Source organism: Leucopleurus acutus (assembly GCF_964270905.1).
Source record: "Leucopleurus acutus genome assembly, chromosome: 6".
Classification (NCBI taxonomy): domain Eukaryota; kingdom Metazoa; phylum Chordata; class Mammalia; order Artiodactyla; family Delphinidae; genus Leucopleurus; species Leucopleurus acutus.
Window position 1 is genome coordinate 13,796,362 of NC_139149.1, and position 144,179 is coordinate 13,940,540.

Genomic DNA, 144,179 nt, shown 5'->3' on the forward strand with positions numbered 1-144,179 from the left:
CCTGACTTCAGGAGCAAACTATAATAGAATCAAACTCATTTATTTGGAGAGAGAAGATAGCAGGATGATTGCACTTCTGGAAGAAAATTGTTCATTGAGAACAAGTCTAAGTCATGGATGATACATTCTTTCAAAATAACATAATACTTTAATGACGGACTACCAGCACCCGAAGAGTAGTGAATTCAAGGGGGCCTTTCAGCCAGCATGCATCTAATCGGAGCTCTGAGAGAGGTTAGTTGGCTCTAGAATTATTCCATGAAGCTTAAAACTGCTAGAAGGGCAAATTGGTTTCATTGTGGTATAGGCTAATTTAAGAAAACCTATTTTGCTTAAAAAATCAAACTTGAAAGTCTGGTTAACATAACCAGAAGATGCGTTGCTTTGTTTAAAGACAAAGCACTTGGAGTAGAGGAAGATAAGGGCAGAAGGTCTGTTGAGCTAGGCCTTATAAGCTATGCTGAGGAGTTGGAAATTTTATCTAGTAGGTAGTTGGGAGCCGGTGAAAAGATTTAAACAGATACATTACATGATTAGATTTGTATTTTAGAACGTAAGCTTTGGCAGCAATGTCCAGATGGCAGAAAGACTAGAGGACAGTTGTCGTAGACCAGAGGAAGATTGGAAGGACTCCCCTAGGACTTGACAGAAGGGGGGAATGTAGAAGAGGAGACCTTGTTGACATAGTGCTAACATTTGGTCATGCATTAGATGGCAGGCATTGTGTTAGGTACATACATGTGTTATTTAATTTTTACCACAACTGTCTAGTCTTGATAGTATCTTATCTACCTATGGCTGAGGAAATTGGGGCCCAGGGAGGTATGGTAACTTACCCAAGGCAATGCAGTAATTTGCACTGGGAGTGGATCGAGGTCTTTCTTAAATTCCCGACCTTGCCCATTTCATCCTGTGGCCTCCCAGGAGAGGTATGAGGTAGGATCTTTGGGACTAGGTGAATGGCTGGTGTGGAAGGTGTAGGAGGAGGAGTGGAGACTTCAATGATTCTTCCTGGAGCGAGTGACTGGATTGATGGTGACACCATCAACCCAAATAGGGAATTTAGTAAGTAGAAGAACAGGTTAAAGCATACTCCATTTGATTATTTTGCAAACATTCAATTTACACACACTTTGTTTCTTTTTTAAGAAAAATTAAGCATGCCTTTACCTGTATGTTTTCTTTTTAACAAATAATGCAAAAATATGTACATATGTCTAATCCTTTGTTTTGGCGTGTATTTATTTTCCTTATTAGAAAGTTACATATAGGCTTTTTTCACTTGTAAACACAGATGTAAAAATCAGAAACTAAAATACGACTAAAAAGGGCTTTTAACCAAGAGTGAAAGATTGGTTCAAAACATAGAAAACTTATCAATGTACATAATTCTCAAAATATATAAAGAAGGGCTTCCCTGGTGGTGCAGTGGTTGAGAGTCCGCCTGCCGATGCAGGGGACACGGGTTCGTGCCCCGGTCCGGGAAGATCCCACATGCCGCGGAGCAGCTGGGCCCGTGAGCCATGGCTGCTGAGCCTGCGCGTCCGGAGTCTGTGCTCCACAACAGGAGAGGCCACAACAGTGAGAGGCCTGCGTACCGCAAAAAAAAAAAAAAAAAAAAAAAAAAAAAAAATATATATATATATATATATATATATATATATATATATAAAAAGAAGGAAGAAATTGTGCTACCTCAGTGTTGCCCCCAAAAAGCGTCTGATGATGGGCAACCCCATGCATGAATAGAAATAGAATAGAACAGAATCCCCTTAACCTGATGAAGGTTACCCACAGAAAACCTACTAATGGAGAAGTGCTTAAGCAAACCTATTAGATGAATAGGACAGGGAGGACACTATTACCAGTACTAGTCATAATTGTTCTGCCTTTTATTGTAGCCAGTGCAATAAGAAAAGAAAAGTAGTGAGACCCACAGACATTGGAAAGGAGACTACACATTCATTTGCAGACAATGTGATTGCAAGAGAATCAACTGACAAGTTATAAGAACTAATAAGAGACTTTATGAGTGCCTGATCATGAACTTAAATTGTGCATAAAAGCTATAAAATGTTAACTAGAGTATATAAAAGATGTAAAAAGAGAGATACTACATGTTTATAGATGGAAGCTTTGATGTAGTAAAGATGTCGATTTATACCTAATCTGTACTTCAGTGCAACCTCAATCAAAATCCCAGGATTTATATTGGGATTTGACAAACTGATTTTAAGGTTCATTTGGAAAAGCAAATGTATAAGAATAGCCAAGATCAATTTGGAAAAACAAAAAGGAGGGGGGATTGCCAGCAGATGTCAAAATATATTTTAAAGCTGTAGTAATTAAAACATCTTGGTTGTGATACAGAAGTAGACCAAAAAAATCAATGAATAGAAACTGACTGCTGTATATGGAAACTTAGTATATAATAAAGGTAGTATTTGTAACCAGTGAAGAAAGGTGGATATTTATCCCTTGCCTAGGCATTAAAAAAATGATTAAGGACCCTACCTCCTACCATTCACTAAAATTTCAGATGGATTAAATAAGCATGAAAAAACAAGATGATGAATTTATTAGGAAAAAATGGATTATTTTTATGACCTTGGGGGTAGAGACGGCCTTCTTAAAACACAAAATGTGCAAGTGCCGTAATTTTCTGAGTTTGATGTATCTATATGAGAAACTAGATTCCCCCTCCCCCCAGAAAAATTATAAACGGGTTGAAAGGCCAGCAAAGACTGGGAAGAACTACTTGCACTTACAAGGTAGACAGAGGATTAGTTTCCAGAATATATGAAGAACTCTTACAAGTCAATGAGAAAAGGACGAACCTGCAACAGAAAAATGGACACATTTTGTAAAGAAGACATTTGTAAAAAAAAAAAAAAAAAAAAAGGGAAACATATATGGCCTATAAAAATGTGAAAAGATGCACATCCTGTTATTCAAGGAAATTAAAACAACAACAGAGTATCATTTCCATTCATCAAGATGGCAAAAAGTAAAGGGTTTGATAACAAGTATTGGCAGTGATGTGTGCCTATGCTGCCAGTGGGAGTATAAAGTCATGTGCAGTCAGTTGGTCAAGCAATTTGATGTGCTATCTATTGAAATAACAAATGTACATCTTCTATTGACCCCGCAGTTCCACTTCTTAAAATTTGTTCCAAAGAAACCCTCTCGTGCCTGCAGGAGGAGGTATTTATAAGGGAATTCACTGCAGTGTTATTTATAGTAGAAAAACACTATAAACAACCTAAATGCTGTAAGTATCTAAATGACGTTTGGTATATCTATACTCTGGGTTACTACTTAATCTAAAACAATGGGGGACATTCATATTACTTACTGACATGGGACAATCTTTGAGACATCTTGATGGATAAAATTGCAGAGAGATTCATAAACTGATGTCGTTTGTTTAAAAAAGGCACAAAATGATAATATATATGTAATGAGTATATATAATACGTGTGTGTGTATGAATATACACATTGTATACACATATATACATATACACAAAAGAATATACACCAAATTGATAACGTCGATTACCTCTGGGGAGGGGCCTAGAATTGGGAGGTGAAGGTGGTAAAAGCCTGTATCTGTATATTTAAGGAGAATGTATTTGTGTTAAGAATTAGTAAAAACCAATGCATGTGTAGAAATTAAAAGAAAAAGGAAAAAAATCAATCAGGCAATTGCCATTCATATTTCGGCATATTCCATCTAGGTTATTTTTTCTATGTACTTTTTTAATGTTTCTGATCTTTTGAGTGTGTTTTAAGTTATACAAGTAATATATGCTTGTTAAAAACAACTCAGGTAAAAGTAAAAATCCCCTTCAAAGGTCACTTTTTTGCATAACTTGGTGTTTATACTTCAGGAGCTTTTTTTTCTGCACACATATCATTATTTAAATGTGCATTTTAAAGCATTATCGTTTGATTATTTTATAATATCATTCTCCTATATATAGAAGTCTCATTTTCTTTTTGAATCATCATTGTATACCAGATACTGCATGTGTTTTATCCATTATTCAAGTTCTCGAGTTGGGTAGAGCTGTGAGTAGCCCCATCTGTGAAGTGGAGATGATGACGCCCACCTCACAGAGTCTTGGGGATCAAGTGAGACACTGCCTACATGGGACTTAGTAGGCAGAGCCTGGCATGAGGTAAGTGCTCATCAGATGTCTTATGATACTTATTACGAGCAGTGCAGCAGCATCAACTTCAATTTGGAGCCCAAAACCCTGATGCTCTCAGATGTTAAGCCACTTTCCCAAGGCCTAAAATCTGGAAAGTCAAAGAACGTTCTGCCACTCACTGAAAACAAGGGGTGTCGGGCGCTTGGAGAAGCATGGTATGAAGGTTGTCAACCACGGGCCGAGAGACTGTGTCCAGTTTTTGTTGATTGCCACCCCTTCTCCAAGCATTTTTGCCATTCTCAGTTGAACTTACTTTCTCTTCTTGTGCCAAAGGAACATACAGGCCCTAGCCCCACTTAATAATCACCTAGTTTTATGGGAATCTGAGGAGCTTTTTGCCACAGCAAAGGTGTTTCATTCCCTTCCCTTTCTGCCTGTTCCAGATGCATGCGGGAGAGGTGGTGATGCTCCTGCCTACGCGGGACACTCAGAGAGATGGCCTGGCCTGGGCCCCTTGGGAAAACTGCCGCTCACTGCTGAGGAGGGCGGGCGAGGGGAGAGTGAGGCTTTCCCACTTCCTGCATGTGGCGGCAGGGACTGGAGGAGCCTGAGGTTGCTGAGCTACATCTCTAGAGCACAGAGAAGTCCAAGTATGACGGTGTCCAAGGATCCAGACTCTGGTCCTCTTTTCTTCCCTGTGTGGGCATGCATGTGTGTTGGGGGAGGGGCTCTGATTATTGGTTACAGGTTGCTTCCCTTCATTTTACTCTTAAAAGGCTCTCATGGTTAATCAGATTAGCAAAGGTAACTGAAGTACGTGGCATAGTTTCTTACTTGGATTGAGGTGAACATTTTGAACTCCACTGTCGTGATGGGGGGGTCTTGGGTATCTGTGGCCCTGGAAAGTACCCATCTCTCATGTTGAACCCCCAGCATGAAGCTCATGGTCACTATCGACCTTTTCCCTCTGTACCTTCAGCATTTATGGGAAGTGAGGACATGGTAGAGGAGAGCACGGCTTTTGTCATTTCCCTCCATCAAAGGAGATGTATTTATTCAATGAATCGGACCTGAGACCAGTCCCCCATCCCCAAGTGTGCATTTTGGGTTATAATACTAACACTGATTTTGGATAATGGCCTTTGGAGACTCATTTTTTGGTTGTTAGTGAGAGGATCATATAATGTATAATGATTTAAAAGAAACATACGGGGCTTCCCTGGTGGTCCAGTGGTTGAGACTCTGTGCTTCCACTGCCGGGGGCACAGGTTCGATCCCTGGTTGGCATAGTTCCTTTTAAAGGAACTTCTCTAGGCGGGAAACACAAGAGAAGAAAAAGACCTACAAAAGCAAACCCAAAACAGGGACTTCCCTGTGGAGGTCCAGTGGTTAAGACTTCACCTTCCAATGCAGGGGGTGGGTTCAATCCCTGGTTGGGGAGCTAATATCCCCCATGCCTTGTGGCCAAAAAACATAAAATGGAAGCAATACTGTAAGAAGTTCAATAAAGACTTTAAAAATGGTCTACATTAAAAAATCTTAAAAAAAAACAAACCCAAAACAATTAAGAGAGTGGCAGTAGGAACATACATATCGATAGTTACCTTAAATGTAAATGGATTAAATGCTCCAACCAACAGACACAGACTGGCTGAATGGATACAAAAACAAGACCCACACATATGCTGTCTACAAGAGACCCACTCCAGACCTAGGGACTCATACAGACTGAAAGTGAGGGGATGGAAAAAGATATTCCATGCAAATGGAAATCAAAAGAAAGCTGGAGTAGCAATACTCATATCAGAAAAAAAAAAAATTAGACTTTAAAGACTGTTCCAAGAGACAAGCACACTACACGATGATCAATGGATCAATCCAAGAAGAAAACATAACAATTGTAAATATATATGCACCCAACATAGGTGCATCTCAATATACAAGGTAAATATTAACAGCCATAAAAGGGGAAATTGACAGTAACACAATAATAGTGGGGGACTTTAACACCCCACTTACACCAATGGATAGATCATCCAGACAGAAAATTAATAAGGGAACACAAGCCTTAAATAACACATTAGACCAGATAGACTTAATTGATACTTAATGGACATTCCATCCGAAAGCAGCAGAATACACTTTCTTCTCCAGTGCACGTGGAGCATTCTCCAAGATAGATCACAACTTGGGTCACAAATCAAGCCTAGGTAAATTTAAGAAAATTGAAATCATATCAAGCATCTTTTCCAACCACAATGCTATGAGATTAGAAATGAATTACAGGAAAAAAACTGTAAAAAACACAAACACATGGAGGCTAAACAATATGTTACTAAATAATCAATGGATCACTGAAAAAATCAAAGAGGAAATTAAGAAATACCTAGAGAAAAGTGACAATGAAAACACAACAATCCAAAACCTATGGGACACAGCAAAAGCAGTTCTAAGCGGGAAGTTTATAGCAATACAATCCTATCTCAAGAAACAAGAAAAATCTCAAACAACCTATCTTTACACCTAAAGCAACTAGAGAGAGAAGAACAAACAAAACCCAAAGTTAGTAGAAGGAAAGAAATTGTAAAAATCAGAGCAGAAATAAATGAAATAGAGATGAAGAAAATAGCAAAGATCAATGAAACTAAAAGCTGGTTCTTTGAGAAGATAAACAAAATTGATAAACCATTAGCCAGACTCATCAAGAAAAAAAGGGAGAGGATTCAAATCAATAAAATTAGAAATGAAAAAGGAGAAGTTGCAATGGACACCACAGAAATGCAAAGAATCATAAGAGATTACTACAAGCAACTTTACACCAATAAAATGGACAACCTAGAAGAAATGGACAAATTCTTTGAAAGATGCAACCTTCCAGGACTGAGCCAGGAAGAAATAGAAAATATGAGCAGCTCAGTCACAGGTACTGAAGTTGAAACTGTGCTTAAAAATCTTCCAACAGGAACCTCCCTGGTGGTGCAGGGAGGTTAAGAATCTGCCTGCCAATTCAGGGGACATGGGGTTGATCCCTGGTCCAGGAAGGTCCCACATGACACCGAGCAACTAAGCCCATGTGCCACAACTACTGAGTCCGTGTGCCACACTACTGTAGGCCATGCGCCCTAGAGCCCATGCGCCACAACTACTGAGCCCATGTGCTGCAACTACTGAAGCCCACATGCATAGAGCCCGTGGCAAGAGAAGCCACTGCAAAGAGAAAGCCCGTGCACAGCAATGAAGAGCAGCCCCTACTCGCCGCAACTAGAGCAATCCCGCGTGCAGCAACGAAGACCCAACGCAGCCAAAAAAATTTTTTTAAATCAATAAAAAAATAAAAATCTTCCAACAAACAGAAGTCTAGGGCCAGATCGTTTCACAGGTGAATTCTATCAAACATTTAGAGAAGAGTTAATACCTACCCTTCTGAAACTCTTCCAAAGAATTACAGAGGAAGGAAGACTCCCAAACTCATTCTACAAGGCCACCATCGCCCTGATACCAAAACCAGACAAAGATATCACGAAAAAAGAAAATTACAGGGCAATATCACTGATGAACATAGACGTGAAAATCCTCAACAAAATACTAGCAAACCAAATCCAACAGCACATTAAAAGGATCATACACCATGATCAAGTGGGATTTATCCCAGGGATATAAGGATTCTTCAATATCTGCAAATCAATCAATGTGATACACCACATTAACAAACTGAAGAATAAAAACTGTATGATCATCTCAATAGATGCAGAAAAAGCTTTTGACAAAGTTCACCACCCATTTATGATAAAAACTATGTCCAGAAAGTGGGCATAGAGGGAACCTACCTCAACATAATAAAGGCCATATAGGACAAACCTACAGCAAACATCAAAATAAGCAAATGGGACCTAATTAAACTTAAAAGCTTTTGCACAGCAAAGGAAAACATAAGAAAATGAAAAGACAGCCCTCAGAATGGGAGAAGATTTATGCAAATGAAGCAACCAACAAGTGATTAATCTCCAAAATATACAAACAGCTCATGCAGCTCAATATCAAAAAAACAACAAAAAAACCAACCCAATCAAAAAATGGGCAGAAGACCTAAATAGACATTTCTCCAAAGAAGACATACAGATGGCCAACAAACACATGAAAGGATGCTTAATATCACTAATTATTAGAGAAATGCAAATCAAAACTACAATGAGGTATCACCTCACACTGGTCAGAATGGCCATCATCAAAAAAATCTACAAACAATAAATGCTGGAGAGGGTGCAGAGAAAAGGGAACCCTCTTGCACTGTTGGTGGGAATGTACATTGATAACAGCCACTATGGAGAACAGTATGGAGGTTCCTTAAAAAATGAAAAATAGAGCTACCATATGACCCAGAAATCCCACCCCTAGGCATATATGCAGAGAAAACCATAATTCAAAAAGATGCTTGCACCCCAATGTTCATTGCAGCACTATTTACAATAGCCAGGACATGGAAGCAACCTAAATGTCCATCGACAGAGGAATGGATAAAGAAGATGTGGTACATATATACAATGGAATATTACTCAGCCAGAAAAAGGAATAAAATAGTGCCCTTTGCAGACACGTGGATGGACCTAGAGATTGTCATACAGAGTGAAGTAAGAAAGAGAAAAACAAGTATTGTATAATATCGCTTATATGTGGAATCTAGAAAAATGGTACAGATGAACTTATTTGCAAAGCAGAAATAGAGTCACAGAGGTAGAGAACAAATTTATCGTTACTAAGGGGAGAAGATGGGGTGGGAAGAATTGGGAGATTGGGATTGACATACATACACTACTATGTATAGCACAGATAACTAATGAGAACCTACTGTATAGCACAGGAAACTCTACTCAGTGCTCTGTGGTGACCTAAATGGGAAGGAAATCTAAAAAAAGAGTGAATATATGTATATGTATAACATTCACTTAGCTGTACAGCAGAAACGAACACAACATTGTAAAGCAACTATACTCCAATAAAAATTAAGAAATAAAAGGAATATGCAGGGTGTGTGTCATGCTGCTCTGCAATGTGGGTTTTTAGAGAGCAGTGACCCGACTCTATTCTGTGCTTCTGGTTCTTCACGTGAGTATTCAGTAAGTAATGTCATTCATAGGCAGCGAGATTTAAGATGGAGAAAATCCATTTCAGGTCCCAGGTGATGTCATACGACTCCTGACATACGTGAAGGCAAACCGTTTGGAAAATGCTGGGAATGTTGCCTTAGAGGTTCAAGGCTTTGGTTTTAGCCTCCTTCCTATTAAGTCCAGTACACAGGAACAATGCCACCCCCAATAATCATATTCTTGTGGTCCATGAGTGAGTAGAGGACGCTTGAGGCTCTGATTCTTTAACAGGACTAAGGCAAGTGATAAGGATAAGATTGTGGGTGCCTCTTCCCCCCATTTCTCACTTCTTGGGAAATGAGAGCCAGAAAGATCAAGGACTGTCATGTTCAATCCTTTTGTTGTTAAATCCTATGTAGTGAAATACAAGAATCCCATTTAATTTCCTGATCATTGCCCCTTCCTCCTCCACATAACCCCCAGTTTTGTGCCTTATGCCATGAGACTGTACATCGCCTGCCTCCCCACCCCCTTGTTGTAGGGCCAGTGCCAGTCCCCCTTGTTCCTTGCAAACTCAGATCAGCTCCTGGCTCATGCCAATACTACTCCTGGCGTCATTTGTTATAGGCAAGCCTTCCAGTACCAGGGGCCTTGCAGTCACTGGCCAGCTCAGCGGTCTCAGCCACCTGCTCCTACAGTCAAACTTTAGCCATAGTTATCATCAGTAACCACATCCTCGTCCACGCCTTTGTCTCGGCATCATGCCTCTCATTCATCAACCACTGCCTACTGCCGTTCCCTTTCTCTCCCTCTGGTGCCCTCTTCCACAGCCCTTCAACCTCACAAGACTCCACCATCGTTGACTCCACTGTCTTCTCACTGTCCCTCCCCTAACCTAATTGAGATTTTCTGGTCCTCCATTATCATGCCTTTGTAGGACCCTCACCACCCCCAAGCCCCCAGGTTTAATTCCACGCTCTGCCTTCTCCACACCTGCCCTGAATAGCTGCATGGCTGCCTGAGAACATGTTGACTGACAAAGCTTTAGTTCATGACTACTGAGCTCAAGTGAGTTCCTAACGCTGCCCTGCGGTTCTTAACACTTCCCTGGTTCCATCGCTGTCCTTGGCTCTCAGTTCTAACACCTCCTCTCTTTCTAACTCTGAGCTGTTATCCTTGCTTCGTATTTCACTGAGAAAACAGTGGCCATCAGAAGATAGCTTGCTTCTGTTCCACCACAGTGACGGTGGTGAATGAGCAGTGCTCCTTTCTGAGACTGTCCTCTACTCGTGCATCCATCCCGCCTCTCGAGCTCCACCGTAGCAGTCAGCCTCTCCCTCTCCTGTGTCATCTCACCTCCCCTCTCCACTGGATCATTCCCAGCAGCATGTAAACGTGCTGTAACGTCTCCCATCTTGACCATCCCACAGCAGTGGTCCCATTTTCCCTTCACAGCAAAGTTCCTTAACAGGGTTATACTACCCTCTTTTTTTTCCCGCTTTCTCTCTTCCCATTTTCCCTTGAACTCTCTCCAGTTGGGCTTCCATCCCCATTATTCTACTGAAATGGGTCTGGTCAGGATCACCAATGGTTTCCCTGTTGCCAAAGGAATATGATTCTCTGTCTTCAAATTACTTAACCTATCAGAAGCATTTGACACAGAGATTGACTTGGCACTCCTACTTGCAAACATGGTCTTCATTTAGCTTCCTCATGAGCCCCTGGCAACTCATCCTGATTTCCTTTGCTGGTCCTTCCTCATCTTCTCAACCCTTCTACTCCCTCAATGACCTCATGCATCTCACAACTTTAAATGACTACTAGATGATGTGGACTCCTGACTGTATACAACAGCCCAGATCTCGCCCATGAATCCTGCGTGTGTACATCTAACTGGCTACTCCATTAAGATGGTTAATAGGCATCAAGTAATAGATATCTCAGACTTTAACATGTCAGAAACCAAGCCTCTGAGCTTTCTCCCCAAACCTGGTCCCTCCTCAGTCTTCCCCAGCAAAGGAAAGAACTCTAGTTGTCCATGTGTTCGGGCCAAAAACTTTGGAGTCATCTCTCTTTCTCCTCTTATACTCCACATCCAGTCCATCAGCCAGCCCTGTTTATTCCACCTTTAAGGTATATCCAGTGTCCAGTAGTAGCCTTTTTGTTTTTTTTGCGGTATGCGGGCCTCTCACTGCTGTGGCCTCTCCCGTTGCGGAGCGCAGGCTCAGTGGCCATGGCTCACGGGCCCAGCCGCTCCGTGGCATGTGGGATCTTCCCGGACCGGGGCACGAACCTGTGTCCCCTGTATTGGCAGGCGGACTCTCAACCACTGCGCCACCAGGGAAGCCCAGTAGTAGCCTTTTTCACTACTACCACCTGGTCCGAGGCACCAGCATCCCTCACCTGGATTATTGCAGTAGCCATCTAACTGGGTTCCCTGTTCCCACTCCTACCCCACTACAATTCTCCACCCAGCAGTCACAGTGATGCTTCTAGAACATAAGTCAAATCCTGTCATGCTTCAGCTTAAAAACCTCACTCAGAGAAAAAGCCAGTTTCCTGCTGAGGCATACAAGGCCCTAAGTGATCAGCCCCTGCCACCTCTGTGGCTTTATCTAACATCTCCCCTCATTCTGCAATAGCCACCTTGGTCTTGGTTCTCTTCCTGATACATGCCAAACATACACCTCAGGGCCTTTGCACTTGCTCTTCCCACTGCTTGCAATGCCTTTTCTCCCAGTTATTTTTATGGGCTGCCCCCTCATTTTTGTCAGATATCTGCTCAAATGCCATTAAAGAAGCCTTCTCTGCTCACCCTGTATAAAATAGCAAATGCCTGCCCCCTGCAGCACTCCCTGTCTCTCTAACTCTACTCTTAAAAAATCCTTTTCTAGTCAGTCTCCTAACAGGCTATCGGCAGTATGTAGAATTGTGCTGACACCTAATAGGCCAGCACAAATATTTCTTGAATGAAAGAATGACTTTAGGATTATATTTGAATCTTAAAGCAAAACTTTATAGATTCTTGAAGCTTATCCCTTAGCAAAGTAGACCGGATAAATTCTAGACGCTCTTTTACTTGAAGGACAGTCATGTAGATTTGTCTACTAATATGGACTGGGCCCTGCGGTAATCGGCCAGCCGTCCTGAATGCACATGTGCTTCTAATGCAGTTGAGGAAATGAGATTAAAACTCTTGTTACAGTTGGTGTTTATTCGTCTGAAGCTGGTTGCTGCCACACCTGCCTAGGCATGCAGCTGACAGCTCTCTTCGCCGTGCAGTCCCTGTGTGTGCCTGGAGGCCATTGTGTACCTCGTGTGACGGCTTTTTTACCAGCTGGAAAAAAACGCGGTGGTGGGTATTCGCAATAGGCAAGATAAGTGTCCTAGACTGTCATCTGTTTCTGTTTGAACTGTCCCTGGAAAGCCGAGTAGAAAACTGCACAGCGAATTCTACAACTGTACAAATTACAGCAGGGCTTTTTCCCCACTCGCCTTAAAACAAAGTTAGTTGTTTTAAAAGTGATTTAGAAGTGAACTTGTGGTGACATTTAAAATTATACAAATTGAAAAAGGCAAATGGTGCACTTTTGCCTGCATTGGAATTATTTATCTTTCAATGTTTGCTTTAGGAAAGCATGAGGAGGAGGAAAGAGCATTGGCTCTGAAGTCAGACAGCCCTGGGTTGGAAGGACACACACACACTGTCACTGGCATGGAGGTGTAACCTTGGGCAAGCGGTTCAGCCTCTCCGGGTCTCAGTCTCTTGTCCTGTTAAATGGGGGTAATAACACAGGATTGCTCTGAGCTTCGGTAAGATGGCCTAGCTCTGTGCCTGGCACACACATACTCTATTTTGGGAAGAACTATTGTGTTGCTATTTTCACAAAGGAGACTATTCGTCCCAATTAGGGACAATCTAGACAGATGAGATTATCCCGCATCAAACGTTGGGCAGTAGAGCCGAGCCTGTACAAGCCAGCTATTTCCTGCTGCTTGCCAATTCTCTGTGCTTGACCTGTTGCTTCCAACAACACAGCCCAGCAATGTTCTTGGACCCAGGGAAGAATTCATTTTTCTTTTTTCCAAGAAATCTTCCCATCCCATTTCCTTTCCTGAGAAGCGTTGTCCCTGGATGCAGCTCACCCTTCGCACATCACCTGTCAAGAGTTTCGTGTGCATGTCCCCTTTCTTCTGGTTGGCGTTGTTCCCAATTAGGACTGAGTTAATTAACAACAGCAGAACAATTTAAATTCCCTTTTGAAGAGAATAAGGCCAGCCCTTTCTCTGTTCTCTGGGTATAACTTGCTTAAAATGGGGAGGAGATCAGGAGTGGTAGAATGAATGGGTTCCACAGAGGTGGATATGGATGGTTTTCAAACAAATATCCTGTTTGGGGAAAGCAATCTTGCAAAAGCCGGTTTCACCATTTGAATTTTCTAGATACCTGCCTGGGCTTCGTTATTGGTGCTGATTAATGCCTGGCCATTAATATCAAGATCTTATAGAGCAGCTCTCCCTCTAATATAACACCTTTCCTGCTGTTTTAGCCAATATCCACTACACAGACCAGAAGTCCAGGCAGCGGGTCAGGAGGAGGAGACTCTGCTACGGACACCAGCAGGTGTCAGCAGAGGCTGCTGGGCCTCAGAGCCGCCAGGGCAGAGGGGGCCCAGGCGTCCGTCAATGACTATGCTTAGTGGGGAGGTTTGTATACCTGTTGAGTCGGCCCTGCAGTCCGTCAGCTGAAAGTCAAAGCCTTCGACCAGTAAATGGTATGTTGTACTCATGTACAAAGTGACTGTGTGGTTTCTACTGCCTAAAATTTTGATTTGTTTCTGAAATCAGTGCCTAATTATTTCAAAGCCAATGCCTTACTTTTAGTCAGCTATACCTTTATAATCTTGTTTATTTCTACAACGAATACCAATAATGTGTCAACGTTTCAGAAAATGCTCCTACTTATTTGTTGAGGAGGATTATTTTTTAAAGCTAAGGACTGAAAGGTGGCAAGCAAGTTTCAATAGAGGCTTTGTTGAAAGCTTCCAAGTACAGCAAGTCCCCCACATGCGAACGAGTTCCATTCTGAGAGCACGTTCGTAAGGCCAATTTGTTCTTAAGTCCAACGAAGTTCGCCTAGGTACCCAACTAACACAATCGGCTGTATGGTACTGTACTGTAATAGGTTTATAATTTTTCACACAAATAATACATAAAAAACAAACACCAAAAATAAAAATATTTTTAATCTTACAGTACAGTACCTTGAAAAGTACAGTCGTACAGTAGGACAGCTGTCATCCAGGGGCTGGCATCGAGTGAACAGGCCAGAAGAGTTACTGACTGGAGGAGGGAGAGGAGGTGGGAGATGGTAGAGCTGAAGGATCCTCAGCAGTGGGAGATGGAGGGCAAGCTGCAATGTCACTCACGCCTGACGCGGATGGCACAAGTTCTGGTTCCTTGCTGGATTCAATTCTATCTACCCTCTTGAAAAAACGATCCAGTGATGTCTGGGTAGTAGCTCTTTTTTTCTCATCATAGATGACAGGGTAGCACTGGATTGCATTCTGAACGTCTGCTGCAACCTTCGTGTACTGTTTACGTTCAGGTCCTGTGCCTCAAAAACTAACAGGGCCTCCTCAAATAAAGAAAATCCCCTTGCCACTTCCTGCATCGTGAGTCTCTTCGGTTCTTCAGTTACTTCTTCCTCTTGTCTCTCTTCGTCCTTCCTCTGGGCCTCCAATTCCTGGCGCCTCTTAGCAGCACCAGCTACATCACTGCTGCTTTTACGCCTGCTTCAGGACATCCTGGGCTTGAAATAAAGATACTGTACTACTGTACTCTATACAGTACTGTACAGTAAAGTACACAAAAGCACAACCACTTGTAGAGAATGTACGCACGTGACAACGTACGCCAGACATGGTGTCTAACTTACGTGATTTGACGAGCGAACGCACTTTCGCATCTTTGAAAGTTTGCAGCTTGAAGGTTCGTATGTAGGGGACTTACTGTAGACTGCATTATATACAACTTCCTTTGTTTGGCTGAGGTGAGGTATTGAACCAGTTCCTTCCCAAACCAGTGAGGTTTGTGCACACATTCCACTTGGTGGAAGGCCTTGGAAGCTCTCTTTTTGCGAGCCTTAAAGCAGTGCCCACAGCTCTGGGAGCAAAGACTCCCACCTCAAGGACACAGGAATTATTTGCACGAGGGAGGTAGTGTCTCTCTTCCCTTCTGAAGGCTGGATGTTCTCACACATGATTAGGCAATGCCATTAACCCTGAATAGTTTACAAAAAACCCTGTGGTTTTTTTCTGAATTATTTAAAAAACTTTAAAACATCACTTTAAGTTAGTGAGCAGAATTAAAATCCAATCTGCCGTGGTGCAGAATTGCCTCCGTGGGTTCTCTTCATGGTTTAGCTTCAGTCTGGCTATTAGAAGAAAACTTTTTGGTCAGACGGAGGGCTGAGGTGGTGCGAGGAGTGGGGCCTGAGAGTAGGTCTGAGGTAGCAGGGTCTCTTTACAGCTCTGGGGACTCTGTTGATGTCTAATTTCAGCCTCAGTGCTGTCAACGCCACTCAGCTCTTTAATGCATGCACCACAGCTGGTAGATGCTTCCAGACTAAGATGCTGATGAAAGACTTGGTCAAGTGTAAGATGAAACACAGTCTGGAAAGGAGGAGAAGATTTGATGTAGGAGCTAGTCCAACACTTCCCCAGCTCTCCCTTTTCCAAATTCTTACAGCCCTGGGCTGAATGGGACTCCACTGACCCAGTGAGCATTCTATGGTCTTAGGTCTCCTATATTTGATGGAAATATGTTGGGACCTGTTGTGCAAAGGCATTGTGACTAGCCTTCCTCAGAGTCTCCAGCTCAAGAGGACAGAGTAGTATAGAGACAGGGATTTGTGTGTGGTCCTCTGTATTCTTCTCTCCACTCATTCCAAGGTAGTCCGACTCTTTGGTGTCCTAGCCCAGGGGTGCTTGAAGGGATGAAAGCAGAAGCAACTTGAAGATAAATTCTTTAAGTCTTTCCTGAAAGCCTTAGCTGGTCAGGCAGATTTTGGAAGGGAGGGTGGGTGAGACTGGGGAGCTGGAGTGATTCCCCAAGGCAGGCGAGGATGGAGGCCTGTGGGTTCTACCATAAACAGGTGTCTGCATTCTCGCGGGGGTCTGGCCTCAGAGGCAAAGAGCTAGCCCTAAGCAGAGGCAGCACTCCAACTCCACCCAAGACCCCGGGCCTCCACTCTTCATGTGAGCAGCCAGGTTTCTCAGCATTTCAGAACCACAGGGATTGAGACAACAGGCATTTCTGGGAAAGCCACTGTGAACTGAAGACTAAGAGTCTCTGGAATGCTTGGCCCCAGGACCTTTGCATACCCTCAGGCAGGAAGCTCATAAGGAAGCTCAATAATGACTGAGGTTGAATTTCAAGCCAGATAGGGCCTTGGAATCGGACTTCAGAAAATCAAAAAAATATGAAATTTCTTTTACACATGTTTGCAATTGCAGATTCATACACACTATACCAAGTTGGCCCAACCTAATATTTAAGGAAGGGCAATGTAGCCTCTTGGTTACCAACCAAAATGATAATTTAATAAAAATAGAGAACAGAATTAAATTCTACTCCCAAATTATCAAAAGAAACACCTCTCTTTTTTGGAGAATTAAAAAATATATTTATTTTGTTTTTACCAAGTTAAAAAATTGTCCAGTGGTACTGAAAGCCTTACACTAGCTTCCCGACCTAACTCCTCTCCCTAGTCTCAAAACCCAAGAGCAACTATTTTAAACTCTTGTATTAGTTCCTTCTGCTGTCTGTCTCCACAGTTCATCTTCTATGCTCCTATTCCTTTCCTTGATTTGTCCATGTGTGGAAGAATCTATTGACTCACCTATTATAGGTAGGTGAGGATTTAACTCTTTTATGTTACTTTCACATTTCTGCCCCCTGTTTTCACACTGTATTTGAACAGTTTTTAGTTAGATCAACATTCGGTGTTTACACTGTTATGATTGTATACCATGATTGTGCCTTTTCTTGGGAGTTTGTAAATGCTTTCCACCTTCACGTGTGTAGTTGTCTATATACACATACATACGTTTCCCCATCAGATTGGTCTAAGCCTTTTGTAGTTTTTCCCAACTATTGAAGTACATCAGATAACCTCTTCTCCCTGGCCTGCTGCTTTCTGAGACCTCTGTCCTGCTCCAACCAGGATGGGCTGCTCCTTGGGTCTGCTGTAAAAATATTACAGGGGGCTTCCCACTGTCATCATCTGGGACTCCCCTCCCTAGCTTTCCTGTCCTCTTTGTTCCCTGAATACTTTACTGTTTTCTTGTCTCACTTGTTGCGCTGTAGCACAGCTTCTAGTAGTTTCCTAAAAATGAGCACACAGAAGGTCCATGTTCTGAAATGTTTGAAAATGTCTTTGTTTTTCTCTCAGACACTGTTTGTGGGTATTGAAATCTAGGCTGAAACACTGATGCTCAGAAATTTGAAGGCATCGTCCCATTGCTTTTAGCTTATAGGAAGCTGTTGAGAGGACCCGTGCCATTCTAAGTCTTACTTTTTGTTGGTAAACCATTTTTTTCTCTCTAAAAGCTTTTAGAACATTCTCTTTATCCCAGGTGTGATAAAATCTCGCAACCTGGTGCTTGCGTTTTAAGGCTTTGGATTGGGCATTTGGTGGACCATTTTAATCTAGAAACTTGTGTCTTTCAGTTTGGGGAAGTTTTCTTGTATAGGTTGATGATTTCTTTTTTTCTCTGTTTTCTCTGCTTCCTGGATTTCTCCTCTAAAGCCTTTATCTTTTGTCTTCTGATTTGCCTTTCTGGGAAATTTACGAAGTTTTATCTTCCTACTTTTCTATTGATTTTTAAAGATTTCTGCTCTCATGTTTTTGATTTTCAATTTTTAGTTTTCTATTTCCTTTCTATGGTGTCCTTTTCTTATTTTATGGGTGCAATATCTTCTCTTTTCTCTCTAAAGATGTTAGGTGTAGTTTTATTGAAATGTTTTATTCTGTTCCTTACATTGTTTCTGTTTCCTCTGGGTTCCTTTTCCCAGTTTGCTTTAGTTTCTTTCTTGTGTGCTAGAGGTATTCCTCAAATGTCTGTCCATTTATATTAAGCTTGAGGTGCTAAACAGCTTCTTAAAAGCACTCTGTGGGTGGATGGGACCTGCTGAATGGTGCTGCAGGACCCAGAGTCCAGAGAATAAATTTCCAGTCTCCTGCCTGGGGACAACCCGAGGTTCCCAGGGTCCAGAAAGGTAGTAAGCCAGCTTCTTATCACTTTCTGTGAGCACTTTACTCAGAGCTTCTTCATTCTGGCAATTCCTACTCCTCTATTCACTGTCCATCTTCAAAAATTGGATGAACTTTCTTAATCTCTTTGTCTTCATAGGCTTATACCTATGCTATTCCTTTATCCTCATTTTATTGGAGTTTCCAGAGGAGATGATATAATGAATATGGTCGGTCTATCATGTTTAACTGGAAATCTGCTTGCATGCTCTTTCCCTGTTTCATTTTTAAAAATTGAAGTATAATTTACATATAGTAAAATGCAAAGACCTTAAGTGTACAGTTCCATGAGGTGTGACAAATGTGCAATCTATATCCCTACCTGTATCTTTACAGAACGTGCCCATCCCCCAGCAAGTTCCTTCATGCCCCTTTTCAGTTCCCTCCCTGCCTTTCCACCATCAAAAGCCACTGTTCTGATGTCTGTCACTATAGATAAGTTTGGGATCCTCATTTTTGAATGTTTGAGGGAAGTGTTTATATTGTAAAAATCATTCTCCCAACTTATCTAACTGAAGAACAACTCTATTATTATTATTATTATTATTATTTGCGGTACGCGGGCCTCTCACTGTTGTGGTCTCTCCCGTTGCGGAGCACAGGCTCCGGACGCGCAGGCTCAGCGGCCATGGCTCATGGGCCCAGCCGCTCCGCAGCATGTGGGATCTTCCCAGACCGGGGCACGAACCCGTGTCCCCTGCATCGGCAGGTGGACTCTCAACCACTGCGCCACCAGGGAAGCCCAGAACAACTCTATTATTACAAGAAATCGAAATATAAGTGAGAGCAATTCTGTTTTATTTTTAAAAAAAGCACAGAATTTTGTCCAAATCTAACATCCTTCTTCAGGAGTGAAGAGAGATTTATTGTTATCTAGAAAGGCTTTTGAGGAAATCAGTTTCCTCCATAACCAACAGAACTTCATATCACATGTTTAGTTAAAAACACAAGTAGTCAAAAATGATCCTTAATATCTTTGACCAAACATCATGCCCTCTTTCCAGATCTTCAAGGTCACACTCCCCTTTGTTCTTCTAAACAAAACCCAAGATCCCCCTTGTTTCCAAATGGATATCTGACCTCTTATCAAAACATATATGATTAGCCATCCTTTCAAATACCTTCTGAAGTGTGTGCACTTGTGGCACAAGGCCCTCAGGGCACGGGTGGCAGGGAGGGTGGATCTTGGGTGGTGTATAGAGGGGACCTGTGATAAGGACTGCGTTGTTCTCATTGCCTAGCTTCTGCCTGGCGGTTGTTCCCTTCATGTAGACCTTCCATGAATGACAAAAGCCATATTTTAAAATGCTAAGTCTGAGTGTCTTTCCCACCACAAGAGTCAGCAACCTCTGTAGGACAAGCCAGGCCATCAGAAGAGAGACCCAGCAGCATTTAGTGAGTGCGACTAGATTTACGCACTTAGTTACCCTGCTAGTAAGTGAGGTAGCTGGGGTTTAGAGCCTGCTTACAAGCAGCTGTCACACTGTCTTTGTAAGGAAGCCAGGAGGGACTCTAAGGGTAAAAGAGAGGTTCCTTAGACTCACCAGCTGTACTAGAAAAAATTTCCTAATTGTAGCTGGAGCGAATGATATCCTTCTTTGCCTTTCACTGCTTTCTGATATCTCCTCAAGACGAGTCAGCTCAGAATTCCTGGAATTAACATTTCACGAGACCGCCCTCCCCTTCTCTTTCCACTTCCAGTGCCCTGCTTTGGGCCCTCGTCATTTTTTTTTTTTTTTGTGGTACGTGGGCCTCTCAATGTTGTGGCCTCTCCCGCTGCGGAGCACAGGCTCCGGACGCACAGGCTCTGCGGCCATGGCTCACGGGCCCAGCCGCTCCGTGGCATGTGGGATCTTCCCGGACCGGGGCACGAACCCGTGTCCCCTGCATCGGCAGGCGGACTCTCAACCGATGCACCACCAGGGAAGCCCCCTCGTCATTTTTATCTTGACCACAGAGACACTCTCCTGTCTGGTGTCCCTACCTGCAGACTCTTGTCCATCGAGTCCATCTGTCACGTATGCTACCAGGTTAATCTCTTAAAAATGTTATGTCTGACTATGTCCAAGTCCACACTCTAGTGTGGCGCTGGGGACTTCTTGATTTAATCTCGTGGCACATCTCTAGAGCCCTCAAGCCACAGCTACTGAGCCCGAATGCCACAACTACTGAAACTCGTGTGCCTAGAGCCCGTGCTCCACAACAAGAGAAGCCACTGCAATGAGAAGCCCGTGCACCGCACAAAGAGTAGCCCCTGCTCGCCGCAACTAGAGGAAGCCAGCACGCAGCAATGAAGACCCAACACAGCCAAAAATAAATAAATAAATAAGTAAATTTATTAAAAAAAATAAAAATAAAAAAAAGGGAGACAGGACAGAGCCTGTGGGGAAAAAGCCCCATTAAAGCCAATTACTAAGACTTTCCTCCAACGTCCCCAAAGATGTCTGCACATAGCCACAAAGAATCCATTCCGAGTTGCATGACCCTGATGAAGGTCTTCCTTCATCATATGATTTGTTGCAATAAGAATAAGGAAGGAACTTTGAAGCAGTTAAGGTCACTTTGTACTGAGACTGTGGCACTCTATCATGTTAAATAAAACGTCAGTTGATAGTTATTGTGTCATTCTTTTCAAATGATTTTATGCACAGTAGATGGTTTTATTATATATGTATATATAGATGAATCGGATTTGACTATTGATTTTTAAGAATTTAGTAAAAATATGCAAACAAATGTGTATATCTTATTTAAAGAAGCCCAAGAAGGAGACTACAAGAGTACAGATGTTCAGTGAAGGCTGTGGTGGGTATTTTGGATATGAATAACCTTACTCGATCTTCTCCACAATCCTGGAACAATGATATTAAATCCCTTCCTTACAGAATAAAATACCAAAGCTCATTAATTTGCTGGAGGTCTCTACAGCCACTAACACATACCACCTATAGATAGTTAAATCTAAATTCATTCATGTGAAATTCTGGGTTAAATTCTTTAGAAAATTGTCAGCCATAAGATTCTGTTGGCAAATACAGTATATTTATTTTTATTTTTTATCCATGTATATGTTTTCTAAATTTAATTTAAAAAAATTTTATATAACGTTTACAGGTCACTTTCCATTTACAGTTATTACAAAACATTGGCTATCTGCCTTGTGTTGTACAATACATCCTTTCCATGTATATGTTTTTAAGTTTTAAACATGAAAAATATTTTAGCCATCAGGCTTCAAAAAAAATGCATAGTATAGAAAATGCATGTGGGCTGATGTACGTCAGTATTTCCATATGGTAAAAGCCTGAGAAAACCTGGAGCAGTATTTTTGGGGTGGAGGTAATTTGACAGTATATACCTAAATCCATGTTACACAAACCCAATGACCCATTGAGGCCTCTTTGGCGATTCTAAGTGACACAGTGGCACAATAGTTAAGATCAGAGGCTCTGGGGTCCATATGACTCTGGGAAGTCTACTTTGAGCCCCATTTTCCTCATCTGTAAAATTAGGCTAATGATGCCTACTGCATGGGGTGTCATCAAGATTACATATCAGATGTCTGTCCAGTGCTTAGCACGGTGCCTCTTAGTGGTGTGGTTCGGCAAGCAGTAGGTAGCTCTTGTCATTGGCTGGAGATGCACTCTCCTTCACATCCGTTAGCGAGGTGCACTCTTCTGGCTATGCAGATTGAGAAGGTATGCAGAAACTGAGGTTGCTGCTGGGTAATTATGGAAGGCTTCTAGGAACTCCAGGAGGGAGCAAAGATGTCACTTGGAGGAGAAGTGAGCATGATGTCTGAAACCATTTTCATGGGTGAGCAGAAAGGCCAGTTTCTACCAAGAAGCCAACACTGGATGTCTTAGTTGTGCTCCCAAATGTCTGTGGTCCTTTCACTGTGTAAATAGGGCTTGTATTCTGGACTTCCTGGGAAGTCTCAGTTTCCAAGATTCAGTCCTATTGTCAAAGCCCAATTTCTGAATTTTTGGTTTTGATAATATGGAACCTAGAAGTGGAAACATCCTCCAATGTCAGTCTTTCAACACTATAAATTAGATTTGGGACATGGCAAAGAGAAACGGGAGCAGGTGGGAGGGGTACAGGAAGGACAGAGGGAGGAGAAAGGCAGGGCCAGGGCAAACCCTGGGCTGGACACCCAGGAATGTTGGGAGAGGGGGTTGCTGCACTGGGGTCGGGTGAGCACGTTACATAAACCAAAGACTGGGAGGGCAGGGTGATGCCAGCAGAGGCTGCTGAGTGCTGACACCTGTACCCTCCACTTGCCCCTGCTGTCCCTTGGTGCCTCCAGGGGCATCCAGCCTGAAGCCTCGAGGGAGGAGGTCATCTCTCTGGAGCCCTGGCCTCCTGCCAAGGGCCCTGTGGAGAGATTTCCCAGGTTGGGAGGTGGGCCTATTAGGGCCTCACTCGACTGTGAATGCCCCGTTAATCATTAGAGACACTCACCTAAGGTGGCCAGCTTTCTACCACCTCCTGTGCTCATTCACAAAGAGAGAACCTCCGAAGTGGACACTCTTTCCGAGGGACTTGGAAGAATTCTCCCAAGGGCAGGAATGCCATCTCCTACCTCAGCCTTGATGTTTTAAAAGAATGAAATGAGAGCATTTTGTGATTCTGGGCTTCACGCTTTTGCCCTCTTCCCCATTTCATCACACTGCTCAGTGCTCTGAAATTTGGATTATTGTTTAATCTTCCTTTCCTACTTTTGCTGTTTTGGTATTGAACTGATTATGCAGAACTGCGTGTGGATGTCTCTTAGCACCTTGCCTCCAGGGATGGGGCTCTGCTTTCTAAACATCACCTTTAATCCTTTTATGGAGGAAGCCTGTACAAGGTGCTCACCCCATCCATCAGGGCCCATTGAGACTGACACTTTACAGGCCTTTGTAACCTGGCCCACACAGAACGGGAGAGTCAGAGGTGCCAAGATCCCAAATCTATTGCTGCCCCTCTAGCCATCCATCTCAGGTGACACTGGTGCTTAAAAGAATAAATACATGGAAATTAAGCCCGCTGTGCCTGCAAACGAGAAGATAAAGCAAGTTGGCTGTAGGCTGTCACCTGGCATCACCTACTGAGAGGTGCTGAGTCACCTCAAGACTAAGGATGGAGAGGAGGCTTGAGTGACAGTCCCACTGGTGGCACCTTGTACAGCGAAGCTTCAGTTCAAAGTGAAAACAGATTCTCTGCATTGGGGCCAACCTACCAGTGTAAAATGTTTTACTCCCAATACGGGGATGTTTGTGATAAATAGATCGACAAGGAATACCCGCTTTCATTTTTCATTTATATGTTCTCCTCAGGGCACCTCTCACTTACCATCTTAATGGCCTTTCCAGAACTTTCCAGAGCATATACAGCCTATTCCTGGTGCATATGGGGATGATTTCTGGTCATGGCACAGTGAGAAAGTTACTCTTGTTTCACTTCCCCTCCTGGTTGTCTGGTGGAGTGGAGAGGAGGCCTCACTCTGGTGTTGGGATGTCCTTAAGATTTCCCTCGCCTCATTCCCTCTTGTCTGTTTTATATTTTTAAAGATACTAAGGCCACCCCACTAAGCATTTTAGCAGGTAGATATCTAGCTAGGCTTTAGTAAACCTATTTTGTTTTTAAGGTTTTATTTGTTTTAAGATTTTATGGTGGGTAATACTGGTTTTCCATTTACCTTAGAGGCATTTATTTAGCAAACACTCATATAGCACTTACTCTGTGGAAGGCCTTTTTCAAACACTTGACAAAGAGACAATCTTATGATTCTCACAACTTGATTATAAACCTCTGTGATAAGAACTATAATCACCCTCATCTTATAGATGGGGAAACCGAGGACCAAGAGGGTTAAATCAGGTTAGGCAGTGGGGGAAGCAGTGTTGAAACCAGGGCAGCTTGGCTCAGACTTTGTGTCCTTAACCTCTGTGCACTGCTGTCTCTCCAAAATGAACATTTTAAAAATTGATGTATTCAACGAAAAAAATGAGTTGATTTGAAGAAAACATGGATATGAAGAAAATGAGGTTCACACACTGTTTGGAAATGGCAGAAATTGTGAAGGTGGACTAAAATGAACACAGCTGGTAGCTCCCCTGGCCTCTGCAGGATGAGGAAATGACGGGCTGACCAAGCACTGGACCTCAGACACAGACACTGCACACTGACCCAAAGGATCCCGGGAGCTGCAGGTAAAACTTCTTGCAGGTTGATTCTGTACTAGAGATGTCCTGCTGCAGCAGAGGATGCATTTGTAATAGTATGGATGTACATCCACAGATACATGCACGTACACATGCACACGTACAGGTATAGGCACACTGCTGCTTTCACTGCTGTTATGTACCAGGAATGGAGCCACACAGCTTTATCAGCACCATTCTTTCTTTTCTTTTCTAATTGAAGTATAGCTGATTTACAATGTTGTGTTACAAAGACAAACAAAACAAAACAAACAAAAAATACAGTGTTGTGTTAGTTTCTGGTATACAGCAAAGTGATTCAGTTATATACATATATATATAGATAGATAGATAGATAGATAGATATACACATATATATGTATATATATATTCTTTTCCAGATCCTTTTCCATTACAGCTTATTACAAGACATTGAATATAGTTCCCTGTGCTATACAGTAGGTCCTTGTTGTTTATTTTATATACAGTAGTGTGTATATGTTAATCCCATACTCCCAATTTATCCCTCCCCACCCCTTTCCCCTTTGGTAACCATAAGTTTGTTTTCTATGTCTGTGAGTCTGTTTCTGTTTTATAAATAAGTTCATTTGTATCATTTTTTTAGATTCCACAAATAAGTGATATCATATATTTGTCTTTGTCTGATTTACTTCACTCAGTATGATAATCTCTAGGTCCATCCATGTTACTGCAAAAGGCATTATTTCATTCCTTTTTACAGCTGAGTAATATTCCATTGTATATGTATATCACATATTCTTTATCCATTCCTCTGTTGATGGACACTTAGGTTGCTTCCATCTCCTGGCTATTGTAAATAGTGCTGCTATGAACATTGGGGTGCAGGTATCTTTTCGAATTACAGTTTTCATCTTTTCCAGATATATTGGCAGCTTAATTTTAAAATGACCTCCTTCAAGTGATGCTAAGAAGGTATCTCCCAGTTATCCTGAAATTGATCGTTCTGAGATTGTCCTGGCTCTTAGTTCTGTAGCACACTCAGCACCATTTCCAGTGACGTGATAAGTCCTAGGAAGTTGTGAGCTGCAAGAGGAGAACAGCAGTATCTGTTTTGTTCCCTGCGCTGTCCTAGAACTTAGCACGGTGCCTGGCATAGAGTAGGTGCACAGGAACCGTTTGTTGAGTAACTGAATGAATGAACAAATGGTGGATGAAAGGGAGAAATACATTTTTAATTTTTTATTCTTTGTGTACAGATCTGATAAACACTTCATACAAACATATTTGTAAATTAAGAAACAGTAATGGGAAGTACACTGTTAACCCACTACATAGCTTAAGATAAAAGCTTGTGGATACCTTCCCATCCTCCTTGCTTCCCTCTAAATAAAACCCACCCTGAATTTTGTGTTTCTCATTCCCTTGCTTTTTTTTTTTTTGCGGTACGCGGGCCTCTCACTGTTGTGGCCTCTCCCGTTGCGGAGCACAGGCTCCGGACGCACAGGCTCAGCGGCCATGGCTCACGGGCCCAGCTGCTCCACGGCATGTGGGATCTTCCCGGACCGGGGCATGATCCCGTGTCCCCTGCATCGGCAGGCAGACTCTCAACCACTGCACCACCAGGGAAGCCCTCCCTTGCTTTTTAAAACAGTAGTTTAAAAACATCACATATGTATGTATTCCATCCTAAATCTTATGTTTACCACCCTTACTTCCTTAAAATAGTTTTTTAAAATCACATATGTATGTATCCCTAAACAGTGTATTGTTTAGTTTTTGCTTGGTTTCTGAAGTTTATAAAAATGATATCATACAGCTTATTGTTTTTTGCTACTTGCTTTTTCACTCTACATTATGTTTCAAAGTTTCACTGGAGCAATAGGTGGTTTATTTTCATTGCTGAAAAATAGGACATCATTTGAACAGTACAATTTATTCATGCAGTCCCCTGTCAATGGAATTTAGGTTGGTTCTAGTTTGGGGCAATTATGAACAATACAGCTGTGAACATTCTGGGTCTTTTTTTGTGTGGTAGGCGGGCCTCTCACTGCTGTGGCCTCTCCCATTGTGGAGCACAGGCTCCAGATGCGCAGGGTCAGGGGCCATGGCTCACGGGCCCAGCCGCTCCGCGGCATGTGGGATCCTCCCGGACTGGGGCACGAACCCGTGTCCCCTGCATCGGCAGGCGGACTCTCAACCACTGAGCCACCAGGGAAGCCCCAGCTATGAACATTCTTAAAAAAATTTTTTAACTGTTAAAATAACATTATACACACATACATGTACATATAGCATAAAAAATGAAAAGTTCATGAATTAAAAAGTGAGCCCCTCTGAATACCACATGGCAAGGAGACTTGATTCTGATCGCAAAGCCGGCAATGCTCACAGTGCCCTCCCTCCTCCAGCCTGACTTGCGTGCTAATCAGCTCTTCACTTTTCTTTGTTGTACTGTCGCCATTCCTAAACACTACAATTTAGCTTTGCTTGTTCTTTTTTTCTTTCTTCAGATGTCTTCTTTAGATCTCTGTTTTTTTTTTTTTTTTGCGGTATGCGGGCCTCTCACTGTTGTGGCCTCTCCCGTTGCGGAGCACAGGGTCCGGACGCACAGGCTCAGCGGCCATGGCTCACGGGCCCAGCTGCTCTGCGGCATGTGGGATCTTCCCGGACCGGGGCACGAACCCGTGTCCCCTGCATCGGCAGGCGGACTCTCAACCACTGCGCCACCAGGGAAGCCCTAGATCTCTTTTAATCTGTAGGCCCCTTTTCCATCTCTTCTTCCTCTTGCCATGTTGAAATATTAGGCTATTGTTTTCATCTGTGCATTTCATCTGGCATGCTTTTATTATCTGCTGGGATGTTATTCTGCTCCGTAGTTTTTCTTTAAATAACTGCATGGGATTTGACTTCAATCCTTTTCTGTTACTTATGCATACATAATATTAGATTTCCCTAACTTATAGAAAGGAGGTATAATTTAAGTTGTTCTACTTTTACAGCTTTAGAATATCCTCTTCCGTGGTTTTAAGTCTTAAAGAACTGTGGCACCTCACTTCCTGAGATCTCCTGACTACTTTTAACAGGATCCTCTTTTTTTCCCCCCTTTTCTCTATTTTCCTGACCTGCTCTTTGTATTCTACTCCTGGCAGTCCCTCCTCAGTTGGCATTTGTCCTAGATGGGAGCCTGAGCTTGTCCGCTCTGAGTGTTTCTCAGGTCCTGTCTTCACTGGCCCCTTCGGACTCCGCCCTTGTACCACTGCTCTGGGGGTAAGCAGACCCCTCCCTGCATCTAGTGCCCTTCTACAGTTGACCTGCTGGATTACTTATTTGAGGTTCTTAGGTCTGTCACATGCTCTGTTGCTTCCTCTGACACAGCTCCTGGGATGTGCAGGTCTTTTAGGTGTGTCTCCACCCAGTCAGGTTTTAGGGTTTGTGGGTTCTGTGTCATTTAGTTTGTAGTAGTGATTGCCCTTGGGTTTTCAGTTTGGCCAATCCTGACTGCTCTGTGTATCCTTATGGAGAATTTGAAGAGATTAAACAGTTAACTACCAAGGTTACTGCCTTCCCAGAATCTCCATGAATATTTTTATAGAGTTTATTGTTGTATACCTATAAGAATTTTTCTGAGTATACTTATGAGAGAAATGACAGGTTCTTAGGGCAAATATCTGATATTACAAGGTAATTGCAAATTGTTTTCTAGCGATGTTGTATCAATTTATGCTGTCATTGTCGGAATACAAAAGTCCCTGTTGATCCACATGCTTGCCAATACTTGGTATTGTCGGACTTCTTGACTTTTCATATTTGCTAGATGGAAATGGTTCATCTTCGTTTGCATTTCCCTGAATCACAATGAGGTCAGACATCTTTTCATATGTTTATTTGTCCTGCATTCATTCTTTTCAATGAATTGCCTTTCATGTCGTTTGTCCAGTTTTCTTTTGGGTAGTCATTTTTTAAAATTAATTTTAGTTCTTAGAGAATATACTTTTCTCTGTTTTTACTTCACATATTTATGGTGCCTTTTGATAAGAGTTCTTGATATTTTACTCAGGTAAAATTCATATAACATAAAATTCACCATTTTAACATGTGCAATGCAGTGACTTTAAAAATTTTACTCTAGTTGAATATATCACTATTTTCTATTATGCTTAGTGCCTTTTTTGTCTTGTTAAAGAATCTTTCTCTGCCCCTTTGTCATAAAGATGTTCTGTGCTTTCTCCTTTGAAACTTGAGTCTTTATCTGGAATTGTTTTTAGTAAGTAGTGTGAGGTGGGATTCGATTCTTCCCTATATGTGTAACCAATTATCCCAGCACAATTTATTGATAATTACCTTCTTTTTTCCAGTAACCTGTGATGCTACTTCTGTCATACCATATTTCACTGACTCTAAGAAGCTATCCATGTAAGATGTAACATTATTTTGGTGCAGCTAAAAAAGAAAAATTGCTGTCAATTAAAAGATGACATAATGCTTTCTTATTACTTAACATGGTCTATTTTATACTTTTTTGAAAAGCATTTTTATCATCTATCACTCTTTTAAATCCACATAAGTAAAATATATGTGAATTAAATTGGTTAAAGTAGTCCTAAAATTTATTCACATTTACTTCTGAATCACTTTCTTTTAATTGGGATATAATTCACACACCATGAAATTTACCCTTAGGGCTTCCCCTGGTGGCGCAGTGGTTGAGAGTCCGCCTGCCGATTCAGGGGACATGGGTTCGTGCCCCGGTCCAGGAAGATCCCACATGCCGCGGAGCGGCTGGGCCCGTGAGCCATGGCCGCTGAGCCTGCGCGTCCGGAGCCTGTGATCCGCAACGGGAGAGGCCACAACAGTGAGAGGCCTGCGTAACGCAAAAAAAAAAAAAAAAATTACCCCTTAAAGGGTACAATCCAGTGGTCTTTCAGCACATCACAAGGTTGTATGACCATCACTAACATCCAATTCTAGAACATTTTCATCACCCTGAAAAGAAATCTTGTACCTATTTGCAGTCATTCCCCATTCCCACTCCCTTCAGCCTAGATTTCCATTCTGGACACATAATATAAAAGGAATCAATGTGATATGTGGCATTTTGTGTCTGGCTTCTTTCTCAGTATAATGCTTTTTAAGGTTCATCCATGTTGTAGCATGTATCAGTACTTCATTCTTTCTTATGGTTGAATAATATTCCATTGTATGGATATACCACATTTTTGTTTATTTAGTCCATTTGATGGACATTTTGGGTGATTTCCACTTTTTTTGCTATTATAATGCTGCTATGAGCATTCATATACAAATTTTTGTATAAACATGTGTTTTCAATTTTGGGGGGTGTATACCTAGGAGTGGAATTGCTGGGTCATATGGTAACTCTGCGTTTAACTTTTTGAAGTACCAAACCGTTTTCTAGATGTCTAGGTCTTTTGCCTATTTAGATCCAAAAAATTGGGTTATTTGTCTTTTTATTGGTGAGTTGTAAGAGCTCTTTATAGGGGACTTCCCTCGTGGTCCAGTGGGTAAGACACCACACTCCCAATGCAGGGGCCTGGGTTCAATCCCTGGCTGGGGAACTAGATCCTGCATGCATGCCTCAACTAAGAGTTCACATGCCACAACTAAGAGTCCACACGCTGCAACTAAGAAATCTGTATGCCACAACTAAAGATCTCGCATGCTGCAACTAAGACCCAGGGCAGCCAAAATAAATACAAATAAATAAGTATTTAAAAAAAGAGTTCTTTATATATTCTGGATATAAGTTCCACATCAGATAAATTATCTGCAAACATTATTGCCCATACCGTGGATTGTTTTTTCACTTCTTGGTGATGTCCTTTGAAGTACAGAAGTTTTTAATTTCAATTCATCTATTGTCTTGTGTTGCTGTGCTTTACATGCCATATCAAAGAAACCATTGCCTAATCCGTGGTCATGAAGATTCACATGTATGTTTTAAGAGTTTTATCATTTAGCTCTTTTCTTTAGGTCTTTGATCTGTCTGAGTTAATTTTTATCTGTGATGTGAGGTAAAGGTCTAATTTCTTTCTTTTGTGTGTGACTATCCAGTTGTCCAAGCACCATTTGTTGAAAAGACTATTCTTTCACCATTCAATAGGCACCCTTGTTTCAAATCAATTGACCATAGGTGTATGGGTTTATTTCTGGATTCTAAATTCTATTTCACTGATCTGTATGTCTATCTTTATGCCAGTCTTGTTTACTGTAGCTTTGTAGTAAGTTTTTGAAAGTCCTCCAACTTTGTTCTTTTCAAATTGTTTTGGCTATTCTGTGCTCTTTGCATTTGCATATGAATTTTAGGATCTGCTTGTCAATTTCTGCAAAAAAAAAAAGCTGGATGGAATTTTGATAGGGATTGCATTGAATCTGTAGATCAGTTTGGGGAATATTGTCATCTTAAAAACGTTAAGTCTCTAATCCATGAAGATGGGGCGTCTTTCTGCTTATTTAGGTCTTCTTTAATTACTTTCAATGATGTTTTGTAGTTTTCAGTGTACTTAAGTGTACTCACACCTTTTCGCTAAATTTATTCTTAAGTATTTTAGTCTTTTTGGTGGTATTATTAATGGAATTGTTTAATTTTTGTATTGTTCATTGCTAGGACACAGAAGTACAACTGATTTTCACATATTGATCTTATATCCTATAACTTTGCTGAATTCATTTATTAGCTCTAATTGTTTAGTGGATTCCTTAGGATTTCCTATATACAAGATCATGTCATCTGTAAACAGAGGTAGTTTTACTTCTTCCTTTCTCATCTGGATGCCTTCTATTTCTCTTCTTGCCTAATTGCCCTGGAGAGACTCCAATACAATGTTGGTAAGAGTGAACATCCTTGTTTTCTTCCTGATCTTAGGAGAAAATCAAGTAGTCTTTCACCACTATGTTAGCTACGGGTTTTTCATAGTTTCCCTCTATCAGGTTGAGGAAGTTCCCTTCTATTCCTAATCAATTGTGTGTTTTTTTTTATTTTTGCGGTACGCGGGCCTCTCATTGCTGTGGCCTCTCCCGTTGCAGAGCACAGGCTCCGGACGCGCAAGTTCAGTGGCCATGGCTCACGGGCCCAGCCACTCTGCAGCATGTGACATCTTCCCGGACCGGGGAACGAACCTGTGTCCCCTGCATCGTCAGGCGGACTCTCAACCACCGCACCACCAGGGAAGCCCACCAACTATTATTTTTGAATTGTCTATTTTTCTCTTCAATTCTGACAGTTTTTACTTCATGTATTTGAGGGGTTGTTAGGTGCATATATGTTTATAACTGTTATATATATTTGATATATTGACTCTTTTATTGTTTTAAAATGTTGTCTCCATTAACTAATTTTGTCTTAAATCTATTTGTCTTTTTTCAGAGTCATGCTAGTTCACTTCTGGTTACCGTTTGCATAGAATATCTTTTTCTATCCTTTTACTTTCAATCTATTTATGGTTTTGAATCTAAAGTATTTCTCTTTCAGCCAACAGATAGTTGGGTCATTTACAGAAAATCCAGTCTGCCTTTTAAATGCAGTGTTCAGTCTTTTTACATATAATGTAATTATTGATAAATTAGGATTTATGTCTCCATCTGGCTGTTTGTTTTCTATATATCTTCTTTTTTGTGCCTCAATTTCAGCATTATTTCTTTGTTTTGTGTTAAATAGACATTTTCTAGTGTACCATTTTAATTCCCTTGTCATTTCTTTTACTATATATTATTTTCTTACTGGTTGTTTTTAGAATTGTGATTAACATATTAACTTATAACAATTTAGTTTGGGTTAATACCAACTTAATTTCAGTATACAAAACTTTGCCCCATATGCTCCTTTCCATCCCCCCTCCTTTGTGCTGTTATTGTATAAATTACATCATTATACACTGTGTGCCCATCAACTCAGATGATAATTATTGCTTTACACATTGTCTTTTAAATCAGATGGGAGAAAATTACAAATAAAAAGTACATTTATATATTTACCTCTGTAGTTACCTTTATTGGTGTTCTTTATTTTTCATCTGGGTTTGAGTTACTGTCTAGTGTCCTTTCAGTTCAGCCTGAAAAACTTCCTTTAGTATATCTTGCAGGGCTGGTCAGCTAGTGATGAATTATCTCAATTTTTATTACCTGTGAATGTCTTCTTTTTTCCTTCATATTTGAACATATTTATAATGGGTATTTTGAGGTCTTTTCTGTAAAATCTGATATCCAGTTGTTTCCAGAGGCAGCTTTTGTTGCTTTTTTCCCATGGTGTATGGGTTACATTTTCCTGTTTCTTGCATGCCTCATCATTTTTTGTTGGAAACTGGACATTTTAGATAATATACTGTAGCAACTCTGGGTTCTGGGTTCCCCCTTCCCGCCACCAAGATTTGTTATTTTTGTTTGTTTTTTAGTGACTAGATTATCTTAGTGACATTTATTTTCTCCCTCCCATAAAGTGTGAAGCCTCTGACGTTGCTCCTCAGGCAGTGAAACCAAGCAGGACCCTACAGGGCTCCTGGGCTCAGAAGCCTTTCTGTGTCCCCCATTCCTTGTTTGTAGGGAACAGACTCCAGCCTCCATGACCTTCCCTGAGTCCCAAAGGGCAGATTCAAACAGTTGCTAATCAGGGAAGGGAGGGGATGCAGAAACAAGGGAGGAACAGACAAGAAACAATAGTGTAGCCTTGGGGCAGGGTCCTCAAGAGATACACATAACAATATCTTTATAGAACGGAAACCCCCAACAAATGGAAGATGTCAACATTCTTCATTCCAGAGAAGACCACCTGAGGCCAGATTAAAGGAACCAGAGAAGCTCATCAAGAGATTATCTGAGACCAGATTAAAGGAGGGCAGGCCCTGCACACACCCTAATCTTGTCAGGAACCCCACCCTTGAACTATTTCTATAACACTCCTCACCAAATCCTCCCAGGTTGGGACACACAGTTTTCAAGGGCAGGAGCCCGCTGTGTCCCCCTTTGTCTGGCAAAGCAATAAAGCTATTCTTTTCTACTTCACCCAAAACTCTGTCTCCAAGATTCAATTAGGCACTGGTGCACAGAGGCTGAAGAGGCCCAATTTGGATATTCCCACAGTCACCTTGGGATGATAGTGGTATTTGTAGGGTTCTTCTTCTCTCTTTCCCTGACCACACCCAGTTGTTAAACCCCACTCATTGCTAGCTTATTGATCTGTTGTTTCCAATAATGCCCCAGGGCATAAATGTTCTACAAACTAATCCAATCAAAGTGTGGCTCCTTTGAAAGAATAGTTTCTGAGGTCTGTGTTTGATATTTGTTCTGACTCCAAGAGGGTTCCTCCCAGCAGTCTTATTCCATAGTTCTCTCATAAACTAGCCACCCTACAGTCTAGGTTGTGTTTTCTTTTAATTTTTTAAAAAATATTTATTTATTTATTTGGCTGTACCGGCTCTTAGTTGTGGCATGCAGGATCTTTTTTTTTTTTAGCTGTGGTATGCAGGATCTTTTTTTTTTTAGTTGTGTAATGAAAGCTCTTTAGTTGCAGCATGTGGGATCTTTTTAGTTGCAGCATGTGGGATCTAGTTCCCTGACCAGGGATCGAACCCAGGCCCCCTGCATTGGGAGCACAGACTCTTAGCCATTGGACCACCAAGGAGGTCCCTAGGTTGTGTTTTCTTAAAAATCCATGAATCTCTCCCTCATTGCATTTCACCTAAACCTTCACTGTTCTTGACAGTGCTCTTAGGTTTGAAGTTTTCCATGCTCTGTTGAAAATCAGTTCCTTTGGGAAGAGATTAAGAGCTACCTATTTTACAGCCTGCTTCTCCACCCAGGCAAAATCTCTGAGCCAGGGCTCTAGAGCTGCAGGTGGGGATGATGACAAGCTTCTCTTTGATCATACCCCTTCTCTAGGAGCTGAGCGATCACTGGAATGTGATGGCAGCAGCCTGAAGTCCCTTTGTCTTGTCTCTCCTGGCATGAAACCACCCACCTCATCAGTTGGGGCAAGGGCAGTTGGGCCCAGTGTTCTCAGCATGCCACAACCAAGGTACAACCTCTATTCTATAAGTGGGGGCTGAACAGAAGAAGGGAGCTCCCACCTCTCAACGACACTTGCTTGGAATTAGCCTCAGCAATAGGCAGCTGGGGATAGGATGAGAAACACTGAAGTTCCTTCAACTGAGCTTGAGGAGAGGGAGCCCTGTGTCCTTGGCTGCAGGAGTCTGGAGTCTTTACCTTACTGAGCTGGGAGAGGGAGGGAGGGAGTGGTCTTCGTTCAAGGACTGCACATTCTTGCCTTTCTTACCAATTTTGGGGGGAAGGTTTTCTTAAACATATGCTTCTCCATTTGCTATTTGCCTTCAGGACCATTTTCAGAGGCTTTACATGCTTGTTTAAATAATTTTCACAGTTTCACTGGGGAGTGGGAGCTCCTCACACTGATGCTGGAAGTTGATCTCCTTCATTTTTCAAGGATAGTTTTATTGGATTTAGGATTCTTGGTTGACTGTCTTTATCTTCCAGCAATTTAAATATATCATCTTTCTGCCTTCTTGCCTCCATGGTTATCTCAGTAAGGTCAGGCTTCCATAACAAATACCATAGACTGGGTGGCATAAACAATAGAAACTAATTTTCTCATAGTTCTGGAGGCTGGAAAGTCCAAGATCAAAGTCCAGTATGGTCATTTTCTATCTCTTTATTGATACTATTTGGTGAGATACAATTCTCATGCTTTCTCTTAGTTGTTTAGACATAGTTTCCCATTAAAAGAGAGTTAGCTATTAAAAAATAGCTAAATTCTCTTATTATAATTTGTAGATTCTTTTGGGTTTCTAGTATATGCAATTATATTATCGGTAAATAATGACAGTTTTGTGTCTTCCTTTCCTGTTCTATATACCATTTATTTCTTTTATTATTTTCTTTTTTTGCACTGGCTAGTACCTCTGGTACAATCTTAAATAGGAGTGGTGATAGCAGACATCCTTACTTCTGATTTTAAGTGAACTGCTACTAACATTTCACCATTAAGAATGATATTTGCTATAAGTATTTAATAGATTACATTTATCAGGTTAAGAAAGTTCCCTTCTATTACTATTTTGCTAAGAAATTTAAAAATTAAATCATGAATAGGTATTGAATTTTATCTTTTTCTGTATCTATTGAGATGATAAAAATTTTAATGCAGTGAATGATATTTATAGAATTTATATTAAACTATACTTGTATTCCTGGAAAAAGTCAAACTTAGTCATGATGTATGACCTTTTTATATATCACAAGGTTAAGTTTGCTAATATTTTCATTTAGGAGTTTTGCATTTATGTTTAGGAGTGAGACTGACCTATAATTTTTCTTTTTTATATAATTCTTGTCTATTTTTATTATTACTCATTCCCTCTTAGAATAAGTTGGGGAGTAGTTTATCTTTTTATAATATTTGGGAGGGTTTATATAAGATGGAATCATTTGTTCCTTGAAAGTTTAGTAGAATTTTGCTGATAAATCATCTGGGCCTTGGGTTTCTTGAGGGGGTTTTTTGGTGGGAAAATTTTAAACTACTGATATGAATTCTTTAATGACTTCAGGAATATTCAGACTTTCTTCTTTTGGTAAGTTATATTGTGTCCATTCTAAGTTGTCCAATTTAATCACATAAACTCTGTAGTATTCTTTTATCATCTCTTAAATTTCTGTTTCATCTACAGTTTTGTCTTTTTATACTTAAAATTATTCCTTTGAGGCTTTTCTGTTTTCTTTTTCCCATGACCAGCCTTATCAAAGATTTATCTGTTTGATTAGTTTTATCAAAAAATCAACATTTGGCTTTGTCAGTCCTCTTTAATGATCTTTGTTTTCTATTTCACCAGTTTCAGCTCTTATATGTAGTATATTTCTCTTTTTACTTTTTCTGGATTGGATTCTTAGTGCATTATTTCCTATTGAGATTACTGATTTCCTTCTAAGTAATATTTTTTGCTGCATCCTCAAATTTTTGGTATGGAGATATTTAATTACCATTTAGTTTTAAATTTTTGAAAAATTTCCATTATAATTTCCTCTTTGATTAATGATTTATTTAGAAATGTAATTTCAAAATGTGTGGGTATTTAAAATATAGCCTTTATTCTTGATTTCTAACTTTTTTGCACAATGTTTAGAGAAGGTAGTCTATATGATATTTATTCTTTGAAATTTATTGAGATTTGCTCAGGTTTAATATATTTTCAATTTGTTTTCTTGAGGGGAATATAAGTTCCCTATTTTTTATATGAAGCTTGTTGTGTTGTACACACACGTACACACATAATTTTTTGTATGATGATGGATTTGTCCACAGTGTTTTTCTTCTTTATGATTTTGAAGCTATATTATTAAATGCATACAATTATAAAATATTTAATTCTTCCTTTTATCATTCCATAGTGACTCTGTCTATCCCTAATAATGTCCTTTGTCATGAAGTATACTTTATGTGATTATAACCTAGCTACCTCAACTTTCATTTAGTTTGCTTTTGTCTAACATCTTTTATTATATCTTTATCTTTACCTAAAGATAAAAATAAATAGCATATAACTGTAAGGTTGGATCTTAACAAACGGCACCGCGAAACAGAGGAAAGCTTCAAGTGAGCTTTACTAGGGAGCGCTCCTGGGCGAGGTTCACTGGTCCGAGAGAATGGGGCCAGAGAAGTCGCACCCGGGTGAGGGTTGGGCAAGATTTTATAGGGGAAGAAGGGAAAAGGGTGTGGTGAATCTAGGAGGGCACAGGGTATTCATTATTTCGTGGTCTTTTCAGGTATCCTGGGGGACCGTTTGTCCCGCCCCTCAAAAGGCGGGAAGGCTGGGCTGGGTTCAAAGTCCCCAGGTCAGTTTCTGGAACTGGGTGGTCCAGAGAATTCGGTCTGATGCAACCTGTGAATCTGATTGTGTTCCCCTGCCTTGGGCCAGTTGGCCTTACAATAACTATAGTGAAAATCCAATCTAGTCATCTCTATCTTTTAATTCAAGGGTTTAATTCATTTATATTTATTGTGATTATTGATATATATGTGGATTTGTTTCTAACACCTACTTTTTGATTTCAACATGTCCTGCCTTTTCTATGCTATTTTTCTCTTTTCTTGATTTTCAAGAATTGTTTGTTTGCTTTCTTATTTCATTTTTCCCCTCTTAAGGTTTTGGATGTTATATTTTTAGCTTTTTAGTGATTTCCCCTGACATTTTTCCAGGCTTATTGAACAAAATCTAAATTAGTCCATAATTTCCCCCTGCTCCCAAATACAAGGGTCTCAGAACATTTTAACTCAATCAACTTACACGTCATTGTTATCTGTCTTTTAGTGTGCCCTTAAAAAAAAAACTACATAAATAAACATTATTATAATTTAAATAGATAAGGCTTATTTATATTTACCTTCACAGTCACCATGTCTTTACTCACCATACCTTCTTGCTTTTCAGATTCCCCCTTTAGGATCATTTTCCTTCTACATGAAGTGTACTTTTTAGAAGTTCTTTAGGTAAGAACTATTGGTAAACTCTCTAAATTTTTGTATTTTTCCTTCTTTCTTGAAAATCAGTTTTTCTAGATTTACAATTTTAAGTTGACAATTATTCCCTCTCTGTACTTTCAAGATATTAGATTGCTATTTTCTGATTTCCATTAATTTGTTAAGAAGTCTGTTATAATTTCACAATTTTAAATAATCTGTCATTCTTCTCTGGCTGCTTTTAAGGGCTTCTTAGTGTGTCTAAGTGTGGTTGTATTTTTAAAGTTTGCTTTCCTGCTTGGTGGTATGCATTGTTTTTTCTGGTTTTTTGGATTTCAGTCTTTATTACCTTTGGAAAATCCTTAGCCTTTATTTTTTAAAATTTGCCTCTCCTCCATTCTTTCTTTCTGGAGCTCCAGTTATTTTCATGTTAATCTTTTTATTTTAACCTCTGTCTTTTAACCGTTTATATTTTTTAATCCATTTGTCTCTTTTTTGCAATCTGGGTAATTTCTTCAGCTCCATTTTAGAATTCATTAATTTTCTTTAGTCTGTTGTTAAATCTCTCAAATTAGGTTTGTTTCCAACAGTTTTTCATTTCTGAAGGTTCTATTTTTCATCATGACTGGTCCTTTCATAGTGTCTCATTGCTTACTTATTTTCATGACTCTACTTTTTAATTCCTTAGATATTTAGTATATCATTATTCTATTTTGATAATTCTTTTCCTTGGAGCTGTGTTTCTGCTGATTCTCCCCTGTGGTTTGTGGATCTTAGATACTGAGTTCCTATTTGGTTAATCTGAACTGAGTTTGCTTTTCTCCAGAAAGGACTTAAATTTGCTTCTGCCAGGAGCCACGGAGAGCATTGTTTTGTTCATTTATTTGCATGTGCATGTGTATTCCCATTTATTTTCTGCCTGGTGATTTCTCTTACCTCCTGAGAGTTCAACAGTGTATTAAAAAGTATGTTTTGTTTTGTTTTTTTGTCCAGGAACTAGTTGCTTTATAACAGATAGACTCTTCAGGAAGTTAAGCCCTAATAAATTCTTTAGTTGGCGAAAAGTTTCAACTGTTGGGTAAAATTAGATTTTCAAGAGTAGGCTCTGCATATGATGGATATTATAGAAATAGACTAGGTTTCTGGTCCAATAAATAAAATCAACACTCAATAAACAAGGGCTTGATTATTCACTTTATGGGAGAATTAGCAGTGGAAACTTTTGGTTGCCAGGTACATCAAAGGTTCCATTTATGACTGTTCATTTCTGAACAGAGAAAGCAAAAATGAAGCCAAGGCATTTTGAGTAACTATTGGAGATCAAAGTGAACTAAGATAAACTGTCTGGAACTATTACAGAAATTGGTGGGGGAAAATAGAATTTAACTGAACAAAAATTCTACTTTGCACACTCTCCAGGATACACAATTAGTATGTTTCATCTTAGACAAAAACTGTTCTAAACAAGGTGTTTTGTTTTAGGTTAATCTTACCATGCTTCTCTGGTCAGGTCCTCTTTCACTTTCTCCAACAATTACTTTTAAACTTCTCCTCCCTCTTCAACCCTCAGGGCCAAAACAACTTCCTTCCCTGTCACTCTCAACAGATGGCGTTGACTACTTTTCTACAAAGGGTATAGACATCATCAGAAGAGAACTTCCACACCTTACATCACCAGGAGTAAATCCTTCCCTCATTGGCCCTTATTCTTTTCTCCTAATTTTAAAAGACAAGCTGGCACTCCTCGCTAAAGCCACCTGTTCTCTGGACCTCATCTCTTCCCATACCTTCTAGGACTTTGATCTCTCTCTCTCTCTCTCTCTCTCTCTCTCTCTCATCTTCAACCACTTCAGGTCATCTTGTTCTTTTCCAGAAACATTTAAAACAGGTTCAGGTCAGAACCATGGGAAAAAAATAACCAGCTCTCCTTCTAACCCCCTATATCTACAATCCTCTCTTCCCCCACTTCACAGCCAAATCTCAAAAGAGTATCTAGAACTAGCCTCCATTTCCTTACTTCTCACTCATTCCCAATCTTGATTTTATCCCCAACATTCCATTGAAATTCTTACCCTAAAGTTTCCATATTTCAAATTCTGTGGACATTTACTGGTCTTCACCCCACTTGACTTCTCCATAGGATTCAACACTGTTTCACACACTCACGTGAGCGCACACACACTCTCTTACACTTCTTTAGCCTTTATTTTAAAATGTCATTTATAAAGAGGGTCAAGAGTGTTTAGTTGAATATCGTTGTATTTCTCTCAATACCAACTTATTTATTGTAAGATTATTACTTATAATAATTACTACTCATTATTAGTATTATATGCATGTTAGTGTAAATTAGACTTTGGATTTATTTATACTTTATATTTGAATCAAGACCTTATATTGATTAAAAAAACTACACACATAAGTAGGTTATATTATTTCTGAATTTCGTCTTAGGTTAGTAGAAAGGAATTTTCAACATATTTGTTAGAAAAAGTTGGTGCTAGTCTGGTGGGATTGAGAGTTTCTGCTCTAGTGATGCCAACTTCCTCTTTCTAAAGAGATCCAGGGCAAGTGGGCTTCTGTACTTCCAAGGGTCCCCCTTCATCACTTTTGAAACAGATTCAGCTTTTCAAGTAGCTGAATGATAATTCTTCTCTTTAACTAATATGAGTTATTTTGGTTGTTCTTTAGTTCTTATGTGAACTACCAAAATAATGGATACTTTTTCATTGATTTTATCATTTCTTTTTAAACTTAACTCTCCCAGCATTATGCGTGGGAGGATGCAGAGTAGAAAAACAAACCTTCAAGCAGAAGATTTTTTTTTTTCTTTTTGAAAATTATTTGTTGTGAAGTTTTTTTCTGGCCACGTTTCTTATTTTGGAAAACTCTTTTCATGGGCTCAACATGGCAAAGCCATCTTGTGGTTATTGTTCCCAAGAAATGGTTTTTAGTCACTAGGCTGCTTTCTGCATGTAGGTTTCCTTCTTATTTCCCAGTACAGTACGACATTTCTGGTTGCTTCAGTAGAAAAGCAACTGACTGCATGACAGGTGGATGTTCTGTGAAGAGTTCCTGTTTTCCTGATGGACCCAGGGCTGATGGGCGGGTCTACCTGGAGGCATCCTACATGGAGCGCACAGAGTGCAAGGCTGTGGCACTGGTGGAGTGTTTTCTCCCTCTGCCTTTAAGAGAACAAGGGGCTTGCAGCAGCATCAGCAGTGTACAGAGGCATATCTCACCAGGGCAGCCAGGGAACCAGAGTCCAGAGGAAGCTTCATGGGGCAGAGATGCACTGGTCTGTGGGCCATAGACTATAGCACAGCAGAGACAGAGGAAGCTGTCTAAGCCCTTGTTACTCTGTCTGAGGATCAATACCATGTGTGTAACCTGGGAACTTATTAGAGATGCACAGTCTCGGGCCTCATCCCTGAGCCATGAATCCAAACGTGTGTTTGAACAAGATCCTTATGCAACTCCTGTGCGCATGACAGTTTGAGAGGCACTGCTGCTGTAACCTACGTTAAAGCCACAGCCTTCAGACCACAGCACAGACACTGCTCCCTCCAGGAAGCCTTCCTGGTACTCCTTTCACATATCCTGGCACTTCGTCACCTGGATCTCGTCCATATCCTTACTGGCCTTGTCTCTGCAGGTCTGCATGTCCCTTCCTCAGAGGTGAGCTCTAGCCCAGATCACTCTGTGCTCACTTTGCACGCTGCCTGACTCAGAGCAAACGCCAATCAGAAGGCTCGCCAGGCCAACGAACGAATGAATGGGCAGGTGATCAGTGCAACGGAAATAAAAGCCTGAAATTCACGGGAAGTTAGGTGTTTATTTTTGCTGCTTCTCCGACAAGCTCTACAAGGTAAAAACAAAATACACAAACAGTTCCAGTAGCATAGATTTTAAACGTTCAACCTCAGACCATGGCATTTAGGGTTTCCAGAGCACTTTGGTTCAGGCACTTTTGTACCCAGAGGCACATAGAATTTCCCAGGCTGTAAGGGAGTGACTTGCTCTCATGGGGGTGCTGTTGCCAGCTGCCTGATGAGGTAGGGGACAGCAGCAGAAACCAGGTCAAGGCCAAGCACACAGCCCACCCTGCCTCTCATGAGCTGACTGTCCAGTTTGGGGGTGGCCAGGTCCTCTGCTGCACCTGTCCCCTCCTGAGGAGCACCTGCGGCAGGGGGTGGGCGGGGAAGGGAAGGGAGCACATTGAACTTGGCTCTGTGTCAGCATCTTTGGTATAAGGAAACATCCTGGGCCTGGGGAGGGCCAGAGAAAAAGGGCAGCCAATACCGACTGGGCTTGATAATCCTTGGTGGGTCCCAGCTGCCCATGTTCTCCCTGCCTCCTTTCCAGCAAGCCTCTCTGAGGCCAAGGCTGCCACTCCATCAGGGCCCATCTGGGAGGCAAGCTTGTGCCGCTCAGCCTTTGAGCTGCAGATGGAACACATCTGCAGGAAGCAGGCAGCTTTGCCTGCACTGCCTCGCCTCCATCAGTCACTGGCCCAATGAGATATGCTTGCACTTGGCTCTTTTCCCTTTTCGCTAAAGGACCCTAATGTGCTTCACAGCCATGAGCTAGTGCAGTCTCTGTGGGGAGGCAGGAGCATCCTCTCCTGTGGCGCTCTTGGGTCAGCTTTTGCCAGCTGCCTCTATTCCATCCTAAGATGCCCTCTGGCCCAGGAGACCTAAGAACATAAGCGTGACCAACACCCCCGTCCTGGGTACGTCTCACTGATGTCCTCCATCAGGGCCGCACCCCTCTGTGTTCAAAGATGACACATCATCCTGATGCTGCCATGGGCTGGGGGCCCAGCTGAGAACAGCTGATTCTCTCTACAGGGGAAATAGAAACAGTTTCAGTAGGAATCAGTGAGGGATGGCATGTGATTCAAGGATACACGTCCTGCAGCCTCTTGTGCTTTGGAGCAGCAGTGTTTCAGATTTGTGGCTTTGGAGGAAAAGACCCTTCCAGCTATTTTGAAACATAACCCTGAATAAGGAGGAACTTGGAGCCAGTGTGGTTTTCAGGGTGCTTGGAAGGCAGGCTCTCTGCCCGGTAGCAGCAGAAGGTATTTGAAGAGGTCCCCAGTGTCCTTCCACAGAACCAGTTCAGTGAGGACAAACCATCCTTCAGCCCTCTGGATGGGGTCCCAAGAAGGGTGGGGCTGTCACGCTCAGCGCTCTGGGTCTTGTTTTCCCCTCCCCCTGAACCAACTTTTAAAGGGTCTGCTCTAGGCCTTCCTGGGAGACATTCAAACTAATGATTTACAAGGTGAGAAGGCACAGCGGTTTAAAGAACGGGCATCACCAACTTAAAGGAAGGAAAGAAATTACACTTGTTCTCAAGACAGGGTTCATTAGTGGTTCTGGCAAGGAGGTGACTTCAACACTCCCACAGGAGGATCCATTTGCAGCTGCCGTGGTGACTTCTGACTTTCAGAAAAAGATCTCCCAGCTCCGGGAGAATTAGGGGGAGCACGTTCAGCTCCAATCCCTCCCCCTTCCGATCCCCCAACCTGGCAAAGGATGGACCTTCAGGTGGCACCCAGGACAGACACAGGCTCACCCCCAGTGCCCTCAATCCCGCCTGGCCTCCTGCTGCAGCCAAAGAAGGAGCTGCACCCCCTGCTCACTGGTGACTCGTCAGCCCTGTGCACCCAAATTGGGCTCCGGGCAGAGCTCCTGTCTGTCCTGCCACCTTGGAGCCCCAGTTCTGCAAAAGCCTTGGGAAAGTAGCAAAAAGGGGCAGGCGGGGAGGTGCACAAATGGATGGAAGCCACCAAAGTGCGAGCCTCTCACTGCCTTTTCTGTGCAAAACATCTGTGCATCTCTCTGTCAATGTCACAGTAGTGTGAGCTGCTGTTCTCCTAACATCTGACACTTGCTTTTAAATCTACAGGTTGAAATCTCAGGGACTCAACTTTTTAGCTAAGTAAGTATAATTGCAAATCCTGTTATATATATGAAATACATATGGACATACATATCACACACAGGTGTGTCATTCTGAATATTACCACACACGTCCCAGGAATTCAGACCTCAACCCACCAATCCGTGTGTAATTCTGCTGTCCTGCATGATCAAGGCGAGAAGTCCTGAGAGACTCTGGGCACTGTCCTGCCTGTGTCTGGCAGGTGCCTGTGTCAGGCACCTCACACATGGCTTGTCTTCTGGGCCAGGGCGCAGTCCACTGGCAGCGTGAACTTGACGGCGCCATCCTTCTCCCAGCCCCTCCGGATCCTGGAGAGTCTGCGGCTGAAGCAGGGCAGGAGAAACAGGCCTTTGGCCAGGATGACAACACAGGGCACCAGCAGGGTTAGTGTGAAGGTGGGGGGCAGGTAGAACTTGTAGCGACTCTCCTCGAAGGCGCGGGTCCAGCCGTAGGTGAGCGTGTGCAGGGTGCTCAGCACGAGGCCCACAAAGCCCAGAGTGGACTGCCGGAGAAAAGAAGGCTAGAATGAGGGCCAGGGCGAGGACGGACACAGCGATCCTACCAATGGCTCGTCTGCTTATCTGGCAGAGGGGAAGGAAGGAGGGCAGCTTTAGTGGGGCTCTGTGTTCAAATCCCAGCCCCGTCACTCACTCTCTGTGTGATCTTATTACTGTCTAAACTCTCTGAGCCTCAGTTTCCCCAAGAGAACAATGCTCATACGTCAAAGTATATAAGGACTCATTGATTCATAAGAATGCTATAAAATGACAATGCTTGGGGACTTCCCTGGTGGTGCAGAACCCGCCTGCCAATGCAGGGAACACGGGTTCGAGCCCTGGTCCAGGAGGATCCCACATGCCACGGAGCAACTGAGCCTGTGTGCCACAACTACTAAGCCCTCGTACCACAACTACTGAGCCCGCGTGTCTAGAGCCCGTGCTCCGCAACAAGAGAAGCCACCGCAATGAGAAGCCCGCGCACCGCAACGAAGAGTAGCCCCCGCTCGCCGCAACTAGAGAAAGCCCACACGCAGCAACAAAGACCCCACGCAGCCAAAAATAAATAAATTTATTAAAAAACAGAAACAAAAAAACCCAATGCTTTTCTCCAAACTGTATTATTCATAACTCTGGTGGCTGCCAGAGGACTTAAGATGGAATTAAATTTAAAGAAGTTTAAAAACATGTTACTAGTTTTGTGTATCTTTTCATGTGTACAGAGTCACGTGTCTGCTAGCATATCAAAATCATAATTTCAGAGATAATATTTGGCACAAGATACAGCCAGGTAAAAAGTGAGTGGATCTTAAGTTGGTTTAAAGATAAACACAAAGGGGCTTCCCTGGTGGCGCAGTGGTTGAGAGTCCGCCTGCCGATGCAGGGGACACGGGTTTGTGCCCCGGTCCGGGAAGATCCCACATGCCGCGGAGCGACTGGGCCCGTGAGCCATGGCCGCTGAGCCTGCGCGTCCGGAGCCTGTGCTGCGCAACGGGAGAGGCCACAACAGTGAGAGGCCCACGTGCCGAAAAAAAATAAAATAAAATAAACACAAAGGAAAAATTTACTTGGCACATGGATTTGGCACCAATAGTGAAGGTGACTCACAAGGGCTTGCAGGCTAGTTGCCCTGACGCTGTATATCAAGCCCACAGCATCACAAAGATGCTTTCTGTGGGTGCTGGTCCCTCACCTCTTGCCCATGCTCTGAGCTATGAACACCCCAGGTACAAACCCCGCCAGGATTACTCTCCTGCCCGGAAGGAGATTAGTGATGCTGGAGAGATCAAGACCGTCACAGATCCAAATGGAAATGGTCCAAGCCGTCGAGCGGCAGAGCATCTTGCCCCTTGAGCCAGGTGTGGGCTTTTGTGGGTCACTTCCAGCCATGAGCAGCTCCTTGTCACCCCAAGTGCTATACAATCATGACTTTCTATGGGAAGTGTGATGTGAAAATAGCCAGGAAGTGATGACCTGTAACTCTAGCCTCTGGGAATCTTTTGCACGTGGGGCTTCTTGCAAACTACAAATGATGCCTTCCGGATTCTACTGTTGGCGCTAGTCTCAACTGACACTGTGACCCTCAGCAAGTTGCTTAATTAGTCTCAGTGAGAAGGAAGTGATTACAAAAGTAAAGTCAGAATTGTAGGGAAAGTGCTGTATAGATGCAGCATTCTCCAGCCCCCAGACCCGGCAGGCAGTGGTGCAGAGCAGAGGGCAGCCGGGGTTAGGACTTCGTGGAGGGTCGAGAGGAGGGGCACAGGGCACCAAGAGATTCCGGGCGGGAGAGACCTGTGTTTATTACACAAGGAATGAAGAGAGCAGTGACCCATCAGGCGATGAACACATCCGCATTTTCTCCAACGAGACACTGCAAGGGTTTAATTGAAACGTGGCAGCATGACGATACCTCAGGGTGCTCTTTACGGGTTGGTCTTGAGCTTTCCACAGAGAAACTGTAATCAGGCCTCCTGGGTTTCCTTCCAGCCCAGCCTGTCAGCATCAATCCAGGGGCTTGGCTGGGGGACACTGTCTTGTTTGCACTCCCCCCAGACACGGCTCTAAGTGGGTCTGATTCTGCTACCATGTCTCATCCTCAGTCCTCCCTAGCATGAGGGTCGCTTTGCTGCTTACACCTTCTCCAGTATAAACACCAGGGTGGTGAACCTCAGTAAGTGCAAGAACATGGTTCAGAAGAATTGTTTGTCATGCTTTTACTAAAAATAATAATGGCTATACATACAAGTTCATAGACAGGTTCACAAGTATAACATTTTTGACCCTAAACAAAATGCTAGCTGCCACAAGATCCCCAGTCTCTATCCTCCCTAGCCATCTCTGGTTCTCTTTGGCTTTGTGACCACTTAAGGATATGTTTATTACATCCTTAACAACTTCCTGGCTCAGCACAGCCTGTTGGGAAAGGCCATGGTCGGCTCTATGCTCCTATCCACGGCTACTTCACGTGTCATGTGCAAAAGGTCAGCCCCCAAATGGAAGCCTCTTGGACTGTGAATCACGTGTAACCAAATCCTTGTCACCTCCAGACGTGTCTATCAAGATTCCAAATCTCGTAGCAACTTCTGAACTACACCAACTTTTTCTAAGTTCTGAACTATTGAAAATGAAGACTGGGGTTAAAAAAGTCCCCAGCATTGAGAAAATATTTGGGATTAATATCCAGACTGTACAGAGAACTCTTAAATTCAACAACGACAAAAACAAACAACCCAATTCAAAAATAGGCAAAGGACTTGAATAGAAATTTCTCCAAAGAAGATATATGGATGGCCAAGAAGTACATGAAGAGATGCTCAACATCGCTCATCGTTAGGGAAATGCAAATCAAAATCACTTCACACCCATTAGGATGGCTACTGTTAAGAAAACAAGTGTTGGCGCAGATGTGGAGAAATTAAAACCCTTATGCACTGCTAGTGGGGATGTAGAAGGGTGCCGCTACTATGGAAAATGGTAATGGAGGATCCTCAGTGAATTAAAAATACAATCACCGTGTGCTCCCGCAATCCCACTTCTGGCATACACCCCAAATAACTGAAAGCAGGGTCTTGAAGAGTTATTTATACACCCATGTTCACAGCAGCATTATTCATAATAGCTCAAATGTAGAAGCAACCCCAGTGTCCACTGACAGACAGATAAGCAAAATGTAGTATCTCTATACAATGGAATACTATTCAGCCTTAAATAAGAATAAACTTCTGTCACAGGCTACAATATGGATGAACTTTGAGGACATCATGCTAAGTGAAATAGGCCAGTCACAAAAAGACAAGTACTGGATAATTCCACTTATATAAGGTGCCTGCATGAGGTAGTAAAAATCACTGGCCCAGAATGTAGAATGGTAATTGCCAGAGGCTGGGAGAAGAGAGGAATGGGGAGTTAGTGTTTAACGGGGACAGAGTTTCAGTTCTGCAAGATGAAAAGAGCTCTGGAGATAGATGGTGGTGATGATTGCACAACAAAGTGAATATACTTAATATTACTGAACCGCACACTTCAAAACGGTTAAGGTGATAAATTTTGTTATGTTACTTTACCACAATAAAAAGAAAAATTGGGGGGCTTCCCTGGTGGCGCAGTGGTTGAGAGTCCGCCTGCCGATGCAGGGGACGTGGGTTCGTGCCCCGGTCCGGGAAGATCCCACGTGCTGCGGAGCGGCTGGGCCCGTGAGCCATGGCCGCTGAGCCTGCGCATCCGGAGCCTGTGCTCCGCAACGGGAGAGGCCACAACAGTGAGAGGCCTGCGTACCATAAAAAAAAAAAAAAAAATTGGGGGGAGTAAAGGCCCCAGCATTGACCATCAGGAATAAATCTTGAACTAGCCTGACAACCACCTTGTTATTCCCCAACCAGCTTCCAAGTCCCAAACTGCTGCTCCCCTCACTCAGGCGAATTTACTGGGCTTTGCTGAGATGGCTGGGACGTGCCTTTTTACCCCTGAGAGTTTAGCGGCCTGAGGCGTGGTTTGCAAATCTGGCTACGTGGTAGAATCATCTGGGGAGCATGGGGAAAATCTTAATGCCCAGGCGCCGGTCCCGGAAAATCGGATTAAATTGGATAGGGATTGGAGCTCAGGCATGGTAGCTTCTATAAGCTCAGAGATGATGCTGACATGCAGACAGGACTAAGAACCACTAATTTAGGAGACTCTTATCACCTGAGCCCTTCTAACTTCAGGTTCAGAAGTCTTCAGGGTCCCTCTGCCCAGGCTATTTGATTGGGGTGGACCCGGTCCTTTCTGTTCCTTAGACAGAGACCCACCGAGGGCCTGAACGGGCTCACACTCTGCATCGTGAAGCTCTCCCAGATGCTGCAGCAGTGAGAAGCCACCCAGGCCTGGGAACTGAGTCCTGGTGGCCCCAGAAAGGCCTCAGCACCTCCCTCAGTGACCTGCCCTGGGGCTCCAGTGTTTGGCCCATGTTCACCACTGTCCCCTGCCCTAATCTGGAGAGCGATGGACTGTGCTGGGCAAACAAGACCTGCCCTGGGAGAGTATGAAGACCTTCTCCCGCCCATATATCCTCTTGCCTTTGCCATCCAGAACCCCGTGTGATTCCAGATGGCAGGAGGCCCCAAAGACCAGCCAGTAACAAAGGGCCTTCTGACTTTCCACTCCCAGTGGGAAGCCTGGATGATTCCAGCAAGTTTGTTTCCCTAAAACTCTCTCTCCTTGGGAACAATTTTTAAAATCCCATAACAGTCAAAGGAAGCCAAAAGAAAGGGAGGCATCCTCACGGGGCAATTAATAACGCCCACAACAAGCTAGGGCCATTTTTATTATATGTAAGCTTGTTAGCAAAACAGAAACAGCCAGGTTGTTGGTGGCCGCCGGTGGTGATCCATTACCGTGGCGGGAAGGGGCTTTGGACAATTGCTTACAAAGCTGGGGTCAGCACAGGGCTCTGTTATTATCTCAGGCCGGTGGCAGGAGTGGGCAAGGCCCCAGGAAGCTCCTCGAACGATGGGGCAGAACCAAGGCGCTAAGAGCCGAACACTAATTTCTCTGTCCAGGGGAGCTGCACCCACCTGGGTATTTGGCAATCTAAGAATGTTTAACTGGCTTAATTAGGGGCAGTTAGCACAGCTGAAAGCAAACCAAAACAGTAGGAACAGAAACACCCAGACAAACAGAACCCCCAATTAAAAACTTCGAAAACAGCCTCAGGAACAAAAGGATACACGCAAGCACAAGTCACGTCTGTGGAATCCACACCCTGTTTTGATGGCTTTCTAGCTCAATAAATCATTACAGACCCAGGGGTCAGGCCAGGCCCACTGAGAACCACGGTGTCTCCACAGCCACTTTCTAAGCCCCGGTGACCTGTCGCAGTCATTCGTGGCTGGGAAAGGAAATGGGGTCCAGGTAGTTCCTTGTTCTAAAGCAGCGCTCACCTTACAGGAGAAGGTTGCAGCTCACCTCAAAACCTGTACAGCCACTACTGGGTGCATGTATACATGTCGTCAGCACAAATCCTCCCAACGACTACAGGAGGTGGATACAGACAGGTCAGGATGCAGATGCTTGGAGACGCTAAGGAACTGTCTAGTGGTGCAGGGCTGGTAAGTGGTGGTCTTGGGACTGAAACCCAGGTCTGCTGGCTCCACAGCCTGCGTCCCCCACCCCAGAGATTGTCACATACTGCATCACGTGCACTTAAGTCACCCAAGGAGCCTATAAAAATAGACTCCAGAGCCGACCCCGGGCATCGGAGTCCACAGGTCAAGGGTAGTCCTGGGTATCTGCATTTCTCCAAGAGCTCCGTGACGTCAAACTTTTCAGTGGCGGCTCACATTAAGAATCACATTTTCATTACTGCCCAGTACACAATGAAGTATGCCCACATATGTATATATAACTACTGAATTGATACAACTGAAAAAATGTCTGTGCTTAGAACATGTAAAGAACTCTGACATTTTTGGAGACGTTCTACTCTATTTCATGTTTAAAAAGCTTGTTGTGGGCTTCCCTGGTGGCGCAGTGGTTGAGAGTCCGCCTGCCGATGCAGGGGACACGGGTTCGTGCCCCGGTCCGGGGAGATCCCACATGCCGCGGAGCGGCTGGGACCGTGAGCCATGGCCGCTGAGCCCGCGCGTCCGGAGCCTGTGCTCCGCAACGGGAGAGGCCACAACAGTGAGAGGCCCGCGTACCGCAAAGAAAAAAAAAAAAAAAGCTTGTTGTGGTCCACAAAAATTGATTTCATAACCCACCAACAAGTGGCAACTGCAGTTTGCAAACACTGCCCCGGACCATTCTGCGGCTCTGGGTGGGAGTCTCTTGCCTGTCTCTTGCTGCCTCCTACTGACTCAGAAATGGGTGGCTTAGTCAGAGATCATGGAAATGTGGCTACATGCCCCGAGAACCACAGCAAATTGCTTTGTATTTTTCTTTTACACGTAATCTTGCACAGTGGCTCACAACACATCTGTAGGGAACGAACTCCATTTTACAAGAGTGTAAAGTGAGGCTCGGGGAGCGCACGTGATCTGCTAATGGTTACAGAGCTGGGATGTGCCGGTTCCTCCTCTGTATCAGCACTCCAGGGAGATAGAGCATTTGTGGACAGAATGTGGGCATTTGATTTCCTCACGTAAAACCCTGTCTTTCTACCCATCTCTCGGCTTTCCACCTCCCTCTTCTTGCAGCAGCATAAGGACTTTCCTATTTGTATTTCGACTCTTCAGTATGTAAAGTAGAACAGCTGCTGAATCGCAGTCAGCTTTTGCTAACAAAACCAAATTCTCCGGCTTTCTCTGGCAGCTGGAGCTGGAGCTTGTAATCTACAGCTGCTTAAGGGAGCAACTTTCCGGTGAGGGGAGCGAACTGCAGTCTGTTTTAGTTGTGGATAAACTATGCACCCCAGCATACTCCAGGCAGGAACACGAAAATCCCAGATTTGGGTGTGCGACACGTGAGGATTAGTGGCAGATAAATAAAATTCTTTCTTCCCCCTTTTGCCGGCATGTGTCAGGCCTGAGCACACCTCCAGAGACCTTCCGAGATGAGCAGAGCCAGTGAGATTCAGAAACAGACACACTTAAAAAAACCCCAAAAAACCCACAACTCTGTTTGTTCTAGGGTACGCATGCATCCCCAGTGAGGGATAATTAATTGGATTACATAAGAGCACTGCCCTGTTGGTGTCCCTCTTGGAATCCCGTCCTGTGTCCTTGCTGCACAGAGAAGATATGGGACAGATTTTTTGTTGACATCGGGGGTGGGTGTGATATCTGTTCCCTGCCCTGATACCATATGGATGGCAGAACCCAGTATTAGTCAGCACCCATCAATGGAGGGGATGAGTTAATCTGCCAGCACCTGGGGGCTGAGCACGTGCTCTGTGTGGAGAACAGTGGGAGATGCCAAAGGAATGTAAAAAACGTCCCTGCCCCAGTGGTCCTTATAATTAAAGCGTGGCTATACCTGTCTCGTTCCCTCTTGCATCCCAGGTCTAGCATGATGCTGGGCATGCAGTACGTGTTCAATAAACACTGAGTGAATGAATGCATAAAGAACCTTTGCCACTAGTAGCATCTTCCAAAGTGTTCTGTGGAGTGTAGACAGTGAAAGAAAAATGGGGGTGGGGGGAGGACGCCAATACTGAAATAAGTCTGCTTAACAAGGTTTGCTTGTTGTAGACAGTACTTGATGTGCCAAAGTGCATTGTGACTCGCTGAGCGGGAAGCAAATCTTTTCCCAGATTTATTTTATTTATTTTATTTTTTATTTTTTGCAGTACGCTGGCCTCTCACTGTTGTGACCTCTCCCATTGCAGAGCACAGGCTCTGGACACGCAGGCTCAGCGGCCACGGCTCACGGGCCCAGCCGCTCCGCGGCATGTGGGATCTTCCCGGACCGGGGCACGAACCCACGTCCCCTGCATCGGCAGGCGGACTCTCAACCACTGCGCCACCAGGGAAGCCCTCCCAGATTTATTTGACTCTACATGTCCTTTTTAGTATGAATGGTGTCCTTTGGGAAATGCTGTGTTTTATTTCCTATAAACTGAAGGTCCTAATCTCACCTCCCATCTACCCTGCATGAAACCAGAGGTTAAAGGAAACAACAGGGCCGGGTTCAGCTGAGGGTGCTGGCTGGGCAGTTTGGCTCACCCAAGGGCTCACTGCCCAGACAGATCAGCGACACGTCCAGTGACTACGTATTATGGGATTTTGTTTGGGAAGCCCGAGAATTGTAGATACTGAGAATGTGTAGTCCAGGGTTCAGCATTCTGCTGTCTGACTTTTACACATGCCTAAATCTGGCATCTCCCGGTGTCACGAGGATGAGCTCATCCCTTTATCAGGAGACGTGGGTGAGCCTGCCAGGCTTGGGGAGGCCCGGGCACCTGACTGGACGGTTCTGTTGCACAGATTACGAAAGCCCAGGTGGCGCGTGGGTGGGAAGGTGCTTGCACAGGAGAGGCAGGGCCAGGGCCGTGCCGAGGCTCACCAGCAGAGACAGAACTACTTTACCTGAACAAAGCTGAACTCCCTCCAGTTGAGTGAGTTTGCGATGGATGGCAGTGAGGTGACAGCCAGCAGGGACAGCGTGCCGAGGGCCAGCACTCCCAGGGACAGGTAGATCTCCATCCGCCAGACTTCCTCCTCGATCCAGAGGTGACTTTTATTGGTCAAGACCTGGTGTGGATGGAAAGGAAACCATGAACACTGTGGCCAAGGTCGATGCCCTGGGATTTGGGCGAGCAAGGAATTTAGGACGGGAAAAACGCAGTAATGACCAACATTCCAAATTTCCACTCCGTGTAACGTGTGCCCGCCTCTGTTTTAAGCACTTCTCAGGTATCAGCTCACCTGAGCCTTACAGCAACCCCATGAGGCAGAGGTCACTATTGTCCCCATTTTCCAGATGAGGGAAATGAGGCACAGAGATCCAGTAACCTTTCCATGGTCACACACAACTTAGGAGATGGCAGAGCTGAGATCAGGACCCAGGCAGCTGGCTCGGAAGACAAAGCTCCTCCCTCCCCACGGCTTTCACAAATCTGTCTGGGGCCAGTCGACCAGAACAGTCATGATCCAAGAGTAAGGAGCCAGAGAATTTGACAAGACATAAAGAACCTTCAAATATGACCATCTCACAAGGTTTTCTGGTGCCCAAATCCCCAGCAGGAAGGAGGCGCTCTCTTAACTCAGAATCCCTTCAGCCAGACAGGCTGCTGCCTCTGCTACCTTCAGCCTGTCTCACCCTGGATCCTTGGTCCCCCAAGCTGCCCCTGTCACTGGCTCATATTCCAGACACACATACACCAAACCCCTCAACATTTCCTAACTAGCCCCCAGCTCCCATCTTCCCACCCAGCTCCCCATTTCTGTCTGAGGAATGTAGCTTTGAGTCAACCACTGCCAGGCAACAGAGGCCGACATCCATTCGCCAAGCAGGCCCATGAGCACTTACGAAGCACCCAGCACACAGTAGGGGCTTCATAAGCACCTACTGTGTGCCAGGCCCTGGGCTGCAGAGAGCAAAGACACCTGCCCTCACAGAGTTCTGGAATCCCCCAGTGAGCCCCAGGCACGCACCAATGGGGGAGCCCCTGCAGGCCCAGAGGTTTCTGCCCCCTCCCTCTCCACTCAGAGACCCCTTGCACCTCAGCCCCACCTTTCCCCCTCAGCCTGGCCAACGCTCACTCGTACCGTGCACACAAGGAAGAGCTTTTATCAAGATGCTTCTGTCAGAACCATCATTTCCGAACTAGACCGCATTGCAGAGTTCCTGGACGTCAAGATGTTTTCTGAGAAACACCAGGAAACACCTCTGCTTCAATTCTACCCACACAACAAGGAACAGCATTTCCATTAGGATATGTGACTAGGCTTTAGTAGGGAGGTCTCTGCTTTGCAAAACAGAGTGACTCATACAGGTTTTTGAGAAACTATTTCAGCAGGAAAAAAGTAACCCAAGTGCAGTTAGAAGGTATAATATTAAAAATGAATCTAGTGGTCTGAGCAAAAATGGTTGAAAGGCTTATGAGAGAACGTTGAAAGGAACTGAGAAAATGCCATCCACTGGGTACTTTTCCTGCAATTTGAGAGAAACGAGGGCCTCTGTTCTATTTCAGGGCAGGCTGGCTCTCACTGGTGCCTTTAAGCCACAAAAGGACCAGGAGTCTCACCCTGACCATGAGTCCTGTGAGACTCTGGGCAGCTCCATCTCTGGGCCTCCGCTTCTCCACTGACAGAGCTGGAAGAGGTCACGTCTAAAATCCTGCGATTTTGCTGTGTGCCAAGCGAATGTCAGCACTAATGAGAAAGGCGGGGCCGACGGTACCCTGCAGGGGGCGGGGGGTCTCCCACGTAACTGAGCCCAGAGAAGGCTAACTCTAACTCGTACCTTCCCTGCACTAACGACGGCCGCTCAGTGGGTCATCCCCGAGTTGTAAGTTGTTTGTCCTTCAAATATACTTCATTCGTCGCTCCCTTCTGCATTTTGGTAAGATCAGGAAGTTAATGTCCCAAGTCAGAGCTTGGACGATTACACACACCACATCTGCTTGCAAAATGTCTTGTCTTTTCCTCTAATATTTCCACTCAGCCGCGACACTGGGAAGGGGTGGGATGAGGTACCTGCATAAGCGTCTGGCTCCCGGCCACCTTCGGCAGCCTGTGGGAGTCTCACCCAACTGACTGAACTACAGTGCTGTTCTCAGGGCTCCCCAGCGACCAGCGTCACAGACGGCAAACTGGGACGTGGGTGAAACAGCTCTCCACTCCCCTCCTGACGCTCTCATGTTCAGAGCTAATCAAGCTGGCTGCCTCGAGCACGACCAGGACAGCGCTCGTCAACAAGAGATGGAACGCTGCCATCCCCGTGTGGGGTTTCCTTTCCCTGTAGGTTGCAAGCTCGAAGCTGAAGGGCCCAAGGGCAGGAGGCTCAGATGTGAGATTTAGACGGTTCTCTCTGACAGCCTGGACTAGATTTGGGGTGACAGGGCGGAGAACACAGTGTGTGGGTAAAACACTTTCTTTGATCCTTATTTGATTTCGGATTTTGATCTTGACATGCGTTTCTAAGGCGCCACTGATGTACCTTTTGGCCGCCCACCCCTCTTCTGGGCTGCTCTGCTCTGTTAATCCCTCCCCCCCATTTCCACGCGCCTCCCTGACAAGCCGCATCAGCCCTGGCTCTGCCCTCCAGAACTCTGCAGAACAAGGTTCAGCCCCTTTGCCTGACAGGCCTTGCTGTCTGTCTCTGATCCCGTCCTGTGGGAGCGATGGTTGCCTGGCAACCTCCACGGGGGCCTGCAGCCTTACAGGGCTTTGGAACTCAGGGAAAATTACCACACACGGGCCTCAATGTGCCCTGGTATTTGCATCATGGCAAAACGATATTAATGTAATATCAAGGAGAGCCTTGGCAGGGTGGAGAATTTGGAGAATGGCAGTCAGAGGGTGGGCACGGGGAGGAGGGGCAGGGGTTTTGCCTTGTGCTCTAGTGGGGAGGGGGCATTACCTTCTTCCCCATCCACTGCCTGAAACACCCGCCACCTCCTGGGCAGCAAACATTGCTCCACTCTCCGAGGAGCCACGCAGAGCTTCCTGCCCAGCAGGCGGACTCTTCTTAGGAGTAAGAAAATATCATGAAAGAGCATCAAAAAACATTAGCACTGGGTGAGACCTCCATCTACACCAGGGCCCTGAAGACCAAAGAGGGGTTGTGACTTGCTTATTAAGGTCAAGCTCTTTGTTCCAGTCAGTGATGCTGGAGGACAAGAGTCTAGGGCTCTGGCCTGCAGGCCTCCACGCCACCCCACGCCAGCTAAGGAGAGGGACGAGACTGTCTGATTTCAGCCCTTGGCCTCAGGGCCCGGTAGAGTAGAACTCAGCGAATGAATGAGTTCTGGGATCATTCATTCAACTGTTAATTTGGACTTGTTTTCCCCGTAGAAAGCAGTACGGGCATGAACACGGATTTGGAGGAGATTGGCTGGACCTGGATCCCAGCTCAGCCACTTACTGGCTGAGTGACTTTGACCAAGTTACTTAACCTCTCTGTGCCTCAGTTTTATCATCTGTAAAATAAGGGTAGTACAGCACCTGCCTTATAGGGATAAGAGTTCAATGAATTCACACTGGGTATGTAAAGCTCTTAGATGGTACCTGGAACACACTAAGCACTTTTTAAGCGTTAGTGACTATTATTTTTTCCTTTTCTCTCTCATTTCCAGCAGGTGTCTTGCTGCTTTGCCTGAAGTCTGGGGTTCCTCCTTTCTCTTATGAAAGCCCAAGCCTACAGATGGAATGGTGCCAGGTGTCCGTGGGTGGGGAATGACGAGGGCATTTGAGGAGCTGCCAGCAAGGAAGCAGGAACTAGAGTGAACAGGGGCGGAGGTCTGTGATTCCCAGGAAGTGGCCCAGCCTTGCCTCCTGGCTCTGCTCTGGGAAGTGGTCAGGCCTCCGAGGGGATGGCCGCATGGTGGGGGTACCTGGGGAGGGCCCAGCCTCAGTAAGATCCCTGCTTCCCAAGCAAGAACAAAACGGCAGCTGGAACCAGGGGTAGAAGAGAAGCGTCTCATTGGGCGGCTGAGTGTCCTGGAGTGGGTAGGACCCTCGCACCAGGCCAGAGGCTGAGGGCTAGAGGTGGAATTAAGCAGGTTGGGGAAAATAAAGGCAGGGTTGCTTGCAGACCTCAGCTTGGGACTCAGAATCAGGCCCCGTGAGCTTGTAAACCCAGAGGAAGCATCTGGGGGGACTATTTCTGTGGGTACAGGTGCCAGGGGATGCTGCCTGCGATACCGCCTGGCTTGACCCGAAAGCCCTCCATTCCCAGGAATCCTGCTGGCAAAAGAGCCCCCTACGGCTTTCCTAAATGAATAATTACTGTGCCCTTCCACCCCCTCAAAATACACATGCTGGGCTTCCCTTGTGGCGCAGCGGTTGAGAGTCCGCCTGCCGATGCAGGGGACGCGGGCTCGTGCCCCGGTCTGGAGCGGCTGGGCCCGTGAGCCATGGCCGCTGAGCCTGCATGTCCGGGGCCTGTGCTCCGCAACGGGAGAGGCCGCAGCAGTGAGAGGCCTGCGTACCGCAAAAACAGAAACAAAAACAAAACAAAACAAAACAAAAAAAACCCCACATGCTCCTGCAGCCTTTCCCGTCTCAGGGGATGGCAACTCCATCCCTCCAGGTGCTCAGGCTGAAAACCCAGAGTCGTCCTCCACCACCTCATGAACCCCATGTCTATTACAGCGGTTCTGTGTACCCTGGCTTCAGAATACGCCTTCAACACCTTCTTGCCTCTCTGCTGCTCCCAGCCCACTCCAAGCCTCCGTGGCCTCTCATCTGGGTTCCCGCACAGCCTCCTAACTGGTTTCCCAGCATGTGCGTTTGATCTTTGATTGTCTGTTCTCCATCCGGCAGCAGAGTGAGCCAGTTAAAACCCCAGAGGGCGCATCACTCCTCTACTCAAAACCTTTGCTCGGCTTCAAGTCTAAGGCCCAAGCCCTTCCTCAGCCTTTAAGGCTTCTCTGGTGCGGCTTCCGCCTCTCAGGCCCCGCCCACCACCCCGTCCCCTGGCTCCACCAAGAGGGCCTCCTTGCCGATCCTCAAAGGTGCCAGACAGCTCCTGTCCTCCTGTCCTTCCGACCTGGGCTCACATGTCCCCCGCTCAGCCAGGCCTCCCTCACCACCCTTTAATACTGCACCCCCCACCCCCCGCTTGATCTTCCTCCTTAGCACTTCGCTACCTTCTACATACCCTCTGTAACTCACAGCTGCACTTTAAGTCTCCCTGGCTTGGGGGCAGAGCGCTTTTCACGTTCTGTTCGCTGATACGCCAAACCTCGGACAGCAGGATGTGGGCGTGATCCAGTCCGGGCAGGATCGGCAGGTGACAACTGGCGGGCTGCACCCACGGGCGCCCCCACCCCGGCACTGTGATTGGCAGGAAGCAGGCGAGCACCGTACCTGCTTGACGGCCTGGTTGACCAGCTCGTAGCGGTGGGAGCGGCGCAGCGGCAGGCAGAAGCTGTAGAGCGCGTGCAGGGCGGCGCAGAAGAAGCTGAGCAGCCCCATCTGCTTGCGGTGCTGCAGCCAGTGGTCCAGCCAGTCGGGGAAGCGGCGGTACTTGGTGCCGCGGCGCAGCTGCAGGGCCGCCGCCACCACGCCGGGCAGGTACACCAGCGACAGCAGCACATAGGCCACGCAGGGCAGCGTTGTGTTGACCACGGACACGGGCAGCTGGTAGAACTTGTTCTTGCCCTCCTGCAGGTAGGGCTGCAGCACATCCCGGATGAAGTTGTAGGTGTAGAAGAAGACGAAGAGCCCCAGGGCCAGGAGAGCAGGCACCTTCCAGCCTGGGAGGAGGCGCAGGGGCATAGCCTCCACCTCCCGGGCCGAGGCCAGGGACCCCATGTCCACGGGGGTGAAGCCCATGGCCTGCGCCAGCTCCAAGACGGCGCGTTTGGCTTCTGGCTGGTCACTGCAGATGGGCACCTGCGGGGAGGAAGGTGGGGGGGGTCAGGTGGGGTCCCCGGATGGTTGAGCGGCGCCTCGGAGAGCATCTTGGCCAAGCTCCTCACGGAGCAGCAGAGGAAACTGAGGCCCAGCGATCTGCCAGGTAAGGGTACGGCTGGAGCACAAGGAGGCCCTGCATCCCGGACCGGGGCCTTTCCTCGGCTCCCTGTGGGCTCCTAGTCTCTGGCCCAGCAATGCCTGCTTCTCGAGGAAACCGGCCAACGCTCACCCAACAGTGAGCATCTCGCCCAGTTCATTGCCATCAGCCTCCACAAGCAAAACGCCCATCTAGGCGGCCCCCGGGGGCCCTTGGAGTAGGTGCCTCAAAGGACTGTGGCCTGCCCTGGGGGTCGTTCAGCAACTGGGCTTTGCATATGGCCCAGAAAGTGCAGCTGTGGCTGCAGTTCCATCCCTCAGTCCAGAAGTGTCCCCTCTGACCATGTCCTCTGGCCCCTCACAGCCCTCAACACAAGGCCTTCCATAAGCCAGCCCCAGCCTCGTAGCCCACTGCTCCCCTCCACGAGCCCCAACGCAGGCCCACGGGTGTCCTCTGATCCCTGAACACTCCATGGGTCTTCCTGACACCGCTGTGGTCAGGTGGTCTACCAACACTGACTCAGCACCCGCTATGTGCCAGGCGTTACACGTGTGAACCCTCAGCCTCGTCACAAGCCTGCATGTAGGTACTATTGTCCCCATGTGGGGACATCGTTTGGGAACACTGTTCCCCACCTCTGTGCCTCTGCGGGTTGTCCCCTCAGCTTGGAACGCCCTTCCTGTTCCCTGTGCCTGACAACTTAAGGTAGGGCAAAGGCCAAGGCTGATCTCAAAGTCTTCCCCAGCCAGCCTCTAGCTCTGCTCCCTCCCAGGCCCTGCGACCCTACACTCCCCCACTGTTCTTGCCTGTCCAAATGTAGGAGTCCCAAGACGCAGGCTGCATGGAGGGCCCTCCAGTCAGGGGTGGCTGGGTACCTGTGGGCTCCCCACAGCCTGGCATGGAACTGGGCAGAGAAGGCATCTGAGCTGGACTCATTGGTGGAAGTTCTCAAACACATGTGGAGCCTGGCATGCTTCCCTGAGGCAAGTACAGTTTGCCTCTTGGCATTAAAAACCACCTTGTCGGGCTTCCCTGGTGGCGCAGTGGTTGGGAGTCCGCCTGCCGATGTAGGGGACACGGGTTCATGCCCTGGTCTGGGAGATCCCACATGCCGTGGAGCGGCTGGGCCCGTGAGCCATGGCCGCTGAGCCTGCGCATCCGGAGCCTGAGCTCCACAACGGGAGAGGCCACAGCAGTGAGAGGCCCGCGTACCGCAAAAAAACCCGACAAAAATACAAACAAAAAGACCACCTTGTCTTGGTTAGAGCTCCTCCTGCCAACAACAGTATGCAGCAATGGCTGTTTTCTGGAGCCATTTTCCACCCTCAGAAAAACCTACTGTTGACTATTCTGAGAAATCCACGCAGTTTTTGGAAGCCCCTGGAATAAATGAGATAAAGTTTGGGACATGCCTGCTTCCTTAGGACCTGGCACATGAGTGTGTTACCTTCTTCTTTCTAAGTGCAATCCTAAAAGCAAAATCTCTCCTCTTCTTGACTCCAAATAGTAAAAAGAAAACCATCAACCTTTTCCTCCTTGTCTTCTTGGAAATCAAATTACCATAGAAGAAAGAACATGATTTCAGGTTCCTATGAACTGGGTTCAAATCCCAGCTCACCAAGCTGTGAGACCTAGTGTAAGTTCATTAACATCTCTGAGCCTCAGTTTCCTGCTCTGTAAAATGGAACTTTGCAGGGCTGTGAGATGAGCTGAGATAATGTACATAAAGAGCCTGGTACACCAAGGGCCCTCAATGGAAGTTAGCCATTTACATTTATTGTTATGTGACTGGCATTCCTCCAGTACCTACCTGCCTGTTTCCATCCCTTGGGCCAGCCTGCAGGGTCCAGGCAGAGATGACATTGAAGGCCTTGACCACTGTGCAGGTGGGGAAGAGGGAGGCCAGGTACTCAGCATTGGACTCATGGTGCCGAAGGTGCTCCTGCTGTGTGGGGTTGCTCACGTCCACCAGGATCTTGCCGGCCAGCTGGTCACTGAGACCACATAGTGTGGAGTAGTGTTCCCGGAACATAGCCACAAAGATGACCTCTGGGGACCCCACTGCCTCCTCCTGGAGAGTCACTTGTGCTGCTGAGGGGAACAGCCCAGCCGTGCGTTTGGGGTTGCGGCTCCCCACCACCACGCTGAAGCCGGAGCCCACCAGGCGTGTGGCCAGGGAGCGGGCAAAGTCCCCGCTGCCCAGGATGCCCACTTTGGGAACCTCCCTGGGGGCCTCGGCAAGGCTGCCGTCACTGTCCACCAGGTGGCGGCTGATGAGTGGCTTGTCCATCTCTCCTGATGTTCTGGTGGCTAGAAGAGAAAACAGGAACTTGATCAGTGGAGGGCTTCTGGACTGCCCCTCCTACCAGCTCCCTCTCTTGTCCGCTGGAGCTGCACGGGGGTCCCACATTCACCCAACAGGGCTTTATGAGTATTAACATGTGCGAGCACGGGGGCACAAGCTGAACAAGACCCAGCCCCTTCCTGAGGAGGACACAGCCTCCAGAAAAGGAGAGGAAAGGACCTCTGCCCTCCACACTCTGTCCTTTGTCCTGAGTTATTTCCTTGGTACAAATTTGCAAGCGTGAGAGTGCTGAGAAAGAAGGGTATGGACTTTCTGTGATCGATGCTATGCAGGGCCATACGTCTTCTCAAAAGGATTATGTAATGGCTGGTGTTACTACCCAGGAGTGACCCAACCTCAGCATCACCGGGTTTATCCGATTACCAGGAAGGGTAGACATGTTCCTGTGCTTGTTTACATTTTGCATTTTGGGATGGTGTCTCTGATGCTCTTCTTTAAGTAGATGACGAGCAGCTTAAAGGCAGGGACCTCATCTTATTTGACTTTGGATCTCACCATTTGTCCCAAGGCCTGGCACAGAGCTGTGTTCAATGTTTGCTGAATGAATGAACACTGAAATCCTGCTCTCTGAGGGTGGGATTGGAGTGGGACATGACAGTGAATGGGACCCTAAGATTGGGTGGGTGCCCTGGGAGCTCCTTTACAAGTCTGAGATATGAGGGGACATGGAGGAAACCCTGGACTTGGGCCATGAATTTATAGTAAACTTGGGTGGGAAAATTATTTGTTTTAATGGTCACCAACTTCTAACTGAAAGTTGCTATTTTCTTCAAGTATGAATGTGAGCAGGAACACAGTAGTATTAGCCTACCTGTGAGTTTGTCACCAGTAATGACCAATGTCACATCGCAAATTTAATTGTGAAAGAACTCTACAAATACAATTTAAACTCATCATTATTTCAAAATTATGGTAGATGGAACACTTCAATACAGAAAGCAAATATTAACATATCTGAAGGGAAAATAGACAACTTTATAAATAACAGTAGGGGACTTCCCTACCCCACTTTCAACCATGGATGGATCAGACAAAAAAAAATCAGTATGAGAACATTGAACTTGAACTGTACTTTAGACCAAATGAACCTAACAGACATATAGAGAACGTTCTATCCAATAGCAGCACAATACACATTCTCCTCATGTGTCACAGAATATTCTCCAGGACAGAGCATATGTTAGGTCATAAAACACATCTTAACAATTTTAAAAAGACTGAAATCATATCAGGTATTTGTTCTGACCACAATAGTATGAAACTAGAAATCAATAACAGGAGGAAAATTAGATAATTCACAAATATGTGGAAACTAGTACACTCCTGAACAACGAATGAGCCAAAGAAGAAATCAAAAGGGAAATTAAAAAAAACTATCTGAAACAAGCAAAAATTGAAGTACAACATACCAAAAAGTATGGGATGAAGCAAAAGCAGCTCTAAAAGGAAAGTTTATAGCTTAATGGCAAAATGAAGAAAAAAGAAAGATCTCAAACAACTTAACTTTACACCTCAAGGAACCAGGAAAAGAACAACAAACCAAGTCCAAAGTTAACAGAAGGAAGGATATAACAAGGATCAGAGTGGAAACAATTGCAATAAAGGCTAGAAACACAAGAGAAAAACAATCAATAAAACTAAGACCTGGTTTTTTGAAAAGCTAACACTGACAAACCTTTAGGTAGATTCACAAAGAAAAAAAAAGACTCAAATAAGATAAAAAAAGAGAGACATTACAACAGATAACACAGAAATACAAAAGATCATGAGACTATTATGAACAATTATATGACAACAAACTGGACAACCCAGAAGAAATGGATAAATTCCTAAAAACATACCATTCTCCCAAGATTGACTCATGAAGAAATAAAAAATCTGAACAGGCCAGTAATGAGTAAGGAGATTGAATCAGTGATGTAAAAAACTCCCCCAACAAATAAAGGCCTTGGACTGGGGGGCTTCACTGGTGAATTCTTCCAAACATTTCATGAAGAGTTAACGCTAATCCTTCTCCCACTCTTCCAAAAAACTGAAGAGGAGGGAACACTTCCAAGCTCATTTTATGAGGCCATCATTACTCTGATATCAAAGACAGATAAGGACACTACATGAAAAGCAAATTACAGGCCAGTATCCCTGATGAACATAGATGCAAAAATCCTCAATGAAACACTAGCAAACTGAATTCAACAGCACATTAAAAGGATCCTACACCATGATGAAAGTGGGATTTATCTCTGAGATGCAAGGATGGTTCAACATAAGCAAACCATTAAATGTGAAACACCGGGGCTTCCCTGGTGGCGCAGTGGTTGAGAGTCCGCCTGCCGATTCAGGGGACACGGGTTCGTGCCCCGGTCCAGGAGGATCCCATGTGCCGCGGAGCGGCTGGGCCCGTGAGCCATGGCCGCTGAGCTTGTGCGTCCGGAGCCTGTGCTCTGCAACGCGAGAGGCCACAACAGTGAGAGGCCCGCGTACCGCCAAAAAAAAAAAAAAAAAAAATGTGAAACACCACATTAACAGAAGAGGGATGAAAATGATATGATCATCTCAATAGATGCAGAAAAAAACATTTACCAGAATTGAACATACTTTCATGATAAAAACTCTCAACAAATTAGACACAGAACTAGGAATGTACTTCAGTATAATAAAGGCCATATATGACAAGCTCACACCTAACATCATACTCAATGATGAGAAGCTGAAAGCTTTTTCCTCTAAGATCAGGAATAACACAAGGGTGCCCACTCTTGCCGCTTCTATTCAACATAGTACTGCAAGTCCTAGCTTGAGCAATCAGACAAGAAAAAGAACAAAGGCATCCAAATTGGTAAGGAAGAAATAAAATTATCTTTGTTTGCAGTTGACGTGATCTTATATATAGAAAACTCTAAAGACTCCACCAGAAAACTGTTACAACTAAGAAATTAATCCAGTAAAGTTGCAGGATACAAAGTCAACATACAGGGCTTCCCTGGTGGCTCACTGGTTAAAGAATCTGCCTGCCAATGCAGGGGACACAGCTTTGATCCCTGGTCCTGGAAGATCCCACATGCCATGGAGCACCAAAGTCCATGCACCACAACTACTGAGCCTGCGAGCCACAACTACTGAAGCCCTCATGCCTAGAGCCCGTGCTCCGCAACAAGAGAAGCCACCACAATGAGAAGCCATCACACAGCAAGGAAGAGTAGCCCCCGCTCACCACAACTAGAGAAAGCCCATGCCAGGCAACAAAGACCCAACTCAGCCAAAAAAAAAAAAAAAAAAGAATCAACATACAAAAATCGGCTGTGTTTCTATATGCCAACAATTAACTATCTGAAAAAGAAATTAATAAAACAATCCCATTTACAATACCACCAAAAAGAATAAAATACTTAGGAATAAATTTAACCAAGGAGGTGAAAGAGCTGTACACTTAAAACTACGGAACACTGATGAAAGAAAATGAAGAAGACATAAATAAATGGAAAAACATTCAGATTCAAAGTAATCTATATAAAAATCCCAATAGCATTTTTCACAGATATAGAAAAAAATCCTAAGATTTGTATAGAACCACAAAAGACCCCAAAGAGCTGAAGCACTCTTGAGCAAGAAGAACAAAGCTGGAAGCATCACACTTCCTAATTTCAAATTGTATTACAAAGCTATAGTAATCAAAGCAATATGGTACTGACATAAAAACAGACATAAACCAACGGAACAGAATAGAGAGCCCCAGAAATAAACCCATGCATATATGGTCAATTAATCTTCAGCACAGGTGCCAAGAATACCCAATGGGGAAATGACAATCTCTTCAATAAATGGCATTGGGAAAACTGGACATCCCCATGGAAAAGAATGAAACTGGACCCACATCTCATATCATACACAAAAATCAACTCAAAATGGATTCAAGACTTAAACTCAAAAAAAAAAAAAAAAAAAAAAGGTAAGACCTGAAACTGTATTACTGTCTTAGAAGAAAACACTGGTCTTTTTTTTGGATTTGACACCAAAAGTACAGGCAACAAAAGTAAAAGCAAACAAGTCTAGTCTGACTAAGTCAAACTAAAATGTTTTTGCACAGCAAAGGAAATAATCAACAACATGAAAAGGTAACCTATAGAATGGGAGCAAATATTTGTAAACCATATATCCAATAAGGGGTTAATTTCCAAAATATATAAGGAAATCATATAAATCAATAGTTAAAAACCCAAATAATCCAATTAAAAATGCAAAGGAACTGAGCAGACATTTTTCTAAGGAAGACATACAAATGGTCAACAAGTATTATAAAAAGTTGCTTATCATCAGTAATCATCAGGAAAATGTAAATCAAAACCTCACACCTTTTAGGATGACTAGTGTCAAAAAGTCAAAAGATAATAAGTGTTGGCACACATGTAGAGAAAAGGGAACCCTTGTGCATTGCTGGTGGGAATGTAAATTTGTACAGCCATTATGGAAAACAGCATGGCGGCTCCTCAAAATATTAAAAATAGAACTACCATATGATCCAGCAATCCACTACTGGGTATTCACCCAAAGGAGATAAAATGACTATCTTGAAGAGATCTGCACCCCGTGTTTATTGCAGCATAATTCATAGTAGACAAGATAGGGAAACAACCTCAGTGTCTGTTGATGGATGAATGGGTAATGAAAATGTGGTGCATACGTACAATGAAATATTATTCAACCTTAAAAAAGAAGGAAATCCTGACATTTGCATCAACGTAATGAACCTGGAGGACATTACACTAAGTGGAATGGACATTACACTAACAAACGCTGCATGATCCCACTTACATGTGGTTCTGAAAAAGTCAAACTTAGAAGCAGAGAGTGGAAAGAACGGTGACCAGGAGAAAAGGGGAGATGTTGGTCAAAGGGTACAAACTCTCAGTTATAAGATGAGAGATCTAATGAATATTATGGTGACTACAGTTGATAATACTGTATTACATACCTAAATTTTCTAAGAGAGTAGTTCTCAAGTGTGCCCAACACACACAAAAATGGAAACTATGTGAGGTGACGGATATGCTAATTAGCTTTATTGTGGTAGTTAGTTCACAATGTATATGTATATCAAAATATCACATTGTATACCTTAAATATACACAATTTTATTTGTCTTTCATAACTCAATAAGGGTGGGGGGAAATTAAAAACTAAAATTATAGTAAATAATAGATTCTGTCACTAGATCTTGTTACATAACATAAAGAATCATGCATGTTACTATTACACGTCTTTTAAAAATATATTTTAGGGACTGTGTTTCAATATAGTAGGTATTCTTTGTAACCCTATGTAATTTTATGTATGTAAGAAGCGCGTTATTCTGAGCAGAAGTTTAGGGGCTTCACCAGTCTATGAATTCATGGGGGTCCTCGGCATAGGAGGGTTAAGAATCCCTGCCTGGAACCAGTGGAGCTGCAGGGATGGCTTTTTAACACCCTTTTCCCACTTTCCACAGAAGCCTCCTGGCACGCGCTACACACCGGGTGAGGTGGGAGGCACAAGATCTAACACAAGGGGGTGCAGGGGAACCAGGAGGCTGTGTCCTGGCTCTCCCACGAACCAGCTGTGTGTCCTTGGACAAGCCCCTGTGCCTCTCTGGGCCCCAGCTTCCACCTTTGTAAATGGAGGTCACAATCTCTGCTCCGAGATGGCAGACAATGCAATCTTAAAAGGCTTTGAAAACTGACCTGTTTACAGGTCAGTAAACTGACCTGTAAAAAGGCTTTGAAAACTGGACCCATTTACAAGGGGGCAGCAGCAGCTCCTAGCTATGGGATGGCCACCACGTGCCAGACACTGCTGTAGGTGATGTGTGATGCGTTGATGAGTGGCGGTCATCCAGTCCTCACAGAACCCCATGAAGTAGGGCCATTATTATCCCCAACTTAAAGAAGACGAAATGGAGGCTCAGAGAGGTTGAGAAACCTGCTTCAGGTGGCACAGAGGGGAAGCGGAGGAAGGAAGAATGGGACACAGGTCTGTCGGCCTCTGTAGTCTGAACTTCCCCAAGAGTCTTACCGCCCAGATGGAGGACAGTGACCTGTCCAGCAAGTAGCAGAGCTGGGACCACTCTGGCTGAGAAGAGAGGGTCAGTGTGGAAGCGGACGCAGTGACTGAGAGTCAGGGACACGTGTTGCTGTCCTGCGTCCGCCAAATACAGGCAACTCCCCTAGCGTCTCGCGCCTCTGAAGTGGTTTCAGAGCATCGCCCTGTCTCTATCACAGACACCAGGGACCAGCTGAGCTAAGCCCCTTCAGGGTCATTTTTTGGGGGACACACAAATGGAGGGGCCATGACCACACAGACATACAAGCACCAGCCAGGGCCTCCACGCTGCTCAGGCCAGGCTGACTGTGGGCTCAGACGGGGATTGCCACTCCCTGAAAAACGGGAAAGAGCGTTTTCTGCCTGGTCTGGGTACAGGATATTTTTCCAAGTGGTGATGATCTATGCTTTGTAGATGCAAATAGGCCTCCCGAGGATCCCCAGAGCCCAGGCTTAGAGTCGTGTGTCCACGGGCTGCCTTAGCACCCGACTTACCGTCGGGTAAGCCTGGGTTCTAGTTCTCACTCTGCCACCTTGGGCCTGTCAGTGCCCCAGTTCCCCAGCTATAAAAGGGAGAGATCACAGTACCTTCCTTATGGGGAGGTTGTAGGAATGAAGCCAGTGTGGGTATAGCACTCAGAACAGAGCTCTCTTGGTATGTCGTAAGCAATGGGTGGATGGCTGTCGGCAATGACGCAGACACTGGTTGCCAGCACTGTCCCAGCAGCGGGGGTGAGGCAAAGTAAGGATGTAGAGACCCTGTCAGCACCTCTGCAGCCCTGGGAAGAGGGGCGAGTGGTGACAGGGGCCTTGCAGGTGGCCTCAGACTCGCAGGCCAGAGCCAGGGATTTGGGCCAAGGTAACTGTAAATCCCTCCCCAGGGACTCCAGCCCTCCCTATGGGTCAGTCATGACTGGGACAGATACCCCAGGGCTTTCCCCAGTCCCTGCCTCAGCCACCTGGAGACACCAGTCCTGGGGCAGGTTTTGTCCCTACGGGGAGGGAGAGTCACCACGCTGAGGCCTTCAGGTCGTCTTCACATTTGCTAGCAATTTGGAGGATCCCAAGTAGATACCCCCCTGGACAGAAGCCTCTCCTCCAGCTTTGCTCTCTCTCTTCTCCCTCCCATCTCCTGGGCAACTACCACGTGCTGAACACTTAGGAACATAAGGATGAACAAGATGTGCTTCCCACTTTCGGATGGTTTATAATCACGTGCGTGTTGGGTGGCGTGTCCACCCATGAGTGGATGCAGGGAAGGAAGGGATGGGGCTGCCAAAGGGGCACCCAGGGAGGGCTTCATGGCACACACAGCATCTGCTGGTCCTTGCAGAGCCCCGAATGATTTACAGCCTCACGGCAAACTGAACCAGTCCAAAGAGAAAGTCAATGAGACCTGGACTTTGCATCCTGTCCTCGTTTATCTCGAGACTTAGCATCACGACGGGGGGAGGCAGGGTTTGGGGCTGGCCCTCAAGGCTCACTGCTGAGAACCTCATTCGGTCCCCTTTTGGGGACCCCAGACGAGGCAGCTGCAGCAGAGGGAAGCCAAGGGCATGGGCCTGATGGCCTGCGGCTGGTCCCAGCTTTGCCCCAAACTGGCCCTGGGACATGAGAGCATCTGGGGACCCTATTAAACATCCCAGACTTATGGTCCTAAGGGGCCCTGCTTTTAGCGGCAGGGTAAATGGAAATTAAACGTAAAGCACCTCTAAAGTGCTTGCTACCAAAATTCGATCCTTGGGACAGGAAAACGCCAGGTGGTAATGCCTCCTTCTCCTCCAGCTCGGACGCAGGGACACAGCCACCTGGGCAGAGGTGCTGGGTTCTAATCATAGCCATGCCCATCACTCACTACCCAGGTGCCTCTGCACCTTAGTCCCCTCACGTTTAAAATGGGGACACGAATTGTACCTCTACCATGCCTTGTTGTGAGGATGAAACTAGTTAACGAGAGCTCAGAGCCACCTTTTCTGGCTGGTGCTATGTGTACACGTGCGTGTGTGTGTGTGTGTGTGTGTGTGTGTGTGTATTCTCTGAAGTGCTTCATGGGCCTTTCAAAATTCTTCCACCCTCCCAGTGCCCAGCACAAGGCCTGCTGCTGGCGTGATGCTGGTGAGGGTAGGACAGGTGGTAGAGTCCTGGAGGCCCCAAAGGTCCAGCAGAGTCCTTGTTGCCTGTCCATGTGGCCCAAAGGTGAGAGTGCCTAATCCTGGCTGGGCCCTGGCTCCCTGGCTGTTCTATTTACAGATCTGGGGGTGGGGAGAGGAATCCAACAGCCGCTGGGCTCGGGGGGCCTGCGGCCTGCACACACAAACCTGCCCGTTTCCCCCTCCCAGGTTGTGGACGAAGCAGCACGGAGGCCCGGGTGTGCAGGCACTGGCACCAGCTACGGTTCCCAGTCCTCTCTGGGTCTCTGCCTGCCTTGCCCGGTCTCGCCTCCTTCCCGGCAGGGCCCTGACATGGGCTGTTTGTGGCTGGGAGCCACGCCTGGCCCACTGGCCTACCTGCCAGCTCCCGTCCGCTCTTGGGCAGGCCAGCGGGCCAGGCGTGGCCCCCAGGCACATGGGCAGGCAGGGCGTGGACAAGCCCGCAGCCTGTTCTGCACGGGCAGCACGCAGCCCTTCAGACCCCAGTGGCCGGAGCAGGCCACGGCCGGGAAGGGATCACCAGGGAGTTGGGTGTGGGTAGGTGGCGGTGGGGTGACCAGCTGGGCAGCCGGCGGCCGGATGGTCTACAAGCCAACTGGGGTGCCGCCCACCCCCTCCCAGCCAGAGGCTGACTTAGGTAGCACTTCTGGCCTCGGGGACTGACATAGGAATATGGCCCAGTTCTTGTCCTCAAGCAGCCCACAGTTATCTTCAAACTTTAGTTTTAGATTTTAACATTAAATCTGGGGGGACACATTCCTATTACTGCTCTATTTATTTATAAATATATTTAAATATGACTGGTGCACTATAATGTTATATACAGAATAAATCGTATATAAACAAATATAAATGTAAAGAGAGAAGTCTAAAATTTAAACACAGACAGAAGCTCTGAGCTTTCTTCCTGCTCCCAGGGATGACCCCTTACCACCCCTGGGGAGGTCCACACCCTCCTAGACACCTGGGTCCCTGCGGAGTGACAGGCGCAAGACGCAATTGAACAAGGTCTCCTGAGAGAGGACGCTGCCTTCAGGCAGCGCAGCTGGGTGGCTTCCTGCAGGAGGTGGGCCTGAGCTGAGCCTTGAAGGATGTGAGGGAGCCTGGAAAAGCCTTCTAGAAAGAAGAGCCTGTGTGAGCAAAGGCCCAGGGGCCGAACAGCAGGTGTCCACGGACAGCTTGCGGCCCCGGGGGCAAACTGGTGTGCGCCTACAGCCAGCACCCGGGAGTTGGCAAGCCATAAATGAAAACACAAATTCTTGCCCAGAACTTTTTTTTAAACCTAAAAATTATAGGGATGAAAAGAGTATGGATCCAAGAGGCTGAAACTCTGGGTTCTATCCCGACGATTTCCTCACCAGTAGACACTGGACAAGTTACATCTTCCCTCTAGCTTCATCATCTGTAAAATGACCGAGGGCTGCCCGGCCTCGCTCAGTGAGCATGGGGTAGTTAAGGGCCTGGGGCTTTGCCTGTTGGCTTCTCTGTGCACCCCTGCGCCGCCCCACTCCCAGTCAGCTTTGGGAGGGTAGATAGAGATCACCATGCTTGTTCCATGGCCCGACTCCAAAACCCAGCTCTGTGCCTGGCACACTGCAGAAGTTCCGTGCATGTTTGTGGCCAGAGATACACATCACGGGAGCTTACAGCTTCAAACTTTACTCTATTTTGTCCTTTGGGGGCAGAAATCCTTCCAAAATGCAGTGCATATTTCAAGAGAAGGCAGTCAGGTCCTCACCCAGAACCCAGAGATCAACCTGAGCTGCAAGAAGGGATGTTCTTGAGTCTCGTCTTGTTTCCATAGGAAAGTTCTATAGCCTTATATCCTCCCTCATTGTCAGGATATTTATCACAGCTGTCAGCCTGCTGGCCTCTTAATTAAAGCCCTCCCGGGTCCTGCTCACTTGCTGTGGACAAGAAATACAGATAACACACTATGAAGAAAGTGAAAAGACAACCGACAGAATGAGAGACCAATTTTACAAATCATATATCTGGTAAGGGACTTGTTTCTAAATACATAAAGAACGCTTACAACTCAATATTAAAAAGACAACCTATATAAAAACGGGCAAAGGATTTGAGTAGACATTTCTCCAATGATATACTAGCTGTCAATAAGCACATGAAAGGATGCTCAACGTAATAGCCCCCAGGGAAATGCAAATTAAAACCATGGGCTACCTCTTTACACCCACCAGGATGGCTTAATCAAAACAACACAGAGAAAATAAGTGCTGGTGAGGATGTAGAGAAATCAGAACCCTCATCCACTGCTAGTGGGAAAGGAAAATGGTGTAGCCACTATAGGGAAAAGAGTCTGGAAGTTCCTCAAAAAGTTAAACACAGAGTTTCTATATGCCCCAGCAATCCCACTCCTAGGAACATATATAACCTAGAGAAATGAAAGCATATGTACACACAAAAATATGTGCACCCGGGCTTCCCTGGTGGCGCAGTGGTTGAGAATCTGCCTGCTAACGCAGGGGACACGGGTTCAAGCCCTGGTCTGGGAAGATCCCACATGCCGCGGAGCAACTAGGCCCGTGAGCCACAACTACTAAGCCTGCGCGTCTGGAGCCTGTGCTCCGCAACAAAAGAGACCGCGATAGTGAGAGGCCCGCGAACCACGATGAAGAGTGGCCCCCGTTGGCCACAATTAGAGAAAGCCCTCGCACAGAAACAAAGACCCAACACAGCAAAAAATAAATAAATAAACAAATGTGGGGTTAAAAAAAAAAAAAAGGTTGGCCCAGTTTAAAAAAAAAAAAAAATAGGTGCACCAATATTCCTAGTAGCACATTCACAATACCCGAAGAGTGGAAACAACACAAAGACCGTCAACTGACAGATGCTTCAACAACATGTATTTTATGCACACAATAGAATAATGTTCCATAATGAAAAGGAATGAGGTACTGATACATGCTACGACACGATGAACCCTGAAAATATTATGCTAAATGAAAGGAGCCAGTCACAAAATGTCACCTATTGTATGATTCCATTTATATGAAATGCCTAGAAATAGGCAAATCTATAGAAACAGAAAGTAGAAGAGAGGCTGCCAGGGAGTAAGGGGAGAAGGGGTGGGGGAAATGGTACAGGGTTTCTTTTTGGAAGTGATGAAGATGTTCTAAAATTGACTGTAGTGGTGGTTGTACAGCTCTGTGCATACACGAAAAACCACTGGTTGTTTACTTTAAATGGATGAATTATATAGCATGTGAATTATAGCTCATTAAAGTTGTTACAGAAAAGCTGAGAGCTTCCCTGGTGGCGCAGTCGTTGAGAGTCCGCCTGCCGATGCAGGGGACACGGGTTCGTGCCCCGGTCTGGGAAGATCCCACATGCCGCGGAGCGGCTGGGCCCATGAGCCATGGCCGCTGAGCCTGCGCGTCTGGAGCCTGTGCTCCGCAACGGGAGAGGCCACAACAGTGAGAGGCCCGCGTACCGCCAAAAAAAAAAAAAAAGAAAGAAAAAAGCTGAGATACCACACAGCCTGTTATTAATGTTTGTAAAATAAGAATAAACATGCTTTGGTGAGAGTTTAAGGACTCTTCAGTTAGCTTAACGCGTGAATTTTGTGACATCAATGCTGGTGATTCTGCAACCTTCCAAAGTTATTTCCTAGCTGTTTTCCAAAATTTGAGGTTTCTAAGCCCCAGGACCTCTAGCAAAGTGAGGCTTATGTTGGTGTAGGGGAGATGGTACCATAGGCTAAACAGCCCTCTTGGCTACTGAGTGGGCCCTGCAGCTTTTGCCCACACAGCTACTTCTCTGCACTCCACCCCATGCCAGCAGACAGCTGTCCTAGAGCCACAATGGACGGCATGCAAGGAAGGGTACTGAGGCCTGCGGCCCACCCTGCCAGCTCCCAGGGTGGGTCAGTGAATAGGACAGATGTGTTCCCGTGAGAGGGGACTGGCAGGCATCATCTGCTACTCACCCAAGTGGCTGAGGGTTTATATAAAGACATATGGCTAGAAACTGGCACACAACTGCAAATCTGCTTGCGTTAGGTCCGATCCATTCATCTCTCCCCACCAAACTCATTCCCTCCTTAACGAGGCAGAAGATCAGCCCCCGAGAGCCATCACTGGTCATGGGGAAGCTCGCCCAGCAGAATGTGGTCTCGGGAAAACATCTGGATGCTCTGGATTTACTTAGGATCAGACGCCTTCGTAAACTGCGAGACAGGCCAGCAAGAACCCAGGCAGCTATGGGGTCAGAGTTCAGCGGCGCCCCTTATGAGCTGGGTGGCTTTGGCAAGTCACTTTACCCTTCTGAGCCTCGGTTTCCTCATCTGTACAATGGAGCGATGTTACTTACCTGAATGAAATGTAGGAAGGATTAGATGAGATAAGCCAAGTGCCATGGTCTGAGCCTGTTAAGGTCACACAATTTTCAAGATGTTCCTTTCTGCCCAGGAGTTTTAAAAACCTTTGTTCTGTGTAACGCATAAATAGAAGCGCCTAAATCAATACACGGTGTTCTCTGCTGAATGGAAAAATTTACTCTGAAATTTTCTAAAAATAAGCCCTGAGATAATGGTCTGGGGATCTGCACACGTTTCCCACCAAGACAACTGGAGGAAAAGACTTGCTGCTCTTTGGGACTCAGGAAGAAGTAAGAAGAGGGGGGCAGTAGAGCAGGGAGGGGTATAGTAGGAAGAGGCTGGTGGCCAGGGGCAGGGCACCAGGGTGGTCTGGGACTGGGCAGTGAGCCCTCTAGGGGTTGCTAGTCCCAACACCGGGCTCCCTAATGGCTCCTCATGCCATTGAGGTCCCCGGCCACCCTTCCTCACCAGCATCCCCAGCTCCTGGATCAAACCCTACTAGCTGCCTCTCTGCCTTCCCACCCCTTGAGAACAGCCCTTTCCCACTGACAGTATTTCTCTCCTTCCTGCCTGTCTCCTCCCCGGACTCCAAGTTCCTTGAGGGCGAGAAAAGAGTAAAACTCACTTCTGTAATCCCAGCACTTAGCCCAGGGCCATTAGGTCAAGCCTGAGCTACACTGGAGTCATCTGGTGGGCCTGTTAAAACATACTGCTGGGCTGCATCCCCAGGATTTCTTTTTTTTTTTTTTTTTTTTGCGGTACGCGGGCCTCTCACTGCTGTGGCCTCTCCCGTTGCGGAGCACAGGCTCCGGACGCGCAGGCTCAGCGGCCATGGCTCACGGGCCCAGCCGCTCCGTGGCGTGTGGGATCCTCCCGGACCGGGGCACGAACCCGTGTCCCCTGCATCGGCAGGTGGACTCTCAACCACTGCGCCACCAGGGAAGCCCTTCCCCAGGATTTCTGATGCTGCCGGTCATAGGACCCCCGGCTGAAAATCACTGCAGGAGATGTTCACAAAAGGTCTATGTGAGGGGTGAGTGAATTAATGCATCACTTCTCTAATTCTTATAGTCGGGCCCAGCTCTCCATAAAGCCCTCCCTGACCCACAGGGCCCCTGATATCAGTATCTCCCCTTATGTTCCTCTTGGTCTTGAGAGTCAGGTGTGTGTGCCCCATTGCTGCACACCCTGGCCTCCCAAAGCTGGCTCCTTCTGGTAAGGAGAAGGTGGTCCAGGCCATGGCGGCATTGCCCACTCAGTCAACGAGGCAAACCCTCCAGGAGAATCGCTCCCACTGTCCCCTCCCCTCCTGTACGTGGGTCACCAGGCCCACCGCAGGCTGAGGGTGAAGAGAGTAGTAGAACTGGGAGACCACACAGATCCTGGGGACCCAGGAGCCCCCAACACAACAACTGGGGTGATTATCCCAGAGTACGAGTTTCCTGGATGACCTAGAGTTCAGACGGCCTGACACCATATTCATGACTTTCTTTCACTAAGATTTAATAGCCAGGCCTGGAGCAAGTGCTCACGGGCACAGAGGCAGGAGGGTGGTCAGTGCTGGTTGCGAGGGGGAGGGAGTCGGTGGTCAGCGCCAAGACCAGGGGCGCAAAGCGGGAAGATGCTAGGGTCCCCATGCTGCCCAACCCCAGGGGCGTGATTTACACTGTGATCCGTGTGAACAGGGCCCTCTGGAGATGCACAGTGCACAGCCTGTACAGTTTGATGCAAAGGTTGGTCCTGCCAATGCTCGTCTGAAAAATGTCCTCATTTGTTATTGCCTGAGTACCCACTGCAGGTGTACTGGCAGGTGGCTAGAAGACGGCTTGTCCTCTTGGGACTCTTAGGGGAACAGCCGGCCAAGAGAGAAGTGCTTGCAAGAGGGCATGCCCAGCTCTGCGGCAGCCAGGGAGGAATGCCTGTCTCTGCCCAGGGAGGTCAGGGCGCTGGCGTGTGGAAGCAGCCAGCTCCCTGGACCCCTCAATCCCGCCAGGCTAGAGGCTGTCGGCAGTGGCAGCTGAACCTGCAGCCTCGGCACCTGGGGTTGGGTGGCTTCTTGCTTTCCAGGGACACCCGCTGCTGCAACCCCTGGGACCAGACGGGTCTCGTGGGATGTTGCTGTCCCCACCTTCCCCCTTGCCGTGGTGTAAATCTGTAGATTCAGCAATGGGCACCCTGCTCCTGGGGAGGCTGGAGGACGGGAAAGGGGCAGAGGCAGGCAGCCAAGCCAGAGAGAGGCAGCTCCCGGGGCTCCTGCCGAGGAGCTCAGCCCGCCTCACGTGGCCAGTTTCTCGGGTTGGGGTGCATAGGCTTCCCCAGCTCCGCCCTGCTGATGGGCCACCTTTTCCAGGTGGCCTCCGCACTCCTGTCACATTACCACTGACTGCACACACCGGTTCACTCATCTGTCACCCCGCCAGACTGGGGGCCACTTCCAACTCATTTCTGTGTCTCCAGCATCCAGGCTGGGGCCTGGCGCCATGTAGGTGCTCAATCAATGTTTGTGGCTTGAATGACTTAACTGCTAGATTCTGTGCCTGAGGGCAGACTGCGCTTGAGTGAGTCCTGGCTGTTATCCCCAGAACCTAGCTGGGGTCCTCCTGCACCCAGTGGGGATTCAATCATACAATGCGTTTCGAGTCCCTCCAGTAGCCTGGCCATACTGTTAGAACTGGCCAGACATTTCACTATTTGATGAACTTTGTAACACAGACCAATGCACAGCTGTGCTTAAACACTGCAAACAAACAGAATAACACAAATGCAGCTTAGCTTATGCAACTCTGGCAAAAGTAGGAAATCAAACCCCATACCCGAGGCACATCAGGGTGCAGCCTGGTAAGTGCATACCCAGGGAAGGAGGCTTCAGGGATGCTGGGTCGATGGCTCCAGGGCCCAATGAGTCTCTGAGCCAGGGGGTAGAGCGGTCTGCCCAGTCTCCATCAGGGAGAAGCGTCTGGGGCAGGAGAGGCCCAGCTGCGGCTTCCGGCAGATGGCCTCCGTGGCTTTTCCCAACCAAGGCCCGCCTGATCTATAGTCTCGACTCTGGCCATCCCCCCTTATGCTTTTTTCCCCCCGCTCAAGTCATAGATTTAATCTCTGGGCCTGGAAGTTCCTTTTCCTCCAAAGGACAAAATTCACAGTGCAGCAGAAAGGCCACTCCTCTGTGAAGTCCTCACCCTACCTCCCCTTCAAGGCAGGATGAATGCCCCTCCCCTAGTTCCCTTGGCTCTCTGCAGCACAGGTAACAGGATGGAACCAGCACACGATGGCAGGTACTTTCCTTAGTACCTACTTGGACTTAGAGGTCCAAGGGGTGGATGGCGGTGGGGTCCCTAGCCCCCTTTAATCTCCGTCACCCCTCCCCATGTGCTAATGTTAGTATGAAAACGAATACCCTTGGTATGAATAATTTACATTTCCCAGTCAGGTAAAGTGAATAACACCTCCTACAAAATCGTTCCCATTTTATAGATCTGAAACAGATAATCTAAGTAAAAAGCCGGCTACTTGCTATGCAAATAGAAGCAGCTTTCAGGGAAGTCCCCTAGTTCCCCCTTCCCTCCACATGACTGCCCCTGAAGCCACATCATGGAGAAATCCCGGGACTTCCCGGGGCTCTGAGGTTCGCCTGCCCTCCCCTACCGGGTGCAGCTGGGAGGTCACATCCCGGCACCCAACTAGTGCCTGGCAGCTGCCACATCACATCGATCAGGAGTCAGAGAAGAGAACTTGCTGTGAGGCGGGGCCCGACTCAAACGGTGGGGAGACTCTGACTGTGGACTTGTACACTCAGGGGATCATTACTTCCATTTTACAGATGAGAAAACTGAGGTTGAGGCCCCACTGTTGGCTCTTGCCCTAGTCCCGTCCAGTCCCTGCATTCAAGCTGCCTCTGGGGCAGTGAGGCTGGGCAGCTCGTGGCCGTGGGCATGAGTCATAGCCGGTTACCTGGTCTACATGGGGCTCTGAGGTGGTCTTGGCTTCCTTGTGGCTCTCCCTCTGCCCTGCTGAGCTGCCCAAACTCATACTTTCCAGCCTCTCGTTCTCAGGCGGTATCTGCAAATCTGGGGCTGCCCTCTTCTCCTAGATTCTAAACCAAGGCAGCGCAGGCCCTCCCTCGCTGATCTCAGGTTAATGGGTCCAGGGGGCAAGAAGGAGGTGCTACCTGAGTCCAGGTGCCCCTCACACACACATACCCTCCCCGCCGACAGCTGACTTGACGGGAGACAGCATAGAAGATGCCGGTCTCAAATCCAGGTTTAAAAGCTGGGTCATAGCCACACACATCTTAATTGGTGCATTTCTATTTTCTCTGTGGGCATTTTGCCTTTCTGATGGACTCTTACAAACATTTTACTGTTACATTTCTTGTAATACTGCCTGGAATCGTTATTTAGACATCATTAAAAAATCATTATAGTTTTAAAAAGAAGGCTGAAGAGCTCCTACAAAAGAGAATACGAGAAGCACGGGTGCGTACACGCTCATACAAGCCTGTACACACACAGATACACGCATGTGCAAGTGTGGTTGGACAGAAAGGAGAGGTTTATCACCACACCGCTTGCAAAACAGAAGTGAATGAATAATTTTTAGGGCTTTATGCAGACATTTAGATTTTTGGAACATTCTAGAGAAATCCGGTTTGATTACTTACACCAGTCGTTCTCTGATAAACCAACCCAGAAGTGGTTACCGATAAGTAAAATTTACAATTCCCCAATGGACCTGCCTTCCACAGAAATACATCATAAACATGAACCTTTTTTTTTGTAACACACCAGAACCCGCAAAGCTCTTGTTCTCATTAACTGAAGGCACTGTGTGTGATAAATCCTTAAACCCCTTATTCTAAAAAGGTTCCTGACTTAACGTGCACATGATAAGATCTCCCATCTTGGCAAGAACTTCACCAGACTGTGCTCTTTGGTGCCAGTTGCCAAACGGGGGCTCCCTGAGGTGCCGGGGTCCACGTAAGCAGGCCAGGGGCTCGTGGGGCTGGAGGGAGGGGCCCACACACTGCCCAGGCCACCTTGGCTCTCACCGGACTCACCCACGACAGGCTGATGTGAGGGTCTGAAGCACGGGTCCTTGACAGCCCCACTGTGATCTGGCCACCCGTTCCTGCTGGGGTCTCCCTCTGACCTGCACGCAGCCTGACTTTGGTTTTGAAGACAGGCGGGTGCTGAGAAGGCGTGGGACCTGCCGCGGGCCAGGCTGCCGGCCCCCTCAACCTGCACTCCAGTCCCTGGCTGCAGGGAGTGGACGGGGTAGTGACTGATGCTCGGTTTCAGAGTGCACTGCGGGAGAGTGGCTCTGTCTTCATACTTCCTGTTTAGGGAGGAAACCTCACTGGTGGTAATTAGTGGCTCAGAGTCAAGTCTCTTTGCTACAGGAACTGAGGCGGGACAGACAGCAGAACCCAGGATACATAAAATGAATAAACGTCATCCACTGCAGGGCGGACTGCCTCACCACAGGGCTGTGTGTGTGTGTGTGTGTGTGTGTGTGTGTGTGAGAGAGAGAGAGAGAGAGAGAGAGAGAGAGAGAGACAGAGAGAGAGAGAGAGAAGGAGAAAGAGAAAGAGAAAGAGAGAGAGAGAGAGAGAGAAGGAGAAAGAGAAAGAGAGGGACACCTTTACTTCTCGGATACAAGGCCGAACGTAATGGCTGCAGACAATGGCCATCTACCAGTTGCTGGGTGGGTGACACATTGCAATAACTCTCGTTACATTTTGTACCAGCAAAGGCTTCACAGTCGTCTTTACTTGCTAGTCTGTGCCATGGTGCGGAGAAAGACAGACAGACAGGAGGACCCACAGAAAGACAACCCCGTTCGGAGGGCAAAGCATGGATGGGGTGGGCCTGGCCGTGCCGGTGACCCTGCTCTGCCAGCGACCCTGGAGGCCACACCAACAGCACAGAGGGAGGCTAGAGGTTTGGAGGCTTTCGTATCATTGAAGTTAATTATGCCAAGTTCAGTCTCGCGACAGGTGTATTTGATTGTTTTCAACTGGTTGGAAAACTGGCGATCTTGGGAAACTAGCTCTGAGTAAGCCTGGGCATCCGGGCCTTTGATGACCAGAATACATCACCCTGGGCTCCTGACAGGTTTACTCTTATTACCAGCAACAGATCAGGGCCTGCACGGTTCTCCGCTGTGCCTCCTAGGACCTGTCACTTCTGCTCGAGCGCACCCGCCTGTGGGCAGGGGCGTTCTGGCATCTTCTGTAGTCCAGCCTAGCCCAGCACGTGCAGACCGGCTCTCCCCTGCTCAGCTCGCCCTGCCTCCTTCAGTCCCCGCTGCCCCCCACTTCTGCCAGGGCTGCTACCTCCACCTGGAGTCCTGACAGCCTCATGGCCATCCAAATGCCCCTTCCCTAAAGACCCAGCCTGGGCCCTTGGGCCTGCCAGGTACCTCCCAGCCCCCCAGAGTCCTGAAACCCTCTCCCCCGCTCTGAATACAGAGGCAGCTGTTCAGGTGGGAGATCTAGTTAGACAGACCTAGGTGTGAATTCAGGTTTGGCCGTGTACCAGCAGTGTGACCTTGGGCAGGCTATTTTCCTCCTCTGTTCTGATGGTTAAGTGAGACAGCGAACATGAAAGCCCCAAACCCACATCTGAGCATTGCTCTTACTTACGCATGTCCTGCGTTCCACTGTGGGCCACCGGCCACAGGCAGCCCTGGCCTCTTCTCCCTCTGCCGCCTGGTAGCATTCTGTATCTTCACTCAGCTTCCCAATTGACTACAAGCTACCTGAGGGCTCTCCACTCCTGTGTACCTACCCAGCCCCCAGCCTCAGTGAGGCTGGTAGACGCCTGCAGGCTGGGGGCTCTCAGGCAGTGCTCTAGAACAGTGAACACCAAATCGCCCAGGAGTTTCGGCAGTGGACTTCTGGGCAGCTCTATGCGTGGAGCCGCTGCCTGATGCAGTAGTTGGGGTGGGCTCAGCACGCTCTGTTCCCATCAGAGCTACCGGGTGGTCTCCTAGCCCCTTGGAGAAGCTGCACAGTCAGGAAACTGCACTTCCTTCTGAAAGCAAACCCGCCAGGTATGAGCAGACAGGATGTCCTGGCACACCCCCATGGCTCCAGCTGTGATGTCCTGTCCCCTGGGGTTCTCCCTGAGCTCCCCCCAGTCTTGGGATGCCCCCTCTCCCCTCGCTTGCCACGCATAGCCACGCGGGATCAGAATGTTCAAGAAGAGTTGTAGCAAAAGTTACGGGAGGACAAAAGGCAGCCAAGCCAGAGCTCACAAAGCAGTCAGGTCTCCAGCCTCCAGGCTTCTAATCCAGCAACACCAGGAGGGCGGGGCTTCCCCGGACGGAACGCCCTGAGCCCCAGCACAACCCTTGGCCACCTGGCCCGGCACGTCTTGCTTTCTCCCCTTCCAGTTCCAGGCGCCACCTGACTTCCAGCCAGAGTGGAGCCATCTCCGCAGACCAGCCGCAAAGGGTGTGCGTGCCCTGACCTGCAGCGGCGGCTCAGGCCGCGTCCAGTGCGTTACCGACCCATGTACACGTGCGACTGGGCGCCCGGGCTCAGCACAGGCCCCTTGGATCCCAAAAGGCCCGTTTGGGTGACTCCACAGGCCCTGCGTTTGGCCGTCCTGTCTTTGCGCAGACTCCCCCTGGGGGGCCCGTCTCACAGGGCCACCTGAAGCCCCCTAACATCCTCAGCTGTGAGCCCTGAGTCATTCAGCTTCAGAGAGACCTTCACCCCGACTGCAGGGCATGCTGTCACCCTCCCAAGCCCGCCAGTCAAATCACAGGCCTACCCTTCCCACAGCCTGACGGCCACCATAGGCATCGGACGCTCCAGTAACGGGAACGGTCCTCCTGTCACAGACCCGGCACACCAGCTCTGGGAAACCTGCTGTCTACACGTGAACCAAGAAAGCTTAGGCCCACTCCCCGTGGAAAGCTTAGGAAGCCCATTCACCAGTCCCTAAATTCCTCTCCATTTACCTGTGACTGATTTGATAGTCTTGGGGCTGCATTTTTCAGTTTAATCTCCTAATCGGAGAGCTCCAAAAGGCTTCAAACTGTGCTGTGCTCCGACCCCACCTGGCTCTCGTTAAGCAGAAGAGGGAACAAGGAGTAAGTTACTGCCTGATTGCAGGACAATCAGGGCTCACCCGTTGCACGTTCTGCCCGGTGACTGTGGTGACCGATGAGGACAGACTGATTGGAAAGAGTAATTCTCTAGTGACAGTTTTCCACACCTGAGGAGGAGGGAAACATTTTGCTCTGGGTTGGAGCGCCAATGCAGGGGTTTAGGATCCTGCATAAATTAGCAGCCACCGATCCCACCCTGACAGCAGGCACAGCGGTCAATACCTCCAGCTAGGCGGGAGCCGTCTCCGCTTTGGAATCCTGACTGGCATTAGCTGCGGGACCTGGGCCTCAGCTGCCCCACTTGTACTCAGACATAAGTGGAGGGCGTGGGTTTTCGTGGGATGATAAATGGCAACCGACACTCATCCTGCCAGAAGTGGGACTCGGCCAGGTCCTGAGTGCCTGGCACCAAGTCAGTGCTCAGTAAATGCTGAAAGAATAAACGATGAGGCAGAATTTGGACAAGCATAGAGTTCGCGGTTAGGAGCACAAGTCTGGACTCAAAAGAATGGAGTCTCGTGTTCTTGGGAAAGTTACATGGCTGGGAGAACAGCACCGTCTACTTCGTAAGAGAGTCGGAAGGTTTAAGTGTGCTCACACACACAACATGCTTGGCATGTGGGAAGCGGGACGCTCAGTGATGGTGACAATTGCCGTTTCAGGTGTGAAGGAAGAGGTGCTCACGGCACGCCAAGGATGCGAAGGGCTGACATGCAGAGGTCTGGGAACAGCGGGGCAGGTTGGACGGGCAGGTGGGTCCAGCTGCAGCGAGCAGGCAGAAGGAAGTCAGACTTGAAAATCACCTAGAGCGCCCTGTCCCCCCAACCCTTGCCTCCCCACCTCCAAGTTCTGTAATCTCCACAGCTCCTAAATTGAGGCCTGGGCCCGAGGTCAGGTCTGCGACAGAGAAGCGGAGCATGGAGGCCACGCTCTAGTGAGCCGAGGGATTCAGAGCAGAAGAACAATGAGCCTGGAAGGTCCCCAGCCGACTTTAACACAAACTCTGGGGGAAGGGGGAGGGATCTGACATTTACTGCACTCCTAAAACCCAGCACTTCACACAGTGCACATACACCACCCCCGACAGGCATTATTGTTCCTGTTTTACAGGAAGATTATGTCCCAAGCCCTTAGCAAGGTTTCGTAGACGAAGCAGGTTCAGAGAACTGAGGACTTGGCCAAGGCCACATGGTAAAGAGCTGTGATTCAGACTTGGGGGTCCACCGGACTGCAAAGCCAGGTGCCCTCCCCTGCAGGCAGCCTTTCCACTGCTCAGCTGTGTGGCTTGGGCTTTAGTCCTTAAATTTCCCTTTTCAGCTACCTGAAGCCGTGCCCAATACTCTGAGACGTCCAGCGAGGGAAGGGCCCTGAGTTAAGGACGGGAAACTTGAAGGGGAGAGGAATTTACCTGTTTGGCATCTCTAGGCTGGAGAGGGCATACCTATGGTCCCAGTGTGACCAGGCCTGGTCCTGGGGAGCTCAGCGGGCTTGGGGCTGGCTGTCCAACCCTCTAGTGAACAAATGGCCCGGCCTGAGCTCCCTGCGAGCTCTGAGGCCAGGGTCACCCCATGCCAACTCCAGGCCTTCCTCCCCCAGGCCTGGCTGAAGCTACCTGTCCACCATTCAAGGCCTCCTTCGGGGAAACCTTTCTACCCCAGTGATAGCCCCTGCCCCACTACGTCCATTCATCCATCAGACATTGATTAAACACCTGCTCCAAGGCGACCCCTCTGCCGGCCACTGTGGATAGAGTGGGAATAGAGATGAGTTAGATATAGTGCCAGCCCTCCAGGCACTCCTGACTGGATGTAGGAGGGGTTCACTCTGCAGAATTGGATTCAGCCAGCTGTGGGTAGGACCTAGGCACCTGTTTGTTTGTTTTTTTTTAAGAAACCATGCAGGTGACTGAAGGGGCACACCCAGGTGAGACTCTTTGGTCTTGTGGCTATTCTGACCCCCAGTACTGCATCCTTCAGGCTGCCACAATCCTCTGAGAACATGGCCTGTCTCTTCTCCCACTAGCAGGCTCCTCTGGGCTCTCAAGTCAGATAAATAAATCCTACTTTTGCAACTTGCTACCCGGGTATCCTTGCAAAATACCCATGCTCTCTGAGGCTCAGTTTCCCCGTCTTAAACGAGATAACTGGTGCCTTCCTATGCTGAGGATTAACTGGGATATTGTGTGCAAAGCAAGATGTCTGGCACAGATGAGCGCACAATAAATGTCTGCTATTAATTATATCATCACTGCACCCTGATGGACAGAAATATTTCCCTGTGGGTATTTCCAGAATCCCTACTTCTGGAGCTGGAGAGGTGGCCCTGGAAACCCGCGAGGCCTCTCCGCGGAGTCCTCTGCCGGGGCTCCAATGAGACCTGTCTGCATTTTCCCCGTGGACCCAGCCTCCTGGCCCTCAAAGCAAATATCAGCTTGTCGTACCCTCCCCTTCACCTATCCAGAGTGAACAAAGTTCCAACCACACCTCTCTGGGCAGCCTGCCCCCGATTTCGGGGAAACGGGCAAGGGAAATGGGGTAAGTCTGCCAGGCTCCGCGGGCAGAGCACACTGGTGCGTCCAGCCGCCTCCCGATCAAGGTCGGGAGCCCCCGCCCCTGCCGCCTGCCTAGCCCGCCCACTGCTCCCCCCCTCCTCGGAGACCGCGGGCCCGGAGCTGCAGGGAACCGGGGGCCGGAGGACTTGGCGAGTCCGCGGGCTGGGCTGCGAGAGGCAGCAGCCCGGGGGCTTAGCGTGGCCCCGTCAGTCTGGCCCCCGGCGCAGGCCGCGTCCGGCCTGCCCGGCCAGAGTGGCGCCTGAGGTTTGCGTTCCTGGGGAAGGAAGGCGCCCACGGAGTGGGGGACCCAGGACCCAGGTTCGCTGCCGCCGGGCACACGTGGCTCGGTCCCAGCGGCCCAGGTCTCCAGCACGCGCGCGGCGGCGCGCGACGAGGGCGCTCCGGGGCGGGCTCCGGGGCGGGGGGCGAGCGGGCGACGGGTCACTCACCTCTCAGGCCCGCCGCTCGGAGCAGTGGCGGCGGCAGAAGGTCCGCGGCGGAGGCGCTGGCGCTGCCCGGAGGCTCCTCCTCTCCCCCCGCCCCGCCTGCCCGCGGGGCCGGACCTGCGGGGGAGGTGGCCGCCCGCCAGGCCGCTGCTGCTTATCCGGCTCGGCCGCCTCCCCTGGGGCCACAATCGGAGAGCCGCAGGGTCCTCGGGCGGCAGGCACCAACGATCCTCTGCCCCTCAGCCCCTGGCCTGAGCTTCGGACACGTGTTGATCGGCGCCCCCTTCCCCGATTTAAAGGGTGCAGAACTCCCGGACCAACTCTTAACCGGGAGAAGGGGGGCGTGTGGAGGCCAGGGTAACTTCTGGAACCCACTCGCTCCCTTCACCTGAGGGACACCTCAAATCCACGTCCATTGTATAACCGAGGTTGAGTGGCAGGCCAAGTTCACACAGGTGGCAAGAGGCCGGGGCACCAGAGTCAACCTGGCTTCCTTCCTTCCTTCCTTCCTGCAAGGGGAGCAGGCAGTACAGGCCCCTCCTGGACGAGGCTGCATCCCGGCCTTTGGTTCCTTGTTTCTCCTCTGTCCCTTGTCTACCCTTAGGACAGAACTCTGACCCTCCTGAAGTCCTCAGTTTCAGGTCCTGGGAGCTGGTGGAGGGCCCTTAGGAGCTTGTCTCTATGTCTAGACTTCCTGGGCTTCAAACCACCCCTCTGCCCCTGAGAAGGATGACCTCCAGCCCTGGGCACTGTCCTCCCCTCCCCCATGCTAGTGGCATCCCGCACAGCAGTGAGTCAGGTGCAAGTTAAGGATATCTTCTGGGTACCTTTCTAGAGGTGTGTGCCTTCACCTGAAGCCCTTTCTCACCCACAACCTCACAGCATGTGCTGCTGACAGCTCTACGTCCCCCTTTTACAGGTGAGGACATGGGGACCCTGACGGTTGTAGGGCACCAATGTCACTCATCTTCTGGGAGGCCGACGGGGGGTTACCTGAGCCCTGTGACTCTTTCTGGATTATTCCTGTAGTACATATTCCGCCAGCCCTTGATAAAGAGCTTCAAATTACTCCAGGATAACAACCTGTTCTGGAGAGATAAGTCCTAGGGAGGGGTTATCTGATCCCTGAGACCAGAGAGGCAGGGGGCTGGGCCTCGGGAATGGCCCCACAGCTAGACCACAATGGGGGAGGGGCAGACCTGGCGGGGTGGTGGCGTGAGGGGCCTCTCCTCCATCCTCCGTGAGGGGCCTCTCCTCCATCCTCCGACCCTGTGGAGACCCACCCATGAGCATCCAATGCTTCCTCACTTCCACGGGTTTCCTCCTGCCTAAAATACCTTCCTTCCCCAGCTCGCTGCTCTGCCGGGCCCCAAGGCCCAGGTCCGCTCCCACCTCCTTCGGTGACCCTCCTGCCCCACCCTGCCCCGGGACCTCTCTGAGCTCCTGTGACAGTTCTCATAGGTCTTCATGCATTCAACACTCAGGGAACCCCACCATACCAGTGTTCCAGGTGCTGGGGACACAGATGCCCCATGCCTGGTTCTGGCCCTTGGATGGCAAGTTGCCTCTGCAGTGGGTTGTAGACTTTGGGGAGACAAGAATGAGTGCCTAGCCCTCTTTGGTGCCCTTAGCATGGTGCCCTGCACATAGTAGGTACTCTTTAAGTATCTGCTCTGGCTTATGGGGGAGTCTCTGAGCACCCTTCCTGCAACTCCAAAGGGAGGCACAAGGAGATAAAGCTTGGGAAATGGAGACACCGAGAGGTCTTCCAGCATTCTCAAAGGATCTGTCCAGAATCCTTCCAAAGAGACCTGGTGGGCCTCTGAGGGGCTCCCGATGAGTTGGAGAGCGAGCTGAAGGCTGGAGTGGCAGAGATGCACCAGAGGAGTGTCCTAGTAGAGCATGAACTTCTGCAAGAGAACAATCAGGGCCTTGAAAGCCACAGCGAGGGAGGGAGGTGAACACCTGCTGAGGCCAAGCACCTCGGTGGACAGAGCACCACCCAGGCCGTTGGGCTTTGGTGCTTTGCCTGTGTCTCCCTATCTCGCCTGGCATGGGGCCTGGTGAGGGTGAGAGCTCAATACATGTTTCCTGGGGCCAAACTCCCGGGAGGCAGACAGCCCTCTGCTGAGCAGGGAGGGAGAGTGGCACCGACACTGGTTGAGCACTTCCTCTGTGCCAGACTCGTGTCCTTGGCCAGGCCAAGGGCGGAGCAGTTGGAGCCATCTTTCTGAGACATTTGTCAGATCATGCTACTCCTCGGCTCAAAACCTGCCCTGGCTCCCTGGTCTCTCGGAGTCAAAGCAAAGTCCTGGTAATGGCGAGCAGGCCCAGTGGGACCTTGTGTCCGGTTCCCCTCTCTCTGCTCTCTCAGCCCTGCGGTGCTGGCCTTTTCCCTCCCTCCTCTGGAGCCTTGCAGAATAATATCACCTCCACGAGACCCATGCCCCAATCATCCCCATCCGTCATCTGTGTACCCTGCCCTGTTTCTTTTCTTTTCACTCAGCCTTTTTTCCTTCTAACACACTATAAAACACACCTTCTCTGTTTGCTGTTTATTAACTGTCTGCCCCCACAGAAACGTGAGCTCCCCCAGGGAAGGGAGTTTTATCTGCTTCCTTCACTTCTGTGTTCCCAGTGCGTGGATCAGAGCCTGGCACGTAGTCGGTGCTCTGTAAATAGTTGTTGAATGAATGCACTGCCATTCTCAACCTTCTGCATCTCCCAGCATCTCTGGGAAGCTTCCCCAGGGCTCCTGCCCACCTCTGGTCTCCCCCCTTGCTTGCCCCAGAGCTAGTACACTGCAGGCACACAGGAGGTGCTCAGTACACGGACCGGTGGATATCTGGGCCCCTGGGTGTCAGTCTCCTGAGATTGCCCTTTTTCCTGAAGACAAGGCTACTCCTTTGGCTAAGAAAATGAGAGTATTCAGGAAGAGAATCTAGATTCGTCTCCTACTTGGGCCAGAGAGAAGGACAGCAGCTCTGCTTCTTGGATTGATCCCGCACTTATAAGCTGAGATAGAGCACATCCATTTCACAAAATAAATACTCTAAATGACTACTAAATCAAGATGGCCACAAGTGCTGGATGTATTCTGACAGCCTGGCTGGGAGCCAGGCGACCTGAACCTAGCCCTGCCCAGGCCGAGCTGTGGGCCCAGGGAAGGTGCCCTGGCCTCCACTGCCCAGCCCAGGCCAGGTAAGACTCATCCAACCAAGCGTCTGGGCACAGGGAGCTGCTTCTTCCTGTGAAGGACGGAGAGGGGCTGTGGCTTGGAGTGGGGATTCTGAGGGAAAATGGAGGGGTTGTCTCTTCCTCCTTGAAGACCCGGTGGATGAAGCCATGTCTAAGGCACCCAGAGGTGAGGCAGGGCAGCGGGAGACGGGCATGGTCTGTGAGGGGCAGGCACCGGATGGGGAGGCAGGCTGCAAAAGTGTGCTCAGGGCCTGGCGTTTAAGCTTAGACTCTTGCACGTGGCAGTTTACTTCGAGCCAGTATTGTAAGGCATTATAAGGCATGGCTAACAGAGCACCGGGCACCGCCCCTGCCCCTGCACCCCAGGGCTTGGTACTCTGCGTTTGCATAAGGCTCGCCCTCCTTCTAGTTCTCTATTGAAACATGAGCTCTCTTCAGCAGAAAAGCCCTCTGAGCTCAGTGGGATGAGAAACTGCGCATCCACAAGAGATTTAACTGTGGCAGCACTAGAGTGTGGACAAGGTTTGAAAGGCAGATGCTTTCAGGGGGAGGGGTGGGCAGATAAAGGACTAGGGGAGGGGTGGGCTGCAGCAACCATTCTGCTAAGGAAGCTCTGGCACATGGTATGTACTTAATCTGTGTGAGACCAGGCATCTTGGCTTGTGACTGGACATCCGTGGCCAGGGGGAACTGGGTGGTGCACGTGGTGGCCTGGGAGGTTTTTACAATGGCAGAGTCTCAGACTCACCCCAGATCTGAATCAGAAATGCATTTTCACAAGACCCGCCAGAGACGGTATGCACATGAAAGTTTGAGAAGTTAGGGTCTACAGCACAGATGAGAAAACGGACAACTCCCTGAACACCTGGGCCAGGGCAGATCATCAGAACCCTGTACTGGGCTGCCTTCACCCTCACTGGGTGGTTCTTTAATATCATCCCCTTTGCTTTCTCAAAGGTCCTTGTGAACCAAATAACCTGATTTCATGTGCTTCTGAATTCTTATAAATATGAAGTAAGTGACCTGTCCTGCACAATACTCAATGCCTATTATACAAAGCTCTGAGAAAAAAATATAAGACTAGTATGCTTATTCCTTTCCAATTGCTGATCTTATTTCCTTTTTTTTTTTTTAACATCTTTATTGGGGTATAATTGCTTTACAGTGGTGCTTATTTCCCTTTTTACCATGGCGACTAGGATACTCAGACTCATATTCATGACTATATTATCCTTACTAAATGTATTTAAGTTCTGCTTTATTTTCCCCCAGCCCATGATTTTCTGTGTCTAGTTTACTATTAACTGTATTCTGAAGCTCTTCGTTATAAGGTGTTCTAAGTTGCTTTTGGAAAAAGCCAATTGTTTAAGCAAAATAAATAGGTAACATCTGTGTGCTACAGTGGCAAATTCTTTTTCCCCTGGGTGGCCATTACCCTTTCATGGCAAGAACACGGTCATTCCTACCCTCTGCTGGATTTTTGAGAAGAGGAAGGAGGGCTTGGGAGAAGGATGAGTCCATGGACTTCTGCTCAAAGTTACTGAGAAAAGAAAGTCCAAAAAGCTAGGCGACACTGGGGAGGTGGCGGTGGGGTATTGTGACACTCACCCTGTGCTCCTGCCTGCTCTCTCCCTGCCAGTCAGTTCCCAGCTCACCTGATTGGGGGTGCAAGGTGCTGTCCTCCATGTCAGGCGACTTTTCCCAGCCCGGGGCAGGGGCCCTGCTCACCAGGGGCCCCAGTGGCAGGCTCTCCATGTGCTGCCTCTTCTGCTGCTAGGTCCCCTATTGGGTGGCCAGCGCTCACTCGGCATGGCGTGGGGGGTGGGGCGTGGGGAGAGTCAGCTGAGGCGGCCCAAGGGCAGGAGGGTCAGAGCCCGGCCCAGCCCAGATGGGCGTCACTGACCTCAGGGTTATCTGCAAACACACCGTGGTCAGCAGCCCAGATAGGCCCTCCCTCCAGCCCTGGGGATGTTTTCAACCGGCTTAATTCTCCGCTTCCTGGATCTTGGCTCCCAAGGGGAGGAGGGAAGTGGCATTTTTGAAGACCCACCTTGAGCCAAAGACTGTGCCACGTTTAAATCACCTGCTTTAAGCCCCATCCAGACGTTGTGAGGTGAATGGAATCAGCCTCATTTTCAGATGAGGAAAGCATCCTGCAGTGAGGAAATGGTAGAGCTGGGACTCGAACCAGGTCTGCCTGACCACCGGGCAGCCTACCTCTGCCTCACGAGGTGGACGGCTCCTGTGGGCAGTGGCCAGCACACCTTGCGCCAAGGACCGGGGCCAGCTCAGTGTGGGGGGAGAGCAGGGGCGGTCCATGCAGCGTGACCAAGGGGGAGACGAACCTGGGTCACTCCCAAACGCTTGCAGCCCTGTCCCACCTAGGTGAGAGCCTATGAGCCACACCTCCCCGGCCTCTCAGAGGCGACGGCTCCACCAATGTGTCTACCTGAGATCTGCACAGCCTGGAAGCAGGTCTGTGGAATGTGAGGTAGGATTTCAAGAGTCTGGTTCTTTCCAGTGTACTGCCTGACTTCATTGACATGCACAAGCGAGCCATCATCTCAGAGTCACGTGTAGATGTTTGCTGGTCCCTGGCAGCATGTGAGAAGCCAGGTCCCTGCAGGACAAATAAGGGAGATAGTGGGCCAAATCCGGTACATGTGCCAAGGGCCACGGCCACAGTCAGCCAGGTACTGGGGCCTCCAGGGAGGAGAGGGACCAGGCCTTGGTCTTTGGAGGAATCTGCAGGGCAGAGCAGCACATCGACCTGGGTCCCAACGTGGTCTCTCCACTGAACCTTGGTTTCCTCAGCTGCAAGATGAGAGTATACACCTCCTCAGGTGGTTGTGAGAAAGAGGTGATAAACTGCCGGGAAAGTGCCTGGCGCTTAGCAGGTGCTCAATAAATGTAGTCAGCCATTAAGGAAGAGTGAGAAGGGCAGACGGCTGGAAGAGCCATTTCCGCAAGAACTGCACCTATTGTCAGGCCCCTCTCTTGCCCCTTCGAAAAGTCTTCCTTCTGTGTCCTGATCTAAACTCTCCCTGCCTCTGAGAAGCCCTCAGGGAACTGCCTCTCCTCTGACCCCATGTCAAGGACCCCCAGGGGGGCAATGAATACCAGCTACATCTGCCCCGTCCCGTGGTCAGCGGGCACTGTGGGCCCCCTAGTCAGCCTCCGGGCCGACTGTAGAATCTTCTTCCTGGGTCTTCTGCCCCTGTCAGCTCGAGGTGTCTGAAAACATAGTGTCTGAAAGTTCCCCCACTGCCTTGAGAGTCCTGTGAACAGGCCCTGCCCTGTGCATGACCTGGGGGTCTCTGAAAAGTGCTGCAGCAGATGGGGCTGGGGACGAAGGGGACAGATGAAGAGAGGCCTGGTTTGCCTATGGGTGAAAATCGAGGCTTTATCCTGCTGGCCCCGGGGGGCCAGGAGGAGTTGAAGAGGCATGAGTGTGTGTGATAATAATAGCTAACAGTTTTTGAGGCATCCTGTATACCAGGCACTGTTCTAAGCATGTTAACTGTATTAACTCATTTAATCCTCGTATGGTCAGGCCATTCAAGATGGCTGTTCTCTTGTTCTCTGTATGTCCCCTCCTCAACCAGGCCCTGCTCCACTTACATGACTAACTAATCGTTTTAATTATGGGGCTTAATTAGTCCCTGATAACTGATAAGCCCACCTGACTTCAATTCCCCTATAAATGGTAGCCTCCTTCTCCCCTGAGTAGCAAAGACTGCTGTCATGTCCCATCCACCGTCTGCCGCATGTGGTGGGGTGTCACTCCAGGACCCTTTGTGTAAGATCTCCCTGTCCAATAAACTATCTTATTTAATTAATTTATTTAATTAATTTTTTTTTTGGCTGCATCAGGTCTTAGTTGCAGCACGTGGGGTCTTCGTTGCGTGCGGTTTCTTTCATTGCGGCATAGGCTCTTCCTTGTGGCGCGTAAGCTTCTCTCTAGCTGTGGCGTCTGGGTTTCCTCTCTCTAGTTGTGGCACGTGGGCTCCAGGGCGCATGGGCTCTGTAGTTGAGGTGCTCGAGCTCAGTAGTTATGGCACATGGTCTTAGTTGCCCCGTGGCATGTGGGATCTTAGCTCCCCGACCAGGGATCGAACCCGCGTCCCCTTCATTGGAAGGCGGATTCCTTACCACTGGACCACCACGGAAGTCCCTGTCTAATAAACTATTGATATCTCTGTTGCTGTCTCTGGGCTCTTTCTTTGATCTCGAGGCTGGGCAGCTGCAAAGCTTGCAGGCCTGCAGGGTGCAGCCCAACAGTCTTCATGGTACATTTTCCCCATTTTCAAATGAGGAAACAGGTATGGGGAGGTTAAGTCACCTGCTTAATGGGAAACAGATAGTGGTAGAGCTGGGATTGAAACGCCATGGATGTGTTTTGGTGCCCACCCCCTACCACTACCTTCCTGTTGTCCGGAAGCTGTTCATTTCCAAAGCTCCTCTCTCTCTGGCAGCCGTGGGGCTGGATCATAAAAGGCACATGAGAGGCTCGAGGGGCTGTGTTTTGAAGTCTACTTAGAGGACACAATAAGTCTAGTGAATCTTGTGTGTTGGGAGCCCCTCATCCAGGCCTAAGGGCTGCACATTTAATCAGAGTTCAAAGCAACTGCCCAAGCAGGCCTCTGCCTGGGGGTATAAAGGAGGTTCAGAAGGGTCATTTAGCCGACGTCAAATCTCTTGCCTTCAGGGGTCCAGGAAGGGAAGTGACTGCAGGACCCGTGGTCCACCTCCTGACTTTGATACCTGGTGAGAACAAGGCTTTTGAAGTGACAAGGATCTAGGTTTGATTCCTGAGCCTCAGTTTTCTCATCTGTAAAATGGAGCTGATGACAGCAGGGGAGTAAACCAAGCGCAGATGGTACAGTTAGGCTTGAACACAGGTTAATTCTCCACCTCCCCTCACCTATACTCCTCGGTTCCTGGTTCTCCTCTGCCCAATCAATCCCCTGGATTCCAGTGCCTGAGGGGATGGAAGGCGGATGCTAGGACGCAGGCTACACTCTGTCCCTTGGCCCTGGCCCAGTCCTGGCTGGAAGGCCTGAATTGGGTGGCTGCAAGGCCCAGTCTTCCCTCAGCTCTTCCCTCACAATCTTTCCTGAAGTTCCAGGAACCCTCATCCTCCAAGGGTGGGAAGCAGGGAGGGACCCGTCTTTCCCCTTTCTGCTCCAGGCTCAGCTGGCTACTCTGCCTCTGGAACTGCTCTCTGAAGCCTGGAGCCTCCTGGGCATGTTCTCCAGCTCTGCTGGAGTGGTTGAACCCAAGTTCATGTGCCCGACACACAGTGAGGCCAAGCAAATCAAAACGTCGGAGCAGAGAGAGGTTTATTGCAGGGCCGAGCAAAGAGACCGGGGACTCGTGCTCAGAAGACCTGAACTCCCTGATTGTTTTCAGGGAATAGTTTTTATAGGCAACACTGGGGGGAGGGCTGCAGGGTGCATGACTTTCTTCTGCTTGATTGGCGGTGAGGTAGCAGGGTGGTGTTCCAGAATCTTGCTCTGAGCATGGAGTCACCATCCTCCACGTGGAAGGGGTGAGGGCTTAGTTCCTGTAGGACACTCAAAGATGTGTATCAGGTCGTTATCCCTTGAGGAGGAACTAGGACTCTGCTCTATCACTGCACTGTTGTTTCTCGACTGCTTTTCCTCTGATTCTGCATTCGCTTACTTCTCTAATGAGTAACTGTTTGAATCTGCCCTTTGGAACTCACAGAAGCTCTAGAAGGCTGAAGCCTTTTTCTACAAATGAGAAATGGAGGACATGGAAAGGCTTTTGTACGCAGGAGGGCCCTGCAGGGTCCTGCTCAGTTTTTCAATTCTCCCTTTTCTTTCTTTTTCTTTTTTTTGCGGTACGCAGGCCTCTCACTGTTGTGGCACCCCCACCCCCACCCCGGTTGCAGAACGCAGGCTCAGCAGCCATGGCTCACGGGCCCAGCCGTTCCGCGGCATGTGGGATCTTCCCGGACCGGGGCACGAACCCGTGTCCCCTGCATCGGCAGGCGGACTCTCAACCACTGCGTCACCAGGGAAGCCCCCCCTCCCTTTTCTTTAATACTCCTCCATTTTGAGGAGAACATGTGCAAGACAAGAAAGGGAATAAAGTCTTGGACGGAGAGGTTAATCGTGAACTTGGTAGAGGAACTGGGCTTTAGAGGGACTCAGTTTCAATGGGACCAGGCACGCCAGCTCCTCTGGTTCCGGTTCCAGCTCTGCTGCAGCCACGGTGACCTTGACTGAGACTCTTCCCCTCCCTGGGCCTCTGTTTGTCCAGATATAAACTGAGGGTGGGTTTCAAACGCTCTGAGGAGCTGAAGTCCCTGCAGATGCCTCTGCGGGGTGAGAGCCTAGTCCAAGGGTGCGACTCCAGGCTGCGCCCACCCTCTTCTAGAGCAGGGCTACCACTACCTGTCTCTGTGTGAAATCAAGTTGAATGCCCTTGGATTAGACATCCGGAAAGTCCCCTCCACATTTAAGATTCTAATCTGGTTAAATTAGGGCTACTGAGGAGTGGGGAATGATTGGAGTTGCCAAGTCCTGCCTTTCCCAGGTACTGGGAACTTCTGGTGGTCACAGCTAAAGGCAGTGGGTAGTAGGCCCCGATGGGGGTTCGGGGCAGCAGGTAGGTGAGGGCGAGGAGGGGAAGCGCAGGCCCATGGGAGACATTTCTGCTGGAGGTGGGGCAGAGACTCTGGGTACCCTCTTGACATGAAGCCCAGGGGGCCACACCTCTGCTGGTGCCCTTTCCTGGAAAGCAGAGATGCAGAAATGAAATAATTGGCTACAAGGCACAGGATATGGTGCTTATGCAAATTTATGCAAATAACACGCGTATGAAGCTGGCCTTAGGCTGCGTTCCCTGGGATGGCAGCTGGGATGGGGTGCCTCCCCTTTACTTCTGACTTTGCCTCAGGCCCCTGAGGGCTTCACAGGGAGAGGCCCATAGCCTTCCCTTTGCACAATGCCACTTCTCAGTGGGCTTAAGCCAAAGACAAACAACTATGGAGTGCCAACCATGAGTAGGTCTCACTGTGTAGGAAGGCACCAGGGCCACCGAGGGGGCACCGGAGAGGAAGATTGCAGACAGTCTGATTTGGGACAATGTCTTCATTCCATAGAAAAGGACAGTGAGGCTTGGAGAGGTGGGGTGAACTTCCCCATCACCCAGCTAGAAGTGACAGGACTGGAGTTCAGTCCAAGGCTGTCTGATTCTGACTCCATGCCTCTTCACCATGACCGCAGTCTACAGTGCTGTGCTACCTGACAGCTAAATACTATTCCATGTGTGCATACATGTGGGAATGGTGTCGCGTAGAGCCTCCAGATCCCTGCACTGGGACCCAGGCCCACCTAACGTGGTAGCCCTGGGCCACGTCCCCATTCCCAGACTCGGAGCCTAGAGCTTAGTAGGTGCTCAGTTAATGTTTTCAGGAATGCCTGAAAGCTTATCTTTAGTGTAGGTACTTAAAGTCTAGTTCACCTACTCAAGGTATTTGTTGCCCTTAAGTCAGCCTGGTCCAGGCCTGGCAATACCAGGAGGATAGCTGGGGGTGGGGTTTTCTTGCTGCAGAGAATGGACTTCTATTAGCTGGTCAGGTCATGGGCAAAGCAGCTGTGGGAAAATAGGGGCCTTTAGAATTGGGCAAAGGAGGTCCGTCCCGGGGCTGGAGAGTGTTGACCTGAATGCTCAGAGAAGGAGGGGCAAGGGTTCCAGCCAGTGGGCGTTGAGTGGCAACTTCCCTCGTCCCCTCTCCAGTCCCTCCCCATTCCAACTTCAGTGCTAGGGGATCACACGGGCATGGGCAAGAACAGAGTGGAGTTGTAAGGTCAGTCAATTCTAAGGTTCTGAACTGAGTGTGAGTTGTAAGATCTGTGTGAGCTAAGAGTGCCGGACTTGGGTTAACTCCAAACTTTGAGGGATGTTTTCCTCAGAGTCATGGTTGGGCCTAGTTGTGCTGCGGGCAATCAGGGATCCCATTCCTTCTCCAAAGCCAGTGGGGTCATCAGTGGTCCCCAGTGAGACAGCTGTGCCCACACAAGTGCACACATGGCCATCTCATATGGTCATTTGCAACGTGGCGGTCAGACCAGAGGCTGGAGGAAGGGCCTCATGCAGAAGCCCTTGGAGGCAGCTTTCTGGGAAATACTCAGAAATAATGGGGGGCGACAGCAGGTATACTTTGAGAGGGGATAACTTTCTGGGTAGATGGTGGTACAGACTTGTGGTACAAAGACTTCAGCCTAAAAAGCAAGGGTATTTTCTTTTTGGGATCGCAGGCTGATGGGCTCAGAAACCCTGTGGACTGGTCAGGCACAGCATGGATAGACACCCACGGAGGCCAGTGCGATGATGGCAGAAGGTGTGGCCAGAGCTGGCAGGGGCTGGGGAGTCCAGGCAGAACTGGTGGCAGCTCTGGGGTCCCTGGGCCCAGCATCCAGCCCCATTTTACTGCCAACCTCTGAGCACTGGAATCTCCTCTCAAGCGGCATTTACTTCAGAATCTGACTGGTTCCCCAAGTGAAATAAGACACAGCTTTTCACTTTCCCAGGCTTTTCATGCAGGGACCAGGTAAGTTACTGGTAAAATAAGCTTCCAAACCACAAAGCAGGGGCTCCGGTCCTTGGCCGAGGGCAAACGGCAGTGGCTGGCGGTGTGGGGAGCCCGGCTTGGGGGCAGCGCTGGGCTTCTTGCCCAAGCAGGGCAGAAGTGAGGTGCCTGAGCACTTAGGTAGGGTTGGAGGCCCAGTCTGTTTCCCAGACCATTAACAAGGCGAGCAACTGTTGAAAAATTAACCACAGGCCTAGGTAATGCACTTTGCAGAGGAACATCCCCTTAGGGGCTCAAATGCACGACGCGGGCCCAAGAGGCGGGCCAGTGATGGGCGGGGCTTTTGGAAAAGAAGAGACAGTGGAAAGACATGGATCCTGCCGCATAGAGCCTTTCCCAGGAGTGTGGTTGAGGCAGTGACCCTGAGGACTGGGGCATCTCTTTCATGGTCCCCACTTAAGACTCAGGTCTGGGAAGCCATCCTCGACCCTCCTCCAAGGCTCTGCTCTCTCACCTCGAGGGCGTTCCCCTGTGGCACACACTCTTAAGCAGGCCCACATTCCCCACTCAGCCCCCAAAGGTGCTTTCTTAAGGCGGAAGTCCAGTCAGTTGGGAACACTCCTGGGCAGAGATCCTACCTGAGCTGGGGCAGGAGAGAGCCTGGGTGGAAGGCCAGGAGGCCCTGGTGTTCCCTCTGCCTGGCGCTGGGTCCCCCCACCTGCCAGCCAGCTCTCCAGTGCATGCGCTGGCCGCTCCACTTTCATTATCTCTAACGTCTTCAGCACCCTTCTAGGCCGGCCCTCAGCATCTGCCCATTTCTCAAGCAAGAACACTGATCCTCCAGCAGTGAGAGCTGAAGAAGCCACGTGGCAGGTGGTGGTACAAACAGGCAAGCTCAGGGCTGCACTGAGCGCGAATTTGGCCTCAACCCTCTCCTTGCCGAGGGAGACAGCACCTGAGACCCGGGGTTTCTTCCAGGCTCAAGCTCTCCCCTTTCAGTGGACAGATTTCATATTGGAAAGCTTTTGATGGGTGGTTGGTTTGTCAAATGGGCACAAGGCAATGACTTTCAGGCTCTTTCACAGGGTCGTAGAATCCACCCAGTACACATATACTCAAATATAGGTTATAGATCCACACCTGAAGCAAAAGGGTTAGCACACAGGGCTTCCCTGGTGGCGCAGTGGTTGGGAGTCCGCCTGCCACGGCGGGGCACGCGGGTTCGATCCCTGGTCCGGGAGGATACCACAGGCCTCGGAGCGCCTGGGCCCCATGCGCCGCAGCTGCTGAGCCTGTGCTCTGTCTGTGGCAACTGCGGAAGCCCGCACGCCTGGATGCCTGTGCTCCGCAAACGGGGGAGGCCACTGCAGGGAGAAGACCGCACGCCCCGGCGAGGAGTGCCCACCGCTCGCTGCAACTGGAGAGGGCCCGCGCGCAGCAGCGAAGACCCAACGCAGCCAAAATGAATAAAAAAATAATTTAATTAATTAATTTAAAAAAGTGTTAGGAGACAAAAGTTAGCCTCACCACGTGGGATAAGACCTGATATTTAAACTTTTATTCTCTTCCGCTTCATTAAAGAAAAAGCTTGTCGTGCTCTGTGACCACCTAGAGGGGTGGGCCAGGGAGGGTGGGAGGGAGACACAAGAGGGAGGGGATATGGGGATATATGTGTATGTATAGCTGATGCACTTTGTTACACAGCAGAAACTAACACACCATTGTAAAGCAATTATACTGCAATATAAGATGTTAAAAAAATGTTTTTAAAAATAAAAACTTGTTGACCCAACCCTCTAATAAAGATATAGACTGAATTTTCAAACACCGGCAGGCAGCCACATGCACCTGGTCAGGAAGTGGTGCTGCCAGCACGCTGTGGTGGCGGGTTGTGGCATTTCAGGATCCGTATGCTGGGCCTGTGTAAGTGAGAAACAGGTGGAAGACTGTCCTAGCTACGTGACTCTCGAGCCTGTAGCCCTGGGGGTGCCTGGGGTCTGAGGCATCTACTCTGCATCTCGCAGGGACCCAGCTTCCCTAACTTGCCTGGGTGGCTTTGACTTAGTCATTCTCTCTGTTCTCAGTTTCTTATCAGGGCACTGAGACAGCTGTAGTTGATAACACCCGTGGGCTGCTCCAGCTTGGATGCTCTGGGATTGCTCCAACTTGAACTTGACTTTCTAGGCTGTAAAGTTCTGCCTAGTTAGAGGCTGGAGGCACTGAGGGAAGAGCCACCAGGCGCCGGGAGGGGCTGGCAGCCCTGCAGGGGCAGTTGGGCAAAGGTGAAGGATGGAGAAGTGGGGAGGCCTTGGGGGGGCTGGCAGCCAGGTCTGAGGCCTCCTGTTGCTGTTCTGGGCACTCAGGAAGCATCGCAGGTGGGGAGTCAGGCTGCCTGATATGCCCCTCTTTTCTGGGCCTCCTCCAGCCCTTCGGATGTCAGCATCCAGGAACGTAGTCACGATTACACACCCAGACACCACAGCCAAGCTTCAGACCCGCTCACCCTGTTCTCAGAGCTCTTCACCACTTAGTGGGCAATTCCATCTCTTTTGTATTGGAACAGGTGGATGTTTCTTTAATATGGAGGAGAAGTATATTATTTTTAAAGACAGGCTACAATCTGAGTGCCCTGGGCTAGAAGGAAGGCAGAATTCCTCTCAGTGGGGGGAAAGAGAGAGAGGTCTGCTCCTTTGGGATGCCACCTTTGCCATGAAAGGCAAACTCCTCTCTAAGCCTTCACTTCACACCTGGGAGAAGAGGGACCAGACTCGTGGGAGATACATTTTCTTGTATTTTAAATAACAGGAAGTTTGCCTTTCGGGCAACCTGGGAGACAGGGTTCGGAGCCAGAGCTCAAACTCAGGCAGAAGGCAGACCTAGAGAGAAAAGGGTCCCTGAAACAGGATGGAATCTAGGAGGCTTCTTTCTGGAGACTGTGCTGTGGGACATTCTGCTCAGCGTTTTCCATGGCCTGTGTTCTGAGACTTCGGTGAGTGCCTGTCTCGAACACCTGCGTGTAGTTCGCAGGCTCTGGGGACTGAGGAAAGGGGAGCAGGCTATGTCCATGCCAGGCGCCTGGGACATGGAGCCGGAGCTGTGGAAGCCCCGCTGATGGCTGGGAGCAGGCCGCTGTGCCGACTGGTCAGGACAACATGAGCTCCTGAACATTCAAGATGCTCTGGTCCCGGAACGTTTGGGTTTCACGGCCATCTCTCCCGCCAGCCCTGCCGAGTGGTCATGCCTCGTGCAGCACCCACCAGACTCGCCTGCCACTGTCCTTTGCTGGGTGTTTGCTAACTCTACCTATTTTTCTTTAAGCTGGGAAATCAGTAGGGAAAAGCCACGATCCCCTAAAGGAATCATTTACTGTCCTATTTTGCCTTTAGGGTCCTTTCTTCTTAAGAGACAAGTAATGAGAGGTCACATTCACACAATGCTTACAGGTGCGAGACTCTGTCATATATATGTCCTGACATACGTTATTTCATCAAGCCTCACGGGCAACCCATGAACTGGGCTCCATGACTATCACCCTCATTTTATAGATGAGGAAACTGAGGCACTCCCCGGTGCCATAGACGTCACCACTCTCTCTAGTGAATAGCTCTCAAACTGGAGTATGTCTCTTGAATCATTTCTGATTAACTCAGTGGTTCTCATCTAGGCCAATTGTACTCCCTCCCCCCTCCCCCCTCCCCCCAGGGAACACTTGGCAATGTCTGGAGACATCTTTGGCTGTCATGGCTGGGAGGGTGCTACTGGCATCTAGTGGGTAGAGGCCAGAGAGGCTGCAGTGCATAGGACAGCCACTCCACAACAAAACACTGTCCAGCCCAAGAAGTCAAGAAATTGAAAAACCCTGGATTAACCAAAGGCCCTCTGAACCTGTCAGAAACCCTCTTGTTTGGTTGTTTTTGTCTTGGTGTTTCTCCTCCTTCCTCGTGTCCCATCCCCTCTCTCCTGCCCAAGATCCTACGCCACATCCAGGAAGCCCTCATGGACTGCAGCCCACAGCTGTCTTGCTCTCTGGCTCTGGCTCAGATCCCTGGGGCATGTCTCAGCCTGGAGTGCCACCCAGGGCAGAGCCTCAGGCCAGTGTGCACGTGGTGTATTTGGGGGGAGAGCTCGGGGAGCAGAGTGAAGGGCTGAGGGAGTGAAATGGAGGAGGAAAAGCCAAGTCAAGGGTATGTTGTTTGACATGCTCTCCATCCTGCTGGAAGCTTCTGGGGAGTTTATGTTCTTTTGCAGACGCCCCAGCCTCATGGTCACTGAGAGCTGTTCCAAGGATCCTTAGCTGTCCTGCACTGCTGAGCTGGGGGCAGACTGGGCACCGTTGTGGTCAGAGGGGAGGTTCAGGGAGTGTGAGATGGGACACTAGAGGTACAGCAAGGGACAGATGCAGTGGGCCAGCACTGAGACCCCCATCACACCATCCACAGACATTGACACACAAACCTGGTGAGTGTTGGCATAAGCCCTGCCTTCAGGCGCATCATTGTCTGGCTGGGGACGAAAGACAGGATCCTTCCAAACAGCTGGTGAGGCCAGGACTTTACATAATCCAGTTTCACAACGAGTGAGCAACAGATGACAGAACTGGAAGGAGCTTCAAAGACCCTTTGTTAGGGCTTCCCTGGTGGCGCAGTGGTTGAGAGTCCGCCTGCCGATGCAGGGGACGTGGGTTTGTGCCCCGGTCCGGGAAGATCCCACATGCTGCGGAGCGGCTGGGCCCGTGAGCCATGGCCGCTGAGCCTGCGCGTCTGGAGCCTGTGCTCCGCAACGGGAGAGGCCACAACAGTGAGAGGCCCGTGTACTGCAAAAAAAAAAAAAAAAAAAAAAAAGACCCCTTGTTAATTCTAACTCAATCTTCTCACTTACAGGGAAAATTGAGGTTCATGTATTCATTTGTTCAACAACTATGCCCATTTTATTACAGTAAAATGAGAGCGAAGTTACGTGTCTTCAGAAGGCAGCCTATGCGTTGAGGGATTCACCATGAAGTCCTAGAGAGCTCTGCGGGGTGGGGGGTAGGGGGTGAGGGTGGGCAGGGCCAGCTCGGAGTGCCTCTACTGACTTACTACACCACCTGGAGGGTGAGTCCCGTTATTTTGGACACATCAAGGAAGACCTGGCCTTTGGTGGAGCCTTGGCTCATCTCCCCCAATTGTTAATGGGTATTGATTTGCAAACAAAGTCTTAAGTGCAAGAGATGAGAGCTCTGTTTAAAGAGCGAGCATCAGTTCTTACAGAATTTGGAGTCCTACAGTTATATGGATTCTCCTTTCTGTGTCTGTACTTCTGGTTCTGTTTAACCTTGGGCAATTCATCTTTCCTCTCTCTGATCCTAAATTTTCCCATGTTTTTAACCCAGTAGAGCTCTTCCAGAAAGGCATGCTTTGTTGAAAGCATGAACTAACCCATAAAACAATCAGTGGAAGCAGCCTTGGAGATAATCTTACCCTATCTCTTGTTTAAAGATAAGGAAACTAAGGAGACCTTCAAGATGGCAGAGGAGTAAGAGCGGAGATCACCTTCCTCCCCACAGATACATCAAAAATACATGTACACATGGAACAACTCCTACAGAACACCTACTGAACGCTGGCAGAAGACCTCAGACCTCCCAAAAGGCAAGAAACTCCCCACGTACCTGGATAGGGTAAAAGAAGAAAGGGAAAAAAAGAGACAAAGGAATAAGGATGGGTCCTGCACCAGTGGGAGGGAGCTGTGAAGGAGGAAAGGTTTCCACACACTAGGAAGCCCCTTCGCGGGTGGAGACTGCGGGTGGCGGAGGGGGGAAGCTTCAGAGCCGCGGAGGAGAGCACAGCCACAGGGGTGCGGAGGGCAAAGCGGAGAGATTCCCGCACAGAGGGTCGGTGCCGACCGGCACTCACCAGCCCGAGAGGCTTGTCTGCTCACCTGCCGGGGCGGGTGGGGGCTGGGAGCTGAGGCTCAGGCTTTGGAGGTCAGACCCCAGGGAGAGGACCGGAGCTGGCGGTTTGAAGACAGCCTGAAGGGGGCTAGAGTGCCACAGCTATCTGGGAAGGAGTCTGGGAAAAATTCTGGACCTGCTGGAGAGACAAGAGACCATTGTTTCAGGGTACACGAGGAGAAGGGCTTCCTGTTCTGTGCTCCCACAGACAGCAGAGCACCACCTAAGCAAGCTCCAGAGATGGCCGCGAGCCACGGCGATCGTCTCGGACAACAGAGGCGGGCACAGACTGCTACTGGTGCCACGGCTGCCACCAAGAGTCCTGTGTGCAAATGCAGGTCGCTACCCTCACCCCCCCGGGAACATGTGCTGCGATCCAGGGCCAACTTCCCCCGCAGAACACACGGCGCGTCTCAGGCTGTTCCAACTACATGCTGACCTCTGCTGATGCAGGCATTCCCGGCAGCCCAATTATGACTACTGTACCCCTCCCTCTCCCCGGCCTGAGTGAGCAAGAGAGCCCTAATCAGCCGCTGCTTTAACCCCCTCCTGTCTGGGCAGAGAACAGATGCCTGAGGGTGGCCTACAAGCAGAGGCAGGGCCAAAACCGAAGCTGAACCCCAGGAGCTGTGCAAACAAAGAGGAGAAAAGGAAATCTCTCCGTGCAGCCTCAGGAGCAGCTGATTAAATCCCCGCAGCAGGCTTGGCAAACTCTGCATCTGTGGAATACCTGAATAGAAAATAAGTGTTCCCAAAACTGAGGTGGTAGACTTTGGGGGCAACTTTGGACTTGGGGTTTGCTTTCTGCATTTGATTTGTTTTTGGTTTTATGTTAATCTTAGTTTAGTTGTTTTTTTTTTCAATTTATTTATTTTTGGCTGTGTTGGGTCTTCGTTGCTGCACACGGGCTATCTCTAGTTGTGGTGAGCGGGGCTACTCTTCATTACGGTGTGTGGGCTTCTCATTGCGGTGGATTCTCTTGTTGTGGAGCATGGGCTCTAGGCATGTGGGCTTCAGTAGTTGTGGCACATGTGTTCAGTAGTTGTGACTTGTGGGCTCCAGAGTGCAGGCTCAGTAGTTGTGGCGCATGGGCTTAGTCGCTCCACGGCATGTGGGATCTTCCCAGACCGGGGATCGAACCTGTGTCCCCTGCATTGGCAGGTGGATTCTTAACCACTGTGCCACGAGGGAAGTCCTTAGTTTAGTTTTTAGTGTTTGTTTTCATCTGTGGGTTTGTTTATTGGTATGGTTACTCTTTTCCTTTTTTTTTTCTCTTTTTGAGAGTGTGCGTGTGTATGTTTCTTTGTGTGATTTTGTCTGTTTAGTTTTGCTTTTATCATTTGTCTTGTGGTTCTGTCTGTTTTGTTTGTTTTGTTTGGTGTTTTTCTGTTTGTTTGTTTGGTTTTCCTTTTCTTCCATGCCACACTGCTGGCAGGATCTTGGTGTTCCAGCCAGGTATCGGGCCTGAACCTCTGAGGTGGGAAAGCCAAGTCCAGGACCCTGGACCACCAGAGACCTCCTGGCCCCATGTAATATTAATCAGCAAGAGCTCTCCCAGAGATCTTGGTTTCAACACTAAGACCCAGCTCCACCCAACGACCAGCAAGTTCCAGTGCTAGATATCCCATGTTAAACAACTAGCAAGACAGGAACACAACCCCACACATTAGCAGACAGGCTGCCTAAAGTCATACTAAGTTCACAGACACCCCAAAACACACCACTGGACACAGCCCTGCCCACCAGAAGGACAAGATCCAGTGCCACCCACAAGAACACAGGCACCAGTTCCCCCAACCAGGAAGTCTACACAAACCACTGAACCAACCTCATCCACTGGGGGCAGACACCAGAACTAAGAGGAACTACGAACCTGCAGTCTGAGAAAAGGAGACCCCAAACACAGTAGGTTCAACAAAATGAGAAGACAGAGAAATATGTAGCAGATGAAGGAGCAAGGTAAAAACCCACCAGACCAAACAAATGAAGAGGAAATAGGCAGTCTACCTGGAAAAGAATTCAGAGTAATGATAGTAAAGATGATCCAAAGTCTTGGAAATAGAATGGAGAAAATACAAGAAATGTGTCACAAGGACCGAGAAGAATTAAAGAGCAAACAAACAATGATGAACAACACAATAAATGCAATTAAAAATTATCTAGAAGGAATCAATAGCACAATAACTGAGGCAGAAGAACGGATAAGTGACCTGAAAGATAAAATAGTGGAAATAACTACCACAGAGCAAAATAAAGAAAAAAGAAGGAAAAGAATTGAGGAGGTCTCAGAGACCTCTGGGACAACATTAAATGCACCAATATTCGAATTATAAGGGTCCCAGAAGAAGAAGAGAAAAAGAAAGGGTCTGAGAAAATATTTGAAGAGATTATAGTAAAAAACTTCCCTAACATGGGAAAGGAAATTGTCAGTAAAGTCCAGGAAATGCAGAGTCCCATACAGGATAAATCCAAGGAGAAACACGTCAAGACACATATTAATCAAACTATCAAAAATTAAATACAAAGAAACAGTGTTAAAAGCAGCAAGGGAAAAGCAAAAAATATCATGCAAGGGAATCCCCATAAGGTTAACAGCTGATTTTCAACAGAAATTCTGCAAGCCAGAAGGGAGTGGCAGGACATATTTAAAGTGATGAAAGGGAAAAACCTAAAACCAATATTACCCAGCAAGGATCTCATTCAGATTTGATGGAGAAATTAAAACCTTTACAGACAAGCAAAAGTTAAGAGAATTCAGCACCACAAAACCAGCTTTACAACAAATGCTAAAGGAACTTCTCAGCCAGGAAATGAAAGAGAAGGAAAAGACCTACAAAAACAAGCCCAAAACAATTAAGAAAATGGTAATAGGAACATATATATTGATAATTACCTTAAATGTAAATGGATTAAATACTCCAACAAAAGACACAGACTGGCTGAATGGATACAAAAACAAGACCCATATATATATGCTGTCTACAAGAGACCCACTTCAGACCTAGGGACACATACAGACTGAAAGTGAGGGGATGGAAAAAGATATTCCAGGCAAATGGAAATTAAAAGAACGCTGGAGTAGCAATACTCATATAAGACAAAATAGACTTTAAAATAAAGACTATTACAAGAGACAAAGAAAGGCACTACATAGTGATCAATGGATCAATCCAAGAAGAAGATATAACAATTGCAAATATTTATGCACCCAACGTAAGAGCACCTCAATACATAAGGCAAATGCTAACAACCATAAAGGGGAAATTGACAGTAACACAATAACAGTGGGGGACTTTAACACCCCATTTACACCAATGGATAGATCATCCAAAATGAAAATAAATAAGGAAACACAAGCTTTAATTGACACGTCAGACCAGGTGGACTTAATTGATATTTACAGGACATTCCATCCAAAAACAACAGAATACACTTTCTCCTCAAGTGCTCATGGAACATTCTCCAGGATAGATCATATCTTGGGTCAGAAATCAAGCCTCGGTAAATTTAAGAATATTGAAATCATATCAAGTATCTTTTCCTAACACTATGAGACTAGGTATTGATTACAGGAAAAAAACTGTAAAAACTACAAACACATGGAGGCTAAACAATACACTACTTAATAACCAAGAGATCACTGAAGAAATCAAAGAGGAAGTCAAAAGACACCTAGAAACAAATGACAATGAAAACACGACAACCCAAAACCTATGGGATGAAGCAAAAGCAGTTCTAAGAGGGAAGTTTATAGCAATACAATCCTACCTCAAGAAACAAGAAAAATCTCAAATAAACAACCTGGCTTTACACCTAAAGCAATTAGAGAAAGAAGAACAAAAAAACCCCAAAGTTAGCAGAAGGAAAGAAATCATAAAGATTAGAGCAGAAATAAAAGAAAAAGAAATGAAGGAAATGATAGCAAAGATCAATAAAGCTAAGAGCTGGTTCTTTGAAAAGATAAACAAAATTGATAAACCATGAGCCAGACTCACAAGAAAAAAAGGGAGAAGACTCGAATCAATAGAATGAGAAATGAAAAAGAAGTAACAACTGATACAGTAGAAATACAAAGGATCATGAGAGATTACTACAAGCAACTATATGCCAATAAAATGGATGGGCAACCTGGAAGAAGTGGACAAATTCTTAGAAAAGCACAATCTTCTGAGACTGAACCAGGAATAAATAGAAAATACAAACAGACCGATCACAAGTAATGAAATTGAGACTGTGACTAAAAATCTTCCAACAAACAAAAGCCCAGGATCAGATGGCTCTACAGGCGAATTCTATCAAACATTTAGAGAAGAGATAACACCTATCCTTCTCAAACTCTTCCAAAATATAGCAGAGGGAGGAACACTCCTAAACTCATTCAACAAGGCCACCATCACCCTGATACGAAAACCAGACAAAGATGTCACAAAAAAAGAAAACTACAGACCAATATCACTGATGAACATAGATGCAAAAATCCTCAACAAAATACTAGCAAACAGAATCCAACAGCATATTAAAATGATCATACACAATGATCAAGTGGGGTTTATCCCAGGAATGCAAGGATTCTTCAATATATGCAAATCAATCAATGTGATAAACCATATTAACAGACTGAAGGAGAAAAACCATATGATCATCTCAATAGATGCAGAAAAAGATTTTGACAAAATCCAACACCCATTTATGATAAAAACCCTCCATAAATAGGCATAGAAGGAACTTACCTCAACATAATAAAGGCCATATATGACAAACCCACAGCCAACATCATCCTCAATGGTGAAAAGTTGAAAGCATTTCCACTAAGATCAGGAACAAGACAAGTTTGCCCACTCTCATCACTATTATTCAACATACTTTTGGAAGTTTTAGCCACAGCAATCAGAGAAGAAAAAGAAATAAAAGGAATCCAAATTGGAAAAGAAGAAGTAAAATTGTCACTGTTTGCAGATGACACAATACTATACATCCTAAAGATGCTACCAGAAAACTACTAGAGCTCATCAATAAATTTGGTAAAGTAGCAGGATCCAAAATTAATACACAGAAATCTCTTGCATCCCTTTACACTAACAATGAAAAATCTGAAAGAGAAATTAAGGAAACACTCCCATTTACCACTGCAACAAAAAGAATAAAATACCTAGGAATAAACCTACCTGAGGAGACAAAAGACCTGTATGTAGGAAACTATAAGACACCAATGAACTAAATTAAAGATGATACAAACAGATGGAAAGATATACCATGTTCTTGGATTGGAAGAATCAACATTGTGAAAATGACTATACAACACAAAGCAATCCAATGGCATTTTTCACAGAACTAGAACAAGAAATTTCACATTTGTATAGAAACACAAAAGACCCCGAATAGCCAAAGCAATCTTGAGAAAGAAAAGCAGAGCTGGAGGAATCAGGCTTCCTGACTTCAGACTATACTACAAAGCTACAGTCATCAAGACAGTATGGTACTGGCACAAAAACAGAAATATAGATCAAAGAAACAGGATAGAAAGCCCAGAGATAAAGCTGTGCACATATGTTCACCTCATCTTTGATAAATGAAGCAAGAAGATACAATAGAGAAAAGACAGTCTCTTCAATAAGTGGTGCTGGGAAAACTGGACAGCTACATGTAAGAGAATGAAATTAGAGCACTCCCTAACACCATACACAAAAATAAACTCAAAATGGATTAAATACCTAAATGTAAGGCCAGACACTATAAAACTCTTAGAAGAAAATGTAGGTAGAATACTCTATGACATAAATCACAGCAAGATCCTTTTTGACCCACCTGCTAAAGAAATGGAAATAAAAACAAAAACAAACAAATGGAATCTAATGAAACTTAAAAGCTTTTGCACAGCAAAGGAAACCATAAACAAGATGAAAAGACAACCCTCAGCATGAGAGAAAATATTTTCAAATGAAGCAACTGACAAAGGATTAATCTCCAAAATATGCAAGCAGTTCATGCAGCTCAATATCAAAAAACCAAACCACCCAATCCACAAATGGGCAGAAGACCTAAATAGACATTTCTCCAAAGAAGATATACAGATTGTCAACAAACACATGAAAGGATAATCAACATCACAAATCATTAGAGAAATGCAAATCAAAACTACAGTGAGGTATCACCTCACACCAGTCAGAATGGCCATCATCAAAAAATCTACAAAAAATAAATGCCGGCAAGGGTGTGGAGAAAAGGGAGCCCTCCTACACTGTTGGTTGGAATGTAAATTGATACAGCCTCTATGGAGAACAATATGGAGGTTCCTTAAAAAACTAAAAATAGAACTACCATATGATCCAGCGATCCCACTACTAGGCACATACCTTGCCTAGCACAGAAAAACCATGTATTAAGGTTAGTTCAGGTGCTATCAGAGTCCAGAGGAGAAAGTGCCCAGTTAAGAGGGGTGGCTTCCAGGTAGAGGTGACTCCTGAGCCAAGTCCAGTGCTAGCCCTCTGTGTGCCAACTTGACTGGCAAGAAAGGCACAGAGGTCTCGGCTCAGATGAGGGGTTCCAGGACTGGTACCCATCAGTACACTGCAGGTTCCTGAAGAGAGTGGAGATTACAAGCTCCCAATGGCTTCCAAGGGACACCTAAGCTGCAGGATGAAGGATGAGAATTCACAGGGAGAGAAATGTGGGCAGCCGATTTCATTAGTGCAGAGTAAGGCAAGATGGAGGGAGGCAAAGCTGACCCTGGAGTCTCAAGCCCACGTGGGCAGGAAGAAGGCGGCCCAGGTATCTCTGACACAGCTTCTGGCAAAGAGAGTATGGGGAGGAAGGGTGAATCCTTTGCAAACACACATATAGAGCTGAGAAGTTTGGGGAGAGCTCTTCACACAGATTGGACAGGCATTTGGTAAAGAGTTGGAACTTGGAGTCAACTGGATAAAGTAGAGGGAGAAGAGAAGAAGGCTGAAGATCTGACCTGGGGTGGGGGAAGGGATGGGGCACTGATGTCCGAGAGGGGAGGGTCGAGGGGAAGAGACACAGAGGAGGACAGCAAAGGAGATCTCAGAAGTCAGAGGAGTCAAATGTTACTTGAACGTCAAGGAGGCTGAGGCCAAGGGGAGCCACAGGTTGGTTTGGGGAGGCCCCTGGTGGCCTTGGGGGGCCTGGTTGGGGCACTGATTGAGAGCACAGGTTTTACAATCAGAGCTGGGTTCAGGTTGTAGCTCCTTTACTTCCTGCCTGTGTGACCTTGGGCAAATCACTTAACATCTCTGGTCTACTAACGGACACAATGGTTAGAAAAGCACTTGGCACAGTGCCTTGCCATGGATAGTGCCAGTCACCGGCAGCTTCTGTGCAAGGTGCGGGCAAGGAGGTGAGGATGCTTAAGAGAGAGCCAGGGCGAGAAGAGCTTTGCAAGGCTGGGGGTGGGGTTTGCTGCTTCGTGGACTGACCCAGGAATGGACAGAGCTGAAGCTTCAAATGTGGGCAGGGGTAGGTGCTCCTGGAGGCATGGCAGGTGCACAGGTGCAGAGAAAGAGGAGTAGCAACCTTGTGTCCCTCCAGGCTCTCAGGAGGCAGGCCCCCCATTGGCAGTGACCTGAAGTCAGTTGCCCTTATCATGGGTCTGCTCATGGCCATAAAAATATGGGATGACACTAGATTTGGTCATCAAGTAAATGGGATAAAGAAATAATTGGAAAATGGATCCCTGCCCAGAAGGAGTGGAATTTTTCCCTGTGCTATTATTGTCTGTGCCCTGCTCTCTGAGTGATCTGCAGAACCAGGCAAGTAAGTATGTCCGGCTTAGGTGTGATGAGAAACTCTGCCTTGAAAAGAGCCTGAAATTACCCGTGACAGTGGAAGAGCCTTTGTCTCCTGAAGGGAAGGAGGAAGAAAGACCCTGAGTGTTCCCTGGGGGTGGGAGGGGAGGGAAGGAAGGAGCCCCTGAATGTTAAATGGCCACCATGGTGCCTTCCCTGGTCAGGCAAGGCTCATAGCCCCACCTGGGGAGGGGCCGGGGGGCTGGGACGGGGAGACGCTCAGGCTTGGCGGAGGAGGTGGCCGCTATGAGGCGCACACGCTTTTGCTTGCAGGTCAATTCATCCCTCTTTTGGCCCCTGCAACTGATGTCCTCATACTGCACCCTTGGCACACGCTGCAACCCAAAGCTCTTCCTTGGGCTCTTGGGAGGTTAGAGAGGTGGGGTGACGATTATCCAAGACAGCCCTGGGAGGAAGAGCTGGCTTTCTAGTGGATGAGGTATGCGGAGGATAGGTGGGAACCCTCCCTTCCCATACCCCCAAATCTTTTACAAAGAACCCAAAGTGTTGTATGGAAATGTCACTCTGATGTGCCTCTCTGTGGCTTCAGACCTGGTCTCCAGCCGTCCCTCATCCCGCCACACCCAGGGGCTCACAGCCCAGACTCCCACTCACCCCTCCCACGGTCCATTGTCAAAGGCACCCAAGTAGAAACCATGCTTTCTTCTTCTGCTATGCCTTCTGGGCAGCAAGCGCTGTATTAGGCATCGCTGGTGTTTAAACCATTTTCTCTTCCTGCCTCCAAAAGTGAGTCAGGAGCATCCTCACACAGAGCGTCCCAACTTCAGTCAAACACACGGGACAGGACCTCAGTTTTTCCATCTCTAGATGAGAACAGTGTGCCCCACAGGCTGGTGGACGTCGATAGCATCAGTCTCACTTCCGGCACTTGTTCAAACTACAGAGTCCTGGGTCTCGCTCCAGAGCCACAGAGCCAGAACCTCAGAATCAGAAAACCCAGATACTTGACATGAAGGAAAAAGTCTCTACTTAGAGTGTCATATTCCCAGCTAAGATAGATTGCCTTACATGAAATGGTTACATGCCAAAAAGTTACAAAACAGTCCTTTCTTTACAAAAAATGGAAAACATTGAAATTCTCCAAATAAGATACGCAAGGATTTGTTGCTGCTAAACATGGAGAACAAAAAAAATTTACTAGAAGATGAAGATAAAAGTAGAATGAGAAATTCGGTAATGAAGCAAGGAGGGATTTTAACAAAATTCATTTTTCATCTGCATTTGATGTCCATGAAAATGAATCATTGGCCAGGTAGCAAAAAATAAAAAAGTAAAAATGCAATACACTTTTGCACATGCATTTGTGGCTTTATGTGCAATAAAGGAAATGGAAGGGGAGAGAAAACTGGATTAGAGTCATCAGGATGTGGTAGATCCCTCCTGCCTGCTGCCGGAGCACATAATTCTATGTCCATCCTCCCTCGACAGCTGTGTGAGCTGTGTCTCTTTTGCTGGGATGGCCCATCGAGTTTGCATCTGTGCTCGTGAAAGGTTTTACTGAGTAACACGTGCCTCTTCATTGAAAACCTCACCGTAGGAGCATCCCACCCTGCCCTCGTCACATTAATGTGAAAGTTGTTCTCAGCGCTGACCCCATCCTTTGGCTTCTCAGGGCACATGGCCAGTGTGGGGACCTCCTCAACTGCCCTCACAAAAGAGGTACCCACGTTGCACCTGGGAGCACGTGGACTGCACTGGCAGGAATCTGTCTGTCTGATGCATTCTCCAAATGATTTTCATACACATCAAGTGGGGGAAGGCATGGACGAGATGTCTGAGATCTGTGGCAGTCTTGTAGTTTCCACTGCCTTGCTGGCTGGAGCCCTTATGGGTCCTCCCACCTGCTCCTCGTCCATCCCTAGCCCTCTCTCCAATGCTTCTGCAGAGGCTGTTCCGTCACATTATCTCTAACCATCACTCTAACCCCAGTTCGAAATCCAGCTGCAGCCGTGACCCAGCCCCTGCCCCACTGCAGCCAGGTCCCGCATTCCCTTTTCTAAATTACAGGAAAATTCACACTTTATTGGTGTCTGAATTTTAACAAATGCATGTAGTCATGTAATCATCCCATAATCAAGATACAGAACAGTTCCAATTCACCCCAGGATGACCTGGCGCTGTCCCTTGGTAGTCATGTTCCCCCTTAGCCTCTAGCCCCTGACAACTGCTGATTTGTTCCTATAATTTGGCCTTTTCAGAATGTCATAATGTCTATGACATTTTCCAAACTGTCATAGCATCATGCAGTGTGTACCCCTTTGAGCCTGGCTTCTTTTCCTCAGCATAAGGCACTGAATTTCGTCAGGTTGTTGAATCTCTCAGTTGTTCATTTCTCTTTATTGCTGAGTCGTATTTCACCGTGTGGGCGCACCACAAGGTGCTCATTCCTTCGTCAGATGAAAGACATGTTGGGTTGTTTCCAGTTTGGGGTGATATACACACACACACAAAGCAATGACAGAATCATTTTGTTTGCATGTGTGTGTGTATACGCAAGCATTTATGTATATAACACATATATGTGTACCCGTGTGTTTATACACACAGCAATGTACCAGAGTTGCAGTGCCTCCCCAGCAGTTGTATTTTTTTTTTTTTTTGTCGTTCTATTAGGGCATAGTCATCTTCCACTGTGGTCTTGGTCTTGCATTTCCCTAAGGACTAATGATGTTAAGCATCTTTTCATATGCTTACTTGCCATCCATATATTTTCTTTCATGAAGTATCTGAATCTTTTGCCTATATAAAATTGGATTGCTTGTTTTCTTACACTGAGTTTTGAGTTCTTTTTATATTCTGAAACAAAAGATTTTTCAGAAATGTGTTTTGCAAACATTTTCTCATATCCTGGATTTGTTCTTTCATTCTCAGAACAGTGTCTTTCACTGAGCAGAGGTTCTTAATTTTAATGATGTCCGATTTATCAAAAGAATTTTTTTTTGATGAATCATCTTTTGGTTGTCATATTAAGAAATCTTCCCTAACCCAGGGTCATGCATATTTTCTCTTATGTTTTCTTCTGGAAATTTTATAGTTTTAGTTATTATATTTAGGCCTCTGTTCCATTTTCCTTGAGATTTTCTATGTAGACAGTCATGTCATCTGACAATAAGACTATAAGACAATAAGTTCTCTTTCAACTTTTCCAATCTCTATGCCTTTTATTTCTTTATCTTACCTTACTGCACTGGCTAGGAACTCCAAACAATGTTAAATACGAGTGGTGAGAGTGGACATCTTTTCCTTGTTATTAATCTCAGAGGAAAGCTTCCCATTTTTCACCTTTAAGCAAGATGTTTGTTTTTTGTAGATGTCCTTAATCAGGTTAAGGATGTCCCTTTCTGTTCCTAGTTTGCTGAGAGTTTTCTTTTTATTATGAATGGGTATTGAAACTTGTTACATGCTTGTCCTGCATCTATTTTGATTATCATACTTGTTTTCTTCTTTAGTCTCTTGATTTAGTGAATAACTTTGATTGATTTTTTAAATACTGAACAAACCTTGCGTTCCTGGGATAAATCCCAAATGGTTATAACATAGTATCCTTTTAATATTGTGTTGAATTCACTTTGTTATTGGAGGATTTTTGCATCTATGCTCATTTTTTCATTCCTGATACTGGAAATTTCTGTCTTTTATTCTCTTGGTCAGTTTGGCTAGAGATTTATCAATTTTATTGATCTTCTCAAAGAAATAGCTTTTGGTTTAATCAATTCCGTGATTTTCAATTTGTTGTTTCAGTGAAACAATTTGATTGTTTTCTGGTTTTATCTTTATTATTTTCTTCCTTCTACTTGATATGGGTTTAATTTGCTCCAATTTTTCTAGGTTCTTAAGGTGGAAGCTTAGATTATTTATTTGAGACATTTTCTTCTAATATAACCATTTAATGCTATAAATTTCCCTAGAAAGGTTACTTTTGCTGCATCTCATAAGTTTTTGGTATATTATGTTTTCATGAAATTAAAACTATTTTCAAATTTCCTTAGTGATATCATCTATGACCTATAAATTGCTTTAGAAGTACATTGTTTAATTTCCAAATATTTAGGGTTTTCCTAGATATTTTTCTGTTATTGATTTCTAATTTAATTTTGTTAGGACAGAGAAAATACTTTGTATAATTTCAATTCGGTTAAAAATCTTAAGCTTTTTTCCTCCCAAATGGTCCAGAATATGTTTTATTGTGATAAGTGTTCCATGTGCAAACCAAAAGAATGTATATTATGCTGTTTTGGGTCAATTAAGTCAAGCTTTTTTTTTTTTTAATTAATTTATTTATTTTTGCTGTCTTGGGTCTTCGTTTCTGTGCGAGGGCTTTCTCTAGTTGTGGCAAGCGGGGACCACTCTTCATCACGGTGCACGGGCCTCTCACTATCACGGCCTCTCTTGTTGCAGAGCACAGGCTCCAGATGTGCAGGCTCAGTAATTGTGGCTCACGGGCCCAGTTGCTCCGTAGCATGTGGGATCTTCCCAGACCAGGGCACGAACCCACGTCCCCTGCATTGGCAGGCAGACTCCCAACCACTGTGCCACCAGGGGAGCCCAATTAAGTCAAGCTTTTTAATAGTGTTGTTCAGGTCTTCCATGTCCTTACTAATTTTCTATCCATTTTTTCTATTAATTACTGTGAGAGCAGTGTGAAGTCTTCAAGTACAATTGTGTATTTCTCTGTTCAGTCCAATCAGTTTTCCTTGCATGTGTTTTGAAGCTTTGTTGTTAGGTACATACATAGTTAAGGTTTAATTGATCCTTTTATCATCATATTATGTCATGCTTTATGCATGATAATATTCCTTGTTCTGAAGATTACTTTGATATTAATGTAATCATTCCAGTTTTCTTTTGATTAATATTTACATGGCATACCTTTTTCCATTCTTTTACTTTCAACATACTTATGTCTTTTACCTAAAGTATTTTTTTTCTTGAAGACAGTATATGGTTGGGTCTTTAAAAAAATTCAATCTGACAACCTCTGCTATTTAACTGGGATTTAGATCATTCATATTTAGTGTCACTCTTGACATGGTTAGATTTAGTTCTACCGTTTTATTATTGGTTTTCTGTTTGTTTCTCTTTTTCCCTTCCCTACTTGCTGCTTTTTGCATTCTTTTGATTATTTGAATATTTTTTAGTATTCAATTTTAACATATTGGCTTTTTACCTATGTCTGTATTTTTTTTCTCTTCTTTTGGTGGTTGCTCTAGAGAATATAATGCACATAACTGTTATTAGTTTCCTGGGGTTTCTGTAACAAAGTACTGCAATCTGGGTAGCTTTAACAACAGAGATTTATTTTCCCACAGTTCTGAAGGCTTGAAGCCCAAGATCAAGGTGTTGGCAGGGCCATGCTCCCTCTGAAAGCAGTATGGAAGGATCTCTTCCAGCCTCTCTCTTAGCTTGGTGGTTCCTGGGCTCTAGGCAGCACAACTCTGATCTTTACATGGCATTCTCCCTGTGTCTGTCTTTGTGTCCAAATTTCTACTTTTTTTGTAAGGACACAGTCATATCAGATTAGGGCCCACCCTGATGCCCTCATTTTAACTTGATTACCTCTATAAAGATCTTATCTGTAAATAGGGTCACATCTGAGGACTTCAAACAAATTCTAGGGAGACACAGTTCAACCCACAACAATCACTAACCTTTTGTAGTTTATTGAGAGTTAATATTTTACCACTTCAAACAAAATGTAGAAGTAACCATACAGGTCATTTACCCTCCCCCACTGGCCTTCATGTTATAGTTGTCATATGTTTTACATGTCTTACATGAAAACTACTCCAGATACCATTGTATTTTTTGCTTTGAGCAGTCATAAATATTTTAAAGAACTTAAGAGGGGAAAATATTTTCTATTTATACAGATATTTGCATTTGTTTTGCTCTTCCTTCATTCCTGAAGTCCCCAGTTTCTCTTTGGTATCATTTCCCTTCAGCCCAAAGAACTTCCTTTATCATTTCCTTTAAAGCAGGGCTGCTGGTGATAAATTCTCTTAGTTTTCCATTATCTGAGAATATCTTTATTTTGTCTTCATTCCTTAAGGGTATTTTCACTGAATATAGAATTCTGGGTTGGAAGGTCTTTGCACTTTAAAGATATTGTCTTACTGTCCTTTGACTTCTGTGATCATTCAAATCATTGTTCTCCTGTAAATAATGTGTAATTATTTTCTGACTACTTGCAAGATTTTTTCTTAGTCTTTGACTTTTAGTAGTTTTAGTTTGATGTGTCTGGGATGGTTTTCTTTGAGTTTATCCAGTTTATGTGCTTCTTTTCATTTATGTCTTTTCCCAATTTGAGACATTTTGACCATTATTCCTTTAAATTTGTTGTGCACTAATATGTTTCTCCTCTTCTTCTAGGACTTCAATGACACAAACATTAGAACTTTAATATTGTTCCTCAGGCCCTTAAGGTTCTGTTTATCTTTTCAATCTTTTTTCCTCTTTTCTGTTCTGCAGATAGTATAATTTTAATCGACATTTTCAAGTTCATTAACTTCTTCCTCTATCACTTCCATCTTGCTTATTGAAATTTGTCCAGTGAGTGTTTTACGTCTGCTATCACATTTTAATTTTTTATAGTCTCTATTTCTCTGATGAGCATTTTTCCATTAATTTTAAGTGTGTTTACCACTCAGTGTTGTTATTATACTTGCTTTAATATCTTTGTCTGATAATCCAATATGGGCATCGTCTATTGCCTCACTCCAAATAGAGCAGCACAGAACTCACCTCAGTATCCTCACCATCCCCAATTCCAGAAGTTTTCCAGTCTTTAAAAAAGGTTTTAACAGCCCAAGTCTCAGCCCCAGTCAAAAAGGTCCTATCAAGAGCTTCCCACAGAGCTGACTCAATGCCCCGTACAATCATCGTCTGGCCCTTAGGCCTGTAAATATCGTTGTCCAGGAAGGCTCTGTTCTTGTTCTGAAGTTCCTGTTCCAACTTCTCCATATTCTGGGCCTTCCTCAAGGTCTGAGAGAGTCTTACCAAGATGGCCAGGTTGAAAACAGTTCTGCCTGGCATCAGGGCACGTGAGAGAATTCTCCTGGCAGTGTGGACTGGAAGACCTCAGGCAGCCACATCCCGTCCAGCCCTTGCCTGTCACCCCTTCGCTCTCTTCTGAGAGTCCAGCCTCCCAAGTTCAGGCCCCACTTCAGCCGGATCCGTTTCTGCGGCTCTGAGTCATCCTCAACCTCCTTCCTGGCAGCTTCTGTTCTCCTCAGAACAGCCAGGGAGGTTGCCGCCTCACATGTTAACTTGCAGAGAGATCACAACCCTTGCCCTGAATCCTCGCTCTGTGAAGCCAGGAGATCTGGGTCTCTGCCCTCTCTGGAACTCAGTCCCAGCTTTGTTAGAACGTATCTCCGCAGTCGAGGAGACTGTGAAACTTTCTTCCTCTATGCCTGTGAGAGCCCAGCAGAGAGGAAAGGGGCTGGTGAGGCACCAGGTGAGAGACGGATCTAGGTCTAGTGGGCTTGGCTCTGGGAAGTCTGCTCACCCCCTTCTTCAATGGTAACTGCGCTCTTGTGAGCAGAGAGCCATATGCTGACACATCCATGTGGAAAGCCAAGCAAGTCATGTGGACATATCCACAAGACCCTGACTCTCTGAGGTCCCCAGGACCCTCACCTTCTGAGTCACCCTTCTGCTGCTGTTTATCTTCTGTTTTCCAGGGTAAGGCAGGAGGTAGCAGGTGGCTTCTTCCTTGAGCTGCTTTTCTGAAACCTGAGATATTTGTCAGAGATTTTGAGGGGAGTCAAAGCAATGTCTTGTGGTGAGCTCTGTGTAGAGGCCACCCACCTGGGACCCTCTCCCTCCTGGCAGCCCGTTCCCAACCTTTTCAATGCCCAGTTGCTGCTTACTTCCCATGCCAATTCAGTCCCGTACTCACACGGCAGCTTCGGGGCCAGGCCCTCGGTGCAGAGGGCAGTCAGTCTTGGTCTCTGCTCTCAGGGATCACACGCCCTGACTCACTTTGGTGACGGCCCTCAGGTGGTTCTGTGCTACCAGCCTTCTGTCTGGAGCGGTGACTCTCAGAGTGTTCTCCCAGGACCAGCAGTATCAGCACCATCTGGACCCTTGTCAGAAATGCAAATTCTTGGGCCCGACCCCAGACCTAGGAATAAGGAGATCATGGGGTAGAGCGCAGAAAAATGTGTTTTAACAAGCCCTCCAGGTGAAGCACTGCTCAAGGACTGAAGAGAAGGTGAAGGGACAGAACTAGGAGATGGCTGGGGCAGAGGCCTCGGGGCAAAGTGTGTCAACTGGAAGGGCTCCATCTCAAATGCCATCCTGTGTCTCTGCACATGAACTGCTGCGCAGTTAAGGTACATTCACTACAGGTCCCCTCTGGAGCCTCGTCTCCCTGCCTGTAGCCTGGGTCTAGGGACAAATCAGGACTTCTATGCCCCACGTACTGCACTTCTCACCTCTGAAGCCCAGATCTGTTCCCCATGGCCTGTCAGGTATGAGAGACCTAGATCTCCTGGTCCAAACATCCAGAGAAGGAAAGGCAGTTAGTCCTGGCCTCACAGCAGTTTCATGATTCAGCTGCCTAGAGAGTCCTAATCTTCTTTCTTGTCTTGAACTCACCCCCTTAAGTGAGGACATCCTGGAGCCTCCTGGATCCAAGTCCTTCTGCATAATCTGGGCGTTGAGGATCTAGGCAAGGAGAGTGAATGGGGGTGGGGAGGGATGGTGAGAAGGAAGACAGGGAAGGTGACATGGGGGAACTTATAATCACTTGGCCAGCCCCCCGCAGGGACCATCTCAGTCTGCGTGGACAGTCCAGCCTCGAGGCTCAGAAAGCAGGTTAAGGTAAAATCTGATGCAACCCGGAGTCCAAAGCCTGCCAGGGGGTCTCAGTGGCTTAGGCCGTGACTGGATGATGTCTTGGAGAAACCTGGGCAGACTGAAGACAGCTTGAGAGGTTAGAACCTACGAAGGACTGGGAGAGTCATCAGATCTGAGCACAGAGAACTGAAGGGCAGATCCCACAGAGCAGAAACGTGGTGGGTCAGGGAGGAAGAATCCCTGGGTCCTGAATCCCGGAGCTCCTCTGCTAGAAGTTGAGCAGCTGGCTGAGGATGTTGAGCTGGAAGTTGGCCTTCCTGTCTTGTCCTGGATCCATGGCGCCCTGTGTCCATCAGGAGCATAGCCTCCTACACAGACAGCTAGGAACTATGCTTGAACTCTGATTCAAATACAGCCAATCAGGGGCGCTGATCATCATCACATAGCTGTGGTATTTCCCAGAACTGATACATTATCAGACAACAATAAAGAACTTGAAATTTGTGAACTTTGAGAACTTATTGTGGACACGGTCTCCATGTAGCTTCCTGAAATGTTGAAAATAACCTATGGACATTCCCTCACTGGCGTCTCGGAGCTATAAGTACTGGAAACTACTACAGTAAGGGAGAAGTCAGGAATGACTCTAAGATTCCTAGTCTGGAAGACAGACTCGTGCCCTGAGAGACGGGTGTAGGGCACAAACAGGACTGGGGAAGTGCTGAGTTTAGCTTTAGACATGGAAAAGTAGCGATGAAGGAGGAACCTTCAGAAGGAAGCCTGCAGGAGGCAATTGGGAAAGATTTTTATCTTCTAAAATCTAAGTGGCTGGGTTTGCGAGATGATATCAGGCTGGGAAATAGAGATTATGGAGTCATTGCGCGCAGGTGGAGCCCTTAAAAATGGGTGAACTCCCCAGGGCAGTTTGGGAAGCCTTCTAGGAATTGGCGGTGGTGGTGGCAGGGGGATGTCAATGTTGAAAATGAAAGAGTTGTTCGTTTTCTCAGTCCAGGCCTCCATCCAAATTCACCTGGTGGTAGCAATCTGGGTGCCAAGAAGATGAATATTAAAAAATTGGGGGGCTTCCCTGGTGGCGCAGTGGTTGAGAGTCCGCCTGCCGATGCAGGGGACATGGGTTCGTGCCCCGGTCCGCGTGGGTCCCACATGCCGCGGAGCAGCTGGACCCGTGAGCCATGGCCGCTGAGCCTGCACGTCTGGAGCCTGTGCTCCGCAACGGGAGAGGCAACAACAGTGAGAGGCCCGCGTACCGAAAAAAAAAAAAAAAAAAATTTGGAGAGTGTTATGGGTTGAATCATATTCCCTCAAAAGATACATTAAAGCCATAAACACTGGTACCTGTTAATGTGACCTTATTTGAAAATAGGGTCTTTTGTAGATGAAATCAAGTTCAGATGAGATCATTAGAATGGGTCCTAATCCAACATTACTGGTGTCCTTGAAAGAAGAGAGAAATTTGGGGAGTTCCCTGGTGGTCCAGTGGGTAAGACACAGAGCTCCCAATGCAGGGGGCCTGGGTTGGGGAACTAGATCCCATATGCATGCCACAACTAAGAGTTTGCATGCCGCAATTAAGCAGCCTCCACACTGCAATGAAAGATCCCACATGCCGCAACTAAGACCAGGCACAGCCAAAATAAATAAATAAATACATATTAAAAAAAAAAAAAAGGAAGAAGAGAGCAATTTGGACACAGATACACAGGGAGAATGCCATGTAACGATGGAGGCAGAGATTGAAGTGAGGCTTCAAGCCAAGAAACGACAACCAGAAACTAGGAAGAAGCAAGGAAGAATTCTCCCCTACAGGTTTCAGATGGAGTATAGCCTTGCCAACACTTTGATTTTGGACTTCTAGCCTCCAGAGCTGTGAGATAATAAATTTCTGTTGGTTTAAGCCACCCAGTTTGTGGTACTTGGTTATGATAGCCTTAAAATTCTAATATAGAAGGAGGGACTTGCTTTTTCTGAAAAGTGCTCTAGTCTGCCCCCGTGCAGAGTGAAATAACAATGGCTAACATTTATTGATCACTTAGAATGTACTAGGCCCTGTTCTGAGCATTTCACATGATTAACTCAGTCCTGTGATGAGACTATTCTTATTATCCCCACTTTACAGATGTTAAATGTAAGTGGCTTGCCTAAGGTCACCCAGCTAGTACCTGGAAGAGCTGGAGTTTGAACTTAGTGCCCTGTGGTTCCAAAACCCTTGCTGTTTCTAGACCAGACTGGCTTTCCATTAGTCCCAGCCTGCCTTTAATCCCTGGACATTATGCTTGACCCCATATCAGCTCAGTTCCAGTGTGGAGACAACCTTGAGCAAGCAGGATAGTAAAAGCCAGAGGAAAGATGCAAGATAGAAGTAAGGGGAAGATGAAGGAGGAAGGAGAGGGAAGAATGAGAGGGGGAAACAGAACCTCTCACCCAGCTTCCTCAGAATCAGAAAATAAACAATCAAGGAGTGCTTGAAGACTGACTCGGAAAAACAAAATCAAGGGGTCGTGGTGGAGCATACCTGTGAATCCTGAAGCAGGGAGAGGGAGAAGAGCTGAGAGGAGAAGGACCAGCTCAGCAGGAGAGGGCACAGGAAGAAGAAAGGTCTTAGGTGATGCAGAGAAGGGCGAGAACTGTCCCCAAGCCCTCATTCTCTCTAGATAGTTTGAAGTCTATCCCAGCCTTTACAGGTGGCAAGGTATCTTCTCTACAAAGTCCAATAAACATTCACTGATATATTCAACAAACACCTGCATTTGTTGTTCCTGAGACCTGGCTGATGAGGTAAGAACAGATCTCACATTGGTCCCTTCAGGTTTCTCTAGAGTAGGAGTCTCCAAGGGATAGACTGTGTCTGTGTCAGCTCCCTATATGCCCGTTACTTCTTCCCTCTTTAGTTCCAGACTTTGCTGTGGCAATGGTCCCAGTCTTGCTCAGAATAAATCTCTGCTTCTCGATCTACTGAAGCCACCTCTTGCTGGAAGTGTGCTGTTGGCACTAGGAACTCCAGTGGCCAAGTTAAAGGCATTCAGTTCTGCACTGCCTGGACCACCGTTGCTTTGTCAAGATAATAATATCCTCTATCACTACTATGAATGAATATGTTCAAATCATGCAATAAGACACAGAATAAAGGAATACAAGAATAAAGAAATAAAAAAAAGACAAAGAATTATAATCTATAGGTGATCTTATCAACTTCACAAAATTCACAACAAATATAGGGTTTAAGATTAACAGAATGACCAGATATAAAATCAACATACAAGAACCAATAGCATTTCTATATACCAGCAATAATCAGTTAATAATACAATAGGAAAGAAGACAATCAAAACTATAGTAAAAAAAAAAAGCAAACAGTGAATAACAAACAAAAACTGTAATGTATCTTGGAGTTAACCTAGCCAAAAATGTATAATAAACTTATGTAAAAAATTTTAAAAATTTATTGAAGAAATTGAAAGAAGATTCAAATAAACAAATTAGCCCAATATTGTAAAAAATAATTATTATTCCCAAATTAATATATAAATTTAATGCAATCCTAATGAGATTGCCAACAAAATTTTTAATGCAACTTGGCAAATTGATATTAAAATTAATCTGGAAGATTAAGTGGGCAAGAAGCATTAAGATAATTCTGAAAAATAAGAATAATGAGGAAAAGTAACTGTATCAGATAAGAAGATATGTTACAAAGTTATTTAACTCTAAAAGTACAGTATTGAGCAGATTTTGGTAAATGGATAAATGGAATAGGATAGAGAACATATGTATACATGGGAATTTATTATGTGTTGGAGCTTCACATCATAAATCAATGAGGTAAAGATAGACTCCTAATAAATGATATTGGGATAATTGACTAGCCAAATGGAAAAAAAATTAGATTTTAACTTCATACTGTAAACAAACAAAACATTCCAAGTAGATTAAGGACTTAGTTGTAAAATAATAATATTAATTAGAAATGGTGGAATGGGTAAAGGGAGTCAAAAGGTATAAACTTCTAGTTATAAAATAAATAAGTCATGGGGATGTAATGTACAGCATGGCAAATATATAATAATACTGTATTGCATATTTGATAGTTGCTAATAGAGTAGATCTTGAAAGTTCTCATCACAATAAAAAAATTTTGTAACTATGTATGGTGATGGCGATGGATGTTAACTAGACATTATGGTAATCATTTTGCAATATATGCAAATACCAAATCATTATATTATACATTTGAAACTAATATAATGTTATATGTCAATTATACTGCAATAAAAAATATTAGAAAATAATACAGGAAAATATTTTTATGGTTTAGGGAAGGGGTCTCCAACCCCCAGCCCACAGACCGGTACTGGTCCGTGGCCTGTTAGCAACAGGGCTGCACAGCAGGAGGTGAGCGGCGGAAGAGTGAGCGAAGCTTCATCTGTATTTACAGCCGCTCCCCATCGCTCGCATTACCGCCTGAGCTCCATCTCCTGTCAGATCAGAGACGGCATTAGATTCACACAGGAGTGTGGACCCTACTGCGTACTGCGTATGCGAGGGATCCAGGTTGCACACTCCTTATGAGAATCTAACGCCTGATGATATGAGGTGGAGCTGAGGCAGTGATGCTAGTGCTGGGGAGCAGCTGCAAATACAGATGATCATTAGCAGAGAGATTTGACTGCACAGAGACCATAATAAATCAGTTGCTTGCAGACTCATATCAAAACCCTATCAGTGAGTGGCAAGTGACAATTAAGCTGCATCTTATGGAGTAGGCTGGACATAAGCAACACACTTCGGGTGTCACTGTCTCCCACCACCCCCGGTTGGGACCATCTAGCTGCAGGGAAACAAGCGCAGGGCTCCCACTGATTCTGCATTATCGTGAGTTGTAAAATTATTTCATTATAAATTACAATGTAATAATAATAGAAATAAAGAACACAATAAATGTAATGTTCTTTAATCATCCTGAAACCATCCCCCCAGCCCTGGTCTGAGGAAAAACTTTCTTCCACAAAACAGGTCCCTGGCGCTAAAAAATTTGGGGACTGCTGGTTTAGGGGTGGGAAAGACTTTTAAATAAAACACATGAAGAAAAATTTACAGGAATAAACTGATAAATTTGACATGAAAATGAACAACTTTGCCATGCCAAAAGAAAACATAAAGTTAAAAGACGTGTAACGGGGGCTTCCCTGGTGGCGCAGTGGTTGAGAGTCCGCCTGCCGATGCAGGGGACACGGGTTCGTGCCCCGGTCCGGGAAGATCCCACATGCTGCGGAGAGGCTGGGCCCGTGAGCCATGGCTGCTGAGCCTGCATGTCCGGAGCCTGTGCTGCACAACGGGAGAGGCCACAACAGTGAGAGGCCCGCGTACCGCAAATAAATAAATAAATAAATAAAGACGTGTAACGAAATGAAAAAGCATATTGGCAACAGATACAACAAAGATTTAATATACAAAATATATGGAGGACTTGCCCAAACCAAGAAGAAAAAGGGCACAATTCAATAGGAAAATGAGCATTGGATACAAACGAGCAATAATAAAATAGAAAGTACAAATGGCCAATAATCATATAAAAAGATGGCCAACCTCACTAGCAATCAGGGAAATCCAAAGAAAAATAATGCTGAGAGATATTTTCAACCGTTGTATTGGTTAAAATCAAAGCTGGACAGTATAAGTGTTAGTGAGAGAGGGTATGAAGAAATGTGTTCTTTGTATACTGATACAGGAAACAAATTGTACAGGCAAGTACAGAAGACAATTTCACTTTTATAACTAAAAATGCTCATATCTGTGACTCTGCATTCTATCTCTAGGGCTCTACCATAGAGGAACATGCACAAGGAATACCCACGCCCAAGCAGCAGCTCCAGAGGTGTTTATACAGCATTCTTGGTGACAGAAGAAAACTGAAGTAGCCTAACTGTTCTTCAGGAAGAGAATGGATAAAGTCAATAGGGCACATACACTAGTAGAATGCATTCATTGGACTTAGAAGTTAAAGCAGTGAAGTAGATCAGTGGGTCTCAAACTTTTGGGCTCAGGACTCCTTTACCATTTTAAAAATTATTGAGAACCTCAAAAAGCTTTTGTTTATGTGGGTTATATCTACTAATGTTTACAACATTAGAAACTCAAGACTGAGAAATTTTAAAAATATTTATATATCCATTCATTAAAAAATAAACCCATTACATGTTAACATAATACTTATAATAATATAAACAACATTTTAATGAAAAATAGTTATATTTTCCAAAACAAAAAAACGTAGTGAGAAGAATGAAATGGGGAAGCAGGAAAGCTAATACAGGGGTGTGTTATTAAGCCGATGACTGCTTTGGGCAATTGGGGTTCAGGTGAATTGGGGAACCCCTGAGAAACCACGTAGGATATACCATAAAATCGTGTGCTGGAGACCTGCAAATGTGGAATATTGATCCACTGGCTTCCATCTCCCATTGGTCAAGGATTGCCCTGGGGAGGGTTAACTCCTTGGTCCTTCCGGGTTTACCAGCACATCAGAATGCCTGGGACAGAAAAGAAGACATGTGAGGTGCAACTGAGGCAAAGCTGTCAGGCTACACCTGGGAGCTGCTATTTGCCACAGCAACTGTTGTGCAGAATGCTGGCCAAGACGACGTGAGATGGGGCCTCAGAGACTCAAAGACGTCCAACACGTTGCGTGGGAAAACCAGGCTGCAGAATAATGCATACAGCAAGATACCATTTATGTAAAAAACAAAACTACCAAAATAATAGTATATATTTTCTGGGGATATAATATATTCTTTAAAATAGATTTACACATATATGTGTGTATGTGCATATGTGTGTATAAGTATGTGTTTCATACATATATATAAGTGTAAGACTACTAAAAAGTGTTGGATTTATACGTACCTACTTCCGAGGCAAGACGTCTGGATTGGAGATGGGGATGTCTAAGAGAATGTTACTTTTTTCTGTAATTTGCTAACCTTTCTTTCTCCCCCAAGCTTTAAAAACAGAAGAATAGAAACTTAAAAAGAGTTAATGCATAGAATTTGTCTGCCACTTTTCTCCCTGTGGGACAAGATTAGGGGTTCACGCCCAAGCCAAGCAAAGGGGCTCCAAGAGGACAGTTCATGGAGTTTGGGGTGCTTACAAGGAGAGAATGGCATTTATCCTTTAGCTGAATACTCATCATCTCAGAGCACCAGAGTGACTGGCCAATGAGAAATTTCTGGGAAGGCATGGCAAGGGTCCCTGAGAGTTTGGGATGAAAGCTGAGTAGAGGACTCTTGCTTCCTTGGTGGAGAATTCTTAAGGTGGGAGACTGCCTTGGAGGAGCTGTGGTGGCAGGTGAGCAGAGAGAGCCAGTGTTTGGAAGCTACACTTATACTCTCGGGCAAGGCAAAGACATGCTGTTTCTCAGGAACTAAATGGGTCGCCTGGAAGCCGGGCTAAGCTGCCTTCAAAGAAGCCCACTTGTGAGTAAGGCCTGCTGGGTGGAGGGGTTCCCCAGGAAAAGGCTGTGAGAGGAAACCAAAGATCAGCCAGAGAGCACATCACTCACATTGATGAACTTCTCATGGAGGGCTCACCTCCCATGGGGAGGGGGCTCCTCAAAACCAGCTTGGAGGCCCAAGACTGAATTGATAGGCGGACAGATCACCCACCACCAGTCCTTCAAGACTGCCCCCTCCCTCTCACCTCCTTCTCCCTGTCTCTGAACTTGGATGAGTCAGACTCAGGAAGGGAGGGAGATAGAGACGGTGTGAGAGAGCAGGTCCACCCCTCCCTGCACCACAGGGGTGGTCTGAGCTGGGGGAGGGAAGAAACTGATGCCAGCCTGGGTCCTAATGTAGACAAGGCTGCACTTTCCATGCTTCAAAACACTACACCAGTTATGATAGCTTGACATGACTGAAAAGCCGTGGGACTGCCCGAGCTGTCATCCTGGGACTAGGAAAGTCGTGCTGACGGAGCAGAAAAATAGCAATGGGAGAAAAAATAAAGCCGTTTCTTATCTATGCCCACTGAGTTCTGCCAATTCAGTAAATCAGATATTCTTCTTTGTATTAAAAAAATATGTATATATGGTCAATGCTGGAAACAAATATGTCCTAATATTACCTGTGATTAGCAGACTACTGATTACCTGTTCAACCTCCAGTCCCTTTCTGTGTTTCCTACAGATCCCCAATTTTGTTCTGGTATTGCCCAGCTCTGTGAAGTCACATGGGTCAGGAGAGCTGGTTGGTCTAAGTCAAGGAGGCGATACCATTCCCTAAGCGTGTTCTCGAAATCGGTGTTGGCTTTTATGTTGAGGGGGAGGGCCCTGCTGTAGACACTGAATGAGTGGGGTCTAGGAATGCCAAATACCCTACAGTGTATAGGACCGTCCTTCTGGAGAGAATGGCCCCATAGCCCATGGGACACTTTGATGTCCCATGAGACATTCATGCAGGTGTAAAACCCATTTCCAAGCTTAAAACTTGATCCATTTGACATATACACACTCCAAACATTTTCTGCATGTTTTGAAACATAACCTGACTTCCTTAGGAATGTAACTACTGCATAAATCAAGGGATGAATGCACTGTGTTTTGTTTGAAACGTTATCAAGAGTTGTTCACCGTTTTAGAAAATCGTTCTGTCAATGGCAGTGGCCTTGTGCTTGTTGAGTCATTTCCTGCATCTTGTCTGCATCTGTGGCTGTCTCAGCCTTGGCACTTCCACGTGTAGCTGCAAGCATCTCATAGCTTCATCACGTCCTGTTTGATAGGACTGCTGCCTGCACATTTGCTTATTAAAAGACATATTCATTTATTATAAATTATTATACTTTTAATGCCTCTTTTACATTACAAGCATTGTTTTGAATCCCTTTTAAAATATATATTTAGGGGGAGTTCCCTGGTGACCTAGTGGTTAGGATTCTGGGCTTTCACTGCGGTGGCCCTTGTTCAATCTTTGGTCAGGGAACTGAGATCCTGCAAGCTGGGTGGTGTGGCAAAAAATATATATGTGTGTGTGTGTGTGTGTGTGTGTGTGTGTGTGTGTAAATTATATTATCTACTACTTTTGTTTCTGGATTGAAGGACGGCTGCTAAAAGAATAATTGTTTTCACGAGGACTAGTTGAGTCTGAGATGTTTGAGGTGGTCCCTTTTCCTCACCAGTGACATGGAACACTTTGTTAATGTGGACCTCCAGTGCTTTGGCCAAAAGCTTTACAGTTGAAGGAAAAGCCCTCAATCAAGGAGGGAAGAGGGGCTGATGAACTCATATGTAAAGAAGTTGAGGGAGGACACCAATAAGCTGGTCAACAGTACATGTGATGAAATGAGACGTCTTTTGAATATCCTTTGATCAAAGTGATTCCAGGAGTAGAGCTCTCAAACCCCTGCAGTACTCTGAATTTTGTACGATCACTAGGACTCAGGGTGGAGGAGCTCAGGTAGCTTCACGTGAAGAATTTGTAAATTTTGTACCTATGTAGTACGTTAAAAACAAAACAAAACAAAACAAAATAAAACCAGTGACTGGTTTTGAAACAGGAGGGAAGGGAGCAGGGCACAACCTTTAAAAGAATGACATAAATGCAGGACATGACAAAAACTAGTTAGAACCAACTGGGTCCAAGATGTTGGAAGACTGGACTTCCAGTGGACCTTGAGCTTCATTATACGCTCATTGTAATAACATTAGCATAAGCGAAGTGACACACCCACCAGCACCATGACAGTTATGAGGCCGACCATCAAAGATCAAAAAGTGGGTGGTGACCCAATTCTTGGAAATCCTTCCTGCCAATTCCTGCCCCTTCCCCAAAATAGTTGGACTAATCCACCTGCTTACTAGCCTATGAAATTACCCAGCCCATAAAAACTAACCACACCATATTTCAGAGCTCTCCTGCCTTCTGAGATGGCCCACAATCTATCTGTGGAGTGTTTCTCTCTAAATAAATCCACTTCTTACCTATCACTTTGTCTCTCACTGAATTCTTTCTGGGACAAGACATCAAGAACCTGAGCTTCATTAAGTCTTGAGACCAGGTGTGTGATCTCAATTAAAAGATCGTGGATTCAAGTCTTAGTCTGGGTTTTGACCGGGTTCAAGTCCCGGCAAGTGGGTTCAGGTCCCAACCTGAGTTGCACAATTTCACTTTGGGTGTGGACATGTGATGTAATTTGACCAGTGAGATATATGGGTACGTCTGCTGGGAAGTTTTAGAGAAAGGTTTCTTTACTCCTAAAAAGAGAACCAAGGAAGAGATGGCCCCTTTTCTACCTTGAGGAATTGTCCTCTTTTTTTTTTTTTTTTGCGGTACGCGGGTTTCTCACTGTTGTGACCTCTCCCGTTGCGGAGCACAGGCTCCGGACGCGCAGGCTCAGCGGCCATGGCTCATGGGCCCAGCCGCTCCGCGGGATGTGGGATCTTCCCGGACCGGAGCACAAACCTGTGTCCCCTGCATCGGCAGGTGGACTCTCAACTACTGCGCCACCAGGGAAGCCCAGGGAATTGTCCTCTTTTATCATATGCCTGGCTCTCACAGCCATGAGGTTAGAAAGGCTGAGGTCTAAGTCTACACGCTTAGGGAGCAGAGTAGTAGGATGGAAAGGACCTGGTCTTTGGTTCTATAGTTGAGTCATTAACTAGCCAAGTCTAGGCATTTAATCTCCCAGTAAATCTGCTGATATGAGGTGGCACTATGACTAAATTTTATTGCTATTTTTTTGTTGTTGTTGACAAAATTTGCCTCCCCAGACAAAACAAAACAAACAAAACCAAAATCTCTTCCAAAGGGAAAAAGTAGTAATGCACACGACAGAAAACCCAAACACTATGAAAGTGTTTATAATGAAAAGTCAGCCTCACTCTCCCAGTCTTCCCTCTCCCTCCACCAGCCTGCCCACCTCCGTTGCAGAGACAACAAATGTCACGTTTCTTGTGCATTCTTCTAGAAATATTCTAAGTGTATATGAGTGTATATGTGTATGTTCACACACACACTCACACACACACACACACACACACACTTCCTTTTCAAATGCATCATCATATGTTGTAAATTCTTTCCTTTTCCTTTTTTCTTGTTACGTGGTTATAGAATTAGGACAGTAATTTATCTTTGATATTTCCCTACTCGGAGGCTAATTAGAGAAGTCATCTCCTTGGCATGGAAAAGTGGGAAACTCTGTGTAAATAATTTTTTCAACGTATTTTGACTTTTTAAAATTTTCTTATGCTGTCATTTTACTTTCAAAATTTCAGCGTGTAATGTCCTTTATAGAAATAGTTCAGGTCTCTTAATAATCTGAAGTAAAGTTTCTTGGTAGAGGGGGAAGTGGGCAATGTTGCTGCTGGGAGCACAAGGCAGCATTGACCACTTCCCCTGTGTCCGCCTCCACCCTGACCTGAGGCACGCAGAGAGTCTGCGGCGGGGGTGGGGGGGATGAGCCCTGGAATGGAGCTGCTTCACCCCTCAGAGCCTTAGTTTCCTCTTCTATAGATCTCTATGGCCTCCTGCCTCCCTCCCCTACTCTCCATTTTAAATAAAATCAAACAAAACATGGGTGGGGGGAGGATAAATCCGGAGCTTGGGATGAGCACACACACACACTACTATGTATAAAATAGGTAACCAACAAGGACCTACTGTATAGCACAGGGAACTCTACTCAGTATTCTGGGATAAACTATATGAGAAAAGAATCTAAAAAAGAATGAATATATGTATATGTATAACTGAATCACTTTGTTGTACACCTGAAACTAATACAACATTGTTAATCAGCTATACGCCAATAAAATTTTAAAAAAAAGAAAGTAAATAACTAAAATCAAACAACACATTTTGCTTTGGTTACCGAAATTACTCTCATTCCTTCCTTAACCAGCCAAGTTTCTTAAAACATTCCATCTCCATTATATCTCTTCCCTTAAGTAATATTCCATTATGTGTATACACCACATCTTGTTTATCCATTTATCTGTTGATGTGCACTTAGATTGCTTCCATATCTTGGCTCTTGTAAATAATGCTGCAATGAACATGGGGGTACATATATCTTTTCAAATTAGTATTTCAATTTCTTTGGCTAACCATCCAGAAGTGGAATTGCTGGATCATATGGGAGTTCTATTTTTAAATTTTCAAGGAACCTCTATATCATTTTCCATAGTGGCTGTACCAATTTACATTTCCCACTAACAGTGAATGAAGGTTCCCTTTTCTTTTCTTTTTCTTTTTTTTTTTTTTTTCTTTTTTGCGGTACGCGGGCCTCTCACTGTTGTGGCCTCTCCCGTTGCGGAGCACAGGCTCCGGACGCGCAGGCTCAGCGGCCATGGCTCACGGGCCCAGCCGCTCTGCGGCACGTGGGATCTTCCCGGACCGGGGCACGAACCCGTGTCCCCTGCATCGGCAGGCGGACTCTCAACCACTGCGCCACCAGGGAAGCCCCGGTTCCCTTTTCTTTACAACCTCTTCAACACTTGTTATTTCTTTTTGAAAATAGCCCTTCTGACAGGTGTGAGGTGGTGTCTCATTGTGGTTTTGATTAGCATTTTCCTGATAGTGATGTTGAGCACATTTTCATGTGCCTGTTGGCCATCTGTATGTCTTCTTTGGAAAAATGTCCATTGAGGTACTTTGCCCATCTTTTAATCAGGTTGTTTGGAGGTTTTTTTTTGCTACTAAGTTGTATGAGTTGATATTAACTCCTTATCAGATATATGGTTGGCAAATATTTTCTCCCAGTCTGTAGGTTGCTTCTTCTTTTTGTTGACTGTTTCCTTTGCTGTTAGAAACTTTAAAATATATATATATATATATATTTATTTATTTGGCTGCTCCGGGTCTTAGTTGTGGCACGTGGGATCTTCACTGCGGTATGCGAGATCTTCCTTGCAGCATGTGGAATCTTCGTTGAAGCGTGCAGGATCTTTTGTTGTGGCATGAGGGAATCTTTTAGTTGCGGCATGCAGGATCTTTTTAGTTGCGGCATGCAGGATCTAGTACCCTGACCAGGGATCGAACCCTGGTCCCCTGCATTGGGAGCGCAGAGTCTTAACCACTGGACCACCAGGGAAGTCCTTGCTGTTAAACCTTTTTTAAATTTAATTTTAATTTTATTTTTAATTAAATATTTATTTATCAAACAACCCATATATTGTTAGTATAGACATCGTGCAACGTTCAAACACATTCAAACATCAAGATCCACATTCAGGGCTTCCCTGGTGGCGCAGTGGTTGATAGCCCGCCTGCTGATGCAGGGGACGCGGATTCATGCCCCAGTCCGGGAAGATCCCACATGCCGCGGAGCGGCTGGGCCCATGAGCCATGGCTGCTGGGCCTGTGCATCTGGAGCGTGTGCTCCGCAGTGGGAGAGGCCACGGCAGTGAGAGGCCACATGAGTTCTAGAGGCTGGAAGTCTGGGGTCAAGGTGTCAGCGTGGTTGGGCTCTGGTGAGAGCTCTCTTGGCTTACAGATGGTTGCTTTCTTGTTGTGTCCTCACATAGCAGAGAAAGAAAGAGAAAGAAGAAGAGGAAGAGGAGTAAGAGAGAAAAAGAGAGAGAGAGAGAGACCCTTTTAACTTTAATGTGGTCTTCACTTGTCTACTTTTGCTTTTTGTTGCCATATCCAAGAAATCATTGCCAAACCTAATCTCCTGGAATTTTCCCCTGTGTTTTTCTTTTAAGAATTTTGTAGTTTTAGGTCTTACATTTAGGTCTTTAATCCATTTTGAGTTAATTTTTGTATATGGCATAAGGTAAGGGTCCGAATTCATTCTTTTGCATGTGGGTATTCAGTTTTCCCAACCCCATTTATTGAAGAGACTGTCCTTTCCCCATTGTGTGGTCTTGACGCCCTTGTTGAAGATGATTTGACCATGTATGCGAGGGTTTATCTCTGGGCTCTCTATTTTGTTCCATTGGTCTACATGTCTCTCTTTATGCCAGTACCATACCATTTTGATTATTGTTGCTTTGTAGTATAGTAAGTGTGAGATCTCCAGCTGTGTTCTTTTTAGGATTGCTTTGACCATTTGGTATTCCTTGAGATTCCATATGAATTTTAGGATTTTTTTTTCCCTAAAAAGTGCCATTGGGATTTTAGGTATGGGCTATGGGCTTTTTAACAATATTAAGTCTTCTAATCCTGGAGAGAGCATGCAGCTTTTTAGTCTAATCTTCCAAGTGTGGCTTGATGAGTGGTGTTGTGGGTCACTGGTCCTGCAGCATGAGTGCCTGGGATGGTGTGTCTTTTCTTGAAAGGAATCTTGGGGGGCAGTAGGCAATGCATCTGGATTCACAGAGCTGCCTGCAGCCTCCAAAGGGTCCAAGAATGGGTCAGAGGGTGGGTATAGGGACAATTTTATGGAGTGCCAGGGAACGACCCTGACAGTGGGTGCTTGCCTCCATACAACATGGCTTAACCTCCCTGCGTGAAGATGTTCCTACATTTCAGGAGCTGGTGAAGAGCAAGGATATGCTGCCATCTCTATGGGTCACCTCCTCCTCCTATTGGCCAGTGGTGTACCTAGCACAGAGCAGAGTGCCTGAGACATGCTAGGCACCCAGTCACAGAGATGGCCAGGGAGAGGGCAGCCCAGCACCTAGTCAGTAAGTGATGGTACCTCTTGTCCTTTGCCCTCTCTCTGGAGTTCAACCCCTGGGGGGAGAGAAGAACTTAGCATAGAGAAGGCAGGGGAGTGAAATGCAGAGCCCATGTCCCCACCTTTCTGCAGGGCCCAGAGGCCTGGCCTGGGCAGGCCAAGGGCAGAGGAAGTAGTGATGAAGTGGACTAAAGCTTTGAACAGGACTGGACTGGCCACTTGCCTGAGATGTCCTTCAGGGACAGAGCCTGAGTGAAGGCAGGGACGGGGAAAATGAAGCCATTTCATGCTTTACTCAGTGCAGTTTAGTCTGTTTAAGAAACTAGTTCCTGGACAGCCCTCAGAGACAACTCCCTGAGCCCATGAGGCTAGTAAGTGCTGCCCCAGAGCCGGCTCCAGCGACCCTCGGCCCGGCATTCACCCGCGTGATGTCTCTTCACACAGACCAGAAGTGGCCTGTGGGCCAACAGAATGTGGCAAAAGGGACGGCGTGTGACTTCCCAGAATGGGTCAGGAAAGGCCTTGTTGGCTCTGCCTTGGCCCTTTTCATCCTTCGCTCTAGAGGAAGCCACCACCAGGCCCTGAGGTCTCTCAAAGAGCCCGTGGTGAGGAAACGAGGCCCCGAGGGGACCAGCTTGCCAGCCGTGAGTGCGAGGGAGGCACGGGGGAGGCAGAGACCCCACCCCTGGCCCAGCTGATATCTGACCGCACCTCACAGCAGACCCTGAGTCAGAAATGCCTGGCTCAGCCACTCCCGAATCCCTGACCCACGGAAACTGGGAGATAATCCAGGATTATGGTCGTTCTAAGACACTTAGTTTTGGGATAATGGGTTACACAGCATTGGAAAACTAATACAGTGGTGGAGCTGGGATTTGAACCCAGCTAATCCAATTCTAGAGTCTGAGCTCTTAGTTACTTCACTAGTGGGGTGCAGGATCAGGGGCGTGTGTGTAAAATCTCCTTGGGGCATACAAAGATAACATTAGACCTTTTATTTCTATGTATTAAAAAAAAACTGAACTAAGAATAGTTTCTTGAGTATTTCCTGTACAGATTGACCAGGCATCCCTGGCCAGGGTGCTGGGTGTTGTGTGGCACGCACAGCTCTCCTTGCCAGGTGTCCTCGGGAAAGGGGGCTCCCCAGGCTGGGGGCAGAGTGGAGCGCTCACCGGGACTCACGCTGTTTACACACGCACGTGCCCAGCTAGGCAAGTTCACCCAACAAACCTCCCAAAGTGGACACAAGCTTTGAAGGGTGTCGGTCAAGTCACCAAGGGTGGCCAGGGCACTGATGAGGACAGCACGGGTGAACAAAGAGAAAGAGGCAGAGGTGATGCCCAACTCCTACGAGGAGCTCTACCTCAGACACGGGAGGGGAAAAGAAGTGACGCCCTAATCAGACCCTACATGTTCAATGACCTTGCTGTCACTAACAATACTGTTGTTATTAATGTCATTTAGTGAGAACATGGGAAAGGCTTTTACTGGGTACCATTCATGAGTCAAATGAAAACATTGCCTTAAACTATTGATTTATCGTTGTATCTTCCTCTTTAATATATAATTTTTGCAGGTGCTTTATAATGTCTAAAATTTATTAATCCTTTAGTCCATATATAGAAAAGTAAGTGGTGTGCTGCCAAGTATGCCTAAGTATGAAAGGCTAGACTCAAGACCTCGTTCTGGCTCTGCCTCCTGCAGGAAGGCGCGGGGTCCTACCGCCCTCTGGGAGAGAAGCACTTTTGCGGGGAGATGCCGCTGAATATCTGGGACGGGGCAGAGTAGAGCTTCCTGCCTGAGCCCCAGGGGTGCTGGGAGGCTCTGGCAGATGAGATGTTCGTTCCCGCTGACCTTGCAGGAGGAGCAGGTCACCTCCAGGTGAGAACAGCTCGTCCTCTGATCCCGATGCGCCCTGAGATGTGAAGGGTGAGGCACTGTCCAGAGACTTGAGGGTCTGGATGTGTGCATGGGTTTGGTTTACCTACAAGTCCTGGGACCTTGGTAGGACCCATTTCTATGATATCAAGGGCGGGAGTCACATAGTGGGCTGAGGTGAGGACACCGTCCACAGCACTGGGTGAGTTGGAGCCTTTACCATTCTGGAGGGGGGCGGCAGATATGGGCTGAGCCGGGGATGGCAGAGGGCAGCCCAACAGAAGCCTCCCAAAGGGTCCTTGGCCCTCGAAAGTGAGCAGATGTCAGAGAATTCGGACAAGTTTTGGAAATTACATCAGAGGAAGCGGAGATAACCAGGGGGTTAGATCACGAAGCTAAGAAGCTTCAAGTGGGCTCGCAGAAGGCTTGATGGGGAGTGAGCGGTCGGTGGTTTCTGGCGGTGCTGGGAGAGCGCAGCGCTGTTCCACGTGGAGGCTGGCGATAGTTGAGGCGTCACGCCTTGTACCGAGCCTGGTGTGTTCCTCCTTCATCAGCGTCCAAGAGAAACGTTGATGGCCCATTAGACCTGGACTGGCAACCACGAATCCCCCATTTCCTCTCTACTTCTCACCTTTTCTTCCTTTCTCTGTATATAAAAGAGTTCTGGGTTCAGGAATGGAGAGGAACTTTTCTTATTTTGACTTCTTGCAGAGAAGATCCAGTATGTCTACCATTTTGAGCCATGAGCTTTCTTGCACCTTTACTGACTCTTTAGAAGAAGGTGTTCTGTTACAGGTGTGGAAACTGAGGCTGGAGAAGTCAACCTCTGCTCCTTGCTGGTGAACCCCAGTCTGCTGAATTCCAAAGCCCCTCCCTGTGCTTCCTAGTTAACGAGCATTCCCAAAGGATGGTGCCCAAGCCACTGGTGGTAAGTGAGAAGATTACGGGAGAACATTTTTTTCTTTTAATAGTTATGCCTTAGTTTCCCATTTATGATAGGTATTTTTGAAAAAGTGAAAGTACTTAATTAAAAGGGAGTTGATATAAACATTAAGTGAACACTAGTACAAGTGCTCTGAGGACATGGCAAAAACTGGGATACTTGTAGAAGAACCCTGCGCTGCTCTCCTGTCACCTTTCCTTTCCAGGACATCTGGCCTGGTGTCAGCCCGCCCCCATCATTTCAGGATCTACCCTTCAGTCACTGGATTTCGTTGCTCCTCTCACAGTGAAGGGAGACCCCATCACCTGGGAGTTGGGAGGGAGGTGGTCCATTCCTGGAGGACATATCCTAGCTACCCAGATCTGTCCTCTGACAGCCCAGATAGGTTAGATGTCCCCCTTCCCTGATGACAAAGGCGACCTCAGAGACAGGAGGGTTTTTCTGGGTTTCTCATCCTAATCCTTGGCCTGGGCTCTGAAAACACAACAGAGAGATGCACCTAGGCTAGGGGAGGTGGAGGGCATGTCAAGATGCCTTATCACAGCAGAAAAGGAAATTCTGGTGGAGCAAAGACCATACCCATCTAAGATCATCACTCTAAAACAACTGCTTTCGTTTCCCACAACTTTCCTGCTCTTGTTCACATGCACGTCTTTAAAGATTTTTAACTCAGTTATATACCATTTTGTATTCTGCTTGTTCCCCCGACCTCCACAGACCACACCGTAGCCCTTTTCCCTGTTGCTTTGTCATTTTCGTGATGACCACTGGGTTCCTGTACAGGGCTCCCTCCAGTGGGTCTTCAGTCATGGACTAAATCTCCCTTGGATGACTAGATGCTTAGATGGATACAATTTTTCATAACTATATACAATGTTGCAAGGAGCTGCTTTAACCAATGTTGCTTTTAAGAATTTTTAACGTGTTTTTACCATAACTATTTGCTGCCCCTCTTACTGCCTCATCCTCAGCCCCTCTGATTTTCTTTGCCTCTTTTCTGGAACCTTCCTCCCCTTCTCCCCTCTCCGACAGCCCTCTCTCTTCTCTCCGCCTGTCCTGTCTCCTGCGCCACCATCCACACGGCTTGATGAAAAAAGCACTGGATGTGGAGTCAGAAGAGATGAATTCAAGGTAGGATTTGCCACTTTCTAGGTGTATAATCCCCAGGCAAATCATTTGATCTTCCTAGCTCTTGTTTTATTTCTATCTCTAAAAATAAGAAAAACATAGGCAGAGCACAGAGAATTTTTAGGGCAGTGAAAATACTGTCTGCTACTCTAATGGTGGATAACAGTCGTTATCCATTTGTCCAAACTCATAAAATATTCAACACCAAGAGTGGACCTTCATGTAAACTGTGGACGCTGGATGATAATGACGTGTCAGTGTAGGCTCATCAGTTGTAAGAAGCACATAACTCTGGTGGAGACTGTTAACAATGTGGGAGGCTGTGCACACGTGGGGCAGGGGCACATGAGAAATCTCTGCACCTTCCTCTCAATTTTACTGGGAACCTAAAACTGCTCTAAAAATAAAGTCTTTAAAAAATATGTAAGAAAAATAATGTCAGCCCGAAATACCTCCACAACATTATTTATAAAAGTAAGCTTAGAAATAAACCAAAAATCCATCAATAGAAGACTACATGAATTAAGTGGTAAATTTAACTAAAACATACACAAATGGTTTCATATGCGGGATGCTGTGCATTCACTAAAACGAGTAAGATGGAGCTGTGTGCACACGATATGGTACAAGTAACTGTGAATTAGCACGTAAGTTTGCAAACCGCATGCACAGCTCAATCTCCCTCTTTAGTAATTATTTCTCCAAATATTCATGTACTGAGGAAGGATACACAATAAAAGGATAAAACCCCTGGGGATTGAGAGTAAGGGGGAGAAATACTTGGGGGTTCTTTTTACTCTTATTGAAATGTTTTTTAAACAAACACATATGATTTTGTAATATAAATAATGTGTGGAAGAAACAAACCCATTTGCCCTTTTCCTGGAGTGCTGACTATGCAGTGACACGCATAGGAGAAAGCCCGCCGTATCACACGACACATGCGTGGTTATCGACTCTACTCCTCCTGTCGGGACTCCTTTCTCCTCTCCAGTTCCTGTTTCCCTTTCCAGCCTTTCTCTTCTTGTAGATGGCATGTGACAGAAGTGACAGGGTGGAGGAGGCAGATGAGTCTTAGATCCAGTCCAGTTCTCTGTTCCCCTCGTCCCTGCTGCACATTCTGCCCAGATAAGGACACGGCTGGACGATGCATAGACAAGTTCCCTGGGGCTGCCCTCTCCACCCCTCGCCGTCTCCGGGGGCCATACCTGCAGGTCCCTGGAGGCTGTCTGGTTGCCCTGGCTCCAAGCCACAGCCCTTCACTCACTGGGATGCCGTGTCCAGACCCCCTAACTCCCTACAGGTACCACAAAGACCCCATTTCCCCAGAGCAGGGCAGGAACAGGGCTGGACCAAAGCCCTCAGGATCTGCTACGTGGTGTTACCTCAGAGCTGACAGATTGAGTCACATGGGCAAACTAATTATATTTTTCATTTTTTCCCTGAGTATTTGTGAGTCTGCGGGACTTTAATTTATGTATTAATTACACCTCAGAGCCAAATGCGGGGGCTGGAGTGCCTCAGACAGCCTTTGCATTTTATTAGGAAACATTGCATACACATTTGACTCCATAGGGAAACAGACACTAAAGCTTCCTTCCGGGGAGTGTGGAGGTTTGGGGGAGCAGAACCCTCTGGGCAATGCAGGTGGAGGCTCAGGGGAGCATTTTTTTTTTCTTTTTGCGGTACGCGGGCCTCTCACTGCTGTGGCTCTCCCGTTGAGGAGCACAGGCTCCGGACGCGCAGGCTCAGTGGCCATGGCTCACGGGCCCAGCTGCTCCGCGGCATGTGGGATCCTCCCGGACCGGGACACGAACCCGTGTCCCCTGCATCGGCAGGCGGACTCTCAACCACTTCGCCACCAGGGAAGCCCTCAGTGGAGCAGTTTGTGCCAGCCTTCCGTTTGGCCTGCAGCTGACTTTGAACCATGTGATCAACCCGCCCACCTTCTCCACTGCAAGGAAACAGCCCCTCACTGCACCCCGCAGCCCCAGTGGCTGCTGCGTGGGTCCCTCCTCATCAGGTGTGGGGTCCTTGTACTGCGCTGAGCTGCTCTTTCCTTGCTGTGGTCCAGCAGGGAGGCCATCAGCCTGTTGCTAGAGGCTGGGGCTTCTGGAGGAAAGTTACCTCTGCAGAGTCCTCACCAGTGAGCCATATACGTGAGGCTGGGATTGCGTAGGTAGAAGGTGAGAGTGGCTGGCTTTCTCACCTTGAATCTGGACTTGGTCGGGGGGGGGGTCTGGTAGTCTTGGTGTGGGAGCTCTGCCAGTGCCCTTGCGATGGCCAAGAAGTTGGCAGGAAAGATTCAGAAACCAACCTAAGTGTCCATCAATAGATGAATACATAAAGAAGACGTGGTACATATATACAATGGAATACTACTCACCCACAAGAAAGAATGAAGTAATGCCATTTGCAGCAACATGGATGGACTTGGAGGGCATTATGCTAAGAAAATAAGTCAGACAGAGAAAGACAAATACTGTATGACATCACTTTTATGTGGAATCTAAAAAATACAACAAACTAGTGAATATAACACAAAAGAAGCAGACTCACAGATACAGAGAACAAATTAGTGGTTACCAGTGGGTGGGGAGGTGGCAGTATAGGGGTAGGGGATTAAGAGGTACAAACTATTGGTGTAAGACAGGCTACAAGGATGCATTGTACAACACTGGGAATATAGCCAATATTTTGTAGTAACTGTTAAAAAAAAAGGAAGCTAGCAGGAAGAAAGCCATGTTTTTGTAGCAAGACCATCAGGGCTCCCAGCTCCTTAATCCCCCTTTCTTGTCTTCGGGTTTTTTCCCAGGTCTTGCCAGAAGTTCCTAGTGTTGCTATCCTGTGTTATGGGGGTGGGAGTTTGGGGAGAAGGTCCTGAGCGTACCCTTTGGCCAGTTTTCACGGGGGAAGCAGCACTAAGGCCTCATGGTGGGGGGATTGTTAATATCAAAGTGATCACCAAGGGCAAGAATAGAAGTAAAGCCTTTCTTACCTCAAAGCCGCTGGCAGGGTCAACCTTGGAGGTTCTACAGATGAGGAAAGCACTTCCTAAAAGAGCTAAAGGAAGGCCCCAAGGCTCTCTAGGGACTAAGGGCTGACAGGCAGGTGCGGGCCCTGAACACTGAGTTAAGTGACCCAACTGTTGTGTCCTGACGCTAACCTGGTGGTAGGCCTGCCATCTGCACCCATCTCGCACCCCCTCCTGTTGCTCTGGCTCCTTTATGAGTCAGCAGAGGGCAGACCTACTTCATGCAGGATGTGCAGGCTTATTGTCAGACTGAGAGGTGACCCTCAGTGGTAATTTGGAGGAGTTTTGGTATTTGTGAGTACCTTATGAAGAGGAAGGAGCAGTTTGGGGCACTCACGCCCACTCTGATGTGAGCCCTCTGAGGGCAGGAATTGTTGTATGCTTTGTTCACTATATTCCAAGAGCCTAGAAAAATACCAGGCACAGAGCAGTGGTCATTAAAAAACACCTAGGAGGTGGTGTTAGGAAGGTTGGCTACAGCTGCTCCCAAATCATCTTTTGGTCAAAGGAGATGAACAGAGGCAGATGAATCTCAGAGAAGCTCTGGCACCTGTCCAAAGTCACACAGCTAATTAGAGGCCAGGCCAGGCCAGGAATCATGGCCAGGAATGATTCTAATGATAGCCTAATTTTCATTCTCTAACCTGTTTCTTAGTCAGCTTGGGCCGCAATAACAAAATACTGTAAACTGGGTGGCTATAAACAACAGAACTCATTTTTCAGAGTTCTAGAAGCTGGGAAGTCTGAGATCAAGGTGATGCTAGATCCGGTGTTTGGTGAGAGCTCTTCTAGGTTGCAGATGGCCAAGTTCTTGTATCCTCATATGGCACAGCAGGGAGAAGAAGCAAACTCTCCCGTGACTCTTATAAGGGCACTAATCTCATTCATGAGGGCTCCACCCTCATGACCTCATCCAATCCCAACCACCTCCCCAAGTCCCCACATCCTAACACCATCACATTGGGGGATAGGGTTCCAACACATGAGTTTTTTGGGGGGGGACACAAACATTCAGTCCATAAGGACCCACCTGTTATTCAGACCCTGTGGCTACCACATTCATGGTTGTGGCCTCTCGCCGTCTGAGCTAACAACAAATCTGCTTTGCCTGATGCATGGGTGATGCTCAGAGTTTTTGTGCATCCAAGATGGTCCAATGCATGGAAATTCTTGTTAGTGGGATTCCACCACCTCAGTGAAGTATTTGATTCTTGCATGTATCAGGGAAAGACTGGGGAAGACTGGGACGAGGGAATGACCGCTCACAGGGGTGCTGACAGGTGGAGGGCTGGTGAGGGGCTCAGCTTTGTGGAATTGCCCACTGCAAGCTCACCCTGGGGAGGGGCTCAGAGGCTGGTGGGTTTCATTCCTGCTTACTCCATCCAGTGTACCCGCTACCCGCTGCCATGCCAGCTGGTCTGTGCCGGAAGTGTGTGGGGTCTGAGGGGGGGTGGGGAGAGTAGGAGCCTCTGCAGGAAGCAAGCTAGAGCCCTCACGGCGAGGGGTGTGTGTTCGCCTAGTCATCAGCCCTCCTCCATCCACCAACTGGCAGCGTCTCAGGCCGGGACAAACCCAGGCCGGGGCTTGTGCTGTAATCATCTCAGAATCAGGTGCCTGATCGGTCTCTACCTGGGGCAGAAGGTGCCGTCTGGGTCTTTCCACAGGGCCTGGATGTAGCATTTCTCTCTCAAGGGTCCTCAGCTTGCAGTCACCTGCTTCCTCTGTTTCCTTTCTAGAGCCTCAGGCTGGGCTGCCAGCTTTCACAAGACAGGATGGACGGAGCCTGCATGATCTTTCCAGGGAGGGCACTGCCGGAGAGGTGGCCAGCACGTCTGACAGATAGCGCTCTGGATTCGGGCTGTCTGAACGCATTTGTCTCATCCCCCCAAATCCAGCCAGCCTGGGAGACAAGTCTAACCTTTCCTGACAGAATCAGTTCAGGCTTGTCCTCTGAGCAGGGCCCAGGGTGGGCAGGGGGCTGGCTGGGGCCAGCTGGGCTCTCTGACCATAGCTGCCAGGGGCCTGCTGGCCAGGGTAGGACACATGGGGAGCCCTGATGTTTCCAGTGGACAGGCTCCAGACCAGTTCACGGAGCAAGAGCTGGGAGAAGGGGAGAGGGATCCCTGCCTCTGTGTCTTCTCCCAACCCCAGGGCAAAAGTAGGGACGGGGGCAGGGAGAGAGGCCTGTTTTTGTTGTTGTTGTTTTTTTCTTTCATCCTGTCCGTGTTCCTATTCTGAGGTCCAACTCTTCAGACTAGCCTGGATTTGAATCTTGGGGTAAAGGCTGAAGGAGAGGGGTGGTTTGGGCCCCTTTGAGAGCACAGGTGTGGCATCTCCACAGCAAGTCAGACTTGCGCACACCAAGGAAGCCTGACCTTGGGCAGAATACTGTCTCTTCTGCATTCCAGTGATACCCTGTGTGTCCTGCTGCCTGAAACCCACATTCGTGGTCCACCCCCTTGTTGTAAGCTCCACTGTCTCCAGCCTCTTTAAGAAATTGCAAAGTCACTATATTTGTGAAATTTTATCTTTTCTTGGAAGGGCAGAGGCAGGGACCCCAGACTGTGGATGTCGCTTGAGAGTGGCTGGGAGTCTGGGGTGAGAGTAGGAAGTGGGGTTGCACGGTTAAAGGGAAGGAGGCTGTTCAGGAAAGGAAGGCAGCCCTGTGCCCAGCATTGTCAGCCTCTCTGCTTTCTAGACTGTGGAAAGGGGGATATGGGGCTGTGGAAGGACTCACCTCCAGTCTTTCTGGATGTCAGAGGGCAGGGACAGGGGGCCGAGGAGTGTGGAGTCCTAGCCAGGAGCCAGGGTCAGTGATCTTTCCTGCTCCCAGCCCCACTTCGGCACAGCGGCCAAATGACAGACCAGGGAGCTGGGTGAGGGTGCAGAGTTCCACTTCTGGTCATTAGAAGAAGGGACGCTGAGAGCTTGAGATATTTCTGGGGGCTCCAAGAGAGGC

At 46.8% G+C, this 144,179-nt stretch overlaps 1 protein-coding gene across 4 annotated transcripts; it reads right to left on the reverse strand.

Moving 5' to 3' along the window:
* Window positions 1–42,029: 42,029 nt before the first annotated feature.
* Window positions 42,030–90,253, reverse strand: STEAP3 (STEAP3 metalloreductase). 4 transcript variants are annotated; one of them, XM_082841343.1, is made up of 5 exons: window positions 90,139–90,253; window positions 61,055–61,554; window positions 58,599–59,126; window positions 53,151–53,315; window positions 42,030–44,475 (listed from the first exon to the last, which is right to left on the reverse strand). In XM_082841343.1, the coding sequence occupies exons 1-5, from the start codon at window positions 90,236–90,238 to the stop codon at window positions 44,260–44,262; spliced, it is 1,509 nt and encodes a 502-aa protein (XP_082697469.1). In that variant the 5' UTR covers window positions 90,239–90,253; the 3' UTR covers window positions 42,030–44,259. The 4 variants fall into 4 exon arrangements, with proteins under 4 accessions (XP_082697469.1, XP_082697467.1, XP_082697470.1 ...); XM_082841341.1 differs by having other exon boundaries at window positions 44,265–44,654; XM_082841344.1 differs by lacking the exon at window positions 90,139–90,253 and adding an exon at window positions 85,289–85,352 and having other exon boundaries at window positions 44,265–44,654.
* Window positions 90,254–144,179: the final 53,926 nt, after the last annotated feature.

What these genes read in the sequence shown, in the direction of transcription:
- STEAP3 (XM_082841341.1), bottom strand. Translation starts at nt 90,238, where the DNA reads ATGGAGAGCCTGCCACTGGGGCCCCTGGTGAGCAGGGCCCCTGCCCCG. An exon ending in CACCTTGCACCCCCAATCAG is followed by an intron (nt 61,555 to 90,138) that starts GTGAGCTGGGAA and finishes TTTCTCTTCTAG; the next exon opens with CCACCAGAACATCAGGAGAG. An exon ending in GGGAGTTCAGCTTTGTTCAG is followed by an intron (nt 44,655 to 53,150) that starts GTAAAGTAGTTC and finishes TTTCTCCGGCAG; the next exon opens with TCCACTCTGGGCTTTGTGGG.